This window comes from Acanthochromis polyacanthus, chromosome 1, assembly GCF_021347895.1.
Source record: "Acanthochromis polyacanthus isolate Apoly-LR-REF ecotype Palm Island chromosome 1, KAUST_Apoly_ChrSc, whole genome shotgun sequence".
In the NCBI taxonomy this organism is placed as follows: domain Eukaryota; kingdom Metazoa; phylum Chordata; class Actinopteri; family Pomacentridae; genus Acanthochromis; species Acanthochromis polyacanthus.
Genome location: NC_067113.1, coordinates 33,145,989 through 33,290,167, shown reverse-complemented (window position 1 = coordinate 33,290,167; position 144,179 = coordinate 33,145,989). Strand labels below are relative to the sequence as shown.

General features: G+C 38.3%; 2 protein-coding genes across 3 annotated transcripts; both read right to left on the bottom strand.

Moving 5' to 3' along the window:
- Nucleotides 1–40,833: 40,833 nt before the first annotated feature.
- On the bottom strand, nucleotides 40,834–54,076 carry tnfaip2b (tumor necrosis factor, alpha-induced protein 2b). Of its 2 annotated transcripts, none has more exons than XM_051956575.1 (12): nucleotides 53,980–54,076; nucleotides 49,821–50,096; nucleotides 48,321–48,966; nucleotides 47,059–47,170; nucleotides 45,714–45,836; nucleotides 44,873–44,967; nucleotides 44,372–44,464; nucleotides 44,157–44,283; nucleotides 43,207–43,326; nucleotides 42,960–43,115; nucleotides 41,828–41,949; nucleotides 40,834–41,258 (listed from the first exon to the last, which is right to left on the bottom strand). In XM_051956575.1, the coding sequence occupies exons 1-12, from the start codon at nucleotides 54,029–54,031 to the stop codon at nucleotides 41,108–41,110; spliced, it is 2,073 nt and encodes a 690-aa protein (XP_051812535.1). In that variant the 5' UTR covers nucleotides 54,032–54,076; the 3' UTR covers nucleotides 40,834–41,107. The 2 variants fall into 2 exon arrangements, with proteins under 2 accessions (XP_051812535.1, XP_051812544.1); XM_051956584.1 differs by lacking the exon at nucleotides 53,980–54,076 and adding an exon at nucleotides 51,445–51,569.
- A 4,929-nt stretch (nucleotides 54,077–59,005) lies between these two features.
- On the bottom strand, nucleotides 59,006–101,480 carry exoc3l4 (exocyst complex component 3-like 4). Its single transcript, XM_022202264.2, has 14 exons — nucleotides 101,156–101,480; nucleotides 98,624–98,843; nucleotides 92,907–92,981; nucleotides 91,361–91,594; nucleotides 87,478–88,096; nucleotides 84,264–84,381; nucleotides 83,328–83,453; nucleotides 81,453–81,553; nucleotides 75,378–75,476; nucleotides 71,024–71,147; nucleotides 68,990–69,112; nucleotides 67,723–67,875; nucleotides 65,996–66,117; nucleotides 59,006–61,373 (listed from the first exon to the last, which is right to left on the bottom strand). The coding sequence occupies exons 2-14, from the start codon at nucleotides 98,829–98,831 to the stop codon at nucleotides 61,160–61,162; spliced, it is 2,316 nt and encodes a 771-aa protein (XP_022057956.2). The 5' UTR covers nucleotides 98,832–98,843; nucleotides 101,156–101,480; the 3' UTR covers nucleotides 59,006–61,159.
- Nucleotides 101,481–144,179: the final 42,699 nt, after the last annotated feature.

Here is a 144,179-nt window from a genome sequence, read left to right as displayed (position 1 = left end):
CACACCTGCCACACACCTGATGACGTTTTAACGCCTAATTTGCATACAGACACACACGGAAACCAGGAAGTGGAGAAAAAACCTTTAAAATCAACAATACAGGACCAAGACACATAAATAACACCTCTAACTTACACAGAATTCAACCAGGAACGCAAATAACATGTTACTGCAACCCCAAAACCCACATGGAACACAGAAAAACCGAAAGGAACCATCACCACACTGGGAACACCATAACAGAAACTGGTCTTTACAAAAGGTACCCGGACACCAAAACCTAGGCCAAAAACATCAGACGACCTCTGCAAGACAAGACAAAGAGAAGAAAGCAGGAGGAGCAGGAGCAGGAGCAGGAGCAGGAGGAGCAGCAGCAGGAGGAGGAGCAGCAGCAGCAGCAGCAGCAGCAGCAGCAGCAGCAGCAGCAGCAGCAGCAGCAGCAGCAGCAGCAGCAGCAGCGCCTCCACCACCACCACCACTCGTAGGTGAGCTCATGACCCCCCTCTCTCTTCCCTCAATCTCCCCTTTCACACACAACAGGAGTCGGGGACAAGGGACAGAGAGAGACCAACTGCTTCCTACTCTACAAGCCTATCCAGACAGGTCGTGGCAAACCTAACGGTGATAACAAGCGACCTGTTTCTGTATGGGCGGTAAGTATACGACCCTCCTGGGTTCCGACTCTAGGAACAGCACGCAGGATGTGGCGGTCCAGGGCAGCAGGACCTTAATCGTGGCCCGATTTTCTATGAGGGATAGCCTCAACCATGCAACGGCACATTTTGCACTACACACGCTAATCTTGACCGGCCAAAAAAACTCATTTGGACTCCTTCAAATTGCCATCTCCCCTCAAAACCCAACATCCCCTGGTCCAACTTAGGCGACCAGGTCGTGGATGCATCGGGACCTAAGCCCCCTCATCCTTTTACCTCGGACTCCAGAATACATCCCCTGGCCCAACCTAGGTGGTCAGGCCAAGGAGGCACCAGGACATAGGATCCATCCCCTGGCCCACCTTAGATGCTAGACCACAGATGCACCGTTTTTTTTAGTCTACAACTCTTCCCTAAACTTACCATTACCTGTAAACGCTAAAAAATCACCTACACCAGGACCGGACCTACTGAAACACCCGGATCTTCGACCAGAACCACCAACCAGGAGGATGGAGAAACCTACAACTTCAATAAACTGTTCAGTTCCAAACCTAAAAACAATATATATATACAATAGTTCCAAAACAGACAACATACTCAGAAAAAACCTAACAACACCCAACAACAAAAAACCCGATTTTCAACTCAAAAGCTCTTATGAATCTTCAAGGTTTAAAACTCCTAAAACTCACCCCAAAATAGACTCCAAAAAAAACCTACCAAATTGGACATAGGACACACCGCGGGATCTGATCCATCCCAGCGGGGCCTTCCTTGGGGGAGAGTGTCTAGTGTTAATGGCCGAAACACTCGTTGATCCCGGGGTCCACTACTGAAGATGTGTCCTAAAATTAATACATACGCTTAGACTTAGATTACCTTAGAACACAGAGACCCACAAACAACATTACCAAAATAGATGGTCTCTTAAATAGAGAAAAGTAGAACCTTAACATAGACCTTAGGCATTACACAACTTGGACTGTTCACCTCAAATTAGCACCCACTTTATCTCTTAAAAGCCAGGAATAAACACACCTCAATCCCCAACCAAATATCTTCACCTGACCTATGACCCTGACACAGCACCGAGGCTCTGACCCTATCTCTGAACCTAAACATAGCCTTTCCTGACCATAACACTCAAACCATAACCCCTCCCTGACCATAGGCCCTAACCATAACCCCTCCCTGACCATAGGCCCTAACCATAACCTCTCCCTGACCATACAGCATAAAAACCCAACACTAGCACTGACCTTAAAAATCCCAATCCCAACCTTAACAGAATAAAATCACGAGACGGACACTCACCTCTCCTACTTAATATCCACCGAATCAACAAAATAACAACGGGAAAACTCACCTGGAACGACGCTGACCGACAAAAAATACTCACGGCTTTCCCCACGAACCCCCAGCCTTAAAAAGAAAATGCCAGATCTACAGAATCAGAATAGGCTCAAGTTCTATGACGAATATGGAATCAGAAGTTGGCCAGTGCCTTCCTTTGGTTTACCTACTCCAAACTGTGTCCGTTGACATGGGGGTGCCATCGAGATAAATTTCCCCTAACCCTAACAACCAAAACAATGGCACACACACACACACACACACACACACACACACACACACACACACACACACACACACACACACACACACACACACACACACACACACATGCCTGTGGGGCACAGTAACCAGTCTTTGCTTGTTTAACCATGTAAGACCAAAAAAATAAATAGGAACTTTGCCCCCTCCAAGATGGCCGCCACGTAGGCACATCGATTAGCCGGCTGCCACAGCGCGCTGGCGTATCTACTTTTCATATCTATGGTTCCAAAGCACTCACAGGCAGTCCGTGTATGAGCCCGCAGCAGTCCCACTGTCTGTTTAGAGGAGACCCACATCACTCCATGGTCAGACAGCAGATGAATCTCGCATGCGCAAAGTCACTGCAGATCCCGTCTTGGCTTTAAGCAAGGATATAGATGAAAACGTTTCTTCACTGTCATACTAAAATAAATCACTGCATTTAGTCTCTAGTTCAAAAACATATTTTGAAAAAAACATATTATTATTATTATTTCTTTTTCTCGAATATTTTTCTCCTTTGGACTGGAATAGAGACGTGGACTTTATACTGGCAGAGGTTGGAAGGACTAAATAGACTGTTAAAGGGATATGATGGACATTCATCCTGTAATACAAATATTACACATATTAGTGTAATCCCCATTTAGAGAGATATATTTGTCGGCTTGTTTGGGTTGACTCTTTTGTTTTGATTTTATAAGAGGCAATTGTCTGCTGTGGGGCTTAAATCATTACTATTTTTATTATTAATATTATTATTTTGCACTGTTCATATATTTGTGCAATATATCCTCCTGTTTGGGCTATAAATGATAATGGGGGTTGAGGGGGCTGCGGGTGGCTGGTCGGGACCCTAAGAGTTTCACGGACGTACTATGTTGTGTGTTTGGTTCACGGTGAAGGTTTGGTTCATGGTTTGGTTCTGGAGTTAAGGGAGCCACGTTGTTTCTCTATGGTTCTCACATGTCGTGTGTTTTTTTTTCTTTTTTTGTTTTTTTTTCATGTATATATTTACATTGCGATCACAGGGAGATTTCAAGTTTGGGTCGCTTTTCTCACAGCTCCTCCTTTATGGGTAGGTGTTTCTCAGAGTTAAATACGATGAACGAGAGCAAAATAGTGGAGAAGTTACATTAACATGGTAGATGTGCTTAAGTTTCTGTCCTGGAATGTTAAGGGGGCCAATGTTGCTATTAAAAGGAAGAAACTTCTCCTATATCTTAAACAAAAGAAGGTAGATGTTTGTTTCCTACAGGAAACTCATTTAGATAATGAAGAGTCAACAAAGCTGCAGAGGGACTGGGTCAGTAAAATATTTTATAGTGCCTATTCTTCTAGCCAAAGGGGTGTCTGTATTTTATTACATAAAAATGTAAATATCACCATTCACAATCAACTCTCAGACAGGGAAGGCAGGTGGGTGGCAATAAGTGCAGATCTGTTTGGCAGCAGATGTTCCCTCATTGATATCTATGCACCAAATGTATATTCTCCCCATTTTTTTGTAAACATAGGCAGGGTGGCAAAACAGCTAGGGGATACATATGTAGTTATTGGGGGATTTTAATCAAATAAGAGTCCCAGCCCGAGATAAATCAAAAGCCGCTATACAAGATTGATACATAAATCAAAGCTAGCAATTGAGGCATTGGAAGATGAGCTTGGCTTAGTAGACATCTGGAGACTTCTACATCCCCGGGAAAGGGAGTATACCTTCTATTCCAACCCACACTCTTCGTACTCAAGGATAGATTTTTCCTGATATCTAAACAGTTAGATAGTGCAGTTTCAACGGCTTCAATCGGTAATATTGTATTATCAGACCATGCACCAGTGGAAGTGGTGTTGGGATCTAAAACTGAATCTGAAACTCCTAGAGGCTGCTGGAGATTCAACACCTCTTTGTTTAAAAATGAAGAATCGTGTAATTTTATTGAAAAGGAAATTCTTGAGTACTGGGAATTTAATGAAAGATCAGCTTCCAATCCTGGAATAGAACGGGATGCATTTAAAGCTTACTTGAGAGGCCGCTTAATTCAGCACAGTTCTTATTTAAAAAAGAAAGCTGCTACACGACTAGTTGAACTGGAGAAGGAAATAAAGAATCTTGAAAATAAAAATGTGTCTCAATTAAATCCGGTAATTTTTACCCAGTTGAACAAATTAAAATTTGAACTAAACTCTATACTGCAGAGAAAAGCTGAATTTTCATTATTTCAATGTGGACAGAAGTACTATGAGCAAGGAGAGACAGTAGGACGATTTCTAGCCCAAAGGGTAAAGCAACAGTTTAGCCGCACACTAAGAACCTCTGTGGACAATGAAAATGGGAATTTCATGACAGACGGGAGAAATTGATGAATCATTTAAGATATTTTACCAAAAAATATATACTTCACAATGTGGGACAGATGAAGAGAAAATAAATAAGTTCTTGTCCCAGATGGACCTACCAACCCTTTTGGGGAAAAGCAAAATGAGATTGGTGGAGAGCCAACATTGGAAGAGGTTAAGCAAGCTATACGGAAAATGAGGTCTGGGAAAGCTCCTGGAAATGATGGGCTCCCGACAGATTTTTATAAAGAATTTATAGATCTATTAGCTCCGAGACTAGTCACAGTATTTCGAGATGCAATTAAAAGGGGTAATATGCCAGAGAGCATGCAGTCTGCAGTAATAACCCTGATACATAAGAAAGGCAAAAATCCTCAACAGTGTGGAAGTTATCGCCCAGTGTCTCTTATAAATGTAGATGCCAAAATACTGGCCAAGATATTAGCCATGAGGTTGGAGGTGTATCTACCCAGCCTGATTCATCCAGATCAGGTTGGGTTTATTAGGGGTAGGTCTTCAGCAGATAATGTACGTAGGCTACTACATTTAATATGGCAGGCAACAAATTGTCCTGAATTCATAGTTGCTTTCTCTTTAGATGCAGAGAAGGCTTTTGACCGAGTTGAGTAGACTTATTTGTTTAGAACTCTATACAGGTTTGGATTAGGCCCTCCCTTTATAAATTTGGTTAGACTTTTATACTGTAGCCCTAAGGCCTCAGTACTGACTAACGGGAACATGTCCTCTTGTTTCCCCCTACACCGGGGAACAAGGCAGGGCTGTCCCCTTAGTCCTTTACTTTTTGCGTTGGCGTTGGAACCGATAGCGGCAGCTATTAGGCACAACTCTACTGTCAAGGGTATGTTAACTGTTAAGATGGAACACAAACTATTTTTGTACGCGGATGATATTTTGTTGGTGACCGCAAACCCAGAAACGGCTGTCCCTCAAATTCTAACTTTAATTGATACCTTTTCTTTGATTTCAGGTTACAAAATAAATCGGGGAAAATCTGAGGCCATGCCTCTGTCAAAAGTATGCCCACCAAATATTAGGCAGAACTGGCAGTTCAACTGGCTCCCTTCAGGTTTAGTGTACTTAGGGATAAAACTCACACCAGGCTTAAAGGATATTATGACAGAAAACTTGCTCCCCCTGCTGTTGAAAATTGAGAACACATTACGGAACTGGGCCAAATTAGGTCTCTCTCTTTTGGGTAGGACAAATCTCCTGAAAATGATGATTATTCCACAAATTAACTATATTTTACATTTATTACCCATAAACCTCCCTCCTCCTCTACTTAAAAAATTCAATGCTGCAGTTAATTTTTTCTTATGGGATAGTAAAAGGCCACATTTAAATAGAATTAAGATGAGGGCGGCAATTGAAGACGGAGGTTTTAACCTACCCAGTTTGGATTGGTATCATTTAGCCTTTTCTCTTAACCAGCTTACCAAAGTAGTGCAGAGAACCAAGCTCCAGGCTGGGTTTTGATTGAAAAGGAACTTACAGAGCCCATCCCATTGCAGGCATTTATGTCACAGACTGGAGGTGAAATCCCTTATAGAAATCCACTGTTATCATTTGTTAGAGAAACAGACCCTTTCTTTACTAAACAATCACCTCTTTGGCATAATAAACAGTTAAAGGTCGGGAAAAAAACTATGTTTTGGAAATCATGGGTTATGGCAGGGATTATCTATGTTGGAGATGTTTTTGAGAATGACAACTTAAAGCGGAACTTCGTTTTTTTTCAACCTGGGGTCTGTTTCCATATGTAATTTCATACATGTGAGTGATGGAGAAATGAATTTTCGACGTAGCTCCAGTATTTAGCCAGGCAGGCAGCTTAGCAGCTCAGCTAGCAGCTCAGCTAGTGAAAAGTATGGGGCAACTGGCCCCCCCGCGTCAAAGTCCGCCCTAACGTGCTTTTTTCCCCACACTGACCGGCTCAGATAGTCTCAATGAGTGTCCCACAACATACTAGAGATGAGAAGTGAACGAAAACCTCCACATTACCTGGCGATCGCTCTTTGTTGTGGTCTGTATCCAAATCTCAGGACGCTAGAAAGCAAATCTCGTTCCGAAATCACGCGAGAGCTCGCGCCAAAACACCGGTTTTGGTGCTCTCGCGCGATTTCGGAATTATTGTATTTTACAAATTTCTATTCTCAAGCAACCCAGTAAACTAATAACTAAAATTTTGTGCTACGTAATGCTCTTTTAGTTTTATTTTAAAGTTTTCAATATTCCCCGTTTTTGAGACAATCCGGATGTTATCGCTCGCTCCTGACAAATATTAATATTTTGGATTTAGATTAATTAGATAATCAACAGATTGGCGTAATTTCCTGGTGGGTGTGTTTATGCAGCCTATTAAATACTTTTTCCCCATAAAATAAAGTACAATCCATACATCATGGTCCAGTGTTCATTGTTTGTTTTGTTCACTGACATAGTGCAATAAAGTTTTGTTTTTTAAACCATCCAGTACCGTAATGAATATTGATGAATGAATATAGCATCTCGTTTACATCTCTAATTAAGGAGCGAAAAGTTTACTGATGTTGATTTATGATTCAAGACAAGCAGAGGACACACTGTGTGCCCCTTTAATGTCCAAAAGGCCAATTAAGGTCAAAATCTCACAGATTCTTTGACCGATTTGGACCAACCTGCACATGTTTCATATTGGGTCCTAAAGCAATACTGATGTACGTTTTCAGACCACCAGGACATAGAACGGCAAAATAGGAGCAAAAAAGACACTGGAACAGGGGCCTTTGTTAAAATGAATGAGAAACAGTGTGAGAACATCAGTCAAAGTGCTACAAAGTGCATAAAGTCATAGAACAGGGTGTGCTGAATGCTCTGGGACCAAGTCTGCAGTGAAAACACCTTTGAAGGGGTCAAGGGTCACTAAATCTGAAGACTTTAAATGAAGGAGACATTTTGTGCAACATATCAAGTATCATAAAAGTCATTCCCAGTGGAATTCAAGTCTGATATTGCGTGGGCCTGTTCAGAGCAGTCACATGAAGCACTGTATCTGTTTTCAAGGGTCTAGCCCCATGGGAATCTGCTTTTTTCAGCAGTGAGGCCTGCTAGTAGTGATGAAGCCTGAGGCCTTCAAACATTTAAAAAAAAAAGCCCGCTCGGTCATTTTTGGGTCTAGTGACACCGAATCGGACACACTCCTACTAGGCCACTCCCTGACCTTGCATATTTTTTTCAGAGAGTTAGCTCAAAAAGAGCCCGAGCACTGGCCTGTTTCTCCCTCGACGATTAACCCTTTAATGTCCGAATGCTTCAAAACGGGCTAAAAATGTCAAAATCTCACACATTCCTTAACCAATTTGGACCAAACTGCACAGGTTGTAGATATAGAGGCTAATGTGAATGCTCATGCATGTTTTCAGACCTCCAGAGGCCCTGAAGAAGGAATTAGGGGCAAAAAAACATGTTTTTTCATAAATGTCCCTCTTTTGCTCTCATTTCACGTCTGTAACACTCAGAGAGCTGAAACCTGGGATCTGGTACCTCTGAAACATCTAAAATCTAAATCCAGTGGAACTGTTTTGCTAGCCCCTCCCAAACCGGAAGTAGCTCCAGGAATGACCTAGAGACTTAAGTGTTCGAGGGGGAAGAGGAGGAGGTGATTGTGGGGGAGATGGAGTCACAGGAGCTGCAGCCTCTGAACGGGCCTGTGATAAATCTTTGCAAAACATGAGAAATATTTTCAAAAATTTTTAATTAAATTTTGATAGGGATTTAGAAGGCAGGTAGGTCAGCATGCAGGTCATATGAACACATTTTCCCTATATAAACAACATTTTCACAACAGAAAATAATGATAAAATCACTTACCAGAGGCATCTAATTCTGCAGTCTGTCCAGGCAACGGTTCAGACGCTAGACTGTTGGAGGTTGGCGGAGGCAAACTGATCCCTGCTTCAGAGCTGTTTGAGTCAGAGCCGCTTGAGTGGGTAGTAGGTTCTGATGCCCTCAGTAAGGCCTCTGGCTGATGAGGGATTTCAGGGTCACTGAGGCCTACTGGCGGTGGTGGTAGATCAGGTCCTGCTTGGGAACCGTTTAACCGGTGTACAGGCGCAGCTCCTTTTAAAGAGGTGTACCGTGGCTGTTGAGGGATCTCCGGGTCATTGCGGGCCACCGTTGAAAGGTCTTCTGGAGCGACCTCCTCAGGAACATGAAGCCGACGTCTGGTCATGGATAATCGGCCTGCTCGCTGTCTCAATCTGGTTTGAGGACAACGAGTGGGAGGGTTCTGAGCTGGGGAGATAGATTCTATCTCCCCGAAAAAAACGGCTGGATTGTGGGTCTTCAATGACTTGTGAGCTCTGCCTGAATAGTCTGCAAACAGATAGGATGACGGCAACACCATTGAATCTCTGTAAGCTAACACAGTTACACCTATATATATATACACATATACCCCTGCTGGGAGGGGTTTGAAGAAGGAATATTCATGAAAAGAATAAAAATTACCATAATCTGACTGAGAAAAGTTAATGTCCAGAAATTCGTCTGGGACCACTTAAAGGTAAAAGCAAAGAAACAAAAAGTTCAATTTAATGATACTGAAAAGATGTATGCATAACAAATAAAACACAGTCATTCTGTAATATGAATAATATTACTACTCTGCATCAATTTTATAACCAATAATTATTTGAAAACATGCCTTTAAAGATACTCACCAGTGGTTACTGTAGCATCCTCTTCAGCTGAATGCACTTGTACAGCAACTATAGCTTCAGTGGAAAATTTAAACAGTTTTATTTTGTTTAAAACTTCTTTAATTGAGGTTTTTCTTGAAATTAAAAAATGGATCACAGCCTACCGTGTCCGTCCATCATGTACCCAGTTTTACAAAATAATGAGTCAATAGGTATTTGGATGGCTGAGTGACCGCTTGTTTATACCCCTGAACTGGGCTGGTGCTACTGTTTGTGACAGTTGATTTATTGCATTGCAGGGAGGTGGTCCTGCTGGGGGTTTTTTTTTTCTCCCCTGGAGGATCAATAGGGTTTCTGATTAATTTATTCTGGACAGATATTTTAATAGTCTCTCTACACTCTGTACTCAGTCAACTATATGATTTCTTGACAACCTAACGAGAGCTTTCAAATGAGACCAAACAACACATTATTGTCTCTTTCGGTTATTGAGATATATGTCAGGGAGTGAAACTTGACTTTGTAGTCAGTGAAGTGGGTTAAATCGGATTTAAGAAAAGCAGTGAACTTGAATTTAGGCCTCACCTAGGAATAATAAAGCTACATTAAAATAAGAGGCTTACTTGAAGGCCTGTAAAGCACCTCAGAGGTTCATCTCCACAGAATGACCAATTATTATTATTATTATGAGCAGATTAAAGGAAAACCGGTACATGATAAGGTTCTCTAACGAGGTTCAAATTGCTCATTTTTAATCTTTGGTTTTTTGAGAAAAGCTTTAATAATCTCATAAGACAGTGTAGTACATGTTTTGCTATGACCAGAGTTTGACCCTGCTCTGTGCTCAGAGTTTGACTGCCCCGGTTGGTTGTTCTCACATCTGTGTTCATCTTTCTCCCATAACGTCTTCAGAGTTTGGACACCTTAACGTGTGAACAAGCAATAAACAGCGGTTCTCACATCTGTGTTCATCTTTCTCCCATAACGTCTTCAGAGTTTGGTCACCTTAACGTGTGAACAAGCAATAAACAGCGGTTCTCACATCTGTGTTCATCTTTCTCCTATGACCTTTGACATTCCACCCTCTAACTTAGAAGGCCATCGGAAATATAGAGAGGAGATTCCCATACCGTCTTCAGAGTTTAAGAACCCACACGTTTTGAACAAGCAATAGTCCTCTGTTCTCACATCTGTGTACAACATCATCTTTCTCCTATGGCCTTTGACATCACATCCCCTCCCTAACTCAGAAGTAAAGCAGAAAGGCAGGGAAGGATACTGCCATTCTGTCTTCAGCTCTTAAGAGGAGCACATGTACTCAGCCATTTCAGGTCTCGCTGATGACCGGCAGCTCCGGACAGGGCAGGGTCCGAGATTTGCTTCCGCTGCCACCGGCCCGGGGAACCGCGTACCCCCGGAGATCCAACATTTTCTGAGCCATGGTGAGTTCTAGTCCACTTTGTGGCCTACAGAAAGGCCTAGTGCCATTTATATATAAAGAAGACCCTACCTCCTCTTCTCATTGGTTCTCATTCGCCCTTCCCCTCACACCTCATTGGATGACCCTTTATTATTATGCCTGTGTTATAAATCATTTTTGAAACTATCCTTTCCGGCATTTTTAAATTCATCATTTCCTTTTATTAAAAAATAAAAACTACAAATATGATGAGGGAGGGACTCTATGATGTGGCCATCTCTCATTGGATCCCATTTCATAGCCCGCCTTATGACGTGGCAGTTTCTGATTGGACGGGACCCGCTAAGTCCCGCCTTAGTCCTGCCTTAGTCCCGCCCCCTTATGACGTGGCAGCTTCTGATTGGGACCTGTCAAAATTTGATGAGAAGTGTCCCATATTACTCTCTCCTGTTCTATTTTTTTTATGTTCTAAAAAGCAGTAAAAAGTGAATTACAAAAAAAACATACTTTGGGTGTTTATACTCACTTTTTGTCTCTCCCACAATGTTATTCCTCTCTCCTACAACACTGATAACAATTACATACAAACTGGAAATTATCCAAATTAGATGCCGTCATTTAGTGCGTTCTAGAATACTTAACCTCAAAGTTAGTCCTATGGTAGTCTATCCAGGTGTGGCCCCTTGGATGCTAGTGTGGCCTGAGGTTGATTGGGGTCTATTAGAGGCTAAGAGGAGGGGAAAAGGCATGGTTGATTTGGTTGGTGAATTTAAGTGTCACATATTAACAAAGTACAGCAATTTTACTTGCATATACACAGATGGGGCAAAGCAACCTGAGACAGGGGTGACAGAATTCAGGGTAACAGTACCGGAAAGAGGAATTGGGATCAACAGAAGAACATCTAATAGTCTTGCAGTATACACAGTGGAAATGGTGGCGGTTTTGGTTGCACTACAGTGGGTGGAGAAGACTGGTCTAGGAAAGGCATTAGTGTGTTCAGATTCATCATCAGTGCTAGCAAGCCTCAGGTCTTTTCATTCAAACAGCCGTCAGGACATCCTATATTCAGCCCTTGAGTCACTAACAAGAATTGTTCACCAGGGGGGTCAGGTAAAGTTTCTGTGGGTACCAGCACATGTAGGGGTGAGGGGGAATGAGAGGGCTGATGATCTGGCCAAGAGAGCTTTTCTGCAAAGGGAAGTAGAAATGCATCTGAGGATCAGCAAGAAAGAAATCAAAAGTATTATATGGGAAAAAAGCAGCTCAGTGTGGCAAGAAAGGTGGGATGGAGAGAAGAAAGGGAGGCACCTGTATCAGGTACAAAAGAGTGTCAGAGGTGGGAGGGTGAGTAGTGGACACAGGAGGGAGGAGAGTATGATGACCAGGTTAAGGTTGGGGCATAGTGCACTAAATAAAACACTGAAACTGATTGGGAAGCATCAGAATGGTTTATGTGAGGGTTGTCAGGAGGAGGAAGAGTCAGTGGAACATGTAGTTCTGAGGTGTAGAAGATATGAAGTGCAGAGAGGGGAGCTGATGGATAGGATAAAGGAGTTAGGGGTGCAGGAATTTACACTGAAAGAGTTGCTAAGTATGGAAGAGAGGGCACAGGTTAGGGCACTGATGGATTTTTTAAAGGGGACCGGGGTTTATAATAGAATATGATGGTTAGGTAGGGATAATGATAGGAGTAAGGGGTTGTAGTTGGCTTGGGTGTGGAGAGTGCAAGTTAGAGTTTTGTTTTTTGTTTTTGTTTGTTTTTGTTTTTGTCTTTGTTTGGTCTTTGTAGTGTGCGCGTGTGTGTGTGTGTGTGTTTGTAGATATTACAGTTTGAACTTGGTCGGGTAAAGGAAAGTCTGTAAGTCTACTCTCTGGTCCACACTCCGGAACAGAAGGTGGCGGTAATGCACCAAGAAGTTGGATGCCAACCGCCGTAAAACAAGAAGAGGAAGAGAAGAAGCGCATTCTGGTGACGTCTAGCTACGTCTCTTACTCAGTCTTTTTGACCAGCAACCATAGCGAGCGCTGCCGTGTCTGTGTTCTCCTTTTACTTGTTTTTCCCAGGTAAGTACACTTTGAAAATCATAATAGAAAGTTAAATGTCGGTAGTACGTGTTAGACAGGTTTTGTGAATGTGTTTTGGTGTTCTTTAATGAGTCATTGAAGTGGAGAATGCCGGTATCTTAGCAGCTTGTTCGAACACGCCATTATACAACACGGGGGATCCCGTGCTCCGAGTTTATGACATGTCTGTGGCTTCCCGCTGTGTTGTCTTGCTAGTCTATAATCAGCAGACGAGGCATGCTTGCTGGTCTTTTAACTTTTACTATGACCACAACAATACTTAATATATACTGGCGTGTCTCTTACGTCCAGCCGATCTACACGTGACTCGATGGGGGAAGATGTGACGTAATGAGTGTTTTGTGTAGAGGAACTCCATAACCCAGCATGCCACGGGGGCAGAACTAGGAAGTCACATCTTCCCCCATCGAGTCATGTGTAGATCGGCTGGACGTAAGAGACACGCCAGTATATATTAAGTATTGTTGTGGTCATAGTAAAAGTTAAAAGACCAGCAAGCATGCCTCGTCTGCTGATTATAGACTAGCAAGACAACACAGCGGGAAGCCACAGACATGTCATTAACTCGGAGCACGGAATCCCCCGTGTTGTATAATGGCGTGTTCGAACAAGCTGCTAAGATACCGGCATTCTCCACTTCAATGACTCATTAAAGAACACCAAAACACAGCATGCCACTTCCTAGTTCTTCCTAGTTCTGCCCCCATGGCATGCTGGGTTATGGAGTTCCTCTACACAAAACACTCATTACAACACATCTTCCCCCTTTTAAAGAAAAACAATATCAACCAAACTCAAAGCGATGTCAATGCCTTGTAACTTTACTCTTATCCCTAAAAACACAAAATATTAGCAGAAAACCAATCTCTGACATTAGAACTTAACTTTTTCTTGCCTTTACACCAACACCTTTTTTTTTAAGAATTTGTAGCTATTGCTATTAGCTTATTAACCTGACATTCTATCAAGTCCTAACAACTCTCTATCAGTCTTTTAGGAGTGTGAACATGTCTCCTCGGTCTTGACAGTACTTCAGCAGCTGGTGACTTCACCTGCTTGGAAAGTTTTACAGCAGCTGGGGATGCAGATGCTGCTGTCGGACTGCAATCAGTGGGTTCAGGCCCACTCTCAGTCTTCTCTGTAGCCTCCATTGAGTCCGTTTCAAAAGTCTCTTTAGCTGCGTCTTCATCATCTGACTGTAGTTGAAGATCCATATGATTCCTCCTCAGGGTCGAACCATTTTCTGTCTGGATCCTGTAGGAACGCAGCGTAACTTCCTCTTCCACGTGCCCCTTCTGTCTCCAGGAACCTGTGGAAGCGTCTCTGAGACGTACTAAATCTCCAGGCTTCAAAATAGGCAGGTGTTTTGTCGATCGATCATGCAGCTGCTTTTGTTTCTGCTTTTCTCCCTCCTTTGCTTTTCTGACTTTGTGTGCACCTTTAGGTGTAAGCAGATCTTCATTTACTGGCAGGTTGGAGTGAATACGCCTTCCCATCAGTATTTGGGCTGGGGACAGTCCATTTTGTAGAGGTGCACTCCTGTAAATCAGCAACCTTTTCTGGAAATCATCTCTGTCTTGAGCTTTCTTCATCAGACTCTTTACTGTTTTCACAGAGCTTTCTGTCAGCCCATTGGATTTTGGATAGTTCGGGCTTGAGGTGAAGTGTTGAAAACCCCATTCTTTTGCAAAGGCAGCAAACTCACAGCAAGAAAATTGGGGTCCATTGTCTGAGAAAAGTTCGCATGGAACTCCATGTCTGGCGAAGACGGTTTTGAGGTAGCTGATGACCGCTTTGCTTGATGTAGACTGTAGCGCTCCTACTTCAGGATAATTAGAGAAGTAGTCTGTGACCACAATGTAGCTCTTTCCATCACAGTCAAACAGATCAGTTCCAACCTTGAAGTATGGTCGATGGGGCACTGGATGAGTCATCAGCGGCTCCGCCTGTTGCTTTGTTCTGTAGGTGCGGCAAAGTTCACAAGACGCTGTTGTCTGGCTGATGTCTTGATTAATTCTTGGCCAGTTCATTACCTCTCTCAACCTACGTTTACACTTGACTTCTCCAAGGTGTCCCTCCTGTATCTTTTGGAGCATTTGTTTACGTAGTGAAGATGAATAACAAACTTGCTCCCCTTCATCACTAAGTTATCCACCACTGTGAGCTCTGCTTTGCAATTCCAGTAATCTCGTATTATTACTGGGCAGTCCTTTTTGTTTTCAGGCCATCCTTTTAGAACTGTGCTCTTCAGTTCTCTCATGGTTTCATCTGCCTGCATCTCAGGCCGTATCTGTTCTGTTCTGTCAGCAGTTACTGGGAGTGATGACACAACCATGTCCACGTATGCCTGTATTTCTGCATTTTTCTCACAGTCCTCCAAGGTATCAGCTGTGTACATGTATTTTCCTTGCGTGTAAATCATGTGCACATCATATTTTTGCAGCCTGATCAACATCCGTTGGATCCGTATAGGACAGTCATTCAGTAGTTTGGACATGATGGACACCAAAGATTTATGGTCAGTCTCTACCTCAAAGGTTTCACCATAGACATATTGATGAAACCGCTCACATATGTACAGACTTGCTAACAGTTCCTTTTCTATTTGTGCGTACCTGGACTCAGCACTTGTCAAGGCCCTGGAAGCGTAGGCGACTGGCTGCCACTGCTCCTCATGCTGCTGCAACAGCACTGCTCCCAGGCCGTACTGTGATGTATCTGCTGAAATCCTGGTGTGCTTCTCTGGGTCATAGAACTTCAGCACAGGCTCTTGTGTGAAGATCCCCTTCAGTTTTTTGAAGTGAAAAACTTGTATCTTTCAAAGGTCACATTCTGATTGGGCACAAAACATTCTTCAAACTTTGTCATGAGTTCCGCCAGAGTCAGATTAGCTTCATCCAGCTGAAAGCTATTGTAAATGTCCAAAGCATCTTCTCCTATGACATGTAAAAGGATGTGAGCTTTCAACTTTTCATCATTACCAGCAGCTCCACTTGCAGCTGAATATATGTTAAATTTTTGCTTGAAACGTTTCCAATTTTCAGCAAGATTGCCAGTCAATTGTATGGAACTGGGTGGACTTAGCTTATCCGTGGCTGCAGGTCGAGGCACCGGGACATCCACAGCTCCCTGCTGTTGCTCAGTGTCCTCCTCTTCAGGCACCAGATCTTCTGTTTGTTCGATCGTCCCTCCTCTTCTGCCTCACTCGCGCTGCCGCTCGTAGCCATCATGCTAGCCCCATTAGCACGTTGCTAACTTGTTCCGTTTATACACGCGATATTCCCCGTGACAAACCTTCCTTCCGTCGTTGTTCACGGTCACTTCTGACACCATGTGTTGTCTTGCTTGTCTATAATCGGCAGACGAGGCGTACTTGCTGGTCTTGTAACTTTTATTATGACCACAACAATACTTAATATATAGACCCCTTTCACATGACGTATGCATACTTAATTAGGCAGCTGCGTGCGCAGACCCGGTTCAAAACAAAGCCTGTTTACCTGGCCAAGGCGTGATATTGCAAGCACATATTACGCTAAATATGCCTTCTTGTTGTGCTGTCGGCTGTCAGAATCATAGTAAAGCAGATGATATGGCAGCTGTGAGAGCGACCAGGTGGAACTTGCTTTGTTACCGCGGCTATACGTTTGGTTTACTTAATACTGATTTCCACGTTCTCCGGAGCAGTCGTTACGTTGATATTACAGTTCCTGCTGATATACCGGAGAAGCCCTGAGCCCGTTAGCAGGACAGTGCAGTATGTCAAAGAAGTGCCTGATAACGCATTGAAGGATTACTTTAATACCCAACATGCCGAACCAGGCCAGCAGCAACAGTACAGCACACCATCTGCTGCATCCAAACAGCAAGAGGCCGTGTCCGGCAGGCAGCAGGAGGCGGCTGTCAGCGGCGGCAGCCCCAAACAACAGCCGCCACTGCCTTCTCAAAGCGAGCTCATTGATGCGGCCAAAGCCGAGACGTGCAATTTCCTATACGCGATCTTTCTGTTCTTGTTCAGGGAACTCCGAGACACCCCAGTCGTCAGACACTGGCTCACCCATTAAATTAAAGTGGAATGTATAGGAGCTCCTGCACCGGGTCTGCGCGTGCATACCTTGTGTTAGTAAACACTGCAAGGGGTCTATACTCGCGTGTCTCTTACGTACAGCCGATCTACACGTGACTGGATGTCCGGCCACTTCCTGGTTCTGCCCCCGTGGCATGCTGGGTTATGGAGTTCTTCTACACAAAACACTCATTACATCACACCCGCCAATGTTATTGACATGATCTGTGACAATAATCAGCAGTATTTGAGATGCTGGGATTGTGAATACTTGACAAATATTTAGACATATGCGTTCTTTTTGTGCTATTTTGATAACAGGTTATGGCTCAAGGCAATTGCAGAAATTAGAGTCAAAATTAAAGAGATGAATATTCTGTTTGTGTGGGTTTGTATTTAACCAACGTGTTGAGTTCATTACTGTTTTCCTATGCAGTGTGTGGAAGTCTATCGTTGTTGGTGTGTGTGTGCATGAAAACACTCTTTGTACTGATGTGTGTGTGTGTGTGTGTGTGTGTGTGTGTGTGTGTGTGTGTGTGTGTGTGTGTGTGTGTGTTTAACTCTGTTTAACTCTTTCGACCACACAAAGCACCATTTAGTTTTACTCTACCAAGGAACTGGCCGAGTAGATCAGAAATGACACAATAACCAACTGATTTGATTTTGGCGGCGATGCAGCTTACAGTCTGGATCCACAGATTGGTAAAACATTTCCGTTTCATTGTGAGATAGCGGCACAGCCTCACTGTAACCATGACAACAAGTGAACACTACGTCAGCTGCGTGCTGACGATCACATGATTGTGATCCTACTACAAATCCACCACTGTGGACTTATCTGCCAGAAATCACACAGCGACTGAGCAGCCTTGGCAGAATACTGCGCTCTGAGTGCTTTTCTCAAGTTCTTTATCAATGAGGATGACTTTCACTGGCTTCTAAAATCTTTTCTTCATGCTCCTGATATCAGCGTAAAGAACTCCATGAAACTGTGTGAAACTCCGATTTGGACTTACCTGCGGCTGGATCTCACTGTGTTTCTAATACCCGCCCCCACTCTATTTGTCAATGGCTAGTTTTAGTTTGGTTGAGAGCAAAAAGCTGCGTTCCCCTCATTCCATTGGTAGATGAATTCGATTGACAATATAGTCCTATCTTCTTTTTTTTAACCAAATGCCACATGCCAGAAATCCAGCACGGTGCCGGAATACTTTAAGCCATGCATATACATATACAAATGTATATAAATATATGTGTGTGTCAGAAACGTGATTAATGTAGATTAAATATAATTGATAATTTGTGATCAATCAAAATTAATCCACAGCAACCCTGTAATTATTCTGATTAAATTTTTCTATCTTTTGACAGGAGTAGCTAAAAGACAAGATGAAAAAGTTTCGTTCTGCATGGAAGTGGATGAAAGGTAAGAAGAGCAACAGAAAGAAACGCTTGAGAGAAAAGAACCACAACAACGACATGCAGGACGGTAAGAACGTCAATAATAGAAGAGCTGTTTGTTTCTGGACTATCTGAACCTTAAACTGTCTAAGTAGTGTAGATTTTAGTTGAATGCATTCATCAAATTCAGGTAAATACTCAGAGTTTGCACCTTGCTGATTCGCATCCGCAGGACTTAGGATTTATTCACAAATGCCAGTGCACGTTCCGAGAACTGTTGTGTAATTTGCATGCCACAACAGTAGGTGGCGCTGTTGATGCCGTTTAACGCATAGCACCATCGACTATGGCCAGGACCAGGACCGAGTCAGTCAGTCGCCCCAGTACAACGCGCCATCAGCAACCAACAGGTGACTTTGTGGTCATTGTTGATGAAAAAATAAATTATCTTCCGTGGGTACATGTAATTTTTGTCACTGCCGGAGCTAACCCATCGAGCTAACTCAACCACATATTTTGTTTCTCACTAAATACGTCTTGTTGGTGGCGGCAGTCACTTCAGTCAAACTGGGTCAATTAGCCAGCTTCGCTTCACTCGGTGATAATCAAAGACTATAGCTCAATATAATATAAATGGACGGAGCGGTTTCTCCGCGAACTTGTCCCGAAGTGGCGGTGACTTGCTTAAATAGGCCCTATAGACTGATTAGGTAGTCTCAAGCTGGATGGACAGAGGCAGCAGGGTCCAGCTTGGTGTCCTGTACTGCCGGGCAGGACCTGGAAGCGTCTATGAAAAACACACTGATCCTTCTTTACTATGTCCATTTTTATTTTACAAAACACTTTGTTCTAAACTTAAATGAAATAAATTTAAGCAGTAAACTCATTCTTTTGGTTTGATCCAAATGATGGTTGCAATTTTGCAATCACTACTGCAATCATTAATGAATGAGAAACTTCTACTCTGAGGCTCTCACAACCTCTTATCCTCCTGCTTCATGGCATTCGAAATGCACGTCTTGGGTATTGCAGAAAAGGTGCGCTCAATATGCTTACCCAGCTGTCCATCAAGTTCCGGCATTTCGTGCACAAGTTGGAGCTATATTGTGTACGACATTCGGACCTCATAGCAGTGCCCACTGTTATTTATTTACCTACCTAATCATGTCTATTTAAGCAAGTCACCGCCACTTCGGGACAAGTTCGCGGAGAAACTGCTCCGTCCATTTATATTATATTGAGCTATAGTCTTTGATTATCACCGAGTGAAGCGAAGCTGGCTAATTGACCCGGTTTGACTGAAGTGACTGCCGCCACCAACAAGACATATTTAGTGAGAAACAAAATATGTGGTTGAGTTAGCTCGATGGGTTAGCTCCGGCAGTGACAAAAATTACATGTACCCACGGAAGATAATTTATTTTTTCATCAACAATGACCACAAAGTCACCTGTTGGTTGCTGATGGCACGTTGTACTGGGGCGACTGACTGGCTCGGTCCTGGTCCTGGCCATAGTCGATGGTGCTATGCGTTAAACGGCATCAACAGCGCCACCTGCTGTTGTGGCATGCAAATTACACAACAGTTCTCGGAACGTGCACTGGCATTTGTGAATAAATCCTAAGTCCTGCGGATGCGAATCAGCAAGGTGCAAAGTTACTGCCAAAAGCCACGTGATGGCGGGGAGCCAATTGTTTCTCCTACTTGCAGAATTGTTTTTTGTACTCAGAAAAAAAAACTAAACTTGAAAGATTTTATTTTGCACTTGAAGGATATTTTAATGTAAGTGCAGATATATATTTTTTAATTTGTGGAGCATTTTTTTGATGAACAAACTTAAGTGCATTAGTTGTGAATGACATTTTGCTTTTGCAAAACACACTGAGTTTGTTTGTGAATCATTGACTGTGAATAAAACACATTTTTTTGTGTTTGTGCGGTTTTGGCAGTAATTTCACCCCATATGGATAAACACAGTGAACCACAACGACTGATAAGATTAAACAGGTGCGGAAATCATTGTGAATTCTCTGAGGCAAACTATTATCACGTTTTGGTCTGACCAATGAATAATTTCATATATAAGGTTTTGCATAATGCATCCTGATGGACATTCATTTCTCTAATGCTACAAATCTATTGCAGATTGTAAATACCTTTGCAAGAAAATAGTTAAGACCAGAAAAACTCCCAATAAATGATTCAATCAGCATTATTAAAATCATAATTTGTGTAATTTGAATTTTCCGTCTGTTCAGTCGATCGATATGAGAATCAATAAGACACACTTTAATCTTTAGGTTAAACAAAACATTATGGTGCCAACAAAGTTATTAGAAGTCATTGTCTAGAAACTACAAACATCCTCCAAACCAGTATTCAGCTGGAGCCAATGTCTGCACGCTAAACAGTCTCATAATCATTCAACTAAAATGTTACATCATTTTTTCCAAGCTCGACCCATTTCTACCATAGTCAAACCTCTGGGAAAAATATTTGATAAGAAGTCAATAAACCATGATAAGAACTGTAGTTCAACAACAACAGAAGTAGAAACTCCTTTGTTTCCTGTGCAGTAATCCTACCAAACCCCCAAAGACCCACCAGCAGATTTTAAAGACATATTTAAAGAAAGTAATAAATCAAAAGAGCCGCCAAACTCACATCATTTATCAGAACCAGGAGTTGTAAAAACAAAGAATTATTGAACTAACCCTTGAACTAACCATGTCTGACTTTCAGATTGAAAAACTGAAGTAAACAGTGACGGAAAACGTCAGAAAACAGTGTTTGAATATTACAGAAAGCAACGATTACAAACCCAAGTGGGAAAATAACGCTAAATAAAATGGACCCACGAAGGATTTGAACCAGTTACACTTCTAAAATTTCTGTGCTTGGTTTGTTCCAAAAATTATTATTGTAACTGTTCTGTGATGTGGACTAGACCAATCCAAAAATGAGACACTACCCCCTAGAAAGGGATTCAGTGTCCATGAATAATCCCTTTTCATGTCTTTTACAGCCGACCCCTTGGTTCAGAAGTCCGTCTACATTGAGAAGGCAGAACCCCTGCAGCAGGAGGATGGTCGTGGTCACCAGCTCTTCAGCCAGTTGGAAGTAAAAGCAAAGAAGAAACTGCTGGAACGCGCGCAGGTAAGAAGAAAACTTTAACTCTGTTGGGCATTCAAAATATGTACATCTGGAGGTTTTTCAAGAAAAATATCAACAGAGGAGGTTTTCATTAGTAATGGAGGTGGTTTCAAGGTTTTAGAGCTGCCACTGCACAAACTTGATCTACCCCGAATAACCCTCAGCAACAATTACAAAGCACAGATATGACCATAAATAAAAGTGAAACTTTGCGTCAGTGAGGTTAAAATGTAAAAACAATTCTTCCTGCAGAACATTTTATGACCATCCAACTGGTAGCTGTTGAGGGAATTCACCCAAAAAGTCTAATCTTCGCTTCTCATACAAACTCTGGTGACTCTGAAAGATATGTAGGCTTTTACTTTGAAGTCTCTGATGAAAATCAGAAATGACATGGCCGGGGTAACCACTCAGCTTCACCACAAATGTACAAAATATTCAAAAGTATTACAATATAGTCATGTATTTCTTTGATTCCGTCCTGCAGAGGAGCCTCAAAAAATACTTCAAGTCAGACAGCAGGCGCCTCTACCTGTTTTCTCCCAGGGAGAATCTTTTACCCAGACTGCCATACGTCATGGAAGCACAAAACGTGAGATATTCCTTCATTTTTTTCTCATATTTTTGAGTTTAAAACTTTAGTGTTGCAGTGAATTAAATTGCCCGTCTGTGTGTTTCTCAGAGAGTGATTAATGAGGTCTATAAGAGCACCGTTCACATGTACCTGAAGCATCTCCTCCAGAGCAGTCGACATGAACCACAGGAACGCTGGAGCCCAGACGTGCCAAAAATGGTCCAAGAGGATGCAGAACATCTTCACCGCATCATGACCAAACTGGTGAGACCAACATGATGCTGTTTTTTTTTACCCCTTTTTTGTCTGCATATCTGCTCAAAAATGACACCAACCAGCCATGGTGTCATTACCTCACGGCTGCCTCCACTTGGTCAGAGAAGAGGGAGAGAGAGGGAGGGAGAGGGAGGGAGAGAGATAGGGAAAGGGGATTTGGGTGTCAGGAAGGACGGGGAGGAGGAGGCTCTGACATCAACTTTCTCTCTTTTTTTAATCGTCGCAAACACACCACCACCGCATGTCTCCATCTTCACAGCAGAGTCCTGCACTGTGTCAGGTACTCGTGAGTACCTAGGTAAACTACAGATAACTTTCTTGCTCAGAATGTACTCTTTGATACGTCGGGTTAATACAACGTTAATTACTGACTACAGCACAGCCTTGAAAGTGACGTTACGGCAAGCAGAGGAGTGTTATCTTGGAAAATAGGGCAGCGATTTACTGGAGAAAAGTTATTGGCTGAAGATAACTCATAATAGATTTTACAAGTTAAAAAGGCATTGACAAAATATTGATACACACACACATACATACTTTTTTTTTCCACACAGACATTTTCATTGTCTTTTAAAGTGGTTTATTTTGGGATGGCTACACTGTTAGCCGTACCAGGACTGTTGTAGCTAATGTTAGCTCTGCTGCCATCAGCAACATGTTGCAACAGGTGATCAGAAAACTCTTTGTTGCACAATTTACAACTGCCATCAGTAAGATTTTTTTTTTTTTTAACTTTCTGCCCAACAAGCTCAGTGTGGTCTCATCTTCCTGCACTGTTCAACAAATGTACTTGTGCACCGACGTCACTTTGGCGCCCGATGCATCTTCTTCACAGCTGCAGACATTCAAGGTCAATACCGCCACCTACGGAGCTGGAGTGTTCATCAGTGTTCCTGGTATGCCAGAAATTAGGGAACTGAGAAAAGTGAGATTAAATGTGTTATTTTTTAATGCGTTATTTTTTCTGTAGTTAATCAAAATTAACATGTAAAAGTCCCAGCTCTAACTTTTTGTTAAATATATTTTTTGCTGACATTCCCAGCATTTTTGCACTACTCTCTGCATATTTCCCCACTGTGGGATTATTAAAAGCTTATTTTATCTTAAAAATGCGTGATGTTAAAACTGACTCATTGTTCACTGATTATATTTTCAATGTAATGAGCAGAAAGGAAGATAAATATTAGTTAAAATATAAACATTTTATGACCATAACCACAACTATAGTTATGTTTTAATCCTTGGTCACACAATACTGATGGAAGCCAACCTCTAACAGCACAGAAACATGAATAATATAAAATGTTCGACTCATGAATAAAAAGGTGCAGTACAGATAAAATCTGTGCAATATCAAGATTTTTTCAATTAGTTTTTCTATGCATGAAGCAATTTTTAAGAAAGAGATGTGGGATATTCTTATTTTCCACATCCACAAGAATCTGTCAAATATCTGCATTTGTACATATAGAAGAATCCGAACAATATCAACAATATTTATGGATATTCCTTGCTTATTTTTATATTTTCTAGTGATATAACGTAGATTTTTACACTGCATATTACCCGTTGTGAGATTTATAATTATCTAAATTCCTGACCTGTGTGTGTTTACTTTGTTCCATCAGGCTCCTGGAGTCCAACAGTGGAACCAGATGCTGCTGAAGATCCCAGAGGTTGTGGAGCGTAAAGACATCAATGCACTGAAGATCACGATGGCTGAAATACAGAGAGACTGCAATGAACAGAGGTAAAACTATCTGATGGTGTTTATTATGTAGCAGTCAAATGTTTTTGTTTTCTAAAATCTAAAGCAAAACTAAAGACATCAAAACTATGAAATTACACAGCTGGAGTGATTTAAGAGAAAAAGTGTAAGGAAAGCAAAAAATGCATTTAACCCCTTGATGCCCATTGTCAATTTTGATTCAGACCGCAGCCGGGACAGCGTATCCATTCCCCCATTGTCAGTTTGTGAGCACTCAGTACGTACCTTGGAACCTTTTGCAGTCACTGGTTTCTGGTAGGAGTGGTCGAAGTGGAACCTAATTATTATATGTCCGTTATTATTATTAAATATCTATGTTCTATGTGTAATGGATACATTAGCAATCTCCACTTATTGTAGCATCAGCTGGGAAGCAAAAACACACAAAGAAAGCTTTTTTATTTAATTGTAAATAAATTCAAGCATCAAGGAGTTAAATTTTGCTTTAAAGTAGCTTGGCATGCTCAGCTTCATGAGGTTTTCATCAGAGGGATGTAAAATGAAGCAGGTTTGACTTTATCCAGACTTTCTTTCAGTTAGCTGGTTCGGTACAACTTAAAACCCCGACCAAATGACCGTAACATCTGCTTGACATCTGACATTAGGATGAGTGTATTAGGTCATTTCCTGTTCTCGTGCTGTACTGTATTCTCTATCCTAACTTATTCACCTTATGTAATTTGATATTCAAAGCTCTCTGTGTAACGCTAATATGTCCTACTCACTGTGTGTGTAACACACAGTTGTTGTCTTCAAGCACCTATTACTCAAAGTTTTGTGGCTCAATGTTCTACGCAGAACAGGCGGACCTAAATGCTAAGTAAGTAAGTGTGTCACATCTTCAGTTGCCCCTCTGCTTCCTTTAAGGGTTTTTCATTTTTTGTAGCTGCTAGCCATCACCTGGCTGCTCCCGAGCAGCCGGGAAGCCAAAGTGGCTGGTTGATAGTTCGTAGGAAATGCAGTCCTAAGCTCAAGTCCGCTGTTCCGGTTCACCACAAACCACTTCATAATTATTCAAGTCAGCGGTAATGACACTCAGGTACACCAATCGGAGGTCACCAGAATTAGTGTGGCATCGGTGTGTAACTGCCAAAACCATGTCGGACTACATAGCTTTCTCTGGACCCCTGCCTGATCTGACCAGGGAGGGGCGAGCACTGCCACTATCTGGAAGCCACAACCGTGGCACAAATTCTTTGTCTGATGAAGGTCCAGCACCAAAACCGTTGCACCAGTAAATGGATCTTTGCAAGCTTTGCAGTGGTAATGCTGGTTACCTTGAACTTGAAGTAAATCCTCAACACCGTCGCAGTCCATTCTCTGAATTCAGATTTCAGCCGGTCTAAAGTCCCCTTCTACCGTCTCCGCATCTGAGCAGCTCTCTTCTTCTTCTTGGTTTCTTTGCAGCACTTCCACCTTTAAGGCCTGATTCTGACAGTTTTCTCCTGCTGTTCATCAATGAACTTCACCTGAACTGGTTTCCTCATCAGAACCAGTTTCTCCACAATGTCTGGAGCTTTTTAAAGAAACTTTCTTGAAATTATCTGCACTGACTGACCTTCATGTCTTTAAGTAACAAAAAACTATCATTTCTTTTTACTTCCCTGAGCAGTTCTTGTCATATAATGGATTACTGCAGCAGTTTAACAGAGCTTGTTGCTGGGCACCAACATGACTGAGAAATTCCACCAGTTAACATCTAACAAGACTCACCTGTTAACTGTTAGCAGGTGAAAACTTAAAGGAGCTCATTAACAAGCTGCCATCAGAGCAGACGGTATCTATGGATTAATCTAAAATTTGAAGCCCGTTTTGGATTCTTCATACATTTTTTCTTTATATATAATTCAGTTCATGTGATTTCACAGTTTTGATGTCTACAGTTTTGTTCTATATTCCAAAAGTAAATAAATAAATAAAATAAAAAAAATCCTGTGAATGAGCCCCAAGTCTGACCAAAGACAGGATCCTGGATGGAGCTGATGGCTGATGTTGATAATATCAGCTGTAAACATGTTGTGTATTAACTAAGTCATGACCAGTTTTTGGTCGACGTCAAACACTTTAAGGTCCACCTCCACTGATTTCAGAATCATCTTTAGCTCGAGAACCTGGTTTCCTCTAGTGGTCATTCAATTCAATTCAATTTGGTTCAATTCAGTCTTTGTTGTCATTGTCAATAAAACAATGAAATTTTGTTCAGAGCATTCATACACTGCATAGTAATGATATGAAATGCAAGATGATGCAAGTCCCTTCTCCCAGTCCCATAAACACCCACTGTGTAAAATTAACACACAATAACCTAGAATTTACTTATTTAGTGAAGGCACAAATTTATAAATCTGAACAGTGACAGTTGTACTGTAGCACACAGAGGGAACATACAGACAGTTATTTGAGTGATGTTTGACTGTCACAATGCAGAGTCCATTTTACAGGTATTGTAACACTGGGGTACGGTGAGTGTCTCTGGATGGGGCAGAGAGAGGAGAGGGGTAACAGTTTAGCAGACTCACTGCCAGAGGATTCGGGCTGTGGGCAAGTCTGGTGGTTCGGGCTTTTATGGACCTGTACCTTCTACCTGAAGGCAGCAGGTGGAACAGGTGATGCACTGTGTGGTGTTGATCACACATGATGTTGTACACTCTCCTCAGACAGTGGGTGGTTTAGATGGTACTGATCTCTGGCAGAGTAATCCCAATGATCTTTCCTGCTGTTTTAACCACCCGCTGGAGTGCCTGCTGGTCAGCCGTAGTGCAACTGGAGAACCACACTAAGAATCCGTATGTTAAAACACTGCTGATGGCAAAGTTGTAGAAATTCACCATCAGCTGCTTTGGGATTTGGGCACTATTCAGCTTCTGTAGGTAGTACAGTCGTTGCTGTGCTTTCCCCACAGGAGTTGTTAATGCTCCAGGACAGGTCCTCTGATATGGTTACTCCCAGATATTTAAAGTTAGACACTCTCCACCACCTCACTGCCAATGGAAAGTGTTTTTGTTGTGTGTTCTACGGAAGTCAACAATAATTTCCTTGGTCTTCCTATTTTTCTCTTTTTTATGCTGATTCTTTTGCTAAGAATGTTCATTAGAGGAACTTGGTGTTTCTAACCTGCTGCTGGTTTTCCGTTCCCTCAGAGAAGACCTGGAGCTGCTTCCTGCTCTGCTGCGATGGAAGGGTCTGTCCGAACAGGAGGTCAGGGAGGTGATGGAGGCTCTGCCCGGCAGTCAAACCTGAATCGGTTCTGAACCCTGGTTCTCCTGTCTGATCTACTAGTAAGGTTATCTGGATGTTTATCATGTTATTTTAGCCTCCCCCCCCATATGTGCTTGTTTTTGTTGTTACTGTTGCTCTATTTTAAGATACTCGAAATGCATTTCATCCGTAAAACCTCACCGGGACATGTTTAATCGGTGTTAAATCTGAACATTTAGGTAGGAAAACTATAAAACAGTTCATTTTATTTGAACCAACAGCTGCTATTTTATCATATATGCACATACCTTCAGCCAGTGAGATAAACTGCCTCAAAATTGGTAATAAAATCTAACACTGAATAGAAATTGCCACTCTTAGAAAGAGGTGAAGTGTTATTTAATCTAATTTTTGCAGGCTTTTAATCCCTGCTATGTAAATTAATCTGGTAAAATCACAATACAAATGACACAATAAGGCCTTAACCATACCATACCAAATCTGAAACGTTTGGGCACTTTCCATACAAATGAAATGCAACAAAAAGCCCTGGTCAGAATAAAACAATGCAAACAGGCTACAATATCATGTTAGAAATCCAGAACTCAAAGACACGGAAACCGAGGGAACGCTGTCGTAAGGAACACATTCAACAAGGAAACAGATGAAATAAAAGAAGATTAAATAAGTAAAGAAAGACAATAAACAAATACAATAAATAAATAAATAAATAAATAAAGACAACAAAATAGATAAATAAATAAATAAAATATTTATAAGTGTATATTAAATACACTAAAATATGGAAAGAAGTCAATAAATACAGAAATCAAAAAGTAAACATAACTTCTAGGAAGAGTAATAAATAAATAAAATGGATTAAATCCATCAAAACTCTGCCTTAAAAAGTAGATTGTTGAGCTTATCTTTAAAAACTTCAACCCTCTGCTGATGGTTTTTGTTCTGGCTTAAGATTTACAAATAAATTACACAGCATGGTGGTGGCATCATCATACGTGAAGCATGGTGGAGGCACCATCATAATGTGAAGCATAGTGGTGGCATCATCATACATGAAGCATGGTGGTTTTATGTTTTGTTGTTATATATGCTGATATATGTTGCTTAGGGTGCATCAAAAAAATTTAAGTTCTAAATTCTCACAGAGGCTTCCCCACCTAATTTTAAGTTTCTATTTTCTTCTCGGGAGTGCAGAAGAGGGGGTTTGACTGCATCAGTCATAAGAAATAACATGGTCTCAAAGGAGGTTTCTTTTAAGAGCTGTACATCGTTTGAGTACCATGCCTTTGTTTTTAGCAGCCCACCCATCCAGGTGTGTGACAGTCTATAGACCACCCCGTCACTCCACGGTTTTTATCAGTGAATTTTCGGACCTACAGTCTGTTATTCATTCAGCTTATAATAGGATTTTAATAACTGGCGATTTTAACCTGCACCTGGACATTGCGACAAACTCGATGTTTAGAGATTTTTTAAACATTTTATATTGCCTTGATTTTAAACAGCACATCATGCAGCCGACACACGGCAGGGGTCAAACCCTGGACCTGGTCATAACCTATGGCCTGTCCGTGGGTGCGCTCTCTGTCATGGATCTGGCTGTGTCAGACCATTTTTGTGTGTTTTTTAACATCGCCAGTTTTAACCAGCGGGAGGCCCCTGTGAGAACAATGAGGAAATGCTACCTAACTTCTGAAGTGGCTGCAAATTTTATTCAGATTTTGGAAAGCTGCCCTGCAGATATTTTACCAGCTCCCTGTGATTTTATTGTTGATAATTTTAACAACAAAATCAGGTCAACACTGGACTCAGTTGCTCCACTTGTAACCAAAAAAAATCAAAACAAGACCAATACCACCATGGAGAACTGGAGAGATCAGGGATTTGAAAAGAAGCTGCAGGAGAGCTGAGAGAAGGGGGAGAAAGTCCAAGTTAACAGTTCATTACGACATCTTCCGTGAACATCTTAAATCTTATAAAATCACGGTCAAACGTGCAAGAATGTCTCATTTTCATAATCTAATTACTAATCATAAAAATAACCCAAAATTCCTCTTCTCTACGATTGACCTTTTAACTAATAAAAATTTTAACAGATCCTCCATTCCTAATGACACCCTATGTGAGGACTTTGCAGACCACTTCAGAAGTAAAATCTGTGACATCAGGTTGAATCTTTTACCCCAACAGATTTTAACTGTCGACTCACCTAGGGCGTTGATTTTACCCGAGGAAACACTGGAGAATTTTGCCCTGGTTGATGCAAGGACGCTTAGTCGAGTATTCTCCCAGGTTAAGCCCACAATCTGCCTTCTAGATCCAATTCCTACACCATTTTTTAAGACATTTTATGGCTTCTTTGAGGAACAGTTGCTGTACATTGTGAATTGCTCTCTTCAGACAGGTGTCTTTCCTACTTCCTTTAAAACGGCGGTGGTGAGGCCCCTTCTGAAGAAGAGCAACTTAGACCCCACTGTCTTAAATAACTATCAGCCTTTATCCAACTTACCATTTTTAAGTAAAGGTTTAGAAAAACTTGTTTTTAGCCAAGTAAATCTTTTTTTTTTTTTTTAAATCAGAACAACATTTTAGAGAAGCATCAGTTTGGTTTTAGGATGAATCACAGTACAGAGACAGCCCTTTTAAAGATTTTAAATGATATCAGGTGCAACTTAGATAATCATACACTCACAGTCTTGGTGCTGCTGGATCTGACCGCCGCCTTCGATACAGTAGACCATCTCATTTATTAAACATACTAAAGCACCTGGTTGGCCTCTCCGGTACTGTTTTGAAATGGTTTGACTCTTACCTTCCTGATCGAAGCTTCTTTGTAAGTTTGGATACAAGTTCCTCAGGAACCCATGAGATAAAGTGTGGGGTCCCCCAGGGGTCAATTTTAGGTCCAGTCCTTTTTAATCTTTACATGCTTCCCCTGGGGGATGTCATCAGGAGGCACGGCATCAGCTTCCATAGCTATGCTGATGATACGCAACTGTACATCGCCGTGTCTCCTGATGACACAGGGCCGACTGATGCCCTTTTTAGCTGTATTTCCGACATTCAGTCATGGATGGCAGTGAATTTCCTACAGCTCAACCAGGGCAAAACAGAGATTTTAGTCATTGGTCCTGAGCGCCAGAGAGAGAAACTTTTACCAAAACTAAAGGATTTTAAACCATCACAATCTGTTAAAATATTTGGGCGTAATCTTTGACTCTGAGCTATCTTTTATTCCACATATTAAAAACATAACAAAGATAGGTTTTTAACATCTTAAGAATATTGCCAGAGTCCGCCCGTTTCTCTCTCAGGCGAGCACAGAGGTGCTGATGCATGCTTTTATATCTTGTCATTTGGATTACTGTAATGCCCTGCTCTCTGGTCTTCCCAAAAAAACTATATCGAATCTTCAATTATTACAAAATTCAGCTGCATGAGTGCTGACGAGGACCAGAGGGCGGGAGCATATTACACCAGTTTTAAAATCGCTGCATTGGCTCCCCGTGCACTTCAAGATCGATTTTAAGGTTCTTTCATTAGTTCATAAATGTTTTAATGGTCTTGGGCCTTCTTATTTATCAGACTTACTTTTACCATATCAACCCTCTCGAGCCCTGAGGTCCTCTGGCGCGGGCCTTTTATCTATACCACAAGTTAGATCTAAAACACACAGGGAGGCGGCATTCGGTTACTATGGTCCCCGTTTGTGGAACAGCCTGCTGGAGAACCTCAGGGCTGCAGAGACTGTTGATATTTTTAAAAAGAGGCTCAAGACTCATCTTTTTAACCAGGCCTTCAACTTGTTTTGATAATTCTTAACCCTTCTTCTTATGCTTATTATTATTATTATTATTTGTTATGACTCGATTTTTGAACTTTTAGGGTTTTATGATTTTACATATTTCAACCTTTATTTTAACCCGGTAAACTTCAGCGGCCTGCATTCGGGCTGTTTTTAGATGTGCGAAAGTATTTTGCTTAATTGACTGAAGCTGCAAACTCGATGATAGGAACATTATAGACCCATGGAAAGCTTAGATTCTCATGAATCCGCCGGTATAAACCACTTTCAGATGTAATTACCACAGTAAATACAAATACAGCCATGGCCATAAGTTTGGACACAAGTACCATGACGCTTGTGAATCTTAGAAAATACCACAAAATTGTCACTTACAATACAGCACACAACTCCTGAGAGCTATATTAAGTTTCATATTTAAAAAAACATCAAAAGAGTTTGGTGTCATTTTGTTATTCTTACCAAATTCGGTTGTGAAAGTACTGCATTTTTTTATTATTTTCTTCTAATATTATGTTTTGGGAACAAAGTTGTTCCAATTGTTGGAATTTATTGATAATATTATATCCCTTGTTGATTTCTTGACTAATTAAACTGGTGCTGTCAGAAAATATTAGTTATGTTCTGTAATAGACATCAAAACAGACATAGGAAGTCATGCTGTGTCCAAACTTATGGCCATGGCTGTAGATTTGTCCAACAAACAACAAATCACGTAAACAGCACAACTCACCTTTGAAGGCTCATAACTCGTCACAGATGAAAATATTCCACAAAAAACGACCATAATCCAACCTTGGACATCCAGACAAAACAAGCCAGTAAACTATTTTGTCCAAAACATGTCTTGAAATCAGTAAACAATCCACAAATAGCTAGTTTTCGTGCACGTGCACCTCGCACTGCGCGTCCCATGTTCCCTGTATGCATGTACTCCAAACAGTTCAAGAAAAACATTCAATTTACTTTGGGTACATCTTCAGCAGAAATTTCAAGTGGAATTGACTGCAGTATTATATTTCTTATTTTTATTTTATTTATTTCAGTTCTAGTGTTGTAATTCTCCAGTGTTTTCCCGGCTATTACATTATTTAATAATTAAATAAAAATGTTGTTAGAATAAATGACAGCATTAAAATAAATCCAGTTTATAATATGTCTTCAATACATCTACATAATATATATAAATATGCATGCGTGGACATGTAGTCCTACAATATATGCAGCTTTATAAAGTAATTTGTGGAATATTGTAATGCTGTGAACATATTAAAACTTTTAAGTTTATTGCATAACAAAAATAAAATATTATTTGAATTTTTTTTTCATTATTTTTATTGCAGTTTTTACATTTTAATACAGAACAATGTTTAACAGACAATAAGAAGAAGAAGAAGAAATAAAATAAATAACTAAAGATAAAAATAAATAAAAATAAATAAATTAAAAATTAAAATAAAATAAAATTAAAAAAAATAAAAAATAAATAAAAATATAAAAAAATTACAGCACAGCTCTGACTTACGGGAATAATGAATACAAAATTTATAAGAGTCGGTGGATTCCACATTATGAAAATTATTTCAGTTGTACAGAATTCCTTTAAGAAGGGTGGAGGAAAGGTCATTTCCAATGTAGTTCAAGTATGGGCGCCACACTCTGAAGAATTGGTCCACACTAGAGTGCATAATACTAGTGAGGTATTCTAGAGGGATTAGTTCAGAAATAATTTTTTGCCATCCACTTACAGAGGGGGCCTTGTCACTGACCCACTGCAAAAGAATATTTTTTCTGGCTGCAAATGCTAAAATATTATAAAGTCTCTTGCTGGTTAATGTTCTTGCATGTTTACTTGGAAGTCCCAGGATCAGAGACACAGGGTCCATATGTTATCTATGTTATCTATGTTAATGTGAAGAATACTTTCTATTTCATGAATAATTTTGGTCCAATATTGTTGAAGTTTATAACAAGACCAAAAACAATGAGTCAAGGTTCCCACATTAGTTTTACACTTAAGACACAAAGGGGAGAGAGAGTGGTTAAAGAGATGCCTTCGGTGAGGAGATATATGTAATCTGTGTATAATTTTAAGTTGTACTGCTCTTGCCCGGGTGCATATTGAAATATTTTTTGCATTAACCCAAATGGAGTTCCATGTTTCTTCATCTAAGGTGACAGACAGTTCTTCTTCCCACATATCCCTCACCCTCTGCGTGTCAGAAGCAGACAAACCATTAAGCACACGATACAGTGAACTCAGAGACACCTTAAGTTTCTGTTGGAACAGCATTCTCTCAATAGCTGATATTTCAGGATGAGCAATAAGAGTTGTACTATGAGTAATGTAGTGTCTTATTTGCAAAAAGTGAAAGAAATCTTGTTTAGTCTAATTGTATTGGTTAGTGAGCTGTTCAAATGACATAAGGCTACGATTTATTATTTGAATTTTAAACATCTGTTTTTATTCATTTTGCATAATTTAAAAAGAACAGAAATCCATGATACAACTTTCTTCAAAAGACTTATATCTGAAGAATCTATACACTCCTTGAATTATAGTCTTGCATGTCAGGATTGGTCCTCAGTGAACCAAATGTGGATATTGCATATAATACATTTCTGGATTTATTTACCTCCTTGTATGATAAACACTGCGCACTGATCAGTTATTCCATGAAAAAAATCAGTTGAAAAGTCCTTGGCTCACAAAAGGTATAATTAAGGCATGTAAGAAAAAGAATAAACTTTATAGAAATTTTATTCAACTGAAAACTAATGAAGCTGAGCAACAGTATAAACAGTACAAAAATAAATTAACTGATATCATAAGAAGTAGTAAACAATTGTATTATAGAAATAAACTGTATGAAAACAAAAATAATATGAAAGGGACCTGGGATACACTCAATAGTTTAATTAAACAAGGATTACAATTTGCTGATATTTGTCAATTACCATTGCTGGTATTTGTCCAATTGTTTATTGTCTATTGTGTATTTATTGTATTTGTCACTGTAACATAACCTTGTTATGATGACTCACAGCTCATAGTGTTTCTGTAGATGAGCTGGGGGTAGGATTATATAAGTTTTCTTCCTCCTACTCCCTTTTTCAGGCATTCTATGCATACAGCCATGGCCGTAAGTTTGGACACAAGTACCATGACGCTTGTGAATCTTAGAAAATACCACAAAATTGTCATTTAGAATACAGTACACAACTCCTGAGAACTATATTAAGTTTCATATTTAAAAAAACATCAAAAGAGTTTGGTGTCATTTTGTTATTCTTACCAAATTCAGTTGTGAAAGTACTGCATTTTTTAAAATTATTTTCTTCTAATATTATGTTTTGGGAACAAAGTTGTTCCAATTGTTGGAATTTATTGATAATATTATATCCCTTGTTGATTTGTTGACTAATTAAACTGGTACTGTCAAAAAATATTAGTTATGTTCTGTAATAGACATCAAAACAGACATAGTAAGTCATGCTGTGTCCAAACTTATGGCCATGGCTGTATGTGACCATACTGGAATGTTTGTTTTTGCATTGTTATCGCCTGAAATGAATGAATTTAAAAAAAAAAAAAAAAAATCAGAAAACAGTTTCATTGTGCATATAGTACTGTACAGTACTGATTACTGTAACTAAAACAAGTGTCTGTGTTTTTACAGTCTAAGTAGTTTGTTAAATTTTTTTTGCCTACATAATTATAATAAGCTAAAGACACGCAAAATTTATTTACAAGAAATAATAGTTGAGGCTGTTATTAAGCAGGCTTTCACATAAAACTATATGCTTAAGCCAAAGCCCGGGACTCTGCACTACTGCTTGTTGGGGCCCGCAATGTGGCTGCTAGCCCAGCCCTGCTTACCTCAAAGTTTAGCTGCCCGCTTAGTCGGATGCAACATCCATGCTTTATTTATAGATCAGCGCTTCAAGGTAGTGTCTTCCTTCTAGCCTCGGTGCCTCGCCATGTCCTGATGATGTCATGTTATGTGGGTGTGTGAGTTTTTTATTTATTTATTTATTTATTTTTTGTATTTGTTTATTGTCTTCTTTGTTTTTAATTCTTGTGAAGCACTTTGTGTTGTTCTGCATTAAAAGTGCTATACAAATAAAAAATTTTGAAATTTGAAGTTAAATTTGATCTGTCTGTGTTAAAGAACGGTTGTGTAACCCAAGCAGAGAACACACAGTGAAGGCAGATGCAGGATATAACAGATTTAATGGAGAAACTTGAGGGGAAGTGAGGGAGGGGGGATTGGGTCCAGGAGGGTCAGGCGGTTCTCAGCTGGAGGCGTAGGCAGTGGAGCCGGCAGCTGGAAGCGGGCGGAGGCTTGGCGGTGGCGAGCGGAGCGGTGGATTGGTTGCCGGTGAGGAGAAGCCAGACGTCGGCTGATCAGAGCGGCAGGGAGTCCGGTAGAGCAGGCAGAGATCAGAACCAGTAATCCAGGGAAACACACAGAATAATCCAACGGAGCAGGGAGGGGTCCGGGCAACTGGGTCAAACTACACAGAGGAGAAGACAGGCAGGAATTAATACACAAATTACTCTTCATAAACTATTTACGTGGCAAGAGGGAAACTGACTGCACAAGCAGAGTTTACGATCTGGCAGGGTGTGGATGCAGGAACCAGTCTTTTATTGCAGGTGTGGCAATCAGCTGATGATGCTCAGCTGCCCAGAATCTGGAGGGAACGCTAATGACTGAGTGGAGACAGCCGTGAGGTAGGGGGGCCCTGACAGTCTGATACTTAATTTTGTTCTACTTGGTAAATAAAGGTTCCTGTTTAAAAATTTTCATAATTGAAGAATATTTAGAGGTCCCTCCGCCAAGCTAAAATATTACACTATATATGCCTATTATGAGCTATTTTAGTATAATAAATTATTAAGAGAGCATCTGACAATAATTCATATGAACTGCAATTTTGAACCATATAGTGGAGTAGATCTTGAGAATTATTGTATTAATTTGTGTCCTTTGAATGTTTCCCTTTCAGAAGACATGAATATAGATAGAAATTTACATTGATCAGTATTGACCTGAACCGTTAGTCATCATGGATCAAGTGTCGTACTCAGACCAACCAAAGGCTCCAAAGTCAGCTAGATCTACTATAAAAACTCGTCAGGCTTCCAACTTATTTGGACTTGGCCCTGCAATTTGTGAAGATGATGCAGTAATAACTGGTTCTAGACTGCCTACATGTTCACAAGTACTGAGGTGCATGATGTATCATTGCAATAAAGCTGCTCATGGTAGAAGACCAGGGTCTACAGGGTCAACAAGTGACTTTACAATAGCCAAGTTAGTTTTGCAGCAGGTAGCCACATTCTACACCAAGGCTGACATTCCAACGGTCACAGAACACTGGGCATGTAAGAAAATTATAAAGCTACTTGATGACAACAATAAATTACATGCTATTGCCAAGAGTCGTCGTAACTCACCAGCAACTCTGCGTCATTTTGAAGACATGAAGCACCTGCTAGCATCAACATTTGTTATCTGGCCATCAAATGTAGAGAGCCTGATGAAAACCCCAGAGGATTTAGCATTTCTAGAGTCAATGAAGGGCGACAGAGCAGCATCCTTTGGCTCATTTGATAAAAAGTATGACCAAAAGCTTTCCAGGAGAATCTCTCGCCAAAAGACTGAAGAAGAACGGCAGAATCGTACTCAGAAAGAAAGCAAGCATGTATGGCAATGGTTGATTCTACATTAGGAACAAAAGGAATCTTTAGTGAAGACTCTGCCACTGAAGGGAGCTCACATAGTTCTCAGGAAGAAATGTATGCTTCTGCTGTTGAATCAAAAGAAAAGGAAAAAACACAAGGACAGAAGCAGCCTGGAACCTCAGCTTTCATCCCACATGACTTGAATTCTGGCCTTTATTATTGCTGTAATTAATTTGTGTTTGCTTATAATATAAATATTTAATAAATGTATTCATTTCGAACAGCTATTGATTTATTCTGTTCATTTATTTTGTAAAACAGTAGAGAAACAACAAGAATTATGACCATTTTCAGCTCAAATGGTGGCTACTATGATGAACAAGGGCTCGGGGGACCTCTAAATCAGCTTAAATTTACAAAATATTTTACCAGAACAGTTCTTTGCTATAATCGAACAAAACTTAAACACCGACAACACAAAAAAAAATCAAAGTGTTTTTTTTCCAATTAAATCTGATTCACCCTAATGTTGTTGCTTATTAGAATAGATGTGTTTTTTTGCTGAAGGAAGTCATTGCTGTGATTAGATTGGGGATCATTATGTCCAGGTAATGATAATTGTTCTTTGGAGTCCTAATTGCTGTTTGGGTGTCTTAATGACATGGGGTTGTTCTGTAGGGTCTTCTAATTAGGAAACTTATGTTGTGACCTCATACTTGTCCAAAACATATAAATATGATCTCTGATTGCTGTTCGGGGAGATTCATTTGGCCGAATCCTCCCAGACAGTCTCTCTGTCTGATCGATGCTGTTCTTCCTTATAATAAACTTATTATTAAGCAAGTCAGTGTCAACAAACATTTCTTCTCCACCTGCACTTCACGAACATCAGAGAAACTACGACACCTGCTTCAGGGTATTTACAGCACTTTTAATGTATTTTTCTATATTTTTATGGTGATTCTTTTGCTAAGAATGGTTGCGGGGTTTCTTGCTAAAAATGATGAATAAACCTGATATGATTCAACAAAGATGTTGGGTTTTTTTTGGTTGTGTTTTCATTGTTTTTCCAATAAACTCCACTAGATGGAGGCATCACTTCTCTAAACTAAGACTACATCACCAGCTTACCTCAATCACAGGCTTCTCAAGGTGATTAAAAGAACAGGAAGTCATGTTTTTCTTACAAAAGACTTGTTCATATTTAATATATCTAATACTTTCCATAGTCAGGTATCAGATAAATACAGGATGTTTACATGGAGGTTCAGCTTTGATTACTTCTGTATTTTGAGCCTAAATATGTATACATGAACGTGAATATGGATCATTGTAAGCATTTTTGCCGTGTTTACCATTTTATTTGAGCTTTTTCCTCCCCATATGTGCTTGTTTTTGTTAGTGCTGCTATATTTTAAGATACCCGAAATGCATTTTGTCAATTAAACCTCACCAGGACATGTTTAATTGGTGTTAAATCTGAATGTTTAGGTAGGAAAACTGTAAAACAGTACATTTTATTTGAACCAACAGCTGCTATTTTATCACATATGCAGATACCTTCAGCCAGTGAGATAAACTGGCTCAAAATTGGTCATAAAATCTCACACTGAACAGAAATTGCCGCTCTTAAAAAGAGTTGACGTGGTACTTAATATAATTTTTGCAGGCCTTTAATCTCGCATATGTAAATTAATCTGGTAAACACAAATGACACAATAAGGCCTTATTATAAACAGTATTATTTTCTCTTGTTTTTGTGAGGCTTTTTTTTTACTGTAAAACACTTTAACACAGTGAACTTAACTATTTCATGTTGCTACTGTTTGGGATTTCTTTGTGACATGTTTGAATGTAAAGTCATTTTTGTTATTATTCTGACCGTCTGGTGGCTCACAGCAGGAAAAACACTGGGGAGTTTTCAGCCTCTGCTCATTCTGGTGATTCCCATCAGAGCTGATCTCCAGCAGCTTTAATGAGCTTCTCGTCCTTCACTGACTCGTAGCGACCCTCCTCCTTCCTGAGCACATCCTTCCTGGACGGCAACACTCAAATGCCGGCCAGCTTCCAGGAAAACCCGACACGCTGGCGATAATTTGCCTCGACACCCCACAGACTCACATCCTTCCCCTGCCTTGATGAACGGCCGCTAGCAGCAGCTCTCACTGTGGAATAACAAACTGGAAACACCTCCGTTCCCACACGAGGAGCTCAATGATTTCCCAGAATTGTTTCAGGGCTGAGTAAATCACAATGAAGAGAGTTTTCTTGATGGTGTTTGATCGGGAGGATCAGAGGTTTTAAATCTCCCCTGATGAAGTGTCCATGAGTAAGAAGTTACCCAGTGACCTCTGAGCTCCCTGTGGGAAATTCCTGCCAGGAGATTCTTGAAGTGCCGAATTATGACTCTGGTGCACTGCCGGTTTGCTAATTAATTACTAAAATCTCAAAAAATATTGACTGGTACTAAGGTAGTGTTCTGTTTTCTGACCAAATACCTCCAGAACTAAGGGTATTCCCATCACCTCAGCCAGATGTAGTGTTGGCGTCCAAAACTGTGTCACCCAGATCAAAACAGATTTCTACAAAGCAATGTCATATAATTAAAACATAAAAATTAAAATTAAAGTATAAAAAATTAAGTGATTGCACAAGTATTCACCCGTTTAAAAGTCCCAGAGTTAGTGAAATAAAGATGATATAAGGTCAATGAATGTGTGTCTCAGTGATTGTAGAATAAAGATTCCAGCATCATGACATGAAGCACGGTGGTGGCAGCATCATGACGTGAAGCATGGTGGTGGCAGCATCATGATGTGAAGCATGGTGGTGGCATTATTATGATGTGAAGCACGGTGGTGGCAGCATCATGATGTGAAGCAAAGTGGTGGCAGCATCATGATGTGAAGCATGGTGGTGGCATTATTATGATGTGAAGCATGGTGGTGGCAGCATCATAACGTGACGCATGGTGGTGGCATTATTATGATGTGAAGCATGGTGGTGGCAGCATCATGATGTGAAGCAAAGTGGTGGCAGCATCATGACATGAAGCACGGTGGAGGCAACATCATGATGAAGCACGGTGGTGACAGCATCATGACGTGAAGCATGGTGGTGGCAGCATCATAACGTGAAGCATGGTGGTGGCATTATTATGATGTGAAGCACGGTGGTGGCAGCATCATGATGTGAAGCAAAGTGGTGGCAGCATCATGATGTGAAGCATGGTGGTGGCAGCATCATAATGTGAAGCATGGTGGTGGCATTATTATGATGTGAAGCATGGTGGTGGCAGCATCATAACGTGAAGCATGGTGGTGGCAGCATCATGACGTGAAGCACGGTGGTGGCAGCATCATGATGTGAAGCATGGTGGTGGCAGCATCATAACGTGAAGCATGGTGGTGGCAGCATCATGACGTGAAGCATGGTGGTGGCATTATTATGATGTGAAGCATGGTGGAGGCAGCATCATGATGTGAAGCAAAGTGGTGGCAGCATCATGACATGAAGCACGGTGGAGGCAACATCATGATGAAGCACGGTGGTGACAGCATCATGACGTGAAGCACGGTGGTGGCAGCATCATGACGTGAAGCACGGTGGTGGCATTATTATGATGTGAAGCATGGTGGTGGCAGCATCATAACGTGAAGCATGGTGGTGGCAGCATCATGACGTGAAGCATGGTGGTGGCAGCATCATGACGTGAAGCATGGTGGTGGCAGCATCATAACGTGAAGCATGGTGGTGGCAGCATCATGACGTGAAGCATGGTGGTGGCATTATTATGATGTGAAGCATGGTGGAGGCAGCATCATGATGTGAAGCAAAGTGGTGGCAGCATCATGACATGAAGCACGGTGGAGGCAACATCATGATGAAGCACGGTGGTGACAGCATCATGACGTGAAGCACGGTGGTGGCAGCATCATGACGTGAAGCACGGTGGTGGCATTATTATGATGTGAAGCATAGTGGTGGCAGCATCATAACGTGGAGCATGGTCGTGGTAACATCATGATGAGAAATACGGTTAAGATTTTTAAGAAATCACTGTCAGATCACACAGGTATCAGATTCATTTTAAATTTTATTTAGAAATTTAATTTACATTATTTTCTGTACATCAGAAGACGTGAAAAACGTGTCTCCTCTTATAACGAATAAAACAACAAACTAAAACACTGATTTGATGTTAAAAAAATATACACTCTATCAAACAACTTTCACTCAAACGTGATTTCTTTAGCAGTGAGAAGCACCATATCTGCCAGCACTATGGTGACAGCAGCTCACATACTAATACAGTAACTCAAAAAACCCCACAACACACGAAGAGAAGTGCATCATCTGATCTCGATTCTGCAGAAAAACGGCCGAGTGTTGAGGTCGGCGCCGGTCGCGTTCAGAGTGTCCACCAGAGTCGCTTTGACAGTTTTCCTGTCGGCTTTGGAGAGATTCGTCTTGAGTTTGAGCAGAGCCGAGACCTGTTTTTCACTGTGGGTGAAGAGAGGAAGGTTTAATAACAAAAACTATGTTGTTTATTATTTATTATAAGAAACATAGAGATTCTTTAATGTGAATATCGAATGAAGGTTTTTGCATTTGATGGATATTGTCGGGATGTTGGGCATAAAAAGCAGAAATAATCTGTTTAAAGTGGAAAAATATCAGTGTGGATGTAGTTTGTGAGGCTTCATCTGTGTTCTATAAATGTGTTACATGATGATGTTGACTAAGCTAAGCTAAGCTAAGTGCCACTTCCATTTACTGCTTTTTGTTTCAGTTCACTTGTTTCAAAACACATGGTTTTTTCCAGATAATACGAAGCCGCTGTTAGCTAATAATTATTCCCATCATGCAGCTCATCCTGCTGCCAGGAAACATCTGAACTCATTGAAGATGTTTGGCTCAGTTCACTTCCTGCTTCTGAAACCTAAGCTTGTTTATTCTGGCTGCAATGTCGTGTAAACTGCTGCTATTCTGTCCTTATTGGGTCAGTTTCACTTGATAAAACAGGCCGAAATAAACAGATCCGGCATATTTTCATCCAGACTGAGGATTACCTGAGGTCAGGATAGGCTGAGCCCAGTGAAATTATCTGCATCTGAATGGCCGGGACGTCTTGGAGTTGCAGCACTTCTGCGATCTTGATCAGGATTTCCTTCAACCATTCCTCCTGTGATCCCTGAGAAGATCAAGCAGAGACGTCAGAGTTTCCTACAACAATAACCTCGAGTTTCAGGCAGGATTTCATAAGAGTCTGGACCGGATTCCACACTTCACTGATGCATTTCCAGACAAACAGATGCTTTGTGCATCAAAAACCCACATTTAACCCTCAATATGAAACAATTCTGGCACAAAAAACATTCACGGAAATAATAAAACTGACTTAGAGCGAGCTAATAAACATCTGCAAATAAAAATGCTGAAAATCTAAAACAGTGTGCAACAGGACTTTAATTATTGTACCATTGGCATTATTATTGAGCTGTTTGTTGTTTTTCTTGCAACACTTGCTGCATGAGGCATGGTGGTGGCAGCATCATTATATGAAGCATGGTGGTGGCAGCATCATTATATGAAGCATGGTGGTGGCAGCATCATGATGAAGCACGGTGGTGGCAGCATCATGTTGTGAAATACTTGCTAACTTTTTAAAAATCTCTTTTAGCCTTTACAAATTTCTAAATATCATTTTTTACTTGTGTGCACAAAAACATCACATTCAATTCCTCATATGTTGAACCTATTTGGCAATAAAACAGATTTTTATTCCGATCATTTAATGAAAGAAAACTTGCAAATTTTTCATATTAAGATTAAATAAAACATCCTATATGATTAAATTGTGTTTTTGCAGAAAAATTGTTGGTAATCGAGATATTTTCATGGATCTTTAGGGGTGATCTTTAGGAAACATTGGAACCGAGATTATGGAAAACTTTATGAAAAATGTGTTGTATAGGATAAACTGTCTGTATTATATTTATTGAAGTGTTTTTTGCGCTTATTTAGTTATAGACAATGCAATACAGATATTCATTAACTCATTAAATCACATATTTAGTGGGTTTTTTATGGAGTTTCCTGGTTTCTTTCTTCTGCAGCTTCAAACCAACATTAAAGTCTATTTCCTGCTTTACTCCTGGATTAATTCGGCTGCAGGTTGAGCTCCAGTGATGCTGAACTCACCTTGCTGCTGAACAGTTTGTGTAAACTCTCTGCGTTGTCTTTAACGGTCAGATAGGCGTTCTGCTGCTTCTCCCTGTCCTTCAGCTTCACGTCTCCCTTCAGCAGCCTCCTCACGTATTCCACCGTCACCTCCTGGTGAAGCTGACCCATCAGCTCCTGGAGGGAACCAACAGCCACGTCGGTGTTTATTAAAGCTGTAGGTGTTAGGAAATGGAAATAAAAAGGTGTGTTTTTGTGTTTTCTTTACCTGGTTGCACAACAGAGACGAACCCTGAAGATCCTCCAGTTCTTTCTCGATGCTGCTCAGCAGCTTCTCAAACGGGTTCTTCTTCAGCCAGTCACTGGTTCCCAGTTTCTGATAGTGGGGCTGAGGGAGGACCACACAAAAAGGTGTTTCATTTAGTCACATTATTGATTATTATTTTAGCTGCAAACAGGAGGACACTGTGGTTTTACTTGGGACTACTTTCAGCAGCGGAGGGATACACATTCGGAGCATTTGTGGAATTTAGACTAAATTAACTTCATTGTGTCTGCAGTCGACCATTAATGCATTTTTAACACAAAAATTAGGAAAATACAGCATAATTTTATACTTTTTTAGTATTTATAGGCTCTGGAGAATTATTTGTTGCAAGAAAAACTGCTTTTAACCGTTTGAGGCCCAAAATTTGGCAGCATGTTTGAGAGCTCAGTTGTTTTTTCTTGTTAAATTGCCAAAATTGTACCATTTTTTAGAAGTAAAAACAACACAAACAGAATAAATTTTCAGCTACAATCCTTTAACCAGTTATCTGTCACGTGCCGATCAATCGAGAAAATCATCCAAATCTAAGCTTTGAATCGTGATTTTTCACCACCACTTTATTCTACACGTTCCTTTTAAAAAAAATTGACAAAAATAATTCATTGACATTAACAATATTCTATTAAAAATGTAAAATTTTACATAATTTGGCACAACTGTGAAGCTGTCAGTGACTCAGCTGTGACCAACAGTCTCCTGATAAAAATTCAAGAACGTCTCATTTTTTTTTGTCTCTTTTAATGATTTTTGATGTTATAACTTTATCAAACAGCACAGACAACATTTCTCAGTTCACTCTTCTAGTCGTGATTTCTCTGTTTCCACAGAGGTGCACGATGTTATATTGCAGTGAAAAATGTTCTGAAACATAAAACCAAACCTAAACTCACCTTGAGGACTTTGTGTACGGGGTTTAATAAATAAGCGTGAGCAGACTGTCTCATGTCGGTCAGCACACACAGACAGCTTTCTCGAACGTCTTCAGGGAGCAGAAGTTTTTTTCTGACAAGGACGTCGCTGCAGAGACAGAACACAACAAGCATGAACTCACAGCGAAGGATTAATTCAAAGAAATATCCTCCGTTTCATCATAAGAGAGACGAACCTGAACTGCTGGATGGAGTGGAGAGTCGCTTTGACCAGAGCTTTGCTGTTCGCTCTGTTCTGCTTGATGACGTCTTCCTGAAACACTTTGTACCTGCAGGAGGTGGAATAAAAACTGTTAGAACAATAAAATCAGCTTTTACTGTCCAGCACCAAAACACGAATCCTCGTACGTTGAACCTATTTGGCAATAAAACAGATTTTTCATTCTGATCATTTCATCAGAGGAAAAAAAATGCAGATTTTTCATTCTGGCCTTAAAAAAAGATTCTATCTTATAAAATTGTTTTATTTTTGCATAAATCTCATCATAAAATGTTGGTCATTGAGTTACAGCATAGTGGTGGCAGAAAATTGTGAAAATTTGTCGTTTTTTTGACGTGCCTTCGTCGCTCGTTGTGAAATGCTGCCGATGGAGATATTTTTTTACACTTCCAAGTTAAAGGTTTTGCCTTAAAAATCTAAATCTGACATTTTAAAATGAACTTTTTCTCGGTGTTACCGTTGCATGAAGTCTTTCAGTTGGTCCGTGATGCTCTGAGCTTTCTGCTGGTCTCCAAGGATCGTCTGAGTCGACGTCATCCTGCCATTGAGGAGCTGAAAACAGACACAAAACACAAGTAAGCGACGATAAACCAATTTAAAAAAAAATTCTGACTGTTTTACATCCAACAGCAGTCAAACTCACGAAAATAAGCCAAACCCAGTGACTTTAATTTACTGTTTAACCAGGAACGTGAGCATTTTTATAAATAGATCAAAGCCTTTCCATGATTAAATCCTTTTTCTTCCTTGTTGATTAATATTTTCCTGAAGTTTGTTGCTTTTACCTCCCAGTTTAAATGGTCGAGCAGAGCACAGCTATGAACGTTTCTCTGCACGTTTTGCTCAAGATTTACCGTAACAAACCATCAGATTAGACAGAAATTCAGCTTTTGTTTTGTATTTTTTAAACCATTTATGGCTTCATAACTGTACCAAGTGATGTATTTTCTTATTTGATAAACAACAATATGAAAAAATACATTTGCTTTTGCAACATGACTTGACTAAAACGACTCTAAAGATTGCGTAGATGTAAATTTAATTGTAAAAAAAGCTCAAAATTTGGCCATTTGGAGATTTTCTCAGATGCTGAGACACTGAGAAACAAATCCAAGACGGTTTTCTGCTTTGGATGGTGATTCAATTTTGCATCTGAATTGTAAACACCAACAAATTATCTTTAAGTTTGTCTTTCTGCTGTTTGGAAGCTGCTGAAGCCGAGCTGAAGCCGACCCCTGTCACACTTATTTCACATTAAATGGATTAATACTGATGATTGCTGATTACTGGTTCCGTACCACGATGACGTCATAGGCCACGGTGCTGATGTAGCAGTCGTCCTCTCTGCTCGGTTCTTCTCCATTCGTCCACTTTTCCTTCTCTTCCTTCAGGACGTTGTCGAGGTTGGTCTTCAGCTCGCTCTGGATGACAGAAAAAAACAAAAAAAACATGAAATAAAACTCTGAAGCAGCACTGAGACACTTGAGACTCACAAGAAGCACTAAAACTGAACATATTGAGGCTTTTCCTGCTGTTAAAAATCAGCCACAACATTAAAAGCAGCTGAAGGTTGTCATGAAGATCCACAAAACCAAATTCCAAGACATCAGCTGCAGCTTCTTTAAGTCCAGGAATCCACGGATGAGATTTGTTTTTTCCAGAACATCCAACAAAAATGTGGAGAACCTGGAGGCCGAGTCAACGCCTTGAGGTGAACAGGACCTTCAGGTTCTTCAGGAAGGTTCAGCTAATATCCACATGGATGCAGATTTCCCAGTAAAGCCTTACTACTGCCATTTATTCTCCAGGTAAACGACACACCTGGAACCATGAAGAACCGACTGTTCACCTGCTGCCTCATAAATCGTAACGAGATAATCGGTGAAATTGACGTCACCTGACAGTGGTTTTAATGTTGTGGCTGGACTTTTTTTTTTTAAATCCAGAAAAATATGAAAATGCATTAAGAAACAATGGTCTGTATTTATGCAGCACTTTACTATACCTGAAAGATACCTAAAGTGCTTTACATGATTCACACACTGATGGGGGAAGCTGCCATCCAAGGCACTAACCACAACCCATCAGGAGCAGTCAGGGATTCAGTGTTTCACTCAAGGACACCTCAACATGAGCTATCCAGACTGAGGATTGAACCAGCAACCCTCAGGTTACAAGATGGCCGCTTTACCTACTGAGCTATGCTACCCACCCGTGACCTGTGAATATATCTTTTAAAATGCGAAAATGATGGTAAATATCTGTAAGATAATTAGATTTTAAGCTGGAAAAATTCCATTAAAGAGCTCAATATTTACAAAAATACTCATTTTTGGTGTGGATGTTATTTACAGTTTTGACAGTTTTTTTTTTTTTACTGGTTTTATGGTTTTTCTTAATACACATTTTTTTCCTTTTACTTCTCATTAAAGTGCAGTAAAAATTGAGTAATGCTACAGCAAATGTTGTTTAAAAAAATACAGATTTTGATGTAGGTATTATTTACAATTTTGGTCAACATGTAAGTTTGTACTTTTTCTGTAATTTTTCTAGACATTATCTATAATTTAACAAAACACGGAAAATCTGTAAAATTACACTCGGATATAATTAATTGGACTATTTTCTCTGTAGCTAACTAACCTGCTGGTTGCTCAGAAACTGCTCCTCCAGAGGTTCCAGTAGATCTTCAGGCAGCAGTTTCCCCAAAGCTTCAGCATCGATCTCATTCACCAACTCTGGTTTCTGCAGGATCCTTCAACACAACAAATATAAACTTTATTAACGCCTGAACACACCTCAGGTCTGAAATTCGTTTTGTGCATTTGTGTCCAACATTAATCTGCAGCGTTGCTCCAGAAGGTTTGTTTTTATTTCATATTATTTTACTCAAACAAGCAGCAACTTGTTGCATTAAACTGGTTTCATGGATCAGGGTGTGTCTGCAGAGAAACAGCTCAAAGGGAAATATCTGCTGAGCTGCAGGATTTATTCCTCTATTAAAGAAGGTTTCAACACTTTATGGCACAACTTCAGGGTGAGACGCTTTTGTTTCCCAGAATCAGCCTCAACAGTTGAAGGTTGAGAAATGAAATGTTTCTTCCTCATTAATTTCATAGATTTCACAGTAAAATTATGAAGAATAAACAGCCTCAGTTTTAGTCATAAAACATCAAGAACGTCAAGAACATTCGAAGCGCAACTGTCCTGGTGCTATGAATGTTCTTGACATTCTTGAAAACACAAAACTCTGAACCCATTTTTCTCAAAAACTACAGAAAGTGGTGTAGACCGCTCTGGTTCTAAACCCTTTGAATAAAAACTGTATTTTTTAATTCTTCTGTACGTGTAGACGCAACAAAAACATAAAGATTTATCCTCTGGAGACCATAAGCATTGACGAAAGCGCCACTTAAAAGCATCAGAGCACACTACATAAACTAAAATGACTCGTTTTATGTTTCAGAATGGTATTAAAGTTATAGATATAATTGCTTGATTGGAACTGTTCTTCTGTTGAGCTTCAATATCAGTGCTACTTCCTGGATGTATCGCCTTTAAAACAAACTTATGACCAGAAATGTAGATTATAACTGAGTTTAAAAGTTTAATCTGCACCACTTTGCTTCCAAACCCTTCAAATAAAACTTTATCTTTGATTCTTCTGTACTTGTAGACGCACCAAAAATGCAAAGATTTATCCTCTAGACACTACAAGCATTAACGAAAATGCCACTTAAAAGCATCAAAACACACTAGAAAAATTAAAATGACTAATTTCAAAATGGTATTAAAGATATAAATAGTTTTTGATTGTAACTCTTGAGGCCATTCTCCATGTTTGGGCCCTGCTTCATCTAAAATACACCATCAAACCCAGAAACATGAGGTACTACTTCACTCACCCTGGGTAGTACTTGTTGACCCAGAGCAGCAGGAAGGTACCGTCCTTATCTTCCAGACCGTACTCGGCGATCTTCCTGAGCCTGGCGCTGAAGCTCTGGTGGAACATTCTGGCGTAGAGGTTGCAGACGTCCATGTCTGGAGGGTAGCAGTTATTCAGGACCTTCACCACCAGCAGCAGGTCTTCCTTCAGCTGCCGGCCCATGCCCTGGACGTCGGCCTGCAGGGCTGACACCTGGTTGTCGGGAGTCTTCTGGTCTTCCTCGTTGTCCAGTCGGTTCTCAACAAGCCGGCGCAGCATCAAGTCGTGGCGTTTCCTCCAGCCACTGGGTCTCCAGGGCGGAAACGTCTTCTGGTTCTGCCTCCACAGCTGGTCCTGCTGCTCCTCCAGCTGGATGGCCTCCACAGCAGACCTGAGGGCCGCCGCCATGTTGTCGTCGTTGACCTCCAGACTCCCCTCCAGAGTCTGGAACACCAGCTTCTCCAGGGCTTCTCGGTCTGTGGCCAGTTTCTTCACTTCCTCCTCGTGACATTTAAGAGACACAGACTCTGTTATCTCCCCGAACAGATGCCGCTCTTGTTCTATCAGCAGCTGTGCGGCTTCACGCAGATTCCGATCTTCTAGGTTCTGCTCAAACGTGGGGATCACTAAAAAACAAACAGGAAGCCTTTACTAGAAGAAATTAAGATTATATTTAGAGCTGCAGAGAACAGTTAGCTTTGCTATCAATGCTACTCCCTGGTTGTATCGCCTGGAAAACAAACTTGCTACCAGAAAGAAATCTGGATCATATTTAGAGCTGCATCTAACATTTAGCTTCAATGTCAGCGCTACTTCCTGGATGCATCACCTGGAAACCAAACAGGAAGGAGCTTTAGAACTTACTAGTAGGAATGTAGATTATATTCATGAGCCACAGCTAACACTTAGCTTTACTGGAAAATAAACATGAGGAAGCTTTTAAACCTATTGAAAATAAAATCTGATTATTTTTAAAGCTGCAGCTAAAGGTTAGCTTTACTATCACCTGGAAAACAAACTGGAAGAAGCTTTTAAATTTATTGGAAAGAAATTCAGATTATATTTAAAGCTGCAGCTAACAGTTAGCTTTGCTATCAATGCTACTTCCTGCTTGTATCGCCTGGAAAACAAAGTTATTGGAAGAAATGTAGATTATATTCAGAGCTACAGCTAACAGTTAGCTTTACTATCGCCTGGAAAACAAACAGGAGGAAGCTTTAAAACTTGCTAGCAGAAGTGTTAATGTAATTATTATTGCATGTAGTGACACTAAAGCTTTCTTCCTGCAATAAGCATTTGTTCCTGTAGAAATCATATTTTCTACACTGCATAAGTAAAAATAAAACTCTAATAATAACCAAACTGATTGCAAATGACACTAAGCAGCATCTATTTCCATTTCTGTCTCTAAAATATTACTTTTTCTTCTTGTTTCTGACTGAGAAGTGGATTCTTAGCTCAGTTTTTGGACGTTTCTCACCGACTGGAGGCTCCTCAACATGTACTATCTGTCGTCCATCAGTCGCAGCAGAACCACCGACTCCAGCTGGACTTGCCAGGCCTGCCTGGCTCCTAAACAGCTTTGGGAATCTTCCTCTGAGCCATCCTTGACCTGTGGATCTGCTGCTCTGCTCTTGAAGAAGATTTGGACTGGTGCCGCCAGCATCTGACGAGTTTGATGGACTTCGCATCCGCATCCTCATCCTCATCCGGTTGTGAAAACGAGACCAACGCTCTGAGAGAGGCCTTGTTGAAGCTATATGGAGGGAAAAAAATAATTTAATTTATAAAAACACAAGTGAGAATATAATAATCCAAAGCTAGCATGAAATCCTGACCTCAAGGTGAAGAAAAACTAAGTTACTCAGCCAGTTTCATGAAGTTATCTCAACTTGAATTTAGTTTGAATCATGTAACGTAGAAATTTGAGGTTAAATTACACAAAATATTAAGTTAAAGCAGCATTATTATGCCAACTGAACCCTTCTAAGTAATGTTTGTAAGTTGATGGTTGATGCAAATCAGCAAATTGGATTTAACTGTAAAACTGAAACTGGAAAGCATGCACTGGAAAATAAAATAAAAATAAGAAAAATCTGCAAAATGTGGCACTAGAAGAGAAAAAAGAGAAAAATGTGAAAATACTATCATGTGAAAAACTGGTGAAAATAATAGCAAATAAATGCAAATTCTTGCTTTTTTCCATTAGTTTTTTGTGAGTCATTTTCTGTAATTTAACAAAACAGGAAAATTTGTAAAACAATAGTTACTTTTTTTTAAAATTTTTAAAATATATTTATGAATCCTTATTGTAGATAATTTTCCTTTTAAATAAGAGCAAATATCTGGACAATAAAAGCAAGTTTAGCTGATTTAAATACAGCAAAAAAAAAAAATTATATCAACATTCAGCTTATAAATTAATATGATTTTAGCCTTATTTTTATGAATAATCATAATTAAAAATCTGTAAAATAATATGTATATTTATTTATTTATTTATTTTACAATGATCTAATCATTATTATAGATACATTTTCTTTAAAAAGCAGCAAGTATCTGCAAAACATTATTTTATAGCAGATTTATATGGAGCAATAATAGTCTCATTTTATGGTTCATTTTCATCATTATTTAACACTACAGAGAAAGTCTGTAAAATAGAAGTCAACTGTTCAAACACACATGGTTGAAAACTCTTTAAAAACATGCTGTTTTTTAAATAATAAATATACTTAATTACATTAAATCACAACAAACGAGCAACTTAAACATCTGATGTCCACCAGCTGGGCATGAAAATCATCAATCAGTTAGCCAACAAACGTATTTCATGCAGGTAAAAGTTCACAAAAACATCAAATACGGAAAAAACTAATGAGAAAAATAAGAATATATGCACATTTTCTACAATAAAAGCCTCAAAAAGGATCAAAAAAGGATTCTGGATGCAGCAAAAATGTAGAATTAACTCCACACCTAAAGGTAAGATCTAACTGAACATTTAGTGTAGAGGGAAGACGGTAGTTTTCCTGAGAATAAAGCTCCTATCGACCCGTCCAGACGGCAGATAAACATCTGGATGGCAGATGTTTGTTACTCACCCTGATCTCAGTCGCTGCTGTTTGGGACTGAAGCCGCTCAGAGCTCAGGGAGCTTTAAAAGGACGACAAGCTCCTCCTGCTCCACAAGCATAAAACCCAGCATGACACACACACACACACACACACACACACACACACACACACACACACACACACACACACACACTGTTCTGTTTTTAGATCCGGCTGCTCTTCTCTTCAGTTGACACTAAAGCTTTTCTCAGTGGCCGTCATGGACTCTTAGGAAACTCTGGACAAACATTTAGTAAACGCTGGATTCCCCTCAGAATCAGTCTAGCGCCACCAACAGGTCAGCAACACTATGAGGAGGAACGCTACCTGCACTGTTAAAAAAAAGACACTTTCTAACTGACTTGTTTTCAACTGTTTCTTTAGTGAGCTTTTCTTGTTTGTTAAATAAAGTTTGGAGTCATTTAGAAATGTCCTTATTTTTGAAAGAAAAGCTATTTTTTCAGTGAAGATAACAATAAAATAAATCCAGTGTAGACATTGTTAATGTGGTAAATGATTATTCTAGCTGGAAATGTTTAATGGAATATCTCCATAGGGGTACAGAGGAACATTTCCAACTTCACCTAATATAAAGGAACATTCATTATTTTAGAGTAACTTTCAATCATATAGAGCAACTTTAACTCATTTTTGAGCAACTTTAACTCATTTTTGAGCAACTTTAATTAATATGGAGCAACATTAACTAATATAGAGCAACTTTAACTTCTTTTTGAGCAATTAAAAAAATACAGAGCAACTTCTGCTCATTTGAAATTGTGAAACTGTCTGGGTGAGCCCAAACTTTTGAACGGAAGTGTATATAAACAAGAAGAACACTCAGTGAGCTTCAGTACTCCGCCTCCTCTGTCTGTCTTTTGTCACTGTGGTTTCAGAAACACCTCTCAAGGAGCAAAGAACCAAACAAGAAACAGAAACCACAAACCAGGAAGGTGGCTTCTCTCGCAGCAGCCAAGGCTACGCTAACAGCTAGCAGCTAGCAGCTAGTAGCTAGTAGCTAGCAGCTAAGCTAAAAGGGAGCCAGAGATAAACCTGAAACACAGTCTGGAAAACAATAATGAAGCTTTAAGATCTGGACTTTAGTGGGAGATAAAAGTGAAAGAACGGGGAAATATTCAGAAAACAAGAAAAGCACTCAGAGAGAGCAGCACTCCTCCAAGGCTGCTCGGTCGTGTCATTTCTGACGGATGAAATGTTGAAAAAATTTGTTGCAAAAATCGTGGCACCATTTAATATAGATATACCCACAAACAAAATTACCTTTTGCTGAGCTCAGGCGTGTGTTACACGTGTATGTTATGTACGGAAACCGAATCACGTGATCTAAATACGTAGCGGGCGGTAGGAATTGATGAGACTCAGAAACACCCAAACAATTTAATCAGTTGTTCCTTGTAGGATTTCTGACAGATAAGCTTTAACCAAACTTTCACCAAACTTTCACCAGACTTTATCCAAGCTTTAATGATTATATTAAATCAATATATCACATAAATAATTTTATCAATTTTTATAATATTACTATTTTTTTTTTAAATTGTGTATTAACTTTTGTAATTTCCATCCACTGACGGTGCTTATTTAAATTAAAGCTTTTTAAAGTCGTTTGTATTCCAGCATGATTACAGCTCAGCTAGATATTACTGCTGATATTAAAACTAGTGCATGTTTTGTGCTTTTACAAAATAAATGAGTATTTTCAGGCGTCGTTTAACCATGAAAATGGGTAAATGTAATCAATTAATGTGCCTCAAATAGTCAGAAAACGAACATTTTGCTGCATGTTTACATTTTTAACCTTTTGTGTGGCCCTAAGATTAAACCAGACAAGCCCTCAGTAGAGGGCAGAACCACGCCCATGCATGATACTCTGTATCAATTTTGATCGTCCTACGTATATCCCTTCCTATATAAATGATGCAATATGCAGGAAATGTGCTAAGTGACCTCTGTGACCTTGACCTTGATCTGCTGACCTCTAACTCCACAACTGAGCACGGGACCTTAGACTGATCTTCAGTGCCAAGTTTGATTATCCTGACTTCAGCACATGCAGAGATATCTGACCGGACATACACACACACACACATACTTACCCAGTCAGCTCGGTACCGAAGCGAATGCAGTAACCCCGCTGACGTACACATCAGGCGTGGTTAATTAACGCTATTTAAAGTCTGTGTATTTTAGCATCATCATAATTAATCTGTGCACCTCTGTTCTGCAGTTTTAGCTGGTGTTGACATTAGTGCATGTGTAAATTAACATTTTCTGACGTAATTTAATCATACAAATGGTTGAATTGAATCAATATGCAACCGAAACTGGTGTCAAATGCTCATTAAGGGAATATTTTGTTGTACATTTTTGTGTCGTTTGCAGCTTTTTATCATAACAAACATGCTGTTTAATAATCACATAGATTTCACACCAAACTGCATTGAAAAGCCACTGAAATATGTTGTTTATGGATGTTTTTGTGTTGATAACAGCTTTTCTTACCTTTAACTGTGTAGGATCTGCAGGGGAAGCAGCTGCGAAGCATCGAACTCATGGCTCAGCTCAGTTTGTTTGTGTCGGTGCAGCAACTCGACTGAACTAAAGCGAAGAGAAGATGTAAATAAAGTCTAAAGTCAGGATGTTGGTTAGTGTCAGGCTGTGAGAAAGCTACTTTCCATACATGCACCTTTTGCACGTTTCCTCTGAGTGGGTGCATCTGAAGTTCAAAACAGTGAAGGCAGTATTTAGTTTGCACCCCCATAAATCTCACCGTTCAACCATTTCCAACCTATTCCAACTTCTTCTGCTCAAAATATCCACCTTTTTTTCCATAAATGCACATTTTTCCTAGAAATTTTAAGACAGAATTTTGACTTTCTATTGTTATTTTTAAAACTTTATCTCTCAAATTACATATTTTGTCAGATAATTCAAATTTTTGTTGTAGAATTTTGAACAATTCTGACTTTTCATGTCATAATTTAGGACTAAAACTAACAATAACTGCCTCTACTCTGCTTTCAATCATTTAAATACACAGAAGGTCTCACAAATAACACTTTTACTTTCACTTTGCTTTATCAGCCGAGTTCACATTCTGCAGACAAAACACGTCAAAGACGGTTTAACATCTTCTAAAAACACAGACGTCTGCAGACAGGTCAGATCTGAATTAGCTTTCTCTGCTTCAACCACAAGACCTTTTCAAAAAATATATTTTTAACAGCCGCCGTGCATCACACAGCTTCATAAATAACCACTTAGTCAATCTATTTTGAGTTTTTATTTGTAACTTACAGGAATACTACATGAACAACCATTATTTTTTTTAAAATAACGTTAAAAACTGTAAAACTGTTTAGTTATTTTAAAATTTACAGTATAATTAGTGAAAATGATGTAGTTGATGTCTGTAATTTTCACTTCTGGATGCTCAAATTCAGATTTTACAGCTAAGGCAGGTTTTTAAAACAATTTATAACAGTAATTACTTGAACAATTTGCAGATTTTTCCACTTTTGTCAGATTGCACCTATTTTCCTTCAGTCAGTGTGTAAATTTCAGGGTTTTTTTTATGTGATTTGACTAATTATTATCTATAAATTTACAGCGACAAACTGTAAAATAACAGTGAAAAATGTACGTATTGAATTTTCCTCCAAAAAATTTAAAACACCTGTATAACATTTTAGATTTTGCTGATTTATTAAAAGTGAAAAATGTGTAATTTTGCTTTTAAATGCATAAAAAACGAATTATTAGTTGCAAAAATTATTTTTTTTTAAAATTACCTGGACATTATTAACAGTTTTTACATATTTTCTATCAGTCAGTGTACAATATAATATTTTTTTCACTGATTTCAGTAATTATTATGTGTAAATTTACAGGGACAAACTGTAAGATAAGAGTGAAAAATTTACACAATGAACACTTTTAGCTTTTTGCTTATTTATTAACAGTAAAAATGTGGGATTTTACTTCTAAATGCCCAGAACAATTCATTATTATTCATAAAAATAATTTCAAAATGTATTTGGACATTAATTACAGCTGCTATCTAACGGTAAAATAAATGTAAAAAAATGTGCAGAATGAATTTATATTCCAAAAATGCCAAGTATTCTTTTATTTTTTTAAATTTTGTCGATACATAAACACTAAAAATTATGTAATTTTATTTTAAAATGCTTAAAAAACATAAAATACTCATTAAAATATGAAAATACAGATTTTTGATGCTGATTTTATGTGCATTTTTTTGGTGTTTGCAAATGGCAAAACATGTAAATTAATATTTATTTTCTATGTTGTTATCTGTTATTTGTAAAATGATAGTAAAAGGTTAAAAAATGACATTAAGAAAGAATCTTTTGAATTTTTTTTATGGTTTTCCAGTGTGAAGTTCGTCATTAGATGACCGGTTGTCATGGAAACGCAGACGTTCAAATGAAGCTCTCCAATGAAACCAATCAACCATCAATATCAATATTAGATTTTAATCAAACCTAATTCAAAATATAACTTTTTCTACGCATTATATTCATGTTTGCAGCATTTAAACATCTTTAAATGTCTCATGATTACATTTATGTCTTGATTTTGAGTTTTATTAAATGCATTTTTCAAATATCTGATCATTTTTATTGCTCTATAGCTGCTGTTTTTTTGGTCATTTTCCTCAGAAGAGGAAGTCTTCTGTGTGTTTTAATGTTTCGTCTTTTCCATCATGTCACAAGCGCTGCGTTGGTCCATCAGAGTTTTTAGTAAAACAAATCGAAACGTGTAATTTTGTGGTTTAAATCTGCAGCCAAACAAAGCAGACGGTGTGAGAACAGATTGACAGGAAACACGCCTGACTGAGGAAAAAAGCAGCGTTTAGAGGAAACGAGAAGTTTTCAGTTACAGCTGGGAGGTTTGGTTTTGGTAAAGATCCTCCTCTACCTGAAAATCCTCCAAGCTGAAGCTAAAACCTGACGTTAGTTTCAACAGGGAGGAGATGTCGAGTCATATTCCGATTCAAACGGCGCTAAAGCTGTGTTTTCATGTCAATAAATAAAGTTAGATCGTCTTTATAATGTTTTATTGATTTATATTAAGCAGATATACGCTGTAAAAACAACAAAAACTGCTTTTCTTAGCAGCATTTTTTTCAATGATTTACATTTTTTAGACACACTTTCTCTGTTTTGTAAATTACAGATAATAATTTGCAAAATGACGGAAATAAAGTTAGGATTTAAATATTAATCCTATTAAAAAAACAAATCAAAAACAATTACTAACACTCACATTAAATATAACAAAATGTTCATTTATATGCATGACTGTAAAATTCTACAGTTTTTTACTTTAAAATGTCATTTTACAGATATTTGACCTGATCTGAAATCAAACTTGTGTTTACTAAGGGCAAAAAAAGGTAAATAACAAAGTTGACCTGTTTTGTTAAATTACACTGACTGTGAAAGCAAACAGTGCAATTGTTTTTAGCATATTGAAATAAGGAAAAAATATAGTTATTTTGCAAAGATTTGACCTAATTTGTAAGAAAAGTTATGTTTACTAAGTATTTAAAAATGCTTTTAAAAAAACAAATCGACATTTCTACAGATTTTGTTTTGTTAAATTATTGTAAAATCACATTTTAAAAAAATTATCTACATTTTAACGGTAAAAAAAATAAAAAATAATCATAAATAAACAGGCCAAAGCTGTGAATAATTTCAACAAAACAAATTACACACTTTCACTGTATTTAAATGAGTTAAAAACATTATTTTACAGATTTTTTTTTTTTTACTATTTTTATAGTTTTAGATGAATTTAACAGTTTTAAATCAGAAAATTGATAAATGATGTCATTTATTTTAAAGATATGTCTTTAAAACTGACGTTTTTTGGGGGTTCAGAGAGTTAAATGTGTGTTTCAGTTCTAATCTGATAAATCAGGTCGTCGGTTTTGCTTTTTTAACCTCATCAACCAAAACTAAAAGGAGGATATTTCATGTTTGTTTAAACAGATAAGACTCAAACTGGACCTTGAATTTAGCCTCAGAACGTAGTTTTTATTTTGTTTCTTTTTAGACTTTGTTGGACTCAAACATGTTTAATTTCACTGGAAAATCCCTCAGTTTTCCAGTTCATGCAGTTCGTGTCATCCCTCGGGTCTTTAATCGCGGTGGGAGGACGGCTGGAGGCTGATTCACTGTGGAGGAGTTTTACCAACAGAGTCCATCCGTTAATGTCGCCGAACCGAACACGAACTCGTCCACATTTCTGCCTCTTTACAGCAACAAGCTGCTGCTACAACTACTTGACTTACACAGTTTTCACTCCAAGACATCAAAGATTTCTTCAACATGTGGTCTTTAAATGCGTCCAGTTAACGTACGGAGGCCTCATGGTGGAGATGCACCTAAATAAATGTCTGGATCTTTACTCTGAGGCGATCAAATGGAGGTGAAACGTTCATTTGGGACACCTCATTTTTGACACATTTTAGGAATTTTGGATATTTTTTAGTCATTTGGGACAAAATTTATGTCATTTTAGAGTAATTCTGAGTCATTTTAAGAACCGTGTAGTCATTAAGGACACAATCTGAGTCATTTCAGACTTTTTTCTGTCCTTTTGGATCAGTTTTGGTTTGACTTAAGTCATACTGGACACATTTTACCTAATTTCAGACACAATTTAGACAAATTTTTAGAAAAGTTCCAGTCATTTTTGACTAATTTTTGGGTAATTGTTGAGAAGATTTAGGTCATTTTAGACACATTTTGAGTCTTATTTTGTGTATCGGCAATGATGTGTGCAGCTAGAAGCAGAACAGTGCACAAAAGGACCTGTTATTTTTGCATCTTCTTTCTTTTATTTGCAGGTTTTGGACATTTTGGGTCATTCTGGACACATTTTTATGCATTTTGGACAAGTTTTGGTCATTTGAGACAGATTTCACCTAATTTTGGACACATTTTTTGATAAATTTTAGGAATTTCAGAAATGTTTTGGTCATTTTGGACTAGTTTTGGTGACTTTTTAATTAGATTTGAATAATTTGGGGCATTTTATAGTAGTTTTATTTACTTGAGCCAACTTGAACAGCTAGGAGAAGAAGTGTGATTATTTTGGGCCATTGTTACCACTTAAAATCTGCCAAAAAATAAGTAGAGTTTGAGAAAAAAAAGGAGACTAATTGCATGAAAATATTGCACAAAAACATTTGTCAGATTATATATTTACAATTTGCATCTACATGCTGTTGATTTATGTGCATGTGTCGCCCTAACATCAAGCTGTTTCATGAAAGATGAAAGGGTAAATAGTTTTAAAATGGCTTTATTCTCTCTTTACATGTTTCAAAATGTTTAAATCTATAAGAACAGCTTAAATAATTTGTGTTACAAGTGACAGAAAGATGAAAACATCCTGAGTTTTGATCCCACACAAACAGAGAAAAAGAACTTTATGATTAAATAAAACATAAATGTGCGAAGAAAATCATTTTGTTCATTTTTCCTGCAGCAGATGATTTCACAAACACAATAAATGAATCACAGTTTTTAGAAAATATTACAAAGATAATAATTTCACATATTTACACAATATTTTAGTTTCAACAGCACAGAACAGAATTGTGGAAGAGTTCTAGTTTTTATCAGACTTTAGAATGAGAACAGTTTATTTCATCACCTCCAAAACAACTGGACTCAATTAAATCCTCTTTTTTATCATTTATATGCTCCGTCTAAGTTGCACAATCGTCCTCTCCCCCACTGAAACAGGAAAGCTTTCCTTCCCGGAAAGTAAATCCTCACAAAGCTGGAAATGTTTAACAAACTGCGTCACATTTTAATTAAAGTTCTATAATTTAAAACACATGAAGGATGAAGGAGTCCACTGGCCTCAAGTCGATGCAAGAAATCAGGTATTCGTGCCCTTTTTCACAATTTCTTTCAAAATACCATGATATACTTTGCACTTAAATGTCTATTTCAAACCCGTATATGACTTCTTTTTCCACTGAAACCTGCTCAGGTTTCTTTGTCCCTGCAGCTCAGATTCATTTCTACAGTTTTAGAGGCTAAAATCTGCATTTTTCACGACCTCCTGCAGCTCTACCTGATAACTGTTGCTGATAAATGTGAGATAAAGGTGAAAAGCCAATGCAAACCTTCTCTGATAAAGTCGAATTAACGACTGCATCCACCTTTATACACAAACTTCACCTCAAATCTGACATTTTGCACAGGAAACTCCCAAAACACGAAGCTTTCTGCGTGTTTTTGTTCACTTATGCCGAAAAAAGTCTCACAAAACTTTAATTATTTCTATTTTGTGCAATAAGAAAACTGCATTAAAGTGCTGTTTTGGATTTGTACCGCTGAGGCTAACTAGCTTAGCGTTAGCGCTAACTGTTGAAAATGGCGGGAAGATTGCATCCAAAAACTTGTAGTTATGGAGTCCGGCTGCAATCTTTCGTTTCTAAAAATGTTCTGAGGAAGTTCTGTCGGTTTTTCTTTCTTTGTTTTTAGTTCCCAGAATATCCTCTTTAAAGACACTTTTGTCTGTTTAGTTAAAATACAGATAAATATTTTGTAAAATCACATAAAAGTACAAATTTACATGTTCAAATCACAGTTCTGTATATTTACAAATGAGTATTCTCCCTTTCATAACATTTGACTGGTGAATTACAGAGTTTTGGAATTCCTGTTTGGATGGAAAAAACCTTTAACACTCTCACAAGGTCAAGGTCCTTCCCCTTGTTTCCATTGTTGATGCTAAGCTAAGCTAAGCTAAGCTAACCAGCTGCTGGCTGTAGCTCCACATTAAGCAGGATTAGTATTAACTATAGGAGGACATCTGGTAATGTGAATTCATCGTCTATGACATTAATTTTTTGCAAAATGTCTTTAGACATGTGAGTGTTTCCTCCAGCATACAGATGCTAATCTTCTTTCAAAAGCTTATTTACAGAAGCTCAGAACTCCTGAAAAGTTTGCTCATGTTTTAGAATCTTACCTCTAAAAATCATCGCAGAGAGAACGTTTCACCTTCGTTGACTGTTTTAGCTTCATAGGAACATTAATTAAAATGAGAAATATCCCTAAAAAGTTCTTTAAACCTTAAGATTAAAAGGTTTTCTTTGGAACGCTAGCAGAACTTGGAGACAACATTACCTGGGAGGCTAAATAGCGCTCATGCTAACGTTGGATTTGACTGTTTTAGTTACAGTAATTATGTCATTGAAGTTTTTACATTTATACAAAATGTGTTTTTCCATCACAGGAGAGACCACAGCATCATCCTAAAGTACTTTTTCTTGTTTTACACTCTTGTAGCAGCTCACAGATATCTAGTTTTATTATGTAAAACAGGAGGTGGATGAATAGTTGCTGCTTTAGTGAGCGTCTGCTGCAGAGACTCGGCGTTTTGTGCAACGCTGTGACTCACTGCTGTGTTTCTGGTGTTTTTATTGAGCAACACTGAAGCTCTGAGCTGCAGAGGAGGAACTTACGTGTTGATTCTTGTCCCTGAACTGAGATAAATCATCACCAGACTGATCCTCCAGACTCACGTGTGCTGAGCATAAACAGCCAGGGATGAGGTCATGAGGAAGTTTTTAGAAATAATCCACCAGCTTAGGTGTAGAGCGCTGTTTCAGATAAGAGTGTGGTCAGTTGTTCAGGAAGCTGAAGCAGGAGAACGGCAGGTTGGAGAGGCAGTCAGTGTTCACCGTCACCTGTATGTCTCCGAATAAAACCTGGTTTCTGTCGTCGCCGCTGGTGTTCAGCTCCTTCTTCAGCGCTGAGAGTTTCTGCAGGATCTGCTGGTGTTCTCGGCCTCTCATCAAACCTCTGAAGTACAGAACGGCAACCAGGTGCTTCTTGCTGCAGGCAGAGGAGAAAAAATACCAAAAAAAATCTGTTATTTCACTCCTTATGTTCAGTTTATTCACATTTAAACACAGAACACAGCATGTTTTTAGAGACTGTTGCGGTGACAAGCATCAATGTTGACATTTTATTTACTCCTTTTGGGGTCAAATAACACGGCGGCAACTTGTTTACTTGTTTACTCTAAAACGTATCGAAGTTTTTTAGTTTCTATGTACAACTACGGGTTGGAATAAACCTTTAAACCTCTAACTACTTGGAGAAAAGTAGTATTTGGTGAGAAAACATCCTTTAAACCGTAACTTCCTAATTAAAGTACCATTTTGGTGCAATAAACACATGAACAAAATCCTTCAACTTGTGGACGTTTATCTTCTTTCTAAAGCATATTTAATGGTTACAGAAGCTCAGAACTCGTGTAAAGTTTGCTCATGTTTTAGGTTTCAGCCTCATCACTCATCATCCTGCAGAAACAGACATTAATCCAGCCTGAATCACAGAGATCGAGGGAAAATCTCTGCTGATAACTTCCCAGAGTTACAAAACGTCGTCTCAGAGTTCTGGGATCTGATGAGTCTTAGAGGTCACCAATGAGCGATAGTTAATCTGACCAGAGGGTTTGAATGAGTCAGCGGAGAAAAGTCTTTGTTTCCTCACAGAAGAACCTGGGAAACACTTTTCTGTCGATTTACTACCAGTCTGTATTTTAATCTTTTCCAAACCATTTTTCAAACCTTAACTTTTATTTTGAAAAAATGGCAAAAATCTGTAAAAATAAATAAATAGTTTAATGAGGTTAAAAAATGTAAAACTAATTTTAAAAAAAAGCAAAAATCTGGAAAAATAAATAAATAAATAAACTATTTTTAAAAATTGTGGAAAAAAGTTTTTAATAAGGTAAAAAATGTTTAAAAAATGGTTTTAAAAAGGAGGAAAAATTTGCAAAAAAAATAAAATAAAATAAAAAGCAATTTTAAAAATTAGAAAAAAACTGTTTTTAATAAGGTAAGAAACTCTAAAACTGTTCAAAAAAAGAAGCAAAAAATCTGTAAATAAAAACTGTTTTTCAAAAAATGTAAAAACCTTTTAATAAGGTAAAAAAATGCAAAAATGGTTTCAAAAAGCAGCAAAAAAACGGAAAAAATAAAAACAAAAATAAAAAACAATTAAAAAATTAAAAAAACTGTTTTTAATAAAGTAAAACATTTAAAATGGATAAAAAAGAAGCAAAAAATGTACAAATAAAAATAACTAAATAAATACAAAATATAAAACTATTTAAATTTTTTTAAAAAAAACCTGTTTTAATAAGGTAAAAAAAACTTTAAAATGGTTAAAAAAGCAAGGTAAATATCTGTAAAATATAAGCTTAATCTTTAGAGTAAAATTGTACAATTTTATAATGTGCTATAGAAAAAAGTGTAAATTGTTTTAAAGAAATACAGTTAAAACGGTTAAAAAGTGCAAAATTCTTCACAACGTTGGTCTTTGTTTGGTGTTGACTTGACATTGCTGCAGTGTTGAGCATTGTTGAGTTTCAGAGATAAATGGCCGTCCTGCTAACAAGTCTGAACAGGTGACATGAAATAAAAACACCTGAGCTGCTCTCAGCCAATCACAGCCGGTTTGTTTCAATGTTTCACCAGGACTTCGTCTCCATACTAAACATTTGAATAAGATTTAAAACATCACATCTCGTTTGTTTAACCTCCAGACTCTCTGACATGTCGGTTTTTCTGCCCTTCATCCGTCCTCAGCTGGATTCTTTCTGCCTGAAATCTCCTGGACTGAAAACATCTGTCCAGGGTTTGGGATGCTCATGCAGAGGGAGGAGGCAGCAGCTTTCTCTCTTTTTATAAGCTAAAACCTCATGAATTGGTGTTTTCGGGCGTGATGCAGCTCTACTCACCGATCTGACGTGAAATAAAGCTCACAAGGTCACGCAACAGATCACACTGTTAAAGGCTCGAATTAAAAACAAATGATGTTTGGATTTGACACGATTACACGCCGAGAAATGTCGCAACGACGAGCCGAGATGTTTGTTTCAGCTCACGAAACGGACGGGAAGACGTTACATAAGGTCATTTTGAAGTTATAAAACACTGAAATGTTGATTAAAACAAGAAGTAAAGAGGAAAGAAGAACCTTACGACACAAACCGAGCACTTAAATCACAACTCAGCCGTCAGAGTCCAGCTTTTTCTGTTGTTTTCTTGTTGTTTGCTGGTATTTTTGTACTACGGCACGTCGTGGTTACAGAGCTCTAATTGTCATTCCTGCAATAAAACCCTTCCACTAAAGTCTGAAAATAGAACAAAAACAGCCGCTCAGCCTTCCACTCCACAGACAGCATGATTAAAAATCCACCTCCTTTTTCCACGACAAATCTGAACGCATCAAACAGACAAAAAAAGCGGAATTGGATGTTTTAGGGATTTTTTTTTTGCCTTAAATGTGAAACAAAAAGCAGAATTATTCTCAAAAGTAGTGATTTTCTTCACGCTGGTATTTTTTGTGGCTACAGAAAGGAGGATGTGCAGCAAAAAGTGAAAGTTTGACAGAAAAACAGGACTTTTTATTCGTCTTTATTGATCACGGGTATTAAAAAGTCACAAGAATTAAAATTAAAAGTTAAACTGACTGAACTTAGAGATCAGCTCAGTGCATGACATTAAAATAGAACGAGTTTAATCCTTTTAAGTGTTTCGGTATAATTAAATAAATTCAATTAATCAAATAAATACATTCTCAGTGGAGTATTTTTTCTGTAAGGTTCCTTTTTCTGTCCATGCTGATTTACCTGCATTTAAAAAATAGCATAAATGATATAAAAGGTGAAAGAAAATTTGTTTTTACATGTAAGTTAATATTCCTTTTCTGTCATTTTAATAGTTGTCTATATTTTAGTAAAACTAAAAGAAAAATTCTAAAACGAAGCTATTTTTTAAATCATTTTTTTAATTTCAAAAAATGGCAAATAAATGTGAAATTATTTTTTTTTTGCTGGTTTTGAAACAGTAAAAAAAACCTTTAATTTTCATTTTAAAAAATGAAAATTTGAAAAATAAGTCTGAAAAAAATGTCTGAAATATTTTTTTGCCATTTTTTTAAACTGTAAAAAAATTGGGGGGAAAATTAAAAAAACAATACAAAACTTGATTTTTATTTCAAAAAAGAAAATGAAAATTTGAAAAATAAATAATAAAGAAAAAATGAAACGCCTATGAAATAAATGTTTGCCAGGTTTTTAAATGGTAAAAAAAGTGTAAGAAAAATTTGAAACATTAAAAAACATGATTTCTATTTCAAAAAAGAAAATAAAAATTTGAAAAAAATAATCAAAACGCCATGAAATACATTTTTGCCAGGTTTTAAAACAGTAAAAAAAATAATGAAAAAACATTAAAAAAATAAATCCTTGATTGTTATATTTAAAAATTAACATTTAGAAAAAATAAAAAAATAGTCAAAAGCCTGTGAATTAGATTTTTTGGCAGGTTTTAACAGAGCTAAAAAGTTAAAAATGACAAAAAAATAACAAGAATAATAAAGAAATAAATAAGCAAATTTAAGATTTTGAGTAAAATAGCAGAATTTTATGGTCAAACATTATAAAAAAGAACTTGCTACCATTTTTTAAACTGCTTTATGATGTGCATAGTATTTATAGGTAGTGTCTACAGACAACATGGACAGAAACATTTGATTGAAGCTTTAATTACTTTTGATTATTTAAATTCAGACTCAGAACTTCACAGATTTCCTCACCGTTGCTGTAAGTCTGATTTATTCTGCTTTAATTAACTCATCACATGTTTGCTTCTCTCAGCTGATCACATGAAGTCACCTGACAGTCACCATCTCTGCTCCACACAGAACATTTAGTATTTATTCAGCTCTAAAAGCAGGTTTTCTCCGTTTAAACTCACGGGAAGTTTGTCCTTTATGTCAACATTAAAAGCAGCTGAACTTTCGCCGCTCTTTGTTTTGAGTAAATCATTTACCAGAAATCACCTTGAGAGGATAAATACTTTCATGTCACACTTCTCTCTCCTTCGTCAAAGCAGCAGAACCACAGAGAGGAAGCTCGTCGTCGTGTTGTCATAGCGGATTTTTAGTGTTTTGAAGAACAAACCGCTGCTTTTCCACACAGACGAGTCGCAGCATCTTTAACTAACTCTGATCGTTTTATTAGAAATCAACCTGAACAAACAAGCTGGAGTTCTGTCCTCACTGTTAACATCAGGGGACAGAACGTTTTAGTTTTATTTTCATGTGTTATTATTTGCAGGTTTGATGATTTGAAAACACTCCGGTCCTGCAGTCATGTAGCAACATGGTGAAAAAAAACCCTCTTAAATGGTCAGCAAAATATCAAACAGCGGCAGATCTGTGCCAACACATGAGGTGTTCAATTATTCATTACAAAATAGTAAACATGAGGAAGAAGCAGGTTAAACTCCAACTTTCACTGCAGCAAAACGTTAAGATTTCAAGAAGATGATGTCCTGCCACCTGGTGCATGATGGGACAACCGCCTTCTTGTCTTTAATTGGTCTACATTACAAACTAGCATTAGCGTCGAGCTGTGATGGTGAGTCTGAAATATTTACCTGAAGTCTGGGTAGTGCTCCACTAAAGGCTGCAGATGGTTCTGGATGTCTGCCTTGTTCTTCTGTCCGATGATGTTGCTCAGCTCGTCTCCTACAGGGTGAAGCCACTCGTGAGGTGACTCCTAAAAAAGGAAAAGCCGTCAAACTTCTGGAACCCTTTCATCACTGAATAATGGGTAATATTTTGGCTCGTTGACAAGAATTTACAACCAAACAAAAGAAAGCCTTCATTTACCCGCTATCTTTGCAAGACTTCCGAGACCTTGCTAAGACACATCCCCACATCAAGATACTACCACCACCATGTCTCACATCAAGATACTACCACCACCATGTCTCACATCAAGATACTACCACCACCATGTCTCACATCAAGATACTACCACCACCATGTCTCACATCAAGATACTACCACCACCATGTCCCACATCAAGATACTACCACCACCATGTCCCACATCAAGATACTACCACCACCGAGACATAGTTGTGTCTTTGTGATGATGTTCAGTGTTTGATGTCTGCCAAATATAGCATCTATTCTTACGGCCTGGATTTTTTAACCTTTAGATGCATAGGTGGCTCAAAAACGACCCGGTGAAGTCGTTTTTTACATTTTAGTTGATGTACCTTTGGATGCAGGTACAACACTGAGTTTTTGTGGGTAGATCTCAGTCAGACATCTGGAAGCTGCAGTTTTACCTCATTCTTCTTTGTGAAACTGTTCAAACTCTGTCAGGGATCATGAGAGAACAGAACTTCTCAAGTCCAGCTGTAAAGTCTCAGCTGTATGGAAGTTGGACTCCAGAACTTCCATCCTGTTGTCTTTAAACCATTTCTGTTCATCTTTATCTGTTCACTTCGACTCATGGTCTGGATAGAAAACTGATCTTCTCCGAGTCTCAGTTCTCTTCAGACTGCATCAGGTTGTCCTCCAGGATTTCTCTAGACTTTGCTGCATTCATTTACCCTCTACCTTTACAAGTCTTCCAGGACCTGCTGCTGAGGAACATCATGATGCTGCCACCACCGTGCTTCACAGTGGAGATGCTGTGTTTGTGATGATGTCTAGAGTTTGGTGGTCTATTGTCTATTGACCAAAAAAACTAAATCCTGGTCTCCTCAGACCAAAGAACCTTCTTCAGGTGTCTTCAAAGTCTCCACATGTCTTCTGGTGAACTCTAGTCCAGATTTAATTTGAACTTTTTCCAACAGATTCTTTCTCTTTGTCTCCATAAACCTTTGACTGGTGAAGAACAGACAACAGTTGTTGGATAAACAGTCTCTAACATCTCATCTGATGAAGCTTGGAACTCCTTCAGAGGAGTCATAGGAGTCTTGGTGGCCTCCCTCACCAGTCTCTTTCTTCTCAGTCTCTCCTCTGTGTTTGAGGACGTCCTGCTCTTGTCAGATTTATTCATGTTCCATCTTCCTTCCATTTCCTAATGATGGATTTAACTGGACTCCAAGACTTTCTTGTATCGTCCTGACTGATGCTTTTCAACAACTTTTCCTCAGAGTTTCTTAGAGTGTTCTTTAGTCTTCATGGTGTAGTTCTATCCAGGAGTACTGGACCTTCCAGATACACGAGTCTTTATTCTACAACCACTGAGACACATTCACTGATGATTCTTTAAAATTCTACAAAGCCATCTACTATGACTAAGATGCACAGACCAAACTGAAAACTTGCCGGTCATGTCTGTGGGGAAGTGTAAACTTTATTACCATGTCCTCAAACAGATTTCGGAGCTCAGTCCACTGGTGACGGATTTTGGTCGCCGCCTTCTCGTGTTTCCGGTTCTTGCAGGAGTAGTTGTTCACCATCAGCTGGCCGACGTATTGTTTCACCACATGTAGGTGCAATCGACCCGCGAAGCCCTGGATCCATGAAACACAACAAAAACACAGAGGTGGTGAGGCAGAATAACAGGAAGACCACAAGAAAAAAAGGGGAACATGAGTGGAGGCGTTGGTGTCTTTATTTATCCATCAGGCGACCAGCGGCCATCGGATCATCTGAACTCCCACTTCCACTTCCACCTATTCATTCGTCCTGTTTCTGGGGTCATTATTCCTCTAAGTCTTTATTGCTGTCACGGCATCAGGACAGGAACAATGGTGCCCGAGTCGATTCACTGGAATTTCCAAGAGGGCCAGCGAGAGTAAATCAGGATTTCCTTTAATTAACTCCAAAGCAATTACACATGAGCAGCAATCACAATCCTACAAATACAACCCAAACAAACCTGAAGACTCTTGTCAAAGCTAACCCTCTTGTTTTCCTCATTTAAAAAATATTGTTTCCTTGTCTGAAAAAAATCCAAAAAAATCAGCTAAAAAAATTCCCCAAATTTCTGAAAATTTGCAAAACCTTCAGGAAGAAAATTCCAATAATTCCTTAAAAGTTTTATTTTTAAAAATACCGACAAATTTGGCAAGAAAATTCTTTCAAAAAAGCTTAAAAATCTTCCAAAAAAATCCTAAATATATCTAAAATGATTACATACATATCAGTAAAACATCTAATATTTTCTTTAAGAACTTTCACATAAAAATCAACCAAAATCCAGCGAACTTCGCTGGATTTTGGTTGATTTTTATGTGAATGTTCTGAAGAAACATTTTTAACATTTCTTTTTTTCCCACCAAAAAATGTTCAATGATTTCCCAAAAATGCTGCAAATGTGGACATGAGAAGTTTCACTGTGATAATAGATTTTTCTCCACGTTTTCACACTTTAAAACGGGTCAATCTGACCTGCGAATGTTAATGTGTCAAACCCCCGAGTTTCACAGGATTAATCTAATCAGGATGCCAGTAAACGTTTGGCACCAGCTGAGGTCTTTATCGGATCATTTCTCACACTTTGGCACAAAAGCCGGCTTCATTCAGAGGTGTGGATGCTTCCTGAAAGTGAAATGACTTCGCTGGTGCATGTAATCATGCTTTCTAAGCACTGGAATCTCCCCCCGGTGTTTTCTTCCTCCTCACCTGGACATATTGAGCCATCATCAGGTTGCAGTGCTGGGACAGCTGATTGGTCCGGCTGTAGAGCTGTTTGAAGTCGTCGTCGTTGGTCAGCCACTTCCTCGTCATCATTCTCCTCAGGTAGGGCTGGAAATACAGCATTTTACCGCACTCAGTGGGCTTTTTGAGCTTCACTCTTGAGCTCAGGAATGTTATTTTGTTCGCATGTTTGCACGTTGACCCTCTGAACCCGAAGCAGCGTCTGGGCGTTTTGTTTTTGTTCAGCTCATTTTCCACCTCACAGGAAGCAGCTACCACGACTAGAATTAGAGACAATTCAGAACTATTTTTGCTGCGATGACACAGTTATGCCATAAATCTTTGAAGAAAACATTTTAAAAAAAGATTAATTTCTTTGATTGTTTTGCAAAAAAAATGAAAACCTGGATGTAACTTTTAAGTAGCCAACAGTGTGATAAAATAGTGGCTCTACATGCAGCACAGATAATTTACTAGTAATATTTTTAGAATTTGTAAAACATGGAAACACTGCCTGCAGTTCAGGCAAAAAGTTCTCAAATTTTGGTCACGACGTTAGCACCAGACTTTTTTTGCGTGTGATCTAGACTCAAATGATTGGGGTTTGGAAATGACAAAAATCTGATCGAAATGACAGAAAAAAATGACTGAAATAACAAAATGTCACTGAAAAAAGTCTAAAATGACTGAAAAAAGACTGGAATGTCTGAAAGAATGACTGAATTTACAACAAAATACAACAGAAATGACTGAAAAATGACTAAAACGACTAAAAAATATGATTAAAAGTACTGAAAAATAGGACTGAATGTAACTATATAATGTAATTTTGATCTTTTTAAAAAAAAAGTCATGAAGTTTTCACCATTTGTCATCGAACGAAACCGTAAAAACAAAAAAAAAAACTGTTGAGGTTGAACTTTGATGGAGCATAGTGACTCTACATGCTATTGATATTTTACTAGTTCGATTTTTTCTCATTTGCTGTATTATATTTTTCCTGTTTGCTTTGTGGAAACACTGCCTGCATTATTATTACTATTACTATAATTAGTGTTAGCTCTTTTCCATATTTTTTCTTCTCTGTTCTGTATAAACACTGCCGGCAGTTCAGTCAACTTTCAAAGTTTTTGTCATTACCTCAGCACCAAATTTAGTTGTTTTTTTGTGTCATAGATTTTTTTTAAAAGTCACTAAATTGTCCCCATATATCATTGAATTAAACTGTAAAAATTGAAAACATTGCTGGGGTTCAGCTTTCCGAATCAAAACAAAATCTAAACAGATATTTCCAACAGAACATGGTGACTCCACGTGCTTTTTATATTTTACTAGTTACGTTTTTGTACCTTTGTTTTCAGACTTTTTGCCTCGGTCACTTCCTGAGCGTCGTATTTTCAGTTCTTTAATGAATCTGGTTCAATCAAAGTGTTCGTTTTTGGTGACGTTTTAAACAAAACACGCAGAATAAAGTGATCTTGAACTAATTTCAAGATTTCAGGCTTCTCCAGATGGAACTCCTAGAAACAAAACAAAGTTCCATCTTTAACTTTATGACACAAATTTGGACTAAACGTTTCTTTTTAAACTTCTTTATGCCTTTGTATGTTTATACGTTCTTTTAAAAGCAGGTTTCTGACTGTTTCTGCTCAGATTTAAAGGTAGAAACAGTGAGCTGTGAGGAAATGATCGCAGATGTTGATTCTGGTTTCTGTATTGGTTTTATTCAACCACAACCTGTTTCTTTTTCCCCGCTTAACGTAAACCGGGATGGTGAGAATGGCCACATGAGCCCTAAATTAACCAACACCCAGCGACTCGCTTCCAGTTTTCACATCCTCAGCGTGCCGTTTAATACAAAGAACCTGTTTTCAGGAATCTCAATTGTGCTTTAGATTAGCAGCATCTCCTTTCAATTCCACTTTTCACAAACCACAACAACAAACGGCCGCTTTCTTTGAGGAAACGTGTCAATGAAAAGCAGAACCGGGTTTTAACAGACGAGTATTTGAGCCAAACCTGGATGTCCTCCTTGAACTGCTCCTCCAGGACCTCCATGAGTCGGACCACCAGCCCCTTCACCTCCTTCTTCAGCCCTTCAACCTCACCGGGACAGGAGGCCTCGTAGCCCTCCATGTGCTCCCTGCAGCAGGAAAACAGGAAAAAGCTGCAGTATGTAATAATATATAATGTATATGTTTAATTTAATAAATGTAAAGGGGTTGGAAGGATAAAAATATGATCAAAATAACACCAAAATATGATTGAAATGACTCAAAGTGTGTCCAAAATGACAAAAGTATGACTCAAATGAAATAAAAGGGGTTTGGAAATGACAAAAATATGATCAAAATGACAGAAAAAAATGACTGTTAATAGCAAAAATATCACTGAAATTACTGGAAAAAAAGTCTAAAACGACTGAAAAATGACTGGAATGACTGAAAGAATGACTGAATTTACAAGGAAATATCACAGAAAGGACTGAAAAATGACAAAAATGAGTAAAAAATATGATTGAAAGTACTGAAAAATAGGACTGAATGTAACTATATCATGTAATTTTAATATGTATTATATTATTAATGTAATTAAATAAATATAGAAGTGTAGGAAATGACAAAAATATTTTGGAAATTAGTAAAAAATGTGACTTAAATGACTCAAAGTGTGTCCAAAATTGTAAAAGCATAGCTCATATGATTTAAAAAGGGGTTGGAAATAACAAAAATTTGATCATAAATGATTGACAAATACCAGTGAAATGACTAAAATGACTCAAAATGTGTCAGAAATGACTCACCAAGTAAATAAAGACTAAAAATATGACTGAAATTTAAAAAGAAAATGACTGAAAATACAAAAATTATCACCGGAATAACTGAGAAATTACTGAAATGACAACAAAATATGATTAAAAGTACTAAAAAAACAAAAAACAAAATCACTGAAATGATTGAAAAATGACTGAAGTTTGAAAGGCACGTTGTCTTTATTTTTAAATAAACCCCCAAATTGGCAACGTTCTCCTCCTCTGTGACGTACTAATTGTTTAGATGGATTATTAAAACCAAACTAAATCTGAGTTTGAAATCATGATATTTAATCTGAATCACTTTATTCTACATGCATAATGTAAAAAATCACCAAAATAAAGTCTTTGCTCGATCTAGATTCTGTAAAAAAAAGACCCAGGATTCTGCAGAGCTCTGGGATATTTTGGCTGAACTGCAGGCAGACTTAAACATGTTGGTAAAAACTGTCTGTAACATGTATCATCTACATTTTATTCCATTATTGGTACCACCTGTGCACATTTGGAAAAACATTCAAATATTATAACGCTGATTCCAGTTTGGGTTTTTTTTTCAAATTTTGAAAAATACGTAATAAAAGAAATTCAACTTTTGTTCTTTTTCTTGTTGCTGAGTAAAGTTTTTTCAGCTTTTGTGTCTGATTTGTGTTTCCACAGAGGTGCAGGACTTCAAACTGTCGTGAAAAGTGAAGAAAAATCGAGCAGAAAGATGAGAAGGTTAAGTACATTTCCCTGATATTAGGTCAGCAAGTTTATTCAAGTGAAAATCTGTTGACAGGCTTTCAGGTTTCTGGCTTTCTTACTAATGTATGAATGTGTTTTTCTCCTGAACTGTCGAGTCATCCATCTCTAAACCTTCCTGCTGCCAACGACGACAATGGAGGAAAATTACATTTTAATAGTCTTGGAAACATGTCAAGACTCAACAGGAATGTGTTGCTCCATATTTTTACGGGATAATCCGAGGCCTGTCTCTGTTTTTACTGGCGCTGCTTTCTACCAAAACGGAAAAATGACAAAAATATCTCCTTTAAACAGAACTTTGGAAGAACCCAAACTGGGCTAAATGAAGAACGGGGGCCTGGGTGAACTTTGAGTTTTAAGAATTTACGTAAAATAATGTTAAATGCACATTTAAAATAATATGAGAGACTGATATTTACTGGTAAAATCACAACATAAATATAAACTGCCCATGCAAAAAAAAAAAAAAAAGCCACACTAATATTTTCATTGAAACCTACTTCTCCACTGTCCTTCAGGTTCTAATAACGACCTTTCTCAGCCTGTTTGTAGGAGTTTCATCTCCTTAGTTGCTTTCTTTGCTTGATGCAGGCCAATAATTCAACTCTTCTGATCCAGATTAACATCCTTTAATGACCACAGGATTTGTTTTCAACATGGTTGTTTAAGAAATGAGAAGCTCCTCACTGCATCAGCTGGGGATATTTTGCATGTCATCATCAAAAATCTGTATTTTGTGCTCTTAGATGATGTAAAAAGTAAAATTAAACGGCTTTATTGCATTTAAGCTGATTTTTTTGGGAACATATGGTACTTGTAGTATATTTTTAAAAGCTTTTAAGTGTAACTGTGCTTCACTTTTAACATATTTTAACTGTCTTCATCAAAAATCTGTATTTTTGTGCTCTTAAATAATGTGAAAAGTAAAGTTACACAGCTTTATTGCATTTAAACTGATTATTACTGTTATAGTTTTCACTGTTTTTGCAGCTTTTAAATCTCACTCTGCTCCACGTTTTAATGCATTTTGTCTGCCACACAGACTCCCACCGTATTTTCATGGATATTTTTAGTGTTTAAGACGTTTCTTGCCTCATTTGTGCTTTGAAACCTCAGAGCAGCAAACCGAAAGCAGAAATCAAACCTGCAGCTGACGAGGCGTCTGACTGGCCCTGAATGCACCGTCTGGACCCACATCTGTTCTGTTGGTGACGGACAGAAGCAGCTGACGTCTTTCAGAGCTTTCTCTTCCTCCCACTTTAAAAGCAGCTCTGTTCTCGCTGCAGCTTTCGTTCCTTGAAATCACGTGAGACTAAAAAGCGTTCCCTTCATCTCTGCCTCAGTTTGCGGTTTGTCTGCTGTGTGCATTGAAAGCACCGTTGTCTGGACGACTGGGAGAGCCTGAATGTGAAAGTTCTCTGTTTAGGAAGAAGAATTGTGCTTGGGGCTCATGTAAAGGATGTTGGCACAAACGCTGGGAATGTACCCGCGGCCTGAAACACCCCAGAGATGAATCATCCAAACAAAAGCCCCAGAAAACCTCCAGCTGCCTCCAGAGGCTGAACTCAGCTCGGTTCTTATTTTCCACCAGCATGCAGAAAGAAAGATCGAAACTAAACTTATTACCAGCAGGAGTGCAGAGTTTAAAACATTTTTTGAAAGTTTACCACAAGATAAACTTAATTTGTTTATGCTTCCTTCAAAATAAAAGCTTTATTCTTTCTTTTTCTGGTGCTTTCAGTGACATCTCTTGCATGTTTTGAACTGTCATAAAGAAGATTTTTAAAAGCATTTACACTGATTTATTTCTTATTTGAAACAGATCTAATCGATGCCATGAAAGCCGCATGTCGACCTGCTGAATGTTGAAGTTTAAATCTTCATTTTTGCAGGATTGAGAGCACAAAATGCTGCTTTTCCACGATATAAATATTAAAAGAAACCTGGAGAAACTAACAGGTTGTTCTGCTTCTTTAAAAAATAAATCAATTCATTGGTCATATTTTACAGCATTTTCTGTTTGATTTCATAGATTTAACACTGGGTTTGCAAATTATTAACTCTTTTCATTTAAATATCAAATCACATCGCCACGTTTTTGCATCAATAATTTACATTATTTAGCAGAGAAACTGGGCAGCGGATATTAATGTAGTGCAATATAATAACTTTAGAGAATGTTTACATTTACAAACTAATGACAGAAAACTGTTTTCTTGCTTTATGACCAAAAACCTGCAGAACTTGACATTTCCTTCAGCCTCGTCTCATCTGATGCAGGATTGCAGACTTTTTTAACTCCTCACGGCTGATTATTCCATTAAAAAAAAAAAAAAAAAAAATATCAGTCTGTAAAAGCTCTCTCTAATAAGAGACACTTGGGAGACTTCTCATCTGCAAAACAAGGACAGAGTGAGTCCTAAAAAACGAATTTTTTTTAAACTTTCGGCCAGAACAAAAATGTCAATTTGAACTTAAAATTGGAAACAAAGTAGAGAATGATAAACACTATTACATTAGATATTTTTTAGTATTAATATGATTACAGTGAGTTTGTCTGATTTTCCTTTTAAATCTTTAACTTCTTTGCACCAACGATGCTTTTAATTTGAAGAGAAGACACGCTAAACTAAAACACACTGATGCTTTTATTCTTGTAAACTTTGTCTGCTTTATTTCGCTCCTGACAGCAAACACAAACAGCTGCCTTATGTCTCCTTCAGATCCACTCTGCGCTGACAGGTTTATTTCTGGAGGCCCGTTTATGGCCGGAGCGGTGCATTGTGGGTATTTCCTGGAGGTCACGTGACTTACTGTAAAGAAGTGAAGCTGTTGATGTAGGCGATGTGATACTCGGTCCAGAGAGGCTGAGGTCTGAGGGCGCTGCAGCGACGCCGGAATTCCGACTCAAACCTGCACAGAGAGAATGTATGAAGCCTGACAGACGAGCAGAAGGGCTGAAAAATCTAATTAAGACAAATACACACGTGGACAAAATTGTTGGTACCCCTCAGTTAAAGAAGGAAAAACCCACAATTCTCACTGAAATCACTTGAAACTCACAAAAGTAACAATAAATAAAAATTTATTGAAAATTAAATAATCAAAATCAGCCATCACTTTTGAATTGTTGATTAACATAATTATTTAAAAAAAACAAACTAATGAAATAGGGCTGGACAAAAATGATGGTACCCATAACTTAATATTTTGTTGCACAACCTTTTGAGGCAATCACTGCAATTAAACGATTTCTGTATTTGTCAATGAGCGTTCTGCAGCTGTCAACAGGTATTTTGGCCCACTCCTCATGAGCAAACAGCTCCAGTTGTCTCAGGTTTGATGGGTGTCTTCTCCAAATGGCATGTTTCAGCTCCTTCCACATATGTTCAATGGGATTCAGATCTGGGCTCATAGAAGGCCACTTTAGAATAGTCCAACGCTTTTCTCTCAGCCATTCTTGGGTGTTTTTGGCTGTGTGTTTTGGATCGTTGTCCTGTTGGAAGACCCATGACCTGCGACTGAGACCAAGCTTTCTGACACTAAGCAGCACATTTCTCTCCAGAATGCCTTGATAGTCTTCAGATTTCATCGTACCTTGCACACTTTCAAGACACCCTGTGCCAGATGCAGCAAAGCAGCCCCAAAACATTACTGAGCCTCGTCCATGTTTCACCGTAGGGACAGTGTTCTTTTCTTCGTATGCTTGGTTTTTGAGTCTATGAACATAGAGTTGATGTGCCTTACCAAAAAGCTCCAGTTTGGTCTCATCTGTCCAAAGGACATTCTCCCAGAAGCTTTGTGGCTTGTCAACATGCATTTTTGCAAATTCCAGTCTGGCTTTTTTATGAGTTTTTTTCAGCAGTGGTGTCCTCCTTGGTCGTCTCCCATGAAGTCCACTTTGGCTCAAACAACGACGAATGGTGCGATCTGACACTGATGTACCTTGGCCTTGGAGTTCACCTTTAATTTCTTTGGAGGTTGCTCTGGGCTCTTTGGATACAATTCCAACGATCCGTCTCTTCAATTTGTCATCAATTTTCCTCTTGCGGCCACGTCCAGGGAGGTTGGCTACTGTCCCGTGGGTCTTGAACTTCTGAATAATATGAGCCACTGTTGTCACAGGAACTTCAAGCTGTTTAGAGATGGTCTTATAGCCTTTACCTTTAAGATGTTTGTCTATCATTTTTTTTCGGATGTCCTGGGACAATTCTCTCCTTCGCTTTCTGTTGTCCATGTTCAGTGTGGTACACACCTTTTCACCAAACAGCAGGGTGACTACTTGTCTCCCTTTAAATAGGCAGACTGACTGATTATGAGTTTGGAAACACCTGTGATGTCAATTAAATGGCACACCTGAGTTAATCATGTCACTCTGGTCAAATAGTTTTCAATCTTTTATAGAGGTACCATCATTTTTGTCCAGGCCTGTTTCATTAGTTTGTTTTTTTAAATAATTATGTTAATCAACAATTCAAAAGTGATGGCTGTTTTTGATTATTTAATTTTCAATACATTTTTATTTATTGTTACTTTTGTGAGTTTCAAGTGATTTCAGTGAGAATTGTGGGTTTTTCCTTCTTTAACTGAGGGGTACCAACAATTTTGTCCACGTGTGTAAACTGCAGAGCTTCTAGTGAAGTTCAAAAAGCATTTAATGTACTTCATCTGAAGAAGTATGGAGTCACAGGAGTGCCACATCAAAATATAAATAAATAAATAAATGTGGAAATATAAAGAGAAATAAATAAACAAATGTGGAAATATAAAGAAAAATAAATAAATAAATGTGGAAATCTAAAGAGAAATAAATAAGTAAATAAATAAATGTGCAAATATAAATATAAATAAATAAATAAATAAATAAATGTGGAAATACAAAGACAAATAAATAAATGAATGTGGTAATATAAAGACAAATAAATAAATGTGGAAATATAAAGACAAATAAATAAATAAATAAATGTGGAAATATAAAGACAAATAAATAAGTAAATAAATAAATCTGGAAATATAAAGAGAAATCAATAAATAAATAAATCTGGAAATATAAAGAGAAATAAATAAATAAATAAATGTGGAAATATAAAGAGAAATAAATAAATAAATAAATGAATAAATAAATGTGGAAATATAAAGAGAAATAAATAAATAAATAAATGTGGAAATATAAAGAGAAATAAATAAATAAAAAATAAATAGGAAAATTTTGTCTTTGCTTTTACCTTTTCTGTTTTTTCCTTTTATTTATTGATTTATTGATTTATTTCTCTTTATATTTCCACATTTATTTATTTATTTATATTTTGATGTGGCACTCCTGTGCCTCCATAAAGAAGAAAACTTTTAAAAGCTAAATCAAGCTGTTTCTCAATCAGCATAAAGTTTTCATGCATGATACAAACATACTACGCGGTTAAAACTACGTGAAGACGAGTATCTAAATGTTTTCATCTCCTTCTAAAATCCTAAAGCTGCAGCCTGGAGTCATTTTTCTGACAGCTTTGTAAAATAAGATCAACTAATGATGAAATAAAGTTTAGTTTCTCACCATGTGCTGCAGGATTTCACCAGATTATTGTGAAAACTGATGCAACACGATGTGGAAAGTTCAAAAAGAAGAAGAAATAAAGAAAAACAGAACTGGAAAACCGATCAGATACAAAACTGTTTCATCACTGGAAACCCAAACATCTAACAAACACGTACGGCTTTAAATAAAAAAAATATTTGGGCAGAAAATGTTTAATTATTCTGACAAAATATTTCTGACTAGTTTGTTATTGTTAAGCTCAAATTTAAAGATCAAGGCTGAAAAATAATAAATGAATAAATAAATAAAGCAGGAAATGTGCCTATTTTAACAAGTGATTTTCAAAATAAGCAACAAAATTTTGAAAAAGTGACAAAATTGAGGCCTAATCTGAAGATATATATTGAACTATTTCATGTCCTTTCATTAAAAACAAAAAAACAATCACGTTTGGGGAATTAAATGAAAGGATGAAAATGAAGCTAAAATTCAAGTGGAAAATAAAAATATGACAAATGAGAGATCAGATCTATTTTAACGACAAATGATTGTCTAAATAATTTTAAAAAAACACAACTGTAAAAAAAAAAACTAAAAAATGAGGCCTAATCTGAGAACATATTAAACTATTTGATGTGGCTGAATTTTATAGATCACAGCTGGGAAATAGAAAAAAAAATTCAACAAATGATTTTCAAAATAAGTGGGAAAAAATTTGAAAAAAATGAAAAATTACAAAAATGAGGCCTAATATGATGACATGCTAAACTATTTCATGCATTTATTTAAATGATCTTTAAAAAACACCTAATGCATGATCAGGAAGTTAAAATCCAGCAGACATTTTTCAAACATGATCGAAAACACAGAAAAGTACGTGGACACAAGTCTGCACATGTAGAAAACTAATTAATAGCAGCTTGGAAATTAAAATATAACAACTAATATAAATACTGATGGTCAAACGAGACAAGAAAACGTTGAAAAAAAACTACAAAAATGAGGCTAAATCTGAGGACAATGATACAAAATACACTATTCAGCCAAAAGTATGTGGACACTTTTCAAGATGATTTAATATTAAAGTGTCCACATACTTTTGGTCATGCACTGTCACAATAATCTGTAAATCAATCCATTATTATTGCATGTTTACTCTGTTTATTCTCTGCAGACAGGTTCTTCACTTTTACTGCTTTATCACCGCTGACTTTCTGGATTATTGCTCATCGCTGTGTTTGTTTGCGTTTCCTCTTTTCTGCTGCAGAGATAAAACGTCTGCCGAGGAAATTTCACCGCGTCATGCTGAGTTTTAGGAACAAAATAAAAAACCTGAAGGAGGAAAAATTCACACACATGACCCTTGTGAGGCTTTTCTAAAATGACTCAAGAGGGAAATCTCTCCGAGGTCAGGATCCTCTTTTTACTTCTGTTTGTTTCTCCGCTTCCTCTTCACCAATATCTTTAGATAAACTTGACGTTTAACAATCCGTCTGCTGACATTTGACCTTTAACGTCTCCCTCACCACTAAATCAACTGCTGTGCTTCCTTAAAAACCCAAAAATAAAACAAAACAAATGAGTTTATTGGTAAAAATATCATCTTGAAGTGGGTTTTTTCCTGCCTCAGAACGGACGATTATCCTTCAAACTAACAATTCTGTGTTTCCTTGATAGAGATCTGTGTATTTTCCTGTTATGTCTGACTATTTAATTATCAAAAATGTGCATTATTCTTCACTAAATCAAACCTAAATTAACAAAACTTTCTTTTTAAATATATATAATTGTTGTTTTTGTCTCAGTTCATATCAATTTGGTGATATTTATTTGTTTCAGGCTGAAAATTTGAGTTGATCAGGAATATTTGTTATAAATTTTACATCAATCTACCTTGCAAATGTTGAAATATTTTAATCTGAGCCAAAAAGTCACGTTTCCAGTACAGTAAATGTATTTATCGATAAAAAGTTTGAAACACAGCCAGTAAAATAATTGTTTTTACCTCTGTGCACCTTTTAACCCTCTGAACCACAAAGGTGTGATATATATTTCTTTAAAAAAATCACTAAAATTACACCATTTATCAGAGCCAGAAACCGCAAAACAGAAAAATTCTTTGCAGATTCAACTTTACAATGGTCCTTGAATGTATCATGTGTACCATTGCAATCCTTTTAAAATATAAAGTCTGAGCTGAGAATAATCAAATTATTTTATTCTGTATGTTGCAGTTAAAAATGTGCCAAAAATAAACAGTTTTATTTAACTAAATTCAGTCAAAAACAAAAAATTCAGAGCTCTTCAACGCAGCCGAAAAGTTTTGACTGATTCTCCTGTGACCAAAAGTCAGTGCTCAGTATTTCATCAAATTGTGTTCTTTAAGTTTAAATGTGTGACGCAGTTTAACTCTCTGAACCCCAAAACCAGCCGACAAGTCTCAAAACATTATCTTTAAAATAATGTACTAAAAAATTTTGCTAAATTTACACCATTTATCAGAAATAAACACAAAAAAAACATTAAATATTCAACTTTAAAACCAATTTTGCACATCATGGTGTTTTGTTGGGAAACTGAACCAAACGTAACCACTGTGATATTTATCAAAGTCACTTTGTTCTATGCATTTTAATTTTTAAAAATGCAACAAAAAATCTGCTTTTAGTTCAAAACAGATTCTGCAAAAACTAAAAATTTAAAGCTCTTTGCTGCAACTAAAAAGCCATGAATGACTCAGCTGTGACTGACGGCAAAATTATAAAAATTCAGAGAGTTTTTGACTGAACTGCAGGTTTTGTTCACACAGAGCAGACAGGATATACAGGAACGACTCAAATATCTATAATATGTAGAGCCACTATTTTATTTTTTTCCAGTGCTGGTAAAACCTGTAGGCACTTGGAAAAATGTTGCACATGTTCATTTCATTTTTTACTAAATAAATAATCAAAGAAATTACATTTTCACTTGTTATTTTTTATGATTTATGTCACCAAAACTGTGTCAAACTGCACCAGAATCGTTTCTGAGTTCTCTTTACTTCTAGTCGTGGTTGTTCTGTTTCCACGGAGCTGCAGGAGTTTATATTCCAGTGAAAAATTAGTTAAAAATAAGAAAAAATGTGACAAAAACACACAGAAATGACTTGATGTTTAGAGGGTTAAATAATGTCAAAATAAAATATTATATCTAGAGTTTTAGTCCAAAGGTACAAAGAAAAGATTTTAATTCTCTTTATGCTTCAAAAAGAGACAAAGGTGTGTTTTCCATCACTCCTGTGTCTGATCTGTTCAGTATTTCTGCATAAAAATAATCCTAAAGCATTTATAATTTGTGTCTCGGTGTAAACGAACCTCGTTGGAAAATGTTTCAGCTCCTCCAGGCAGGAGGAAAGGACTTTCACTTCCAGCTGAGCGTCAATTTTGCGAGTATTTACGGCGTTCGATTTGACGTTCTGTGGAGAAAAAAAAACAGATCAGAAAACATGAAGCTCTGCTGCCACCGCGTGGACAAACCTGTGAACTGCAGCTTCACAGAAAACATAAGTTCCACTCATAAATCTGTTTTCATTTGTAGTTTAAATGTCATTTTAGGAGATAAAAACACAAAGAAAAACAACAAAAACACCCACAGAAAATGACACAAGTAAGAATATAATAATAGTAACAATAAAAATAATAATAATAGTAATAATAAGGACAATAAATAGCAACAAAATATTAACAAAGCCAAATGTTTAAAAAATAAATTGTATTTGTCTGTACACCTCATAACACAGATGCAGTTTTATAAACACAAAAAACACATTTATTAATATTTATCTGTTATATTTTCTTATGTAGATAAAATATTCATTTCAAGAGTTACAGCTGTAAATATGTACAGTATGAGAATAAATAATTAGTGTATTTTATTTACTTTAACTTAAGGGCTTAGTGGATCCTAATGAAATCTAAATGAATTGTCGTGCACATGTTTTTAGATTTTTAATATTTTAATTAAAATCTTGAAGTCTTATTTTTTTATTTTATTATACTTATTAGAATTCCTCTTATTGTTGTAGTTTTGTGTCGCTGTAATTGCCACATTTTTTAAATTTGTAAATATTTTTATGTTATTTTTTTAAACTACTATTTCATTTTAAAATAGTACTGCTGGGTTATTAAGTACTAATTATTTGAGGTTTATAAATTAGAATTAGAAATCAGAGTGGGGTTGAAAGGCATGTTTTCTTTAAAAAATAAACAAAATTACAACAATTTAATGATTTATCACATTTTAACTTAACCTTAAAAACAAAGCGAATCACTGGATTTTTTTAACTGTCTTTGAACTACTCATCTGTGATGTTTCCTTCCACTGGGGGAAAATCATCCAAACATAAGTCAAATCTAACTATCCTGCACAACTTATTAAAAAATATTTTAAAATTAACAGCTTGATCTAGTGAGATTCTGTAAAAACAGAAAATTCTGTACTCTTTGTTGCAACTATGAAGCCTTTAGTGACTCAGCTGTGACCAACATTCATGTGACAAAAATTCAGGGAATTTTCTCCTGAACTGCAGGCAGTGTTCACACAGAACAGATCGGAAACAAGTATGGAAACCGATTCAATTTTTTTTAATGTAAAATTAAAACCTTTTGTTTTCAGTATTTAAATCATATGTGGAAAAAAATGTTAAAAATGGATTCAAAGTTTTCAGTCTTGGAAAGATAAATAATCAAAGAAATGCTTTATTTATTGTTATATGATTTATGGCGTCATAACTTGAGATATTTCATCAAAATCAATTCATTCTGTACAGCATATTTAAAAATGAACCAAAAATAAACCGTTTATTCCGAATCCGATTCTGAAAAAAACAAAAAATTCTCCAGTGTTTGGTGCAACTGTGAAGCCATCAGTGACTCAGCTGGGACCAACAGTCAGGTGGCAAAAAATCTGAGACTTTTCAGCTGAACTGCAGGCAGTGTTTACTCTGAGCAGATGGGAGACGAGTATGAAACCAATTAAAAATGTAAATAGTTAAACATCTGCAGTATTTGCTGTTAATTTTTCGACTGTTTTTTAGCATTGTCAGATTTAGTTTTTACTTCATACCGATAAGTTATCTTCTTTTACTGCTATTCACTTTGACGTATCCTCTCAGATTTTAAATCAAATAATATTATACATTCTATATAAAACAAACCAGTGGTGCTGCTGTGTGACAAACATCGTCGTACCGTCCAGATGTCCATCGGAAACAGAGACTTTAAGATGTTCTCCTCCTTTATCGGTGCTTTGCCTTCGCTCCAGACTTCCTCATCCTCCAGTTCGATGACTCTGTCCAGTGAAGACCTCATGTCCTCCTGCAGCAAAAAAAACACAAAAGTCAGCATCGAAAAAACTGAAAAACTTCAGACTCAGCATGAGGAAAGCATCAATTCTGAGAGAAGGCTCTATTTTTAATTTTAGAAACTCACTAGTCAAACAGATTTCTTTGTCAGATACGAAAAGAAACTGACAGATTCTTCAGGCGGGGTCATTTTTCTCTATTAACCTTTCCTTTTGATCTCGTCCCAATCAGATGGCAGACATCTTTAGCCACATTTTTACTCACTGTTGCTCATTTTTCACTGCAATATAAAGTCCTGCATCTCAGTGGGAACAACACAACGAATGAGTGGGACTTCAATCGCTTTTGGTTTCATTTTAAATCCATTGTGGATGAGAAAAAGTAAGATTCAGTCACCAAAAATGTGTTTAAATCGACTAAATCTCTCAAGGAAATCCATCAAAATGAGCAAAACCGATCATCAAATGTACAAAATCAGCAACTAGTATGAGGTACAGTGCTGTGAAAAAGTATTTGCCCCCTTCTCAAATTCTTATTTTTTGCATATTTTCCCCACTTTAATGTTTAAGATCATCTAACAAATGTAAATAACAGAGAAAGATAACCCGAGTAAACACAAAATGCAGTTTTTAAAAGTTTAAAATACTCCTCAAAGCTACCTGGCCCTGTGTGAAAAAGTAATTGCCCCCTAAACCTAATAACTGGTTGGACCACCCTCAGCAGGGCAAATAGTTTTTCACGACACTGTATGAGATGAAATCCTGGATCCTAGCGGAGTTAAACTGGATCGTAAACATCTTTACTCCTTCTTTGAGCTCCTCACCTTCACTTTTCTGCAGTATTTCTCTTTGAGCTGCTTCAGGAATTCGTCCTCCAGCTGCAGGTCGGTGTTTTCAGCCTGCATGTCCGGCTGCAGCGACGGACTTCCCATGATCCTCTCGCTGTCGAAACAAGACAATTCTGAAAACATGTCGCCTCACGTTGGCTGAACCTGAAGATTCTGATCTAAGCAAACCTTTGTGACGCTGTGTGAAGAGGTTTTGGGAATGAAAAGCTTCAGAAATGTTTCGAAACTACACAAAACAGTCCAAATATTAGAGGAGATGAAGGTTATTAGTTAGCAGAAGGTGCAAATGTGAGACTATCATCCCATAAATGTGCAAAATATGCATCATTTTTATGAGTTTCATGCAAATCCAGCACAGTTTTACCAGTCTGATGAAGCATTCTCCATTTACACCAGTTCTGTTTTACATAATCTCTGAGAAATGTGACCCGATTAGAATGTTTCCATTTCGGCCTCCAGAGTGTTGTGCTTCTTCTTCTTCTTTCTTTTTTAATCAGATCAGCTGTTTATTTCTGGTCTCCCAAATGTTGTTTTGAGTGCAGTTTGGTGTGGCCTGATTCAACAAATAATGTCAGCAGCTCTTTTTTTAACGCTGCTGCCTCCGCCCCAGTCCTAAATCTGTTACTTAACACCATCTGTGGACACGTTTCCATGTCGGCGTGTTTTTGCTTCAAGTTTGAGACTTTTATTGGAAGTAATTATGTCATGATAGAGTTTCAGGGCTGCAAAAAATGCATTGAACAGCAGATAAACTGGATGGAGTCAGTCTGATCAGCCACAACATTAAAACCACCATTAATACCAGCTGATATTTTGTACAGTCTGTTCTTCACATAATGATGCTGCCACCACCGTGCTTCACATCATGATGATGCCACCACCGTGCTTCATATCATAATGCTGCCACCACCATGCTTCATATCATGATGCTGCCACCACCATGCTTCACATCATGATGCTGCCACCACCGTGCTTCATATCATGATGCTGCCACCACCATGCTTCATATCATGATGCTGCCACCACCATGCTTCACGTCATGATGCTGCCACCACCATGCTTCACATGATGATGCTGCCACCACCGTGCTTCACGTCATGATGCTGCCACCACCATGCTTCACGTCATGATGCTGCCACCACCATGCTTCACATCATGATGATGCCACCACCATGCTTCACATCATGATGCTGCCACCACCATGCTTCACATCATGATGATGCCACCACCATGCTTCACATGATGATGCTGCCACCACCGTGCTTCACGTCATGATGCTGCCACCACCGTGCTTCACATCATGATGATGCCACCACCATGCTTCACGTCATGATGCTGCCACCACCATGCTTCACATGATGATGCTGCCACCACCATGCTTCACATGATGATGCTGCCACCACCGTGCTTCACGTCATGATGCTGCCACCACCATGCTTCACGTCATGATGCTGCCACCACCGTGCTTCACGTCATGATGCTGCCACCACCGTGCTTCACGTCATGATGCTGCCACCACCATGCTTCACGTCATGATGCTGCCACCACCGTGCTTCACATGATGATGCTACCTCCACTGTGCTTCATATCATGATGCTGCCACCACCATGCTTCACGTCATGATGCTGCCACCACCGTGCTTCACGTCATGATGCTGCCACCACCATGCTTCACATCATGATGCTGCCACCACCGTGCTTCACATCATGATGCTGCCACCACCGTGCTTCACATCATGATGCTGCCACCACCGTGCTTCATATCATGATGCTGCCACCACCGTGCTTCACATGATGATGCTGCCACCACCGTGCTTCATATCATGATGCTGCCACCACCGTGCTTCACATGATGATGCTGTGTCCACTGTGCTTCACATGATGATGCTGCCTCCACTGTGCTTCACATCATGATGATGCCACCACCGTGCTTCATATCATGATGCTGCCACCACCATGCTTCACGTCATGATGCTGCCACCACCGTGCTTCACGTCATGATGCTGCCACCACCGTGCTTCACATCATGATGCTGCCACCACCGTGCTTCTCATCATGATGCTGCCACCACCGTGCTTCATATCATGATGCTGCCACCACCGTGCTTCACGTCATGATGCTGCCACCACCATGCTTCACATGATGATGCTGCCTCCACCGTGCTTCACATCATGATGCTGCCACCACCATGCTTCACATCATGATGCTGCCACCACCGTGCTTCACATCATGATGCTGCCACCACCGTGCTTCACATCATGATGCTGCCACCACCGTGCTTCACGTCATGATGCTGCCACCACCGTGCTTCACGTCATGATGCTGCCACCACCGTGCTTCACATCATGATGCTGCCACCACCGTGCTTCACATCATGATGCTGCCACTACCGTGCTTCACATCATGATGCTGCCACCACCGTGCTTCACGTCATGATGCTGCCACCACCATGCTTCACATCATGATGCTTCCACCACCGTGCTTCACATCATGATGCTGCCTTCACTGTGCTTCACATGATGATGCTGCCACCACCATGCTTCACATCATGATGCTGCCACCACCGTGCTTTACATCATGATGCCGCCACCACCATGCTCCACGTCATGATGCTGCCACCACCGTGCTTCACGTCATGATGCTGCCACCACCGTGCTTCACGTCATGATGCTGCCACCACCGTGCTTCACGTCATGATGCCGCCACCACCGTGCTTCACGTCATGATGCCGCCACCACCATGCTCCACGTCATGATGCTGCCACCACCGTGCTTCACGTCATGATGCTGCCACCACCGTGCTTCACATCATGATGCCGCCACCACCATGCTCCACGTCATGATGCTGCCACCACCGTGCTTCACGTCATGATGCTGCCACCACCGTGCTTCACGTCATGATGCTGCCACCACCGTGCTTCACGTCATGATGCTGCCACCACCAGTTCAGGGTGTGGATGGTGTGTTTTGTGGTGATGTTCAGTATTTGATGTCAGATAAACATGTAGTATCTAGTCTGATGGCCAAAAACCTCATCAGACCAAAGAAACTTCTTCAGTTGACTTTGGAGTCAGTGTAGGTTGTGTTGATTCGGTTTTACCCTGAGAATAAACTACAACCAGGTGTTTCTAAAGAGGATGAATAGTCCCCTGGATGACTAAAACTAAATAAAACCTGCCTGCACCCACTGACCTCTTGTATCTGTTGAGTATCCAGTCCAGCAGAGCGTACAGGTCCTTCTGCTCCGTCACCTCCACCTCCAACTTCTTCAGGTGCTGCCCGACCACTCGATGGTAACTCCTCACGTAGGTGCTGAAGACCTTAAAGCTGGGTGGGTAGGACCACCGTAGCTCCTTCTTCACGTTCTCCAGATCTTCCACGATGGCTTTCCCCAGGTGTCCCAGGTGGATGGCCAACCAGGAGACGTTCTGCTCCTTCTTCTCCAGGGGAACTTTCTCCACCTTGGCTTTCACGCCTTCAGCCACCGCCTCCCTCCAGGCCTCCATCCAGCTGTCCAGCAGCCCTCCTGGTTCCTCGGCCCTCTTCTCCTCCTCCTGGATGATACGAGCCACCGGGACCAGCAGTCCCTTGTTTCTGGAGGGAAGAGAGTTGGAGTCGCGCACTATGTCGCCCATCTTCTTCCTCAGGTTTCCGTAGAGGAGGCTGAGGTCTTTCTCCTTTTTGGCCAGCTCCATGGGCGAGTCATCGGCGTGCTTCTGCTGCTCCTGCTGGAACTCCTTCCGCATGGAGAGCAGATTCAGGTGGGCCTCCTCCAGGACCTCCTTCTCTATCAGGTTATTGATCTGCATCACTGGAAGAAAACAGCACAGGCGGATTAATAAACCTGCGGTTGGAACAAAGTCAGACATGTGGGTGTCGTCCAGGTTCAAATTTTAACATTTACGTTACAACACTGATCATAAAATCTAATCTTTAAGAGGCTTGACTAAAGTTTAGTGTCTTCTTAGGTCTGTAAGACCTTGATTAAGAGTCCTCGCTAAGCTATTTGGCCACAATTATCAGAAATATGTTTGGAGGAGAGAACTCCAAGAACACCAAATCTACCATCAAGCACGGTGGTGGCAGTATCATACTTTGGACTGGTTTCAAACTGTATTTTAGACTGGTTTTGGATTTTCTTGGGACCAGTTTTTGTTTGAATTCAATCTTGGTTCTCCTGATTTTGGGCGTGATATAAAGTTGGTTTAGGATTTATTTCACACTGGATTTGGTCCTGGCTGAGGACTGGCTTATCAATGGTTTTAGGACTGGTTAAGGACCGGTTTCAGATGGTCATTAGTGGGTCTTGGACTTTTTTTTTTTTACAAGTAGTCTAGGTTTGGCTTTGGTCCAGGTTTTGTCCTGTTTTTGTACATTTTTAGGACTGGTTTCAGACTGTATTCTGACTGGTTCTGAACCTTTTGATGGACTAGTTTAGGTTGGACTTTTGTCCCGATTTTAGACCTTCTTACGACTACTTTAAGACCACTTGTTTTTAAACCCAAGAACACCAAACCCACCATCAAGCATGGTGGTGGCAGTATCATGCTCTGGGGTGAAAACAAATGAAATAATGAAGAAGGTGGATTATCTCCACATTCTTCAGGAAAACCTAAAACCATCATCAGAAGGTTGATCTTGGACACAGTTGGATGTTTCAACAAGACAATGAGCCCAAACACTATTTTTTGGATTATTTCCATCTGATGTATTTCAGCAGTGAAAGCCGAAATAAAATGTGAATACAGATTAAAAAGCCTAAAATACTCCACTTCTACTCTCACAAACGTGTCTATTTAACAAAATAAGAAATACAATCAAACTGTTTCCCTTCAGGAACTTTAATTTTTGCAATTCTAATGTAATTCTTAAAATGAGAAGAAATCACTTGTGTGTGCTGTTTAAACAGTCAAACCAGCGACTCTTTAGTGAGGAAACTTTTGTCTGCAGGTGAACTGAAGTTCTGTGTATTTACACCACGGACAAGATCCCTATCAGCAGTAGCTTCTGTTGCAAAAACAGACAAAATGTACAGACAGACAGAGCTCAGGGATGTCATGAGAGCTGGCTGCTGTTTTGAATTCTTGCTCGTGGGTGTAAAAGTCCTTTAAGTCAGAATGAAGGACAAATGTACAACCAGAGTAAAGGACACTTAAAGCTTCCTGTTGTGGTGAAAAAAGCTCTGAGGACATTTGTAGATTTATTTTATTCCAGTTTCATAAGATTTCATTCAAGTACTACCCTAAGATACAATTCTAAAGTTCTACCCTACAACATTATATGACATACAAATTCACTAGATTAATTTAAATATAAAGCTTAAGATTCTACACTATTATATATTGTATAAATGTACCTGAGTCACTAAATATTAAGGTTTAACTTATAGCTGATGCAAAGTTACCTTAATAATTTAAATATTAGAGTTAAAACCATACAATATTACTGCAGAAAGCAAGAGTTTCCATATACTGGACCTCCAAACCAATCCAGACCATGAATATCAGGGCAGTTTCCAATGACTCTTACAACTCTGAATTTTCTCAGATGGAATCACTGAAACACTTGAATCTTTGTCATTTGGTTCTTTCATGGATTTATTACAGTTCTTCTGGAAATATGACACAACCTGCTCGGTTAAAAACATAAATCCATCAATGCTGATATCTGGTTAAACATCCATTTCCACTTCAACTGGATTCTTTTGGTTTCCATAAATAAGTGTCAGGTTTATCTTTGACTCTTCCAGATGAAATTGGTTCAGTTCAACTAAATTTAACTTGTTTCTACAGCTTCTTGATGGGTTTCAGTCAGGACTTTGGGGAGGCCAGTCTAAAACCTTCATTCTAGCCTGACTGAAGCACTTCTTTTGTCTCGAGTTTTTCGACAACTCCCACAAGCCTGAATTTTCTGTGATGGAACCACTGAAACACATGAGTCATCTCAAAACAATCCTGCATTTTGGTTCTTTCATAGATTTATTCTAGGTTCTCTGGAAACATGACAAAAATCTGCTGGGTCAAAAGTATACATCCATCAGTGCTAATATCTGGCAGTTTTCACCTCAGCTAGGTTCTTTAGATTTCCATCCTGAATCTTCTGGTTTATCTTTGACTCCTCTGGACAGAATTGGTTCATTTAAACTAAATTTAACCTATTTCTTCATCAGTCCACAAGTTACTGATGGGTTTAAGTCAGGACTTTGGGGAGACCATCTTAAACCTTCATTCTAGACAGATTGAACCATTTCTTTATGTGTGTTTGGGCTCAATGTCTTGTTGAAACATTCAACTGTGTCCAAGATCAACCTTCTGATGATGGTTTTAGGTAATTTATTTTATTAAATGATAAATTCATTATTTTATTTTTTAGGTAATGCTCCTTCTTCATTATTCCATCTACTTTGTGTAAAGCACCCAGAGCATGATACTGCCACCACCATGCTTGATGGTGATTGGTGTTCTTGGGGTAAAAAAAGACAGTCCTAAACAGTCCTAAAAAGGTCTAAAACCAGGACCAACACCTTACCTAAACCAGTCCAACAAAATGTTCAGAACCAGTCCTAAACCAAAACTGAAACCAGTTTTAGAACAGTCTGAAACCAGGACAAATTTGGGACCAAAACCAAACTGAAACTTCTCCTAAAAAATAGTGCAAGACCTGCTCAAGACAGTCTGAAACCAGTCCTCATCCAGGATCAGATCCAGAGTAAAATAAATCCTAAACTAACTTTAAATCACATCCAAAACCAGGAGAACCAAGACTGAAACCAAACAAGACCTGGTTCCAAGAAAGTCCAATACCAGTCCAAAATACAGTCTGAAGCCAATCCAAAAGCATAATACTGCCACCACCATGCTTGATGGTAGGTTTCTGAAAGGACTCATATTAAAGGTTGTTCTTTACTGTGTTACTCTGTCTTCTGTGATAACTGGTGTTGTACCTCTTTGCTTCAAATAAGAGCATTTTGGGGAAAAAATGGGGGATGAACCCTCCATAATTTTGCTTTCTACAGATGCATAAAGATAATAGGCCCAACAACAAACCCTCCTTAGATAAATAAAACTCTTGGTACCTGACAGCGGTGTGTTCGGTATCTCTGGCAGCTCGTACGTCTCGTCCATCTCCTCCATCCGCTTCTCCTCCTCTACTTTCTCCTCCTCCTTCTCCTCCATCGATCCTTCAGAAACCGGCAGCAGTGGCTCCTGTTTGTCGGTTTTATCGTTGTCCTTCTTGGGGAGTCTCAGGCTTCGGCGAATCTTTTCTCCTTTTTTCATGAGAGAGTCTCCGAATCTGGACATGTTGGGATCTGGGGATGGAAAACATTCCCTTTTAACTTCTGTCAGCCGTGAAGAAGAAGCACAGAATGCACCGAGTGATGTCAGAAGTTTGGTGAACAGTGAAGGAAGATGAGAGCAAACTGAGCTTGTTGGGCGGAAAGTTTTCTCTTAAAAACTTCCCAATAAAAGCATGGTTGTGTGCAAATTTTGCAGCAAAGAGTTTTCTGATCACCTCAATGCACAACATATTGCCGTTGGCACCAGAGCTAATGTTAGCTCTGACAGTCCTGGTACCGGCTAACGGTGTAGCCATCCCATAACAGACCACTTACAATTTGCAAAAAGTCTTAAAATGTTGACTATAATGGCTATAATTGCACTTCCAGTTTGCAGTAATCTGTGAATGTAGTAGACAGATGAAAAATACAACAAACATTTTTATCATTTAAGTTCACATATACATTTATTCATTGGTTCATTTGTCGACCAAAATTAATTTGAACTGAAAAACTTTGTTTATTGTGTCAAATATGGCTATTTGACACAAATGCAATCAATCACGATTAATTCATTACAAAGCCTCTAGTTAATTAGAATAACTTTTTAATCCTGTCCCACCACTAATTTGATTACATTCATGTTTAGCTTGAGATTTCCAAGAAATATTTTAACTGCTACTGTGTAAAGGGAATATTGCTGTAAAAAAGCACCTTGTTTGTTTGAAGTGTTTGCAAATTTTTGTTCATATAGCAGTATTTTTAAAATTAAAGTGTGTTATACACTACTTTTAAATTCATTATTCAGCTCTGTGTATAACGATGTGATTAATCGTGATTAATCATAGATAATCACGCGATTAAAAATTTCAATCGCATCCCACCACTAAAAAAAAAAAGAAGATATTTCTGAGTTCTTTCTCCTTCTTCATGGTTGTTGTGTTTCCATAGAGCTGCAAAATTTTATATCACAGTGAAAAATGAGTCAACAGTGAGCAACAAAATGTGGCAGAAACAAAAAACAAACCAGAGTTCAGAAGTTTAAGCCTCTTTTACTGAATCTTGGCTTAATTTTTCAGACTGAGGTTTCGTCCATCTTTTATTTACAATCTGTTTTTTCTTCTGGAGCTGTTTTTTAATCAGTCTCTACATCTTTGGAATGAACTAAAACAAGTCCTAACATGTTGGTGCATTCAGAAAATGTGATAAAAATCCTGAAACATTAAGATTGGAGGATGTTGGAGCAGAGGATTGATGCTTTAGATGGTTTTATCTGGCAGTAAATCAGTGTAAGTGTCCACATCAGAGCTTGGTAACAACACTGCTGATTAAATATCTCCTGTACCTGTCTTTGAACGTGACAGCGACTTGTGTTTGTCGTTCTTCAGAGGAGAGGCGACCGGAGAACCACAGCTCAGACCTGCAGGAAGTTCAGAAAAGAGTTTGTCTGCTTCAACAGTTTCACAACCTCTATTTGTGAAATCGGAGAGAAAAGAAGTCGAATGTGAAACGAAACGGTTTCTGCAGGTTCGTGTTTACATTCGTGCCACTGCAGTGTTTTGTGGTCGCTGCGACTCGATGAACCGACTCAGGAATGCAGAGATTAAGTCCCGGTGAAAACGGAGTGGGCCGCCTTGGAAAAGGTAAAGTCATGAGCGGGGTGTGCTCTTTTTTCTGCTGACAGGTGATTTAAAAGAAAACACGTGACTTACAGTGAAGCGAAAATACTTCCAGCATAAAAACAGATGACTGGGAGTTTTGCTAAAAACAAAACTGCTGCTTCAAAATGAACAAATAAGCAGCAGAGAAAGCAGAGAATCACCTCAGCCTGCAGGAAAGTGGCAGAAAAGTACATTTATTCAGGACCTCTAGTGCCGTGTACAAGCATAATTCAATGGTTTCCTACTTTAGTTGTGCATTTTCAACTTTATTCCACTTTCTACTTGGACTCGACTACATTTAAGAGACGTTTGTGTGAAACTCGATCATCATTGTCTACATTTGTGCACCAGAATCTGAGCAGATCATCCCTAAATTCAAGTAAACGTTGCTAAAATCTCATTTTTAACAGAAAAAAAACAAACTGACGATGGATTAAGAAGTGATTTGATGCTTCTCTGACCTCCTGATATTTAAAAACAGCTATTAAAACATGACAGTGGCTCTAAATGAAACCAGATTCTGCCTTTCTCTCACAATTATACAGAGAAAGACGCAATTTATTCTAACTTTCCTCAGGTTGTTGCTTCAGGCCTCCTCGAAAACAATTTAAACTAAACAGAGCAGTCCAAAAATCTTCATTTTCTTTTAATATCACAACCCTTAAAGGTGGCGAATTAATCGTTCAGGAGAAGCTGAACAACAGATTCGAACATTAAAAATCAGAAACAGACAAAACTTCAGCATTAACTGAGTATAATAAAGAACAAACTGTCAACAATCTACCGTGCATCCAACTTTAAATCACACATTTGGTTCAGTTTTATTCGTTTTTTTTTCTTTACACCCAAAGGGATAAAAGATCGAAACACATTTAACCTGAAGCCGACAAACCTCAGTGGGAATCAGCTTCTTCCACCCACAAACACATTTTAAAGTCAAACTTTCAGGCACAAAACAGCAGGAAGGGTTTGGATTTACAGCAAAATGCATAAAAAACAGAAAAGTTTGAGAGCTGTTGGACCGAATTACATAAATTCTTTAGATTGGCAATTAAATTAAGTTAGATGTGCTTAAATATTTTTGATTCCTCTAACATGAAGATTATTTTGAGGAACTTTAGGTTTTTAGCTTTCCTGAATTTGGTATTTTCTTACTTAGAAACTTACTTAGAAAAAAAAAGCAGTGGTTGAGTTGCAGTAAAAAATGTCGATGAAATGCGGACGCTACGACACCTAATGCTAATTTCAACATTTTGGCTGATATTTAAATACCCATTTAAATTAACAAAGTGTAAGTTGTTGGAAGATACATTCAGCACGGTGAAACATCTTCCTACATGTCTTTCTTTTTTAATTTGTAAACAAACAAATTCAGCTTCTGCTCTTCCTTTACGACAATTTTAAGTATATTATTCTGCACAGAAGACATTTCTGAACTCTTTATGGTTGTTTTTGACTTTATATTGCAGTGAAAATCGACTACAGCGAGTAAAAATGTGACAGAGAAACACTCAGAAGACCAATTAGTAAAGTAAAGTTCTAGATGTGTGGTATCCAGAAGCTGCAGTTTACTGTGATGTGGTTCTAGTGACTGCAGTTATCGTTTTAGAAGCCAGCTGATCAGGTTTTAAAATTCCCCTGGACTTCCCTCGGAAAACAGGAAATGCAGTCGCAAACATCCAAACAATTACCTCTTTCATACGGTATTTTCCAGACTTAACGAGACCAGTGAGGGAGGCTGCCATGTCACCTATGACTCTCCTCGTCTATTTTAACATGTATGAACAGTTTCAGATGGTTCATCCTCACAAAATGCACGACAATAAGATTGACGCAACCTGTTTTTTGTTGTTGTTAAGCCTAAATATTAATCTTAAGAATGTAAAGTGACTTCTGGATTTAGCCTGATGTTTTAGTGTTTAGTTTTCTGTTCTTTATTCTCCAAAATTACTCAACAAAACCTGCAAATCAACCATTTTCAGCCGCATGTTTTGGGTCTTTCACGCTGGACTTTCGACACTTTTTCGCGAGGTCTTTGGTCTTTGAGGTCGTTTTGTTTTGGATCATCCTCCTGTTCTAAAACTCACAGCTGCTGAATGATTTCTTGGTTGATTCCTTCCCTGGATTTTATGTACTGTACCAATGTAAGTCGCTGCCGCTTTGCTCTGAAGCAACTTCCTGCACCCACAGGTTTGGTTTGTTTTTAAAGTACAGTGATGGTTGTATTTTTCTCTGCTGGAACCATTTGTTTTCTTGCTCTTTGTGCTGCTTTATTCCCACACTGCTGCTCCTTCCACCCACTCATTTCTATACAGTAGCAGCAACGGCCGAGTGGAACAAGTCTGCACATGTTTTCTGGTGGGTGTTTGAGGAAATGTAGACGATTTACACAGAATTAGACGATGTAAGACGAAAAAAACATCTAATTTGGTAGCAAACAAGGCAGTTTCTTGCTGTATAGTAGCCTACAGTGTCTATATAAAGTATTGGAAATGTTTTCCCTTTTATTGTTTGTTAATACTGAATCATGGTCGTTTATGAGAAGAATTTACAAAAAAGATTCATTCATGTCAAAGCAAAAACGGATCTCTATCTAGTATTGTTAATCAATTAAAAATATAAAATCACCTAAGTATTGAAATCATCTGAGGTCAGTGAATGTGTCTCAGTGATTGTAGTATAAAGACTCCTGTATCTGGAAGGTCCAGTCTCTGGTGGATAGAACTACAGCAGGAAGACTAAAGAACACTCCAAGAAACTCTGAGGAAAAGTTGTTGAAAAGCATCAGTCAGGAGACGATACAAGAAAGTCTTGGAGTCCAGTTTAAATCTATCATTAAGAAATAGAGGGAAGATGGAACATGAATAAATCTGACTAGAGCAGGACATCCTCAAAAACTGAGATCAAGAAGAAAGAGACTAGTGAGGGAGGCCACCAAGACTCCTCTGACTCCTCTGAAGGAGTTCCAGCTCCATCAGCTGAGATGTTAGACACTGTTCATCCAACAGCTGTTGTCTGTTCTTCACCAGTCAAAGCTTTATGGAGACAAAGAGAAAGACTCTGGTGGAAAAAGCTCCAATTAAATCTGGACTAGAGTTCACCAGAAGACATGTGGAGACTCTGAAGACACCTGAAGAAGGTTCTTTGGTCTGAGGAGGCCAAGATTTAGTTTTGTTGGTCAATGGACAATAGACCACCAAACTCTAGACATCATCACAAGCACACCATCTCCACTGTGCAGCACGGTGGTGGCAGCATCATGATGTTCCTCAGCAGCAAGTCCTAGAAGGCTTGTAAAGGTAGAGGGTAAATGAATGCAGCAAAGTCTAGAGAAATCCTGGAGGACAACCTGATGCAGTCTGAAGAGAACTGAGACTCGGAGAAGACCAGTTTTCTATCCAGACCACGAGTCGAAGCGAACGGATAAAGATGAACAGAAATGGTTTAAAGAAAAGGAGATGAAAGTTCTGGAGTCCAGATCTCCATACAGCTGAGACTTTATAGCTGGACGTGAGAAGTTCTGTTCACTCATGACCCCTGACAGAGTTTGAACAGTTTCACAAAGAAGAATGAGGTAAAACTGCAGCTTCCAGATGTCTGACTGAGATCTACCCACAAAAACTCAGTGTTGTACTGTTGTGGAAAAATTAATCCACTGCTGTAATAAATCTATGTCTCTGTGTGTATCTGACAGCAGGCCCTTTGCCCTCTGACTGAAATGGCTTACAGGTTGCCTGTAGGCTGTTCCCTCTGGGATAACTGCCAATATCAACACAATTATTGTTAGGAGATAAGGGTGCAGGTGTTCGCGTGAGAAAACTTGGGGGAGGCTGTCTCCCACGGGGTGAAGTGCCGGCCAGCCACGAGTTTCCAATTAAAATTATTAGGGAGTAAAGATTCGCTTAAACATCATCTCTTTGACTTAGTTGCGCAATACTGGCAGTTGGCAGTGGCAAAAAGAGGGATGGGTTAAGGGTGTGAACTGACCTCTGCTCAGAGGGTTTAAAGGGTTCAGTTGTCAGACAGTGGGTTCAGAGAGCTTCCGGAACCTCTCTCAGTGTTTTGACCTGTTTTAAACAGAATAAACACTTTTCTTCTTGGCATCTGAAGACTTGGCTCCTGGATTCCTTTGATGATTCTATGGTGAGACTTAGATATTTTCAGACCTAGAACTTAGAATTAAATTACAAGTGTTAGTACATTGAGTGATTAGGGTAGACATAAATCATACGTAGAGGGGCAACTGGCCCCCCCACTACTGTACCTGCATCCAAAGGTACATCAACTAAAAAATAAAAAACGACCTCACGTGTCATTTTTGAGCCACCTATGCATCTAAAGGTTAAAAAGGTAAAAATAATAAAAACAGTTTGAATTCTTTGGCTTATGGGATGCATTTAACTGCATGGTCAGACCATTCTCCTGTATTTATCTCCTGGTTATACATTGACCAGACTACTGTTGAGTAAAGACAAACAAAAGAAAAGAAGGGCTTAGTTTTATGGTTGAGAGGATTCACAAGAGTAAAAGTGAAAGTAAAGCACTAATCACAAGTTGCATTGTTCACTTTGGTTCTTTCCCAATAACCCTTGTGTTCTCCTATGGGTTAAACTGATCCGTTTTAAAGTTTGAAAATGTGGGAAAAAAATATGTTTTCACAGTCAAAGTTCTGTTGTCCACATTTTCAATATTTTCGGGAAATTTTTGAAAATTTTTTGTCTTTAAAAATATTCACAAAAAAAATCAACCAAAATCCAGCAAATTTCGCTGTGTTTTGGTTGATTTCTTGTGAATGTTTTAAAGAAAACATGGGATGTTTTACTGATATAGTAAGCCATTTTTAGGATTTTTTGAAAGATTTTCTCATTTTTTGAAAACATTAAAATCATTTGCCAGAAATTTCTTCCAGAATTTTCTTGTCAAATTTAGGAGATTTTTAAAAATAATAAATATTAAAGAAAATTTCTAAGGAATTGTTGGAATTTTCTGAAGATTTTGCAAATTTTCAGAAATTTGGGGAATTTTTTAGCTGAATTTTTTGTATTTTTTCAGACAAGGAAACGCTATTTTGTGGCGCCCGTAAATGAAGACAACGGGAGGGTTAAATCTCAATCGTCTCAAACAGCCGAGTGGAGAAACAAGACACAAACACCTGATCATTATCGTAAAAATCTCTTCTGATGAGTGACTCTTTAGACAGTAATCATGTTTATTTTCTTCTAATGTTGCTTCTAAACTTCTGACTTGTAACATCCACGTTTAAAATGCAATCTTTCGTGGAAAAATGTGACTTCTCAGCTACAAAAAAAACCACCAAACCTCACCTCTGTTTCTGACCTTGGAGGGTTTATCATTCTACTTCATGATTCCTCAGCAGATTTTACGGAGCTTTTATACTCACTGGGTGACGGAGGTGGAGGTGAAGAGGCAGATTCATCGTCCTTTGTAGGCGTCTTTGGACCTTTTCCTCCGACTGGTATCGGACTTTTCTCTGCGGCCCTTCGGATGCTCCTTCTCAACTTATTCATGACTCCCAGCTTCCTGTTGCTCTTTAGAGAAACGTCGTCCTCGAAGGGGTTGCCACCGGATTTATCCATCATTTCCGACATCTCAGCATCCAACTGGGGGCGGAAAAAACACCAAAAAACTGTTTTAACCTGTTAAAACGTGCAGCAGAGACGTGGTGTTCGGCCTGCCGCTCTACGAGTCGCTCAGGTGTGTTTCTGGGGATTGTGGGAAGCGACAGGTGGAGCAGCTTTGTTTACTGGAAACACAGCAGCCAGCAGTTCCGCGAACGAGAAAGTGCAAACCAAACCGTAGGAACAGCGGCGAGGCTTTTACAAACCTGTTGTGTTGCTCCGATTTGCACTTTCAGTTTTATTTTCTTACTGAAACCCACCGACACGCCTTCATCTGATTGTTCAGCTCCCGAAATCCAGATAAGAGCAGCGAGGAGTTGATTAAAAAGAAGCTAAACTGAAAGTGAAATCCTCATTTTTAGACCCGTTTTGACTGAAAAATGCGTCCATCAGATGTTTTACCATATCCTGTCCGACAAAAACGTGCTTCTTCTGCAAAATGTAGTTGATTATTCAGCGTAAAAAGAGTAGCAGTTGTTCAAAAAAGGTCACATTTGCCGTTTCTAGCTTCTTTAACATGAAGATTTAAAGCTTTTCTTTGTCATATGTAATAAAAAACTGACTAGTTTTCAGTCTGAAATGATTAGTTGGCCACTACGTCTGCAGGTACTTTTCATTATTCACAGTCGTTTTAGAGGCAAAACTGTAAATTTTGAAGATTATTAGTGAAAAATGTTCACTTATAAAATCAAAAAATTCAAGTAAATGCAGTCGAACAGCTTCTAAAATATAAAATCCAAATATTTACAGTCTTGTTTTGGCTCGAGATTAATCTGAGATGATGCTCTGATAAATTTCCACCCCGCCAAAATAAGACACCTGAACACTGATCTCATTCATCTGCTTGCATTTTCATTATTTACAGCCATTTTATCAACATAATTACTGAAAAATTAACACACAAAGAACATAAAAGTGACTCTAATTTGCAGCTATGTCCGTACAACATATTAAAAACTTAAATTAAAGCACCATTATTAGTCAAAAAAATCTGTTTTACTGATATAATAATATGATTTATGTAGATTCAATTAATAGTTTCTGACAACTCATTAAAATAATAGTTGCTCAGTTTCTTCTTTATAGAGTAAATATCTGGAGGGTGACATGATAAGATGTGACATTATGTTGCATTATAATATATTTTATTATATTGTATTCAAATATATATGATATTACATGAAATCATATCTAAAATGATATTAAATAATATAACAATACTTTACATTATTTTGCATGACATCATATTAAACTGTGTTGCATTATATTACATTATAGTATATTATGTTACATTTTATTGTATTATATTGCATTAAATCATATATTAATTATGTTAAATGACATTGCAGTGCTTTACATGATTTTACATGTCATATTAAATTATGTTGTATTTTATTATGTTATGTTTAATTACATTGTATTACCTTATATAATATTATGTTATATGACATTATATTATGATACACTATATTATATTATGCTATGTTTTGTGATGTTATATTATGTTACATTATACTACATTTAAATATATATCAATTAGATTAAATGACAATACAATATTTCACATTATTTCACATGACATTATATTAAATTATGTTGCATTATATTATATTGAATTACAATATAGTATAACATAGTATATTGTGTATATTATGCTACATTACATTATATTATATTACAGTATTATGCAACATTTTATTGTGTTATATTACATAAAATTATATATTAATAATTATATTAAATGGCATTGCAATGCTTTACATGATTTTAAAAGACATTATTTTAAATGACATTATATGACATTACAATAAACTGGCTTACAGTATATTATATTCTACATCATTACATTCTTTGAGGTTATATTCCACTATAAAGTTTTATTAAATCGTTTGAAGCCTTCAGAAAGCAGCAGTCAGCTGATCAGGTTGTTTGAGGTTAAATAAATAATCAAAGAGAAACTGAGCAGCGAAAAACTCGACACACATTTAAACTCTAAGATTTATTGAACACACTTTTTATGACAGTATAGCCTCGTATAATGTTATATCATTCTGTATTAGATTACAATACGATAGCTGACATTATTTTACAGTGCATCATACTGCAGTACATTATATTATATTAAACGGCATTACATTGTGCTGATTGACAGTAAATTATATTATTTGTGGGTATTTTCCTCTGTAAAGTCTTTTTAATTCGGCAGTCAGCTGATCAGAAAGTTTGAGGTCAAAAACAATCAGCATTTATCAAACTTTACTTTACGAGAAGCAGAAACAGAGTTGAAGTTTTACCTGTGGACGAGCTCAGGTGAGAATCCCCTCTAATCTGGCTCTGCTTTCACTTTCTGTCCGGACGGTTCGGCAGCTTTGGACCGAAAATAACGGCAGAAAAGTACGCGAGGACACTAGGTGAGACGTCAGAAAGGTGAGCCGGAGTGGAAGGAACCGGACTGGAAAAGTTCTGCAGACACAAGGACGAGACAAAGATCAGCTTCCTGCTCCAGATAGTTAAAGATTAAACCGGGGGAGGAACTGAAGCGGTTCAAAAAGAGCCCAACCCGCAGTTTGACTCCCTTAAAACGGGCTGTTGTACCTTTAAGGCTGTTTAAAGGTGGATTTTGCTCATCTATAAGGTGTATTTTCAAAGCCTTGATCACATTACAGGTACATTCATTTTGGTTGATGGCTATGACTGGTATTTATATTGTAAGTGACAATTTTGTGGTATTTTCTAAGATTCACAAGCGTCATGGTACTTGTGTCCAAACTTATGGCCATGGCTGTAGATACATTCACCTGCACAGCGGCGTGAAGCGGGCTGCGTTTACGGAACCTCGTAAAATCCAGTTTCAAAGTCGAACAGGTGGAATAATTTAACAAAGTCAGACTGTGAACTAAATAATTACAAAACATTTAAAAAATACAGCTTCAAGGTGGTGCACAAAGCAAACAAAATATATTTTTAAGATGATAATGCCTATATGATATTAATGTCAATAATAATCATTATAATCACTCTGTTATTATTTTTATTACTGCTATAACAGTCACAGGACACATTGTTCAGTATCAAATACGTTTACTTTTAATACTTTCAGTACATTTTTGTGCTAATTAAAATTCTGCTGCTACTTTTAATTAGATAACATTTTTAAATGCAGAACTTTTACTCACCGCTGAAGAGTGACAACCTGAATGTTTCTGTACTAAAAGTAGAATATAAAAATATTTATTAGTGTAAAAATACATTTGCAGAGAAGTACAAGCACCTGAAATTATACTTTAAATAAATAACTGGAATAAAAACAGGCTTTACTGACACAGAAAAAAACTCTCTATTTTAGGTTTAATTTAATTAGATGACACCAAAAATAGAATGTTTTCATTTACTGCAGCAGTTTCCACCTCAGTTTTTCCTGCTCCAGCTTCTTCTTCAAGACAAACACGAGTTAAAGTGTCGGATTTTTGCAGGAAAATAGCAGAAATGGTTAAAATAAACATGCTGTGCCACTGACCTGGTGTAAAACCTAAAATAAACCGTCAGCTGTTGACTCAGAGCTGGAAAATGAGCCAAAGAGGACAAACTGGTGGTAAAGATTTCAACTCAGACAGATTTCATTTACAGCCACTAGAGGGAGACAAGAGCTGGAAGAGTTTTTAATAGAACTTGTGTTCGAGTCTCTGTATGCAGCTTTCGGTTTTATTCATTAGATTTAAGGCTGCAGTAAAGAAATAAAATGCTCTGAAAGAACAGTTTCGTATTTGTTTTTTAGCTGCTGTTTGAATTCTGCTGCATCTACAAGATCAGAAACTCACAGAGAAAAGCTCAGTCCAGACAGAAATATAAAAAAACAACATAAAATAAAAATAAAAAAACACATTGAAATACAGTAAGACATGTGAAACAAACAGAAAATGATGCAAAAGAGACAAAATGGCGAAAAAGAGACATGCAAAACAACCGAAATGTGACACAAAATGGACTAAAGTAGAAGCAAAGTGATATAAATGATGCAAAACAACCAAAATAAGACACAAAATGACCAAAACAGAGCAAGAATTATTCATAAAGAGATGCAAAATGGTAGTAAAGACACAAAAAATGACTAAAATAAGACACACAGCAACCACAAATTACGGCAAAATGACCACAAAGACCATAATAAAATGCAACCACCGACAAATAGAAGCAAAACAATCAAGCTTAGACACAAAATGACTGAAAAAAGACATAAATGAGAAGCTCCTCACTGCATCATCTAGGGTTAAATAAGACAGCTGAAACGTATTCATCTATTATCCAATGGAAGGATCTTACCTGTTTGATTAGTTAAATCCAAGTATTTTTGTTGTTTTGTCTCATTTTTTGGTTATTTTATGTCTTGTTTGTGTTGCTTTATCTCATTATTTGTTAGCTTTGTGTCTATTTTACTTGCTTTGCCATTTTTTTGTTCATTCTGTGTCTCGTTTGTTGTTTTTTGTCAATTTTTGGTCATTTTATGTGCTCTGTTGGTCACTTTTTTGTTCATTTTGGCTCAGTTTTGTTGTTTTGTCTGTTTTTTTAGTTGTTTTATGTCATTTTTGTTCATTTTGTGTCTCATTTTTGTTGTTTTCTCTCATGTTTTTGTGTTATTTTTGGTGTGTTGTCTCATCTTTTGTTGGTTTTGTGTCTCATTTTTGTCATTTTGTGTCGGTTTTTGGTCATTTTGTATTGTTTTGTGTCTTTTCTTGTTCATTTTGGCTCATTTTTGTTGTTTTGTACAATTTCTTGTCCCATTTTTGTTGTTTTATCTCATTTTTTGTCTTTTTTTGTTGTCTTATGTCATTTTTATTTCTTTCTTGTCTCATTTTTGTTGTTTTCTTTCATTTTTTGTCTTATTTTTGGTGTGTTGTCTCATTTTTGTTGGTTTTGTGCCTCATTTTTGTCATTTTGCGTCAGTTTTTGGTCATTTTGTGTTGTTTGTGTTGTTTTGTGTCTTTTCTTGTTTATTTTGGCTCATTTTTGTTGTTTTCTTTCATTTCTTGTCATGTTTTTGTTGTTTTGTGTCATTTTTTAGTTATTTTTTTCCCATTTTTGTTGTTTTGTCTCATTTTTTGTCTCATTTTTGTTGTTTTCTCTCATTTTTTGCACATTTCATGTGTCATGTATGTGGTTTTGTGTCTTATGTGTGTTGTTTTGTCAATTTTTTGTTGGCTTTGTGTCTCACTTGTGTTGTTGTGTCTAATTTTTTGTCTCATTTTTGTTGTTTTGCCTCTTTTTGCTCATTCTGTTTGTGTCTTATCTATGTTGTTTTGTCAAATTTTTTGTTTATGTCTCATTTTTTGAGCACTTTACGTCTTGTTTGTGTCATTTTCTCTCATTTTTTCCCTATTTCTGTCATTTTATGATTCAATTATGTTGTTTTGTCTCATTGTTTGTCTTCGTTTGTATTGTTTTGTCTGAGTTATTGCTCGTTTTGTGTCTCATTTGTGTCATTTTGTTTAATTTTTGTAGTTTTGTGTGCCACTTGTGTTGTTTTGTCTCACTTTTTCAGTTTTATGTCTCATGTATTGTCTTATTTTTGTCACTTTGTGTCTAATTTGTGTTTTTTTTGTTTCATATTTTTATTGCTTTGTCTCAGATTTGATCATTTCACGTCATATTCATGCTGTTTTTTGCATCTCTTTGACTCTTGATGTTTACCTTTTCCTTTCGCGTTTCATTTGCGACCAGATTCAGGGACTCCCCGCCCGTTGTGGGTAAAAACCTCCGAGCCGTCTGGGTCACCCGAGACCGACTGACAGACACGAATAAAACTCATTTCCCTCGGCTGGTGGAAAATGTAGTATTTTGTCCAAACAGCGTGACAAATATTCCAAAATATTAGATTTTAAACTACCTCAACTTCCAGGTAGATTTTATTACCCAGGTACAACTTCTTCAGGTAATTATTCTTTCACGTGAGCTGTTGTAGAAACCGTTATCTTCACCTTCTTCTGGTCGAGGCTACAGTATTACTGGGTCTACAGGAGGTTCTGCAGGGATTTCCACAGTTCCCTCAGCAGCAGCACAAAGGCGGCTATTGAACGCAGCCATCAGATTAGTGTTGCATAATGAGGCTGAGAGTCTGGGAGCCCAGATGTCCAGAGCAGCTTCCATTGAAACCTGAGCGTCACTCTGAGCAAACGGAGAGCATCAGATATGTTTGTTGTTCTGCAGCAAAGAGGAGAAAATGAAGCGTTATCTCCCACATATTTACTCTGCTCGTTCAGAAGCTCTCCTCCGTTTGGTGTTGGTTCAATCGATTTGCATTTTGTTACCACAGAAACAAGTAACAAATGGCAGGTAGCTGCAGCTAAATATGACACGACCGTTTAAATGGATGCTCTAAAAAAGCGTGTTGTATTATTTCAGCCCTGCAGCTTTCACTGGAATCACACAGACAGAATACCGAACGGGTCAGAGCGGTTCCAGAAATGGAATATATACAGAAAAAAGACACGCAACACTGCCAAAACAGGATGCAAAGAGACATTGATGCAGAGAAAAATGACCACAAAGAGGAAAAATGGCTCCATGAACATGCAAAACAACCAAAATGTGACACAAAATGACCAAAATAGAAAGAAAGAGATGCAAAATAATCCCAAATGGACAAAATAAAGACAGAAAAATACATAAACAATGACGAGGAGTTGCAAAATGACCACAAGCAGACATCTGATGGCCACAAACATGTGCAATATGATCAAAATGAGACACAAAATGATCAAAACAGAAGAATAATTAGGCATAAAGAGATACAAAATGCTTACAAAGGAGCACAAAACTATCAAAATAAGACATAAAACAGCCATAAAGAGTTGCAAAATGACCATAATTTGAAACAAAATGACCATAATGAAACAAGAATCAGCCATAGAGATTTGCAAAGTGATCATAAACAGACATGTCGTGGCTAGAAAATGTGCAAAAACAACCAAAATGCAACACAAAATGATCAAAAGAGTGTTGTATTTTTGTTCTATTGTTAATCTTATGGAAATGTTTGTTTTCCTGGTTGAGGCCAAAGAACTTTTTACTGCCTTATATGGACAATAAAGTTTATTCTGTTTAATTCTAATGTGCCACTAGCATTAACATGAGGTCCACACAATTATCTCACCATACACTGTTAGACAGAAAAAAACTGAAGCAAAGAACAGAGAAATGAACTCAGAACTGAACTGAGAGATTAACATTCATCAGTGACAGTTCTGTGAAGGAACATAAATGCCCATTAATTTATATCTGCTGATGATTAAAACTGCAGTTATTGATCCGTTATGATTATCTGTGATCTGCAGGATATTACAGCTAACAGTTACCTAGTTTATGACACTGACTAGCCTAATTTAGCATCAGTGCTAACACTAAGTCAGGAAACGTAACCTCAGAGTTACAGAACAACTTTAAAACCCGATGTGAGAACATGTTTCTATCAGAGTTTACAGTCTGATGTTAACTTACAGTAACTTCACTGCTTTATATGTGATGTTGACAGAAAATAAAAATGAGACATAAAGAGAGAGAAACAGCAGCGGATTTATCAAAATGTGTTAAAGGGACAGAAATTGTCTTTAATGTGGCTTTTATTTTGCTTAGATTGTGAAAAAATGCATTGTTGTTTTGCAGAATAATTTCGATATTAAAACTTTTTCTGTTTTTAAATCAGCAAAAGTAGGACAACAGGAGGGTGAAACCCTTAAAATGTCTTTATTGTATTTTAAAATAATATTTATAGTATCTGTCGACTAAAAGATGAATATAAACTGTTACCTTACACTGAAAGGGGAAAAAAGACTTTATATCCTCATTTTAAATTGAAAAAAACTCCCAGTAAGTGGTCGGTTTAAACACCCTTTATTATCAGTGTGACCCCCGATACCAGCCTGAGGATAAAAAAGGATAAAAGTCTGACACCAATTTGCACGATCTACATGTCACAGCGGCGATAATGAAAATCCAACTTTAACCTGAACTCCTAAATGGTGAGATCAACAGGGGACTCTACACCTGTATTCACTCGTCAGATCCGGCCTGTGTGCTGCAGAGATATGAACGTACACAACGTCCTGTCCGGGGTTTCCTGGATCCACTGAAGGTGGCGTTTGACATCACAGGTCTCCTTTCAAAGATCCTGTTTGGAGGCTGCAAACATCAAACGCAGCCTCAGATGTATTTTTATCCTCATCTGCTCTGAATAGACCCTTCTGAAAGACTCGGTCTGACCAGCTCCTTTATCCTCCGTTCAAGGCTAATCATTACTACTAATAATTATTACTGTGAGGTAATAATTTTAACACTGTTCCCGAATCCGGCAACAGTGATACCTGTCAGTATCAAGAACCTTGTCAGGATTTTATTTTGCTCCCTCGACAACGAAAACAAGGCACCGTTTTCTCATTTCCTGAGACCGGATGTGGATCATCAGCAAGGGTGGAGCCAAACGGAGTACGCTGCATAGACTGTACATACATTTTTTTTATTCGTTTCCATTGTCAAAATGAGAGATCAGGTGGCTGATCTTTAAAATAAATCCATATAGAATTTTTTATAGAGCGTCAAAGTTTTGCGAAGTCAGGGGGCGGGGTTACTTGATTGACAGTCTGGTCTGGAATGACTGACAGGTCCTATGGAGGACCACTTCCTGTTGAACTTTAACTTACAGAAGGACAGACCAAGTGTTACTGGAAGCATGAGGAGGACATCTGTGCTGCTCTTCCTCACAGTGATGAAGGAGAGAAGACTTCAGACAACCACAGCTGGATGTTCATGTTCTCTGTAGCTCTCAGTCCATCAGACCAGATGTTCCCAATGATCCAGATCAAGGCTGGAAGGAAAAGACATGAACAGTAAGGAAAAGATCTGCAAGGTTCTTTCATTCCAGCTGCAGGAACATTAAATATCAGAGTGAACACAGATGAATGGAATACAATAGAGTGTTGTTGTTTTTTTTTTCTATTTTTTTTAATCTTATGGAAATGTTTGTTTTCCTGGTTGAGGACAAATGACAGAAGCTGTGTGTCGTTCCATTTTGTCGTCTTCATCAGCGGTGACTTTGCTGTTAAAAGTCTGTAACTGTATTTTTAGTTTCGGTTAAATTTATCTCACAGCTGCCTCAGGTACAAAGAGAATCTCCAAAAGCACAATAAGCATAACTAATTAATTAACTGGACTGGCTGCAGGGATTTTCTCCCGCTGAGGTCCAGGTATGGCTCTGACTGATGAGTTGTGACTCTCAGTTCACCCCGAAGGACATAAATGAGTTCAGTTCTGTGTTTCATACAACAGACTTTGACAACAATTTCTCTGTGGATTGGATTGCTGGTTTCTTATTTGACAGGAGTCTCCTTCAGCTGATTTCCACATTGTGTGAGCAGAAGACCAACAGCACAACTATGTCTATTACCAACGACCACTCTGTGAGCAAAGAATCATGGGACACAATAAGATGATGCTGGAACCGCTGGCTATCAACGATTCAGAGGTGTTCTCCATTATAAAAAAAGAGAAGCACAGGCAGATGTACGGTCTGGAGCTGATAGCATCAGAGAACTTTGCCAGCAGGGCGGTTCTGGAGGCTCTAGGTTCCTGTATGAACAACAAGTACTTTAATTGTTGTATTTTTTTACATATTTTAATATTTGTGCTTATGTTGCTTAATGTAAATTATGGAGCTGGTAGCGTTGTTTCTGTCGTGTAAAGATGCTGTTAATTATTATCCTTGACAAATAGCATTAGTATTACGAATAAAAGTCTTTATTATTGGGCAGCAGATCTGACAAATGTTCATCTCGGTGTCTAAAGGAGTTCTTGAAAATCTAGAAATACCTTCAGAACTGCAATATTTGGTGTTAAATGGGCTTTTTCAAACAATGCTGAGCTGGATTTACAAGAAGAGAAACAAGAGACTTCTGTCATTGCTGGAGATTGCTGGCAGAAGAACCAAGTTAAAGGTTCAAGAAAACATACATATTGCTGGTACAATTTTTTTTTAAAAGCATAAATATAGTATAAAAATAAAAATATGAACACCATGACATCAACAGAGCTCCTGAATTTAAAAGTTCATTCTTTTAATTCAGGAGCAAATATAAAAACATGGTGGTGGCAGCATCATTATGTGAAGCATGGTGGAGGCAGCATTATGATGTGAAACATGGTGGTGGCAGCATCATGATGTGAAGCATGGTGGAGGCAGCATCATTATGTGAAGCATGGTGGAGGCAGCATCATGATATGAAGCACGGTGGTGGCAGCATCATGATGTGAAGCACGGTGGTGGCAGCATCGTGATGTGAAGCATGGTGGAGGCAGCATTATGATGTGAAGCACGGTGATGGCAGCATCATGACGTGAAGCACAGTGGTGGCAGCATCATTATATGAAGCATGGAGGAGGCAGCATCATGATATGAAGCATGGTGGTGGCAGCATCGTGATGTGAAGCATGGTGGAGGCAGCATCATTATGTGAAGCATGGTGGTGGCAGCATCATGATATGATGCATGGAGGAGGCAGCATCATGATATGAAGCACGGTGGTGGCAGCATCATGATGTGACGCACGGTGGTGGCAGCATCATGATGTGAAGCACGGTGGTGGCAGCATCATGATGTGAAGCACGGTGGTGGCAGCATCGTGATGTGAAGCACGGTGGAGGCAGCATTATGATGTGAAGCACGGTGATGGCAGCATCATGACGTGAAGCACAGTGGTGGCAGCATCATTATATGAAGCATGGAGGAGGCAGCATCATGATATGAAGCATGGTGGTGGCAGCATCGTGATGTGAAGCATGGTGGAGGCAGCATCACGATGTGAAGCACGGTGGTGGCAGCATCATGATGTGAAGCACGGTGGTGGCAGCATCATGACGTGAAGCATGGTGGTGGCAGCATCGTGATGTGAAGCATGGTGGAGGCAGCATCACGATGTGAAGCACGGTGGTGGCAGCATCATGATGTGAAGCACGGTGGTGGCAGCATCATGATGTGAAGCACGGTGGTGGCAGCATCATGACGTGAAGCATGGTGGTGGCAGCATCATTATATGAAGCATGGAGGAGGCAGCATCATGATGGGAAGCACGGCGGTGGCAGCATCATGACGTAAAGCACAGTGGTGGCAGCATCATGAGACCATAATAAAACAGAAACACTGTTTAAATTTAAATCCCGAACTTTGAACAGTGTAGCATCTGTCGCCATGGTGATGTAACAGGTTAAAACAGGGCGTCTTTCATTGTCTTAAAAACTGAATTTCTGCTCAACGTGCCTCTTCAACCAATGAACCCTGCTTCATCATCCACCCACCTTCTCTGTGTTTAAATTAATGATTCACAATATTGGATTTCTGCCAATATGCAGATACTTCCAACTTATTTTACCCCGATTGCTGATATATGCACATATTTTTTTCCATCTACTTTCACAGAAGATCATGTCTTTCTTGTAGTGGAATTAACATTTTATTAAGCCTCCTCTTGTCAAGATGGATCACCAGCAGCTGCAGACTTAAAGTACAACAGCTTCTCAATGAGACAAGCCTAAGAAAACCACATCAACTTACATGTTTTATTTTTAACTGTGATGAATTTGTAGAGATGCTGATAATTAATTCTACAGCCTTCACTGGTCAATAGCGATGATAGTACAGATACCGTTATGTATATAAAACTCAAATCGCGTTGCTGCTGCATTTTGCAAATATGGAACATATATTCAGTCTCACTTTTACTGTGGTGGTTTAGACCTCTGCAGGTTACATTTTCAAGTGCTGTTGGGACCCTAAAATAAACCAGTCATTGCGATTACATGCTGTGCAGCAAACCCACAGATCTTTATTTTTAATTCCAGTGGCCATCCCACATTTCCCAGTCTTCAACGTGTCTGAATTTTGTAGAAGAAATCCAGAATATTTCATCCGAATAAAAAAAAAGTAGAGCATGAAAAACACACATAGAAGTCACGTAATTACTGAAATGTAGATGTTGAGGTCAGTGAATGTGTCTCAGTGACTGTAGCATAAAGACTCCTGTATCTGGAAGGTCCAGTCTCTGGTAGTTAGTACTCCTGGATAGAACTACAACAGGAAGACTAAAGAACACTCCAAGAAACTCTGAGAAAAGGTTGTTGAAAAGCATCAGTCAGGAGACGATACAAGAAGGTCTTGGAGTCCAGTTAAATCTATCATTAAGAAATAGAGGGAAGATGGAACGTGAATAAATCTGACTAGAGCAGGACATCCTCAAAAACTGAGAGACCGAGAAGAAAGAGACTAGTGAGGGAGGCCACCAAGACTCCTATAACTCCTCTGAAGGAGTTCCAGCTCCATCAGCTGAGATGTTAGACTGTTCATCCAACAACTGTTGTCTGTTCTTCACCAGGCAAAGCTTTATGGAGACAAAGAGAAAGACTCTGATGGAAAAAGCCAGAAGACATGTGAAGACTCTGAAGACACCTGAAGAAGGATCTTTGGCCTGAGGAGACCAGAATTTAGTTTTGTTGGTCAATGGACAAGTGACTACGTTTGGCTGACACCAAACTCTAGACATTATCACAAACACACCATCTCCACTGTGAAGACTCTGAACACCTGAAGAAGATTCTTTATCTGAGGTCATCAGAGCTAGATGATATATTTGGCAGACTCCAAACACTACACACCACCTGAAACACACTATCAACACTGTAGGGAATATGAAATATGCTGGCTTTTCAAAATAAAAGATAAAGATAAAGAACCCATTCCAGAACTGGAATCAAAATATTAAAAAAAAATACACATTAAACTTTAATAAAGCTGAACCATAAGCAATTTTTATTTATTTTTTATTAAATAATGAACGAAATTAATGAGAATTAATACAGAATTATTGTTTCTTCCAAACTTTCTATGCAAAATCATGCACACTTGATAATTTATGTATATTTATTTATATTAACTCATATTGAAGTGCTGCTAGATATTCCAAGTAAAACGGTTAATGGTCTGTATTTATATAACGCTTTACTATACCCACCAGGTACCCAAAGCGCTTTACATGACACGTCACATTCACCCTTTCAGACACTGATGGCGGAAGCTGCCATGCAAGGCGCTAATCACGACCCATCAGGAGCAGTTAGGGGTTAGGTGTTAGGGACACCTCAACATGAGCACGACGGGCCGAGGATGAAACCGGCAACCCTCTGGTTGCAAGACGGCCACTCTACCCAGTTGACAGTTTTTGTCATCTTTTACAGTACAGTGATATAGGTTTTAGATGGCCATTCAACAACGTTTAAAGGCATTATCAGCACATTTGGACATTTTATGGCTCAATGAATCAAAGATTTGTTCATTTTTAACACTTAACTGATTCTTTACAGAATTTTTGAAGCACAATACAGAATGTTTAATAGTCCCAGGTTGTCAAATGCAAGAATTTGCTGACTTTTTTGTCATATTTGATGGGAAGGTGAACCAATTTCAGGTTTTAGATGGTGGTTTCACAAAGTTGAAGGACACCTCCATCAAATTTGGACATTTCCTTGACTAAATGAAGCAAATAATTGTTCATCTTTACCTATTACTTGATTCCTGAGACAGTTTTTCAAGATTAGTTGCAGAATTTATGGCAATCAGAGATTATAAAATGTAAGAATTTGACATTTTTTCTTACCTTTGATAGTACAGTGACCCAGATTTAGGGTTTGTATGGTGGTTTTAGGAAGTTTAAAGACTTTATCAGCACATTTGGACTTCAGTTCTTGGTTCTCCTTCTGCACATTCTCATACTTCACCTCTTGCTCCAATTCTTTTTTCTCGTCCCGGTGTCTCTGGACGTCTCCTCCAAATTCTAATCGGTCCACACTCGAACTCAAGTGACCATTTTTGTCACGTGCTGAAATACTCTGAAATGTTTTAGAGTCCTGTGATTTTGTGTTCACGGGAATGGGACGGATGTGCAGAAAGACAACCCCAAAACGTACAGCGTCAGATTTGACATACGCAGATCAAAACACTGGGGACGACGACCTACGAGGTATTTCAAAAAGTTCTCAGTCCCACATGAAAACAAGGGACAGAACTCTCATTTTGCCACATGACTGGATGCACTGTCAGCGCACAGCAAAGTTTGGTGAACAGTGATTGAAGACGAGAACACTCTGAGTGTGTTGGGCAAAAAGTCTCTTTTAAAAATCTTCCTGATGGCAGCTTGGATAAAATTGTGGTTATTTGCAAATTGTGCAACAAATAGTTTTCTGATCAGCGCAGCACTTCAAGCCGGTGTGTCCATCCCATAATAGACCACTTTTCCAGATGCTAAAGGTGCTTGAGTTTACAAAAAGCTTTAAAATATTGAATATAATCGCTATAAATGAACTTTGAGTTTGCCGTAATCTGTAAATGTAGCAGACAGATGAAAAATGCAGATAAATATAAATGAAATATACTTGTTGTTTAAGTTCACCTATATGTCTGTTCACCAATTCAGTCATCCACCAAAAATGATTTCAATTGAAAAACTTTGCTGATGATGTCAGATATTGCTTTTTGATGCCATCAGTCGTGATTGATTAATTACAAAGCCTCTAATTAGATAGATTCCTCTTTTAAATTGTATCCTACCACTAATATTTATCTTACTTGGTTCATGTCATTTTTGCTCCTGGACCTTATATGTTACGGAATGTTAGCTGGAAATCAATAATTTGCCAATGTCTATTGAACTTGTAAAATCTATTTATCTACAGGTCCTTCTCAAAAAATGAGCATATTGTGATAAAGTTCAGTATTTTCTGTAATGTACCGATAAACATTAGACTTTCATATATGTTAGATTCATTACACACAACTGAAGTAGTTCAAGCCTTTTATTGTTTTAATATTGATGATATTGGCCAAAAAGTAAAGAAAAACCAAAAATCCCTATCTCAAAAAATTAGCATATTATGAAACGGTCCTCTAAACGAGCTATCAACCTAATCATCTGAATCAACGAGTTAACTCTAAACACCTGCAAAAGATTCCTGAGGCCTTTAAAACCTCCCAGCCTGGTTCATTACTCAAAACCGCAATCATGGGTAAGACGGCAACGGCTAGGATTTAGGAATGGTGGCCCGCCGCTGCTGAATGAATGTAGAGCAAACACTGGGATCCGAAGATCAACAGGACTCCGAATGAATACCCGCAGGCCGGTGAGTGTCGGAGATTGACGGCTGGGACGCATATTTTGAGAGAAAAAAATGAAGACGTTTTATTTTGATGTTACAAGATCACCATAATCTTCAAATTTAGAATGAAATTTTAAAACCTAACAAAGTAAAATCAAAGAAATTTGAATGAAATAGTCTGCTTATTATTTATTTTCCAAAGCTACAGGGAGCCGCAACAGAGGGATGAAAGAGCCGCATGCGGCTCCGGAGCCGCGGGTTGCCGACCCCTGGCCTAGACGCCGGCTCCTGCCTACTGCCCGGTTGGCATAGCACCCGACCCCGATTTCCTGCCCGGTGGACGGTGGGCCAACCGGGCGGCGACCCCGTGTTACTTTTTCGGGCTGTGCCCGACCAAGCCCCACGGGGCCCAAAGACTCGGCCACCAGGTGCTCTGTGACCAGCTCCCCTCCAGACCAGGCTCCAGGGAGAGGCCCCGGTTTCCCTAGTCTGGACGAGGTAGCGGCTTTCGTCTTTGTCATCAGGGTTGTCACAATCGCTCTTTGTCTGGTCCCTCACCTAGAACCAATTTGCCTTGGGAGACCCTACAGGGGCTATTGCCCCGGACAACATAGCTCCCAGGATCACAGGGACACTCAAACCCCTCCACCGCGATAAGGTGGCGATTCTTTAGAGGGGAACATAGAACACATAGGACGCAAGACAGGACGCAGGACAGGACACACAGGACAGGACACACATGACAGGACAGGAAAGGAAAAGAAAAGAAAAGAAAAGAAAAGAAAAGAAAAGAAAAGAAAAGAAAAGATGGAAGGAAAGGGAAGAAATAGAGAGGATGAGGGTGACAGAGGTTGAAGAGGTGAGGAGAAAGGCGGCAGAAGGGGTGAGGAGATGGAGGAAAGGGGAGGCTCAAGGGCAACAGCACTTGAGCAAACTCCAGAAGCTCTTTTTCTTATTCTTGGCTTTCTTCTTCTGCTCCTGTTGTTCATTTGTCTCCTCGATCACCTCTTCACTTGTTTTTTTGTTGCTTTTTCCACCTTTGGCACCTCTGAAAAACTTGAAGCCTCTCTTTTTCTCTTGGACCGAAAGGATTTTTTTTTTTTTTTTTTTTTTTTTTTGGGGGGGTAGAGCCGTAGAAAAGGATGGGTTGTTTGACGCTGGTGTACAATAGTAACGGGAGGTATGGGGCGACAGCGAGGGTACGAAGTTTACGGAGGAACGTAGAGCAGAAATGGTGAGGAGGTGGAAGATGGAGGATGCCGAAGGAGCTACACTGAGCTATCATTAGCCTCCTCCACGTTCCTGTCGCTCCTCCTGAACCACCTCCAGAAGCTCTTTTTCTTCTTTCCTTTTCTATTCCTCGCAAGTCGTATTTTTACTTCGTCCATCATCTCTTCATTCGTTATTTCCATATTTCTCAAGCGCTCAAAGACACTCCCTTTGTTTGTCCTTTTGAGACAATACGACACCAGCGCCTGATTGTTGGCTTTCACCAGTTTGATGGTCTCCTGCAGGTGATTGTTGACGGCGTCCGTCTGTTTTTCTTGCTCCTGCAAATCCTGAATGTTAGCTTGCAGCAGTCGGACTTCCTCCTTTAGGTCTTTGATGACGGCGTTGGACTGGTTTTTTTGCTCCTGCAGCTCCTTCATGTTAGCTTGCAGAGTGCTCCTCCAATCCTGAATATTTGCTTTCAGCAGTATGATCATCCCCCTTAGGTCGTTGTTGATGGCGTTCGACTGTTTTTCTTGCTCCTGCAGCTCATTATTGTTAGCTTGCAGCAGTCGGACTTCCTTCCGCAGGTTGTTTTTGATGGTGTTCGACTGTTTTTCTTGCTCCTGCAGCTCCTTATTGGTAGCTTGCAGCAGTCGGACTTCCTCCTGCAGGTCCTGGTTGACAGTGTTTGACTGTTTCTCTTGCACCAAGACTTTCTTTGCTTTCTCAACCTCTTGTTCTTCATGGAGGGCCTTTTTCTGCTCCTGCAGGTCATTACTGACCTCCAGAGATTTGTCTCCATCTCTCTGCAGGTTCTGGGAGGCTTTCAGAGCAGCAGACAGACTCTGGATCTCATTTTTCAGATTCAGGATCTCTCTGTCTTTCAGTTTCAGCTGCTCTCGACTTTCATCCAAGTCGTCCATGTAGTCTCCCCAACTTACAGACAACGTTTCCATGTTGTTAAAGGAAACCTCAAAGTCCTGTTGTTCATCAGACTTGATGGTGTTCTCAGCCTGTTCTTCCGCCTCTTCCAGGGCCCACATTCTTTCCTCGTTCTGCCGGCGTTCATACTCCAGTTCCTTCTCTTTGTCCAGCAGAATCTCTTCTAGGTGCTCAATCCTGGCCCTAGAGCGAACCATCTTTTGGGAGTACTGCTGGTTCTCAGCGATGAGCTCCTGGATTCGAAGGCTCATATTATGGTTGTGCTCTCTCAGGTACTTCATTTCTTCCCGAGAGGCGCCACGAGAGCTGTGGGGCCCGGCGGGGTTGACGTGGTGTTGGTTTGCCCCACGGTAATTCGGCCCTCCTCTGCACCTTGGATTGGTCCTGATGGACATGGTAGCAGAAAAGTTCAAGAGTGGTGGTTGAAAAAAATAAAACGTTACAACTGCAGTAGTTGTAGGTGGTTGCAGAAGTTGTAGAATCTTCAAGAACCCTGAAGTTCAGGAAGACGCTCGAAGGTTTGTGAGTTCGGTTAATTCCTCGCTCTGGTTTCTTCGCTGCTCACTGTCTTTGGCTCTAGACAGAAGTGAGTGGTTGTAACAATTCACCCTACACTAGTAATCTCTGCTCATGATGTCACACGTGATGTCACTTTCCGGAACCAGAAACAGTCATCTTAAAAAAAAACAACCTATGTCTTTCTATGGCTTGTTTTTTTTTAAATGATTGTTTCAGTTGGTCAGCTGAAAACCATTAACAGAATGCACTGAGGTACAGTATCAAAATAAAAGTTCTATAATGTTACAAGGGACTCTGAAATATGCTGGCTTTTCAAAATAAAAGATAAAGATAAAGATCCCATTCCAGAACTGGAATCAAAATATATATAAAAAAATACACATTAAACTTTAATAAAGCTGAACCCTAAGCAATTTAATTTTTTTTTATTCAATAATGAATGAAATTATGGAGAATTAATACAGAATTATTGTTTCTTCCAAACTTTCTATGCAAAATCGTGCACGCTTGATAATTTATGTATATTTATTTAAGTTAACTCATACTGAAGTGCTGCCACATATTGGTCGTGTAGGATTTTCTTGTTTCTGCACAGTTTCAAGTGCTTTACCTGGTAAAAGTATTTGAAGAAAGATTGAAGAAGCGTGTTCCAAGCTCGGCCCTCACACAGTCTAGCGTTGCTCTGCACAGATAAACCCATCAAAGTGGTTCCCAGTGTGTGTTGTGGTCCAGGCAGGGGTGGTTTTACCACTGAAGGAAAAAAATCTATAAACTCACGTTGCTGTAAAGTGCTTTGGTTAAAAGTATATCGTGAGGATTTGAATCTGGCGGCCGGTTCGGAGGCAACGCGACCGTCATTGCTCACTTGGAAACACCTGTGGCTCAACAAGAAAAATGCTCTGGAAAATCCCACCTAATGTCTGGAGACAGTCAGATTTTACTATTTATTTCTCAATAAAGACCAGTGATTCCATCAATGCAGCCATTAATGTGAGAAGTTATTCTCTTTTTTGCCATTTGAGACAAAAAAAGTGAACCAATTTCAGGTTTTACATGGTGGTTTAACAAAATTTAAAGAGATTGCCATCAAATTTTGACATTTTCTTTCCAAAATGAAGCAAATAACTGTTCATTTTTAGCTATTAATAGAATCTTGTGACAATTTTTGTAGCTTAAGTGCAGAATCTATGGCAATAGAAGATTGTAGAATGTAAAAATTTGACAGTTTTTCAAGATTAGTTGCAGAATTTATGGGAATCAGAGATTATAAAATGTAAAAATTTGACATTTTTTGTTACCTTTGATAGTACAGTGACCCAGATTTAGGGTTTGTATGGTGGTTTTAGGAAGTTTAAAGACTTTATCAGCACATTTGGACTTCAGTTCTTGGTTCTCCTTCTGCACATTCTCATACTTCACCTCTTGCTCCAATTCTTTTTTCTCGTCCCGGTGTCTCTGGACGTCTCCTCCAAATTCTAATCGGTCCACACTCGAACTCAAGTGACCATTTTTGTCACGTGCTGAAATACTCTGAAATGTTTTAGAGTCCTGTGATTTTGTGTTCACGGGAATGGGACGGATGTGCAGAAAGACAACCCCAAAACGTACAGCGTCAGATTTGACATACGCAGATCAAAACACTGGGGACGACGACCTACGAGGTATTTCAAAAAGTTCTCAGTCCCACATGAAAACAAGGGACAGAACTCTCATTTTGCCACATGACTGGATGCACTGTCAGCGCACAGCAAAGTTTGGTGAACAGTGATTGAAGACGAGAACACTCTGAGTGTGTTGGGCAAAAAGTCTCTTTTAAAAATCTTCCTGATGGCAGCTTGGATAAAAGTGTGGTTATTTGCAAATTGTGCAACAAATAGTTTTCTGATCAGCGCAGCACTTCAAGCCGGTGTGTCCATCCCATAATAGACCACTTTTCCAGATGCTAAAGGTGCTTGAGTTTACAAAAAGCTTTAAAATATTGAATATAATCACTATAAATGAACTTTGAGTTTGCCGTAATCTGTAAATGTAGCAGACAGATGAAAAATGCAGATAAATATAAATGAAATATACTTGTTGTTTAAGTTCACCTATATGTCTGTTCACCAATTCAGTCATCCACCAAAAATGATTTCAATTGAAAAACTTTGCTGATGATGTCAGATATTGCTTTTTGATGCCATCAGTCGTGATTGATTAATTACAAAGCCTCTAATTAGATAGATTCCTCTTTTAAATTGTATCCTACCACTAATATTTATCTTACTTGGTTCATGTCATTTTTGCTCCTGGACCTTATATGTTACGGAATGTTAGCTGGAAATCAATAATTTGCCAATGTCTATTGAACTTGTAAAATCTATTTATCTACAGGTCCTTCTCAAAAAATGAGCATATTGTGATAAAGTTCAGTATTTTCTGTAATGTACCGATAAACATTAGACTTTCATATATGTTAGATTCATTACACACAACTGAAGTAGTTCAAGCCTTTTATTGTTTTAATATTGATGATATTGGCCAAAAAGTAAAGAAAAACCAAAAATCCCTATCTCAAAAAATTAGCATATTATGAAACGGTCCTCTAAACGAGCTATCAACCTAATCATCTGAATCAACGAGTTAACTCTAAACACCTGCAAAAGATTCCTGAGGCCTTTAAAACCTCCCAGCCTGGTTCATTACTCAAAACCGCAATCATGGGTAAGACGGCAACGGCTAGGATTTAGGAATGGTGGCCCGCCGCTGCTGAATGAATGTAGAGCAAACACTGGGATCCGAAGATCAACAGGACTCCGAATGAATACCCGCAGGCCGGTGAGTGTCGGAGATTGACGGCTGGGACGCATATTTTGAGAGAAAAAAATGAAGACGTTTTATTTTGATGTTACAAGATCACCATAATCTTCAAATTTAGAATGAAATTTTAAAACCTAACAAAGTAAAATCAAAGAAATTTGAATGAAATAGTCTGCTTATTATTTATTTTCCAAAGCTACAGGGAGCCGCAACAGAGGGATGAAAGAGCCGCATGCGGCTCCGGAGCCGCGGGTTGCCGACCCCTGGCCTAGACGCCGGCTCCTGCCTACTGCCCGGTTGGCATAGCACCCGACCCCGATTTCCTGCCCGGTGGACGGTGGGCCAACCGGGCGGCGACCCCGTGTTACTTTTTCAGGCTGTGCCCGACCAAGCCCCACGGGGCCCAAAGACTCGGCCACCAGGTGCTCTGTGACCAGCTCCCCTCCAGACCAGGCTCCAGGGAGAGGCCCCGGTTTCCCTAGTCTGGACGAGGTAGCGGCTTTCGTCTTTGTCATCAGGGTTGTCACAATCGCTCTTTGTCTGGTCCCTCACCTAGAACCAATTTGCTTTGGGAGACCCTACAGGGGCTATTGCCCCGGACAACATAGCTCCCAGGATCACAGGGACACTCAAACCCCTCCACCGCGATAAGGTGGCGATTCTTTAGAGGGGAACATAGAACACATAGGACGCAAGACAGGACGCAGGACAGGACACACAGGACAGGACACACATGACAGGACAGGAAAAGAAAAGAAAAGAAAAGAAAAGAAAAGAAAAAGAAAAGAAAAGATGGAAGGAAAGCGAAGAAATAGAGAGGATGAGGGTGACAGAGGTTGAAGAGGTGAGGAGAAAGGTGGCAGAAGGGGTGAGGAGATGGAGGAAAGGGGAGGCTCAAGGGCAACAGCACTTGAGCAAACTCCAGAAGCTCTTTTTCTTATTCTTGGCTTTCTTCTTCTGCTCCTGTTGTTCATTTGTCTCCTCGATCACCTCTTCACTTGTTTTTTGTTGCTTTTTCTACCTTTGGCACCTCTGAAAAACTTGAAGCCTCTCTTTTTCCTCTCGGACCGAAAGGATTTTTTTTTTTTTTTTTTTTTTTTTTTGGGGGGTAGAGCCGTAGAAAAGGATGGGTTGTTTGACGCTGGTGTACAATAGTAACGGGAGGTGTGGGGCGACAGCGAGGGTACGAAGTTTACGGAGGAACGAAGAGCAGAAATGGTGAGGAGGTGGAAGATGGAGGATGCCGAAGGAGCTACACTGAGCTATCATTAGCCTCCTCCACGTTCCTGTCGCTCCTCCTGAACCACCTCCAGAAGCTCTTTTTCTTCTTTCCTTTTCTATTCCTCGCAAGTCGTATTTTTACTTCGTCCATCATCTCTTCATTCGTTATTTCCATATTTCTCAAGCGCTCAAAGACACTCCCTTTGTTTGTCCTTTTGAGACAATACGACACCAGCGCCTGATTGTTGGCTTTCACCAGTTTGATGGTCTCCTGCAGGTGATTGTTGACGGCGTCCGTCTGTTTTTGTTGCTCCTGCAAATCCTGAATGTTAGCTTGCAGCAGTCGGACTTCCTCCTTTAGGTCTTTGATGACGGCGTTGGACTGGTTTTTTTGCTCCTGCAGCTCCTTCATGTTAGCTTGCAGAGTGCTCCTCCAATCCTGAATATTTGCTTTCAGCAGTATGATCATCCCCCTTAGGTCGTTGTTGATGGCGTTCGACTGTTTTTCTTGCTCCTGCAGCTCATTATTGTTAGCTTGCAGCAGTCGGACTTCCTTCCGCAGGTTGTTTTTGATGGTGTTCGACTGTTTTTCTTGCTCCTGCAGCTCCTTATTGGTAGCTTGCAGCAGTCGGACTTCCTCCTGCAGGTCCTGGTTGACAGTGTTTGACTGTTTCTCTTGCACCAAGACTTTCTTTGCTTTCTCAACCTCTTGTTGTTCTTCATGGAGGGCCTTTTTCTGCTCCTGCAGGTCATTACTGACCTCCAGAGATTTGTCTCCATCTCTCTGCAGGTTCTGGGAGGCTTTCAGAGCAGCAGACAGACTCTGGATCTCATTTTTCAGATTCAGGATCTCTCTGTCTTTCAGTTTCAGCTGCTCTCGACTTTCATCCAAGTCGTCCATGTAGTCTCCCCAACTTACAGACAACGTTTCCATGTTGTTAAAGGAAACCTCAAAGTCCTGTTGTTCATCAGACTTGATGGTGTTCTCAGCCTGTTCTTCCGCCTCTTCCAGGGCCCACATTCTTTCCTCGTTCTGCTGGCGTTCATACTCCAGTTCCTTCTCTTTGTCCAGCAGAATCTCTTCTAGGTGCTCAATCCTGGCCCTACAGCGAACCATCTTTTGGGAGTACTGCTGGTTCTCAGCGATGAGCTCCTGGATTCGAAGGCTCATATTATGGTTGTGCTCTCTCAGGTACTTCATTTCTTCCCGAGAGGCGCCACGAGAGCTGTGGGGCCCGGCGGGGTTGACGTGGTGTTGGTTTGCCCCACGGTAATTCGGCCCTCCTCTGCACCTTGGATTGGTCCTGATGGACATGGTAGCAGAAAAGTTCAACAGCGGTGGTTGAAAAAAATAAAACGTTACAACTGCAGTAGTTGTAGGTGGTTGCAGAAGTTGTAGAATCTTCAAGAACCCTGAAGTTCAGGAAGACGCTCGAAGGTTTGTGAGTTCGGTTAATTCCTCGCTCTGGTTTCTTCGCTGCTCACTGTCTTTGGCTCTAGACAGAAGTGAGTGGTTGTAACAATTCACCCTACACTAGTAATCTCTGCTCATGATGTCACACGTGATGTCACTTTCCGGAACCAGAAACAGTCATCTTAAAAAAAACAACCTATGTCTTTCTATGGCTTGTTTTTTTTTAAATGATTGTTTCAGTTGGTCAGCTGAAAACCATTAACAGAATGCACTGAGGTACAGTATGAAAATAAAAGTTCTATAATGTTACAAGGGACTCTGAAATATGCTGGCTTTTCAAAATAAAAGATAAAGATAAAGATCCCATTCCAAAACTGGAATCAAAATATATATAAAAAATACACATTAAACTTTAATAAAGCTGAACCCTAAGCAATTTAATTTTTTTTTATTCAATAATGAATGAAATTATGGAGAATTAATACAGAATTATTGTTTCTTCCAAACTTTCTATGCAAAATCGTGCACGCTTGATAATTTATGTATATTTATTTAAGTTAACTCATACTGAAGTGCTGCCACATATTGGTCGTGTAGGATTTTCTTGTTTCTGCACAGTTTCAAGTGCTTTACCTGGTAAAAGTATTTGAAGAAAGATTGAAGAAGCGTGTTCCAAGCTCGGCCCTCACACAGTCTAGCGTTGCTCTGCACAGATAAACCCATCAAAGTGGTTCTCAGTGTGTGTTGTGGTCCAGGCAGGGGTGGTTTTACCACTGAAGGAAAAAAATCTATAAACTCACGTTGCTGTAAAGTGCTTTGGTTAAAAGTATATCGTGAGGATTTGAATCTGGCGGCCGGTTCGGAGGCAACGCGACCGTCATTGCTCACTTGGAAACACCTGTGGCTCAACAAGAAAAATGCTCTGGAAAATCCCACCTAATGTCTGGAGACAGTCAGATTTTACTATTTATTTCTCAATAAAGACCAGTGATTCCATCAATGCAGCCATTAATGTGAGAAGTTATTCTCTTTTCTGCCATTTGAGACAAAAAAAGTGAACCAGTTTCAGGTTTTACATGGTGGTTTAACAAAATTTAAAGAGATTGCCATCAAATTTTGGCATTTTCTTTCCAAAATGAAGCAAATAACTGTTCATTTTTAGCTATTAATAGAATCTTGTGACAATTTTTGTAGCTTAAGAGCAGAATCTATGACAATAGAAGATTGTAGAATGTAAGAATTTGACAGTTTTTGTCATCTTTTACAGTACAGTGCTATAGGTTTTAGATGGCGATTCAACAAAGTTTAAAGGCATTATCAGCACATTTGGACATTTTATGGCTAAATGAATCAAAGATTTGTTCATTTTTAACACTTAACTGATTCTTTACAGAATTTTTGAAGCACAATACAGAATGTTTAATTGTCCCAGGTTGTAAAATGCAAGAATTTGCTGACTTTTTTGTCATATTTGATGGGAAGGTGAACCAATTTCAGGTTTTAGATGGTGGTTTCACAAAGTTGAAGGACACCTCCATCAAATTTGGACATTTCCTTGACTAAATGAAGCAAATAATTGTTCATCTGTACCTATTACTTGATTCCTGAGACAGTTTTTCAAGATTAGTTGCAGAATTTATGGCAATCAGAGATTATAAAATGCAAGAATTTGACATTTTTTCTTACCTTTGATAGTACAGTGACCCAGATTTAGGGTTTACATGGTATTTTTAGGAAGTTTAAAGACTTTATCAGCACATTTTGACATTTTATGACTACACAAAGCAAAGATTTGGTCACTTTTAACGCTTAATCAGTTCTTTGCATAATTACAGAATGTTGCACGGTGGTGGCAGCATCATGATGTGAAGAATCCCTGTGTAAAATGACAAAAAGCTTAATCAAACTGACCTTGGTTCAATTTTGAAAAGAAACAAAAGGTGGAAAACACTTTATATAGGACTGTTTCCATCTCAGACTACACCATGCTCCCTCTGTGTTGAGTCGTTGGGATGAAAACGGCAGCATGATTGCACGCAGAATACAAAATCAGCAGCTTAAAAGCTTCATTGTTGGCAACAGAGAGAAGAAACCCGAAACAGACGGTGAGAGATCTAAATGGTCGCTATTTTCATGTCTGGATGGAGTTGTGTTTGCAGACAAAGCTTTGGTGTCAGATCCAGGTCAATTACAGGAGGGTTTGTGGATCTGAGGAATCGTCCCTGGTGGCACAGATTTGAAAACCCGGCTTTCATGAGAGCTGAGGAGCACCTGTCAACGATATGTGGATGAATTAGCCACACGAGGCCTGAAATATTAAATAAAATCAGAATGGAGATGAGTGCAGACAGGAGAGTCTGACTGCAGTGTGCCGCGGGCTGAAAGGAAACATAGTAGAAAACGGAGACGGTGAACGGTGCTTTTACTTCTTTTAGCTGAGGTCGAGATGCCCTCAGCGCTTAAATCTAGAAACTTCCTCAGTGAAGCCGACAGTGGGGGTCTGAAGTCATACTGGGCAGAATGCAGGTGAGACGAGAAAAGAAAAGAAAAAGGAAACAGGCCACGGAGTCAGAAGATCTCCAGAGGAAGGATGCACACTGTAAAAAATAAAAGTTTTTTTTCTAACAGTGTTTAAAACAATTTACTGATATTTTACATATTTTCTATTTTTGCTAAATTACAAATACAGAGTGAAATTACAGCAAAAAGCTTGAATTTACAGTTCAACCGATAAACAAAGAAGGCAGCTGAAAATATATGAAATGTCACATATTCACACAAATTTTAATTAAATTTAAAAAATATTATTTTTAAATATTTGTCACTATGTAAAAACAAGTTTAAATAATTCAGTATATTATTTTTTAATGACAAGCATTTTTCTGTGATTTTACTAGATATCTATGATTTTTTTTAAACTGTGAAAATCTGTAAAATAACAGGTTAAAATAATTGATCATTTTTCCATTTTTATTCATTTTTTAAAATAATGGCAAAAAACTGTAAAAATAATATAATATAATAATAATAGTTTTTGCTGATTTAAAGCCAGTAAAAATAATGTTTTCCCACCAAACAAGCTACAATTTGTAAAAAAAAATAATAATAAAATAAATGCAGATATTGTGAACAATGAACATATAAATTTATCTTTTTTGTGTGATTTTACTAGATATTATCTGTGATTTTTTTCAAAATATACTGTGAAAATCTGTAAAATAACAGGTTAAATTTTTCTTTCCTTTTTTTTCATTTGAAGAAAATCCTTAACATCTTTTTTTATATATCATGGCAAAAACATGTTTTTTGTGCTTATTTAAAGACTATTAAAAAATTGTTTTACCACTAAACACTTTTTAAAAATTAATAATATATCTAATAATATATTTTCTGTGATTTTACTAGATATTACCTGTAATTTTTAAAACTGTAAAATAATTTAATTTTTTTTTGCTGCTTTAAAGACAATAAATAAATAAATAAATATATTGTTTTACCACCAAAAATTGTAGAAAAGCTAATTATTCTTGGTTGATGTTGACAGTTTTGGCCTGTTTATTGATGTTTTTCTTCATAACTAATATTTAAAAATTATTACTTCTTTTCCTCTGACTTTTAGATGACGACATAAATATTAATAAAAATAAAGGCCCAGTAAATATAAGATGCATCATAAATGACGGGAATGTCGAGGAAAAGTGTATTATACTATAAACTACAGTATATGTTGATCAGATCACTAAAAGCCTTCTGAAACCAGGAGAAAGCAGCATGTCTATAATTTCAGAGATATTATGTGCATCTAAAAGAACTCTGTTACATAACAGATAAATATCAGGTTGTGATAATGTCTCTGCTCTCCTGCATCCATGTTTGGTTTCATGTTTCTCATTCGTGCTGTTGAAGGGAGGCGAGGCCGACACAGTGTCACATATATTATATCACACTCATTTAATGTCAGGCTGCTGCACTAAATGTCACATTCCGGAGTCACGTCTGCAGAAATGAAGACAAACGGCTTCTTTCCTCACTCATTGCTTCTGCGCTAAATCCCAGAATTGAAAAAGAAAAGAAAAGACAACAGCCTCGTTGTGGAGCAGCGGAGATAAATGGTGGAGAAAGTGAAGCAGCAGGTCACATAGATTCATCCTCTACATCCTCAAAGTCCCCGAGGAAAATCTGCTTTTACCAGCTATCCTCCATAACTGTGTTACCGTGTTGCTCTGGGAGGAATCAGTCGTGAGATTTGTCTACTTCTTTACAAAATAAAACACCAAGTTGAAGCAGAAATGCAGATGATGTGGTTGGGACTCTATGACAAAATAATGCCATTTTTGATCAAATCAGACAGGAATATAGAAGCTCGTGCCACACTTATTTGTTGACACTGAAATTATATATATTTGATGCAGTCCTAATTGAGATTTTGCTAATTAGGACCAACTGAAAGTACAGAAAATGCTGTTAAAATGTCTTTAGATGTAATTTGCAGTTGTTAGAAAGAGGTCAGTTGAATGCTTTGCTGTGATTTTGGTGCTAAATGAAGCATCAGCTCTTCTGTCTTCTGTGAAAACTATCACCGCCTTGGTCTGAGCTGAGTGTTTCTGTCAACAGGCGACTGTCACCAGACTCCCACTGAGGGTTTCTGAAAGGTTGCAGGTTAAAATGCTGCAACGGCGGGAGCTGGATAGACTCTGAATAATGCATGCGGTGTCATCAGCTGTGCGGTTCGGCCGGAGATGCTGACACTCGGAGGAGGCCCGAGGCTCCCGGTGACCTGCTGCATCTCTGGAGCTTTAAACGGTTCAACGAGGAAAACGAGGAGCAGCTTGGATTCAATCAGCTGGTATTTACTTTACAGCAAAAAACGGCATCAAGAGAGGAGCTCTGTAAATGTCTCCTTTCTGTCGCCTGCATCCCCCCTGTAGGAAGGTTTTACAGGTGAAACCCAGAGAGCTGAAACTTTTGGCTGTAATATAAAAGACTTTTTGCTTTTTCCAAATCATACTTGAAACAGTAATTATCTTTTGTACACAGATCTGAACCTTAAATTCTGCCTTTTCCATCACATGCCGATGGTTTATTGCTGGTTTCAAATAGCTTCAGCTTGTTCCACCATCTGGATAACTCAGATGTGAGCCTGGAACACTGAGATCTTCTTTCAAATCTGGGTCAGAACGCGAAGCTTCGTCTGCAGGAGTTTTTTTTTGTTGCTGCGACTCCCCAAAGAGACGATGATACAGAGTGTTACTGATTGCAGCCTCCCTGCCGTCTGTATTTGTGTGTTCGCTGTTCAGGTGAAGCGTCACTGCTCTATTAGGAGGCAGCAGCAGAATGAAACGAGAGCAGGAAACATATCATGAGCTGAATGTGACTCCTGATCACAGCCAACATCAGCCAGCGAGCCAACAGGACGCCATCCAACGGCAGATTTCAATTTATTCACAGTGAGCAGCAGGACGACTGAACAACACGATGTTAAAGTAAAACAACTTTCTAGTTTGAATCAGTTTTCATTTTCCTGCTAATTAGCACCAGTTGAAGCTACACTCATAAACATAAAGCTGCATGAATATAAAAAAACAGAACATTTTCTTTTTCCATCAGCAGGTGAAGTGCTTTGACAAATAAAAAGCATGTCATGGTGCTACGCTTTCCAGTTTTGTTCTATAAAATGCATATACCTGAAACGCAATTACAAGTCTAAGTTAAAACCAAAACAAACAACAGTCAAAAAAAAGTTTGATTTCTGAGATTCAAGTCCTAAGTTTATGAGAAGAAAACTTAGATATTTATATAGATTTGAATGCTACATTTACTATAAAAAGCCTAAATATTCTCATAGATGAAAGTCACAAATTCACAAGAAAAAACTTGAACTAGAACCTCATTTCACTGTTGGATTTGTTGTATGATAATTTGGTGATTATTGATTTTAAAGTATAATTTGATTTGGTTACTGTCAGGAGTCTATTACGAGATTAAAAAAACGAAAGTGTGCGGTTCAGTTTTAGTTTGTGAATGTTTTTCTTGCAAAATTTTTTTTTACCTACAATGATCTGTACATAACTGAATTTGACAGAGAGAGATGCAGGGAAATGAGAGTAGAGACATTGGAGAATTTGAGGTAAACAAAGCTGACAGATGCTAATGATTGGCATTAAGCAAAAAATCTGCTAGTGGCAATTGAACTAGCTGCTGCTTTTAAAGTTTTGTTGATAACATCATAATGACATATTCTGCACACTTTACTCTGCTTGAATTTAGCTAACTTGCAGCTTTTATAAACACAGGTGTAGTTTGCTAGCTAGCTATAATGTCAATAGAGAGATATCAGTGTAGCTAACAGCTGACGTTTGCTAGCAGCTGACAGTACTTACATAACGCTTATGTTTATCCTGGTGAGCTAAAATCTTGGTTTATTGTCGCTTTGTTTTTAGTTTTTTTTTTTTTCACTGAAGAGGCCTATTATTTTGTTACCAAGCTACAGTAACTAGCTACACATCGCAACTAACATCTGCTCACGGCTAGCAGCAGCTAATACATGTAGCTGGTAAGTAACGTTTGCTAGCAGCTGGCAGTACATGTAACTCGTATGTTTATCCTGGTGAGCTAAAAACTTGGTTTAATGACGCTTTCCTTTTGTTTTTAGTTTTAACATTTTAACAAGCTACAGTAACTAGCTACATCTAGCAGCTAACATTTGCTAACGGCTAACAGCAGCTAATATGTGTAGCTAATAGCTAACATTTGCTAGCAACTTGCAGTACCTATATAACTCCAGTTTTCTTATGTTTACCTCGGTGAGCTAAAAAAATAACTTTGTTTAATGCCGCTTTGTTTGTTTTTTTTATTTTATTTAAAAGACCCATTATCTAATTTAGAAGCTACAGTAACTAGTTACATCTAGAAGCTAACGTTTGCTCAAGGCTAGAAGCAGCTATTACATGTATCTAGCAGCTAATATTTGCTAGCAGTTGGCATTACCTATGCAGCTCTTGTTTTCTTATGCTTATCCTGTGGAGCTAAAACCTGTAATGCTGCTTTGTTGTTGTTTTTTTAATTGAAGAAGCCCATTATTGTGTTATCAGAAACTAGCTGCACCTAGCAGCTAACATTTGCTCACGGCTAGTAGCAGCTAATACATGTAGCTAGCAGTTCTGTAATTTGGAAAAACTGAGCAAAAAAGCATTGCAGTTTGTGGAGTTACATTGATAACTCACTGCTAGCTTGCAACTCTTAGGAACGCAGGTTTTCTTTGCCAGCTAGCTCGTTAAAATATCACCATTTTGAGAGTTCACAGTGTACCTGGTAGCTAGCATTTGCTAGTAGCAAGCAACTCTAAGTTATTCTTGTAATATAACCCCGTCCCTCAGTTCAGCCATTTTATGTTTTTATGTTTTTGTCTATTTTACCTACTAGAACCTGATGCCCTGTTCTAGGTAACAGAAGATTCAGAGAGAGTGAAGAAATTAAGGTAAACAGAAGCTAACAATGTTAAACAAAATATCACGAGAGATGCTAATGATGAGCAGCAAATAAACTAGCTTTTGTTTGTAAAGTTATTGTTAACATTATAATACTTAAAACTGTGCAGACTTTGCTCTGCTTCACTTTGGGTATTTTACTACTTTTCTAAATGCAGGTATAGTTTGCTAACTAGCTAGTTAGTTGAAGTGTTATCGTTTGGGTGAGATGACGGTGTAGCTAGCGGTTAACGTTTGCTAGCAGCTGGCAATATGTATGTAACCTCATCCCTCTGTTCAGTCATTTTTAAATGTTTTTGTGTGTTTTACCTATGAGATCCTGATACGCTCGTTATAAAATTTATTTCAAAAGTTTTGAGCCATTTTGATTAAGTTGTTACATATTTATGTTCAAAGGTTTTGTATGGGTTTGTCAATTTTTGAGATTTTGAGGGTTTTGGACAAATAATTAGTCATTCTGTTAAAGTTTTTGAGTTGTTTTGAACTTTTTCTCATTTGTTAATCATTTTAGGCGGGGGGGGGGGGGGGGGGGGGCAGAAAACTCATTCCAGGCATATTTTTGTATTTTAAGTACGGTATGTTGGATAATTTTAAATTATTTGGACGAAATTTAAAACATTTTTTGGAGAATGTTTTAGTCATTTTGGACAAACAAAAACAGAAACACATTCAGGGTACCAATGCTTCTTTGTCAGAGATGAAACTGGTGAAACGATGCTCCATCCCATAATATATTATTGATGCTCAAAGCTGGTTACTGAAAAAAATATCATGCTAAACAAAGAATAGAGTTAGTCTTTAGATTGTGACACCTGGAGTGAATGTAAAACTGATCTGTTTGCAGTTTTTAACAGAATTCAAACGTGTTTTTTTTTAAAAAAAAAACGTGTTTCTGTCTCATGTACTTATGAAGTTATGATATTCAGAAATTAAGGAAAAAATACCCATCTTTACATCTAGGACCTGTAGCTCTAAAAAGATTCATGGGAAGATTGGACTTCATTCCACTTAGAATGTATGAACGAAAACAGGGTTAGAAGCTAAAAATCCAGACTTTTTACTCATTAGTCTGTTTTGTCGAACAAGTTCAGCATCAGTTATCATTGAGCCATGAGGAAGCAAAAACCACTGAAGCAGCCCTGAAAGTTAATTCTCTAGCCATAAATCCTGCTTCATAGTACAGGCCTCTGGAAAACAAATCCTGTTTGGCATCTTGTTTTTAGAGTTTTTTGTTGTATTCTACCTTGAAGATATTGATCATCTCCTGCCTCGCTTGTTTTTTAAATCCAAAGAGTTCCCCTTTTGACCTCATTTGCAGTTTAATCAAAGCTGCTTCATCTGGAAAACACTGATCTGATCATTCTTTCATAATGTCTGCTCTTTTTTTAGTTCCATCGCTGGAGAACAAACACACCTTTTGAAGGTATTTTTCAATTTTTTTCTCTTAAACTTCCTTAATTCCCATTTTTACTAATTACACGGCAGCAGTTGGTATTCAAGGATGGAGTTGTGTGATCGATTATGGAGTCTGAGATAAAATGCCAAAACTGATTATTTTCTCCAAGTCAAGCCTTGAACACCTCCCTACATTTGCTAATGTGACCCTTTTAAGTGTAAAAACACCAACAATATCAAATACAGACCTTAAATATAGGGTGCAAATGCAGCACCCAGACATTTTTAGTTTGTTGTTGTGCCTAACTGGTGCAAATTCTATGTAGTGGAGGAAAGAAACTGCTTAAAATATCACAAAGTAAATGCCACACAGGCATTCAGGGGCCTCTGGGGCCCTCAACGAACTCTGGGGATGTTCAAGGAACCTTTCGTTCTTTGGCAGCTTAATTTAGACAAAAGGTTGCAGGAAAAAAAAACGTGAATAACTCAAAGCAAATTCCTGGAGAAATCTTAATCAGTATAACTGTACACATTGCAATGGAAATAACAAGACTGACATTAGTATGCTTGACTTTTGTTCAATGCAAAACCAATTAAAATAATCTTAGTATTTACATAATATACAGAATATTAAGGATTTTTACTGAGGTCTGGAGGATAAAGCAGGAACTGACACTTCTAAAACACACAAAGGAAATAGTTCATGTCGAGTTTTATGGCATTTTAGCACTTCTTAAGTCTTAATGGAAATTTTAACGACTGGCTTTGTATGGTTTTTTTGTATGGCTCCAGACTCATCCAAATGACTAAAACCTTTTTAAAAAATGACTCCAGACTCATCCAAAATGGCTAAAACCTTCTTAGAAATTACTCCAGAGTTGTTCACAATGACTACAACCTTCTCAAAAATGACTCTAAACTTGTTCAAAGTCACTAAAACCAACACAAAAATGGCTCTAGACTCGTCCAAAATGACTAAAACCTTCTTAAAAATGGCTCCAGAGTTGTCCAAAATGACTAAAACCTTCTCAAAACTGAACCCAAGCTCATCCAAATGGTTAAAACTTTCTCAGAAATTACTCCAGACTCGTCCAAAATGACTGAAACCTTCTCAAAAATGGCTCCAGAGTTGTCCAAAATGACTAAAACCTTCTCAAAACTGACCCCAAGCTCATCCAAATGGTTAAAACCTTCTCAGAAATTACTCATGACTCGTCCAAAATGACTAAAACCTTCTCAAAAATGACTCCAGAGTTGTCCAAAGTGACTAAGATTGTTATGAATGCCTCAAAAATGGTCCGCAATATCTCAAAAAAACAGGGTTGCACCAAACTCTACTACAAATTTTAATGATAAGAATGGCCCAAAAAGACTCGACATGTTTGAAATGAATATAAATGGTCCACAATGACTAAAAAAAAAACAAAACTGAGTTGCACCAAACTGACTTAATTTTTGTCAAATTTTAGTGATAGGAATGATCCAAAATGGCTCAAAGTGTCTAAAAAGTCATCAACAAAGACTCAAAATTTGTACAAAATGACTATAAATTGTTTTTACGCAAAACAAAAATGTGCAAATCTTGCTGATGTAACTGTTCTTCTCCCAGCTTTGCACATCGTTGCAAGTAAACAATTAGTAAAAAGCATAAATGAGTTCAAAGTGGAACCAATAACCCCATAAAACAGTTCTTTGAAGCACTTTTCCTCTTGGAACCATAGATGGAGGACCTCCAAAAGTTCCTTCTCTACTTCTCAGAAGTGTCAGCTTACTGTGTTTACGTTTCCGTGAAGCCTTTATGATGTTAACACGTCATATTTAATGTTCTGGACAAGCGTCTCGACAGGAACACACGTCAGTTTGAGACATTTTAGGGACGACCGTTGCTTTACGCTCTGGGAAATTCTAAACAAGGAGGCATTTCTTATTAATTTAATTCCTCCTGAGCAGCCGGATCTGCGTGTGTTCACAGTAGTGCAGCTTTATCGCAACATTACAGGAACAACAATCCCATTATGAGGCCTAAATCCCGTAGCAGGACTCTGACACGCTGCCTCAGATATGTGGACTCTTTAAGGACTGTTCACCTCACGACGCGTTTATAAAACCATCTGCTTCAGTAGGCGGACGTGCAGCGGCCTCCTTCTTCCTCCTCCCTGCTCCACCTGCAGAGCCGCCCCATCTAAAATTGATTACGGTGACATTTACTATTCATAGAAAAGGTTACTGGAGTAACCCTGCGCCGTGCCGCATGCTTGAGTGGAACATTATTCCCAAACAAATGAAGAGGCGCTCTTCACCCGGCAACTGTGGACCGCAGCTGAATGACAAACGGCTTGTGTAATTATGAATAATGTGCATATCTGCAGCCAGATCGTGATTTTCTTTTTTCTGCACTCTGATGGAGAAAAAACACAACAACACGAAGCTGAAATTATCACTGTAGCTTTAATGTTCTAGTGTTCTGACTGAGACTAATTAAACTTCTTTTGGTTTTGTTGAAGCCGGTTTTCTTCACGCCAACAGCTTCTCATTGGCTGGTACACTGTCACAATTAATTTGATTAGTTTTAATAGATTCATTTTCATTTATAATAGTTTTACAGGTTGTTCCTGTTTTGCTAAATTGCAGATAATATCTAGTAAAAAAAACACAGGAAAAAAATTATAATTTACCTGTTAACTGTAAAAAAAAAACATGCAAAAACTTTTTATTTTTTAATATTTGTATTGTTTTATTTAAAGTTCGTTATTTTACGTGTATTTATTGTTATTTTAAAGAATTGAAAAATGATGAAAAGAATTCTTAAACTGTTATTTTACGTAATTTTCAGATTTCAGTTTTTTTTACAATAAATAACCGTTGAATTATAGTTATTGAAAAAGGATCATTCAATTCATTTTTTATTATTTGTATTTCCATCTATTTAAATGATTGATATTGCATTATTTTACACATATTTAATGTTATTTTAAAGAATTAAAAAATAGCAAAATAAAATTCATAGACTATTGTTGTATAGATTTTCACAGTTTATCTTTTAAAAATGAATAACTATTCAATTGTAGTTATTAAAAAAGGATCATTCAGTTATTTTTATTATTTGTATTTTTTCCATTTAAATGATTTCAATTTCGTTCTTTTACACATATTTGTGATTTTAAAGTTACCCAATTTTTTAATCATATTTAAATCTGCTAAAAAACATTTTTTTACAGATATCATTTTTAAAATCGTTTGCATTTATTATTGTTATTATTTAGCTTTTTACAATTTTGGAATTTCACAATATTGTGTTTTTTTGGGGGGGCATCATTGCGGCAAGATTTTTCCTTTTTTAATTACATTTATTTTTAGTTTTGTGTATTTTTATCTTGTTTCACATGATTTTAAAAAATGTTATTATAAAGATTTTCCCATTTTTGTTAAATTACAGATAATATCTATCTAGTGAGATCACAGAAAAAAGAACTGATTAACAATAAAAACAAAAGAAAAATTGTAAATAAGCGTAAAAAATTTGTATTTTTCCAAAGAGTATATCACTAATTTACAATGTTTGATTATAAAGTTAAGCTATTCTTATTGTAATTTTAAAAAACACAACACAATTAATCATTGTTTTACAGATGTCTGATTTTTAGTTTTTTTGTAAATTTTTTTTTTACAGTTTTTGTATTTTGCAATATTCTATATTTTTATTTACATTAGTGTTGATTTAAGGTATGCTTATTTATTGTTTTCACAGTGTAGGCGTCCATTAAAGCTATAAATCAGAGCTTATTTTAACGGCTGCTCTGTGGTTCTATTTGGTTTAAACCAGCTGTAAATATAGAAGCAGAATCCCTTTTTTTAGTCTGTTTAAATGCTAGCGGCACAACAAAGCGTCAGATGATGAAATCTAATGGTTCAGGTGAGAACTGTAACCCTCCCGCTGCCGTCATGTTCTTCTGTTTCACTCAGCTACGTCTGTATTTAAACAAATGGTGAAAATGTGGCAGCAGCTGATTTAAACCTAACATTTATGAGACATTTGGGATGCGATTAGAGGGTCAATAACGTCTTTAAATGTTCTGAGTCACTCGGTTCACTGAGTGCTCTTCACTGATTTCAGGCTTCGATTTGGTCACTTTTGAATGACACGAGTAGTTCAAGGACCATCAGAAAATCCAACAATGTTTTCAGTTTTTCTGATAAATGGTGTCACCTGGTGGATTTAGGTGCTCAGAGGGTTAAGTATTATTAAATATCCACATGTGTTTCATTTGAAAAGTGTCAGCAGCCGCTACAAGCTTACAGATGAGTGTTTTCCTCCTCAGTTTGTTCGGCGGCCACGCTGAGGCCGACGTGGAGGCGTTGGTGGGCGTCCAGGCAGAAGCTCCTGGCTGGCAGCCGTCCGTACAGTAAGAGCTCTTCATCTGCATCTCGCTGCTCTTTCATTTAGCTGCTGCACAGTCGAGGGTTTCATCAAATCCACGCTGTGTTTCATCAGTCCGGCCTTTCAAAGAAATCTGCGCCGTCTTACCGGCTCTGTGGCCCAATTTAAAACGTTTCACTTCATTCAAGGCGACACGTGGCTGCAAACAGAGCCACGTTTAGCAAAGAAGTGAACTACAGACGGACATTTATCAGTAGAAATATCAACTTCACATGGGAATTACTCTGAAGTTAAAGGGGAACTTCGTTTTTTTCAACCTGGGGTCTGTTTTCATGTCATTTCATACATGTGAGTGATGGAGAAATGAATTTTCAACATAGTTCCAGTATTTAGCCAGGCAGGCAGCTAAGCAGCTCAGCTAGCAGCTCGGCTAGCGAAAAGTATGGGGCAACTTGCCCCCCCCCCCCGCGTCAAAGTCCGCCCTAACGTGCTTTTTGCCCCACAGTGACCGGCTCAGATAGTCTCAGTGAGTGTCCCACAACATACTAGAGATGAGAAGTGAACGAAAACCTCCACATTACCTGGCGATCGCTCTTTGTTGTGGTCTGTATCCAAATCTCAGGACGCTAGAACGCAAATCTTGCTCCTGTTTTGGCGCGAGCTATCGCGCGATTTCGGAACGAGATTTGCTTTCTAGCGTCCTGAGATGTGGATACAGACCACAACAAAGAGCGATCGCCAGGTAATGTGGGACAAGTTGCCCCATACTTTTCGCTAGCTGAGCTGCTAGCTGAGCTGCTAAGCTGCCTGCCTGGCTAAATACTGGAGCTATGTCGATAATTCATTTCTCCATCACTCACATGTATGAAATGACATGAAAACAGACCCCAGGTTGAAAAAAACCGAAGTTCCCCTTTAAAGAACAACTCTCAGCTCTGTCACATCAAGACAGTTTCAACTTCCTGAACTCTTATTTCAGCTTTTAAGAAATAGTTAAACATGTCGGATTTGGTTTGTGTCTGTCTTTTCGGTATAAAACTACAATTAGCACCCAGCTAGCTTTCTAACGTTAATTATTTCTTTTTCTAAGATGTTCTGAGAAAGTTCTAGTAGCATTTTCAGCGACCTTAACCTCCCAAGCTTTTATTTCGTCCTTCAGTGAATAGTTGGACTCATTGGAAAATATAAAAACTTGTTTTTTTTTATCCAACTTTTAAGTATAAAGCTACTCAATTTAACCTCTGGTCATTGCTACAACAGTGGAGTTTTTTTTCACAGAGTAACTAATTTAATTCTTTTGATTAATGCTGTTTTTCCCCATCTTGAGTCTAATCATCAGTCAAACTACCTCCTAATTGCATTTCTTTGCAAACCACCTGTTGCTTCTTTACATGCTCTATAAATAACTCGACTAGACTGTGTGTGTGTGTTTTTTTAATCATCTGTGATACGTCTGGCATCGCAGCTATAAATACGAGCCCTGCTAGCGGTGGTGGTGAGCCGTGAGAGGCCGGCGTTACCTCGGCCTATCACGGACTCGTGTGAGAGAGGCGTTTGAAGCCAGCAGGAGTGGGAGATGAAAGCCCTGGCACGGCACACTTTGACATCATCGAAACACAACTCCCGCACAACACTCAGCGGCTCTAATGGCTGTGTTAAAAGGTACTTTTAAATACACAGATTTACAAGTGGCCGCTGGCGTGGAGCTGCCAGCTCTTTGTTCCGACGGGGACATGAATGAATTCTGCATAATGAGACGGGAGAGCAGCAGGAGGACACAGCAGAGGGAAATAACAGGTGTTTACTGCCACTGATATGTTTAAACCAGTCCAGGAAAGAGGATCACTCTGCTACTGAGCCTCCACATTTCATTAATTTAACTGTTAAACTAATTATTCATGGTTTTCAATCCTTATATGCTTTATTTTCCTGTTAAATAACAACAAACACCTGCAACATATTGAGATTTTAATATACTGCAATGCTGTCTATTTATAATTAAACAGAAAAAATCTATAATTTAACATGTTGAATTCCTTTTAGTACAGAATAGGTGGTACAATTACCATAAAATGCCTGAAAAACTGAGAAAAATCATAATTATGGACAATATTCAGAATTTTGAACTTTGAAGAAAATGTTGAAATGCAAATTTTTGCTTTTTTCTGTGATTTTACTAAATATTCCATTTAAAATTACAGTTTTAAAAAATAATTTGCTGTTTTTTAACCTTACCTCAATTTGTGGATTTATGATCATGTATTGTAAAAGAGTGAATTACCATTTATAAATATACATTTTCTTTGTTGTGGACTTTATTAATATTTTTGGCCAATGCCTTTGACTCAGACTTTTTACCCAACAGACTGGATTCGAGATTCAAACTGTGGACTTCTAAAGGGATAACAACCTTGAGTAAAATGATTAAAGATGGTAACGTGATGTGTTTTGATGTACTTAGACATAAATACGCTTTGGAGAAGCAAGATTTTTACCGATACCTGCAAATACGTCACTATATAAATACAAACATTGACTCAGGGTCAGAGGACAACACGGACTTATTGAAATTGTTCAGAAATGCATATGATGGGAAATCAAACAAGAAGCTTATTTCAGTTTTATATAAATATCTGACAAAAAAATCTCATTCAACCGATTACATAAAGACACTTTGGGAGAAGGAAGGAAGGATTATTATATCGGAAGATGAATGGACGGGAATATGGCAACTTCATTGGAAATGTACTAGCTCACAGAAATGGAAAGAGTATGGGTGGAAAACTGTAATTAGATACTTTGTGACTCCATGTCAAAAGACACACATCGATGGAAGTCCCCCCACCTGCTGGAGAAAGTGTGGAGAGCAAAGAGCTAATCATTTTCACATTTTATGGGACTGCCCCCTACTCAAACAATACTGGAAGGACATACATGGAGCACTACAAGAAATCTTTGAATCTGTAATTTCTTTTGATATGAAAGTGATCTACTTTGGTTGTGCACCACAAAAATGGAGCAAAAAAGATAAATATTTGTTAAGCGTGTTGCTTGTCGCAAGTAAAAAATGTATCACTAAGAAGTGGTTATCGCCGGATATCCCCAAACTATCTACTTGGTGGGATTTAACTCATGATATTTACAAGATGGAAGAAATTACAGCATATATCAATCAAGAACAACACAGATTTATAAGCCATTGGGACAGATGGGTAAAATATATAAAAACTAGAAAGCCCAATTTGATTTTGAGTTAAAATGTTTATTGTATTACACTGACCACTCCCAAAAGTTTATTGTTGTTTCTAATGTGTTATCCACCTTTTGTAAAAATGAAACCTGATAAATAAAGAATTACAAAAAAAAAAAATATTTTTGGCCAGTTTAAAAAAAAATAAAAACGCAAATTAATGTTATTTTTCTGACATTTTATTAGTTAGTTTCTGTAATTGAGCAAAACAGAAAATTCTGTAAAATAACAGTTAATTTTTCACAATTTTCCAGTCCATAATACTCATAACTCTTTATTTCCAATATCTGTAACATGATATATTTTTTAGTTTTAAAGCATTTTACAGCAAAATGCTTTAACAGAACAAATTACCACTTCTAAAATGTTTTATTTTAGTAGTTTATGTCCATGAAGGACAGTTTTGTTTTTTTGTTTTTAAATTTGACAGTCGAGGTACTTTTCAGCCTTTTACCTTAATTTATGATTTTATGACCAAATATTGTAAAAGAACAAGTTGCCATTTACAAATCTACATTTCATATTTAATGCATTTATTATTGAAAATATACATGTTTATTGAATATACAAATTTTAGAAATATAAATATAGATTTTTTTTGTTGTGGGCATCGTTTATATCTTTGAACATGTAAATTAGTATTATTTTTTGGAAGTTATTTTATTTAGTTATTTTATTTAGTTATTTTTTGTGACTGAGCAAAACAAAAACAATCTGTAAAATAACAAGGACATTTTTAACCATTTTTCAGTCCTTAATAAACTTTTTTTTAAAATTTCAAATTACAGCAAATGTTGTAAAAGAACAAATTACCATTTATAAATATATGTTTAATATATATTAAATATTTTAAAATGCATATTTATCTGATGTATGCATTTTATAAATATATATAAATTTTAAAATTTGTATTATTTATATTTATGGCCTGTTGCTTTTAAAGTGAACTTGCAAATTAGTTTTATTTTTCAGAGATTTTATTTCTTATTTTCTGTAATTCTGCAAAACAAAAGAAATCTGTAAAATAACAAGGACATTTTTAACCATTTTTTCAACTTTAATTGCAAATAATAGAAAATATCTACTTTTTTTCAATACTATATTTGTTACATACAGTAAACACAGTAAAATAGCGTATTTTTACAGTTAAATGCTTTAAAGGAACAAATTAATATTCATAAAAAATAATTGTAAATGTAATTTCAGTGACAGTTTTGGGTTCTTATTTTTGTTTTACACAGTCAACATGCAAATTAAAAGTAGTTGTTTGTGCTTTTAAAGAAAAGAAACGATGTAAAACAGAAGCACATTGTTTTAAAAAATGACTGAACTGTTAACAGCGTGGGATTATGAAGGAACAGGACTTTGAAAACTCTTTGAATCCCCTGAAGAAGTCTGGCGAGTTTCCAGAAACACTTGGACCAACCTGCCTGCCTGAAGTACCTTAAAAAACGCCACTGAAGTGCACCGAGGAGAACCGGAGCTGCTTTAAATGCAAAGGATGCAGCTCCAGGATGGATCCCATCTAAATTTCAGCAGCAGTTCAGAGCTGCATCCTTGGATCTCGTTTGTGCAAATCTGCAGCGGCGTTTTCTTCTGATCGCGGCTCCGCTTCGGCAAATGTTAAAAGCTTCCACCTTTGAGAGAATTAATACGTAACCCAGCGAGATCAATGTGCCCTTAAGAGAAGAGGCAAGTTTCCCTTCCTCTGAGAGGCAGCTTGTGACATTTGAGAGATAATTGACGCTGCGTTTTTTTTTTTTCGTTTTTCTTTTTTCTCTTCCAACTCTCGCAGCCTGTCTCCCTGCAGCCCTTCATTTTCCCAGGGGTGACCCGGCCTGCTCCGATGAAGTGCTCTTCACGAGGTTGTCATCCGAAAGGTCAGATCCAGAGAGCGAACCGGCCACGAAAGAAATAAGACGGAGATCCCATCATCCATCTCGCTGTCTGGATCAAGACACCTGGCTGACCTTTGGCAGTATATCAGCCTCAACAAGCTATCAGAGTGGACGTGGGTGAGCTGCTCGTGTTGCCTCTTCATCTGAGTGTGTATACAAGACAGAAAGTAGGACTCACAGCAACACACTGAGACGGATGCTTTAGACGGCAGCATTTATGAGATTCTCCTGCAAGTCTTCAATTCTCCTTGTTTTTAGTTGCACTATGCCATCAGCAACACTTTAACCATCTCATATGTTTATTTTAATGTGTGCTGCACTAACAAAAAGACAAAATAAAGCATGTAGGCAACCTGTAGTCCAACAGTAGGCAGCTTTTTGGTGGTTAATCCTTCAAATTACAGCTAAAACTAACAAATATTTTCAGCATTGAAAATAACTAAATCAAATCGTCATTTATTTCGGACAAATTACCATTTAGTCTACAGAAATGGCAAAAACAGTAAAAACAAATGCTCTTCACGTTTCTAAAAACCAGAAATTACTCTCTCATGTTGCCCCAACCCACAAAATATTCACTATTTAACAGTAATGTACAGTACCTGTAATAAAAAAAAAAAACATTCACCTTCCTTCAATTTTTTCCTCTTTTCCTGCTTTTTACATTAAATTATGATCAGTCAAATTTGGCTTTGAGGGGAAAATTTACCAAAAAAGACTCTTTAATGTCAAAGTGAAGACAGATTTTCACAACGTAACATTAATTAATTAAATATGTAAGCTAAGTATCGATCTCATGTAAAAAAAAAAAAAAAAAAAAGACTCACAGGTGCTTCCAGTTATTGAGTTAAAGATCATCTGAGGTTACCGAATGAGTGTCAGTGACTGTAGTATAAAGACACCTGTATCTGGAAGGTCCAGTCTCTGGTGGATCAGTATTCCTGGATAGAACTACATCAGAAAGACTAAAGAACACAGTCAGGAGACGATACAAGAATATTTCCAAGTTCCTAAATATCTCTTGAGTCTGGTTAAATCCATCATTAAGAAATGGAAGGAAGATGGAACATGAATAAATCTGACTAGAGCAGGACGTCCTCAAAAACTGAGAGACCGAGAAGAAAGAGACTAGTGAGGGAGGCCACCAAGACTCCTATGACTCCTCTGAAGGAGTTCCAGCTTCAGCAGCTGAGATGGTAGAGACTGTTCATCCAACAACTGTTGTCTGTTCTTCACCAGGCAAAGCTTTATGGAGACAAAGAGAAAGACTCTGTTGGAAAAAGCTCCAATTAAATCTGGACTAGAGTTCACCAGAAGACATAGGCGTCAGTTTAGGGGGGGGCAGTGGGGATGTGTCCCCCCCACTTTTTGTCAGGGGTCATTTTGTCTCCAACACATTCAAATTCTTCACATGTAAGCCGTTGTAAACCCAGTTATTTTCAGTAGTATAGAAAATTCCGACGCTCCTGAACGCACCATCCGCACTCCGCTGAGAGTTCCACAGACATGCAGCACACCTTCGCGATGTTAAAAAAAAACCGTGCAGACGCTAAATTTGCGCCCGTGCCAAGTGGAAGCTCCGACCAGAGGCGTGCAGGGCCAAAATTTCGGCCCGGGAGAATTAGTACTATAGCGGCCCACAGACCCCTCTACCTGCGTGTACCGATAGCTCAACAGGTTAAGCCTCTGCCTTTGGTGCAGTGGTTGTGAATTTGAGCCCAGCTTGTAGCATTTTGCCGCCGTTCTTCGACATTTTCTCAAAGTGCTGTGGTCTCCATCCCCCCCACTTTTAAAAACAAACTGACGCCTTTACCAGAAGACATGTGGAGACTCTGAAGACACCTGAAGAAGGTTCTTTGGTCTGAGGAGACCGTAATGGAGCTTTTTGGTCATCAGACTAGAGGCTATGTTTGGCGGACACCAAACCCTGAGCATCACTACAAACAACAATCATGACATGAAGCATGGTGGCGGCAGCATCATGAAAATTTGTTTTGTTGAATTTGTTGAAGCGAACAGCCAAAGATGAACAGAAATTATTTAAATACAACGAGGTGAAATTTCTAGAGAGCGAGTCAGAAGTCTTTTTTAGTAATTCTTGTCAAAAAAGCCAAATTAAATTGTCGATAATTCATTGTTCCTTTTTAAATGTTCTGACTGGGTAAAGCGTAACACCACTGTGTGTTTTCATCTGAAAAATGGGCACCAAGTGAGTTTCTCACATAATGTACCTGCAGGTTGTTGTTCCCACACTTTGACACAATTTCTTCATCAGCTGCAGATTTCAGTTCACACCTGCTTCTCACCTGCCGGTTTAGCAAAGCTGTAACCACTGGCCGCTTTTAGTTTTCATGCTCCAAAAAGCAAAGTGACAAAGCAGAAAGCCTTTGTAGGACGGTGAACGTTGTTTTTCTGCCACATGTGGTGCAAATATGGAGCACAGATCCCCCATAAAAATACCTGCACAAGAGACATTCAGCATTGAGTACAGTAAATATTGGACTTATGCTGCATTTATATCACGTGAAAGCTGCAAGATTTACAAACTTCTGATTTTTTAAGTAGCGTTTATGTCAAAATCAAACTTATAATCCAAGTATGTGACTGATTAGAGCACATTATAACCCTTAAGACGCGTATTTCTTTATAACATTCAGCATTCTTGAGGATCTCACTCTCAAAGTGGAGGCTAACATTAGCACTGTTTACACTTCACATCTTTTGTCGATGCTCTTTTAACACCTGCAGAGCTATATGGAGTGTTGGCTGTCTTTCATTAATGGTTCCATTAAGGTGGCTGTGAAAAGCGAGAGCAAACAGAGGCCAGCTATCCAAGTTCAGCTGAGGCAGTTCTTAGGTCTTAGATGGTCAGTCAGTTGAAAATATTTACAACTAAATTCAGAAATACCTGTCTGCTGAAAACCTCCTCTGATGGAAATTGTTTTTTACCTTTACCAGCCAAGATTTATTGCCCCCCATCCATCCAAATCATTTACTATTTAGCACCTGCTGAGACCCTTTTCCTAGATAATACTCATTTCTACTATTATAGATCAGTTGTAATCTTACTCCTCTTACTGTTTATCACTTTAACAATTAGATTAGATGGGAACGGATCATGTCGGACAGCATTGTGAGGGTTTATCTGGTAAAGGGGCATCATGACGAAGCATTCTGTGACGCTTAATGACCACTGGCCAGTGAATTTAATATCAATTCACCTGACTTATGGCTGTGTGGCTTTTTCTTTAGATTTAGACCCATCAGCCGTGCAAAATAATGACCCATATGAAGTGCTTTTTTTCAGAAATCCTTGAAACTTTTGACATTTTTATCAACTGCTTCTTTATCAATGAGAACAAAAAGGTAAAAAAACCAAACACATGTATGGAAGCAGCTACTCTATAGCTGTTGAATTAAAATTAGATTTATCCAGGAAGAAGACTTAAATATGTCCTTTTTCCATTAGTTTTGAACATATAAATACATGATTTCTGTCTTCAACACTTTATGATAATGTCTATAAGGCGTTTTTAAATGCTAGAAATAAACATTCAACACAACAGTTTTTGTTTTTTGCCCCAATCTGTTTCTCGGTAGCATCTGCTGATTCCCTTTTT

Excerpts from the sequence above, each read along its gene's own strand:
- exoc3l4 (XM_022202264.2), bottom strand. The coding sequence starts at position 98,831 with ATGTCGGAAATGATGGATAAATCCGGTGGCAACCCCTTCGAGGACGAC. Across the intron at positions 92,982-98,623 it reads ACCTCCACCTCCGTCACCCA|GTCTGAGCTGTGGTTCTCCG; the intron begins GTGAGTATAAAA and ends AACTTCCTGCAG. Across the intron at positions 91,595-92,906 it reads GCTGTCACGTTCAAAGACAG|ATCCCAACATGTCCAGATTC; the intron begins GTACAGGAGATA and ends TTCCATCCCCAG.
- tnfaip2b (XM_051956575.1), bottom strand. The coding sequence starts at position 54,031 with ATGAGTTCGATGCTTCGCAGCTGCTTCCCCTGCAGATCCTACACAGTT. Across the intron at positions 47,171-48,320 it reads GTCAACAAGTACTACCCAGG|GATCCTGCAGAAACCAGAGT; the intron begins GTGAGTGAAGTA and ends GTTGTGTTGAAG. Across the intron at positions 44,968-45,713 it reads TGGCCTATGACGTCATCGTG|CTCCTCAATGGCAGGATGAC; the intron begins GTACGGAACCAG and ends GTCTGTTTTCAG.